We start from the raw sequence: 144,179 nt of genomic DNA, 5'->3' as shown, positions 1-144,179 counted from the left end.
AAAGCCACAAAATTGGTCATAGAATTCAGGCATCTTTCTTTGGATTAGGGTCCTTAAGAACATTAGCTAATTTAATTTGATGTAAATTACTAACTAGTATATGGAAATAGACCAGGAAAACAGGTAAACAGCAAAAGAGAGGACCGAGAGATGGCTAATAATCAGTATGATAAATGTTTTACAGAAGTCTAAGTTATTTTAGGATGTGAAATAAATTAAGTTTGCAGAACAGGAAGTAGTGGTCAGAAAATGAAAGGCTTAAAGCAATGTTTCTAGAAGCACTGAAGTTTTGATGTAGATTATATTCATAGTTTGACTTAATTGGACACTAAAAGGAAAGATGTCAATGTTCTCCAAGTCGATTTTCAGCTTTAATGCAATTCCTATCAAAATTCTAGTAAAAATTTTGCTTGACATAAAAAAAAACTATTATTGGTATGCAAAGTCATGGAAGAAATGCAAGAAAAAATCTTAATGAAGAAGAATAAAGTGGCCAGGATCATTCTATTTGATATTAAGGCTTATTATATAGCTATAATGATCAAGACACCATGGTACTGGCAGAGAGATAGACCAATCAATCAATGGATCAGAATAGAGAACCTGGAAATACACCCACAGAAATATTTTTTTAAATAACATAATGAAATTGAATAAGTAAACCCATCCATATACTCTCTGGCACAACAAATGCTTACATAGATACACACATAAATATATTCATACATTATAGATACATACTAGAGTCTAAAAAGACTGTTCTGTAAATCAAATGTGTGAACCTAGGAAGGAGAATGCATTCTAATTATTTTTCAGCCAATGAGAATTTCTTGGACATTGGTCACGTGATAGGAAATGTCACTTACTTTTTCCTTTGAATCAGTTGAATTTTACTTTCAGTTTCCACTCATAGAACTCTATGCCACAGTGCCTCACGTGAACAAGATTCTTTCAAGCATTGAACCAAGGTCTAAGGTTTAAGTGCAAAGTCTGAGGCCGAGAGAGATGCCACGTAGCCCCAGTCTTGCCACCTGTCCAGGTGGTGCCATGGAGCCAGCTTAAAAACGTGCTTCCTAGAAGATGCCAAACTCACTTTCCCACTTCTGGCCATTTGTATTTTCACTCTCCACATCACCATTTTCTCTAGGTGACCAGTATTTAGAACAAAAGTCAGGGACAGATGTATCTGTAGGCAAATTCTATATTGACTTCTGCAACATCATCATACTTTGAAGAATCAGAGCACATACCTGACTGAACACATTTGTATGAGGCTCCTGCATAACTGCAAATGTACACTCCTGACAGAGTTAACTTGGATGGTGCTTATTGACACATTTTATATCCTGAAATGGATTTTTAAAATAATTGTGTCATAAATCTAGCAGTTGTCAATCTAGGACAAAATGAGTATTATCTGGGGATTAAAATTATTTTAATATTTGCTGTCTGTTTCAGCTTTTACATACAATTATCCTACCAACTAAAGAGAAAATGACCAGTTTTTGGCATTGATAGGAAATACTAAAAATAACAGGCAGAATGTTAGTGAATAACACAGCTGAGGGCCAGAAAGAAAGAAAGATCATTGGCATGCCAATTACTCTGTGTTGATCAACCAAATGCATGTGACTGTACTGATCACATTGTGCATCTGGACAGGCCCAGGCATTACCCATCTAAGGTAGAGCTGCCAACACAGAGAGAAAATAAGGACTTTCAAATGTGAAAATGATTAAGGCATCCTTCCAATTCATCTTCAACATTGGTAGAAAGAGAGGTTGCTACAATTCCAAACTGCAATGGTAATGAGCAAGATAATTATCCTCTTTGCATAACCTATACATAATTTAATTGAGCCTAATTCTCCTCTTAAATTCCCAAAGGGAGATTATTCTTGATGTCAGAAAATCTACCCTTGGGAATCTTTCTTTCCCACTCTACATATTCCCTTGATGGTGGAAATTATGCTGACTGCACAAATCCTATTTATCCAAACATCATTTTAAAATGTTCAATCAAAAATTGTTCTACCATTTCCTGCTTGAATTTGTTATTCTATCACAATTGAGATAAGGGCATTCAAAATTTTGTTTCCAATGTTTTTTATCTTAAATTATAAAAGAGACTGAAGTATATATATATATATATATATATATATATATATATATACACACATCTGCACACACATGCACAAGTAAAGTAAACAAACAAAAAAGATTTACAACCAGCCATTTTAAAGAGCTCTAGGGAAAATAATCAACTTTGTTTTTTGTTTTGTTTTGTTTTGCTTTTTTGTTTTTTTGGTTTCCTTACTATATATTTAAAGGGGCATATAAATACCTTAGGGTTCCTGATCAATGTATATGTATATGTATATTTTGATATATACATGTATATTTCCATTCCAAATGTTTGATGTTACAGATAAATGCAAAAGAAAACCTTATCAATTAGTTGCATACCCATTTATAGGTATTTATTTTTATGCAAATTAAAGAGTAATATTCTTTGTTTCCCAAAAGTTTTACATTTAAAAGTGATTTAAGATCACTGTTCAGAGAATGCAAGTAATTGACAGTAAGGGAATCCTTCAAATAAAATCTGCCCTGTCTACGGTGTTATTATGTTTATTGGCTATAAAACCATCATTTTTTCCCCCATCCTTTTTTTTTTCTGAATTTCACTATGATACCTGTATATTCTCAGCATATAAAATTTGGAATGTGTAATACAGCATAAGAAATCAGCTTATAACCACTCATTATTCCAGTCTGCTCAATGAGAGGGTGGTTATTTCTCTATATGTGGTTCTATTTTCCAAAGTATTTATAAATGAAATACATTTCTAGGGAAAATAGCAGTGATGATTTGGCCACATCTCTTATTGTGTAATGAGAATTACTTGCCAAACTTCTATATTTTGAGGGAATTGCTTACTAGAGAATTTCAGCTCTTTTCTTCATCTTATTTCTCCTTCTACCCTAAGGAAAGTGAACAATCTAACAGATGAGAGAGGTAATGAGAACCTGGTGTTCACTGTCCACATTTCTTATCAAGCAGAATGAAGGTGACAATTAAAGATTTGTCATTGACTATACTGTATGTTGAGGCACAGTGGATATTTTTACTCATTATTTCCATGGTGACAGTAAATAAACAGGATTTACTTATCCAAGTCTGTCATCTTCCTTTTTTTTTTTTAAATTAATCTATTTATTTGACAGAGAGAGAAAGAGAAAAAGAGATAGAGCAGGAGCTGGGAGAGCTGCAGAGAGAGAGGGAGAAGCAGGATCCCCAAGGAGCAGGGAGCCTAATACAGGGCTTGATCCCAGTACTCTGGGATCATGACCTAAGCCAAAGGCAGATGCCCAACCAACTGAACCACCCAGGACCCCCAAATCCATCATCTTCCAATCTCTGTTCATAACTTGGTGACTGTCAGTTACTGGGATGTCCAGGCAGTAGCTGTTGTGAGTGGTAAAAGACAAAGAGATCTGGATTTATTAGGGATAATCGGACAATTGCTTTACTACATAAAGAAAATCTGTTACTTTATCATTTGTCTATTGGAATTTCTTATGAAAATTCTTGAGGAAACATGTGATGATGGGAAGATCAATTACAAGTCCCAAAGCATCATTAAAAATGAACCTCAAGGTATATGTGCTTCTGGTATTGTAGCATCTAATAGAGTACCATTAATAATTATCCATGTTACTGAATTATATTCAAAAATTTCATTTATTGTTTATTTAACACAGCTTCTGGGGCTAACCTTTTCACCATTTTCCCCTTCTATTATCAAATACTATGCAGTAAACTGTTTATATTGAAATTGCCTCAATGGCAGAGTCCCATCTATGGTATATGTTGACAAATATGATAGAACTGTATAGTCTCAACAACATGATGCTTTTCAAAGTGTTTCTTAATTTGCACAACGTTAGCAAAATTATCAGTTATTTTAAATTGTCTATTTCAACACATTCTTACCAGCACCGAGAATTCCATTTTAGCATGTTTCTTTTACTAATTTGAGACACATAAAGTAATTCTTTAAAAATTTACCTGTAGTTATGTGCATTTCCTTTTTTGTGAACATAAGACATGAGTCTTTGGTTATTTATCTTTTGCGGGGAGGAGGAAGAAGGAAAGAAGGACAGATGGAAAGAAAGACCACTTGGCACGCTAATTACTTTGAGTTGATTAATTCAAGGGTACAGGTATCCCCCACTTTCATAAGTTTGTTATGCCACTTTGTTTTATGAAAGATCTACCTAGCACCTGTGTTTTGTCACTGAAAAAAATATAGAGAAGATTTTTGCTTTTACCATAAAAGGTAAAAAGCAAAAATAGCATTCAGCATTTGTTTTACTGCAAGCCATCATAGAGGCAGGGTGCACCACCAGCAGCAAGACTGACGCCACCCACCTCCTTCTCTAGAATTATGCGTAGCATCTCTGTGTTACACCTAGTTTTGATCTGTGACTGTAAGCATCTGTGCTTTATCTCGATTTACTCTGGGCATCCTATGCAATTCTGGGCATCCTATGCAAGCTGAAGAAAAGCCTAAGAAAGGTTATTTTGGGGGGGCCTGGGAATACTCAAAATGTTTTTTTCATGTAAATTAATGATAATCGCTTCTTTTCTTTACTGCGCATACGCTCACAAAACGTTTCATAGAAACACCAGCTTTGGGATAGCAGAGGAAATCTGTGTAAGTCTGTGCTGGTCAAGCTGAGCATTTAGATGGGTAGAAGGGCTGTCTAAAGCACAACTGCAACAAGACATGTTTCTGTGAATGCTGTAGAGACATAACAATACTTTGTTTCTCAAACATGTTAGAAATACAGATTTTTTTTTTAATAAATGTATCTTCCTGCACATACAAATCACTTATTTTCTATCAGGATTCTGAATTTCTTAACACTTTTGAGTGCAATTTTCTTTATTTTACTTTATAAGCATTTGTTGCCACTCTAAAAGAGCATTATTGATCTTTGTTTTTGTATTCTGCTACTACTTGTCTACCAACTTGTAATTAATTTTTAAGTTTTTCCATTTGATCAGAATGGTTATTTAAATGTCCCTTCTCCAGCACCTGGGTGGTTCAGTGGTTCAGCATCTCTGCCTTTGGCTCAGGTCTTGATCTCCCTGTCCTGGGATTGAGTCCCCCCCATCAGGCTCCCTACCGGGAGCCTGCTTCTTCCTCTGCCTATGTCTCTCTGCCTCTTGCTCTGTGTTTCTCATGAATAAATAAATAAAATGTTTTTTAAAAAATAAATGTCCTTTCTCATTGAAATAAACAGCATAAATACCATTCTCATATATAAAGTATTTATTATAGAAAGTATTATTCTATTGCTTATTTTTAGATATTTATTCTAGATATCTATATATTTTTCTACATAAGCAGTGTGTTTCTATTGTTCCTTTGATAAGAGTATAAGAATTAGAAAGGATAAAATATAACAAAAACATTTTGGCAAGTCATGTAGTTTGAGATACCACCCATTTTTTAAACCACAAGTGAAGAATTTCTATGCCTTGAGTTACAATCAACTTTCATTTAATAGGAAGATGTAATCATGTGTGGTAGAAATATAATGTGCTTGGCAAATACTTATTGAGCACCTACTATATATCTGGAAATATCCTAGCTTCTAGTATTATTCTATTAGTGAAAGAATTTATTATTTATTTATTTATTTATTTATTTATTTATTTATTTATTGAACAGAATATTTTTAGAAGCCGTAACTGGGGTGCAGATGATTAAGCATCAGACTCTTAGTTTCAGCTCAGGGTGGTGAAATCATGCCCCTGGCAGAGCTCTGTATTCAGTGAAAAGTCTGATTGTGATTTTCTCTCTCTCTCTTTCCCTCTACTAGCAGTCCCACCTTCTCTCTCTTTCTCTCAAATTAATAAATAAATCTTTAAAAATAAAAAAAAGGGATCCCTGGGTGGTGCAGCAGTTTGGCGCCTGCCTTTGGCCCAGGGCGCGATCCTGGAGACCCGGGATCAATCCCACGTTGGGCTCCCGGTGCATGGAGCCTGCTTCTCTCTCTGCCTGTGTCTCTGCCTCTCTCTCTCTCTCTCTGTGTGACTATCATAAATAAATAAAATAAAATAAAATAAAAATAAAAAAATTGAAAAGCAAAAGAAAATTCATAACTATTACACAGCTTATAATCTAGGTGATATTACTAATTTAAGTTAGATTAAAGCTAATCTAAATTGATTGCTCAACCCTCCACCTAAACTTAGAAAGAGGTTCCATATTATTAGAAATAGAAGTATAAACTCTCAAACGTTCACCAATTATACATGGCTGTAATTTTGTAATTGAGTTAGGAATTTTATCTCGCAGGTAAAAGTGATTTTGGTAAACTGAAATGTTTTGCCTTTTTGCTAGCTATTTTCTTCCTGCTAACTGAGTATAATACAAAACTGAAGAATAATTTTTGTTCTTACATTTTATTAGTTTTATTTCATTTTCTTTGAGTGAATTAATGATATATTTTATAATCACCAGCAAGAAAAAAAGAAATCATTTTTTCTGTCATTGTGAGACTTATATTTTTTAATTTAGTTTTACTTTCCTACAGATATTTGTACAGTTAATTAAAATCTTATATCTATTTTAAGAACACAAAATCTAAAAGAAAAAAATTATTCCATGAAGGTCACATATACATCTGTAAAAATATTGGCCAATTTTTAAGCTATGATAGTACAATTAATTATATAGTGACACCACTTCAACTCTGTTTGATAAACATGTTTGAAAAAAGTTACATATTTTTGGTTGCCTCATATAATAAGTATTATATTTTTATTGTTGTCTTTGAAAACACAGAAAACATCCTTCCACCTCAGTTGATGAATGAAAGGAAATGAAGAAAAAAATACACCCATTTGTGATATTGTGATGTATAGCAAAAAGTATATATTTGGTCTTTGTCCCCTTTCTGGTACAGAGCCCCTGAAGCCATTGGAATTTCCTAAGAGAGCAGTAAAGGTATCTTTTGTTACACTAATGAGGTGATTTTAGAACCTACTTAAGGACGGGGCTCTTTACCAGGGGAGCCAATCAACATGGTTAGAGAGTTGGGTATAGAGATTACTTAATAAATACCTACCCCCAGGGAGGAGAGAAAGGTTGAAATTGAGTTCAATTACTAATAGCCAATGATTTAATCAATTGCATCTATATTATGAGGTCTCCATAAAAACCCAAAAGAAGGAGGATTAGAGAGCTTCTTGTTTGGTGATGTGTGAATATTGGGGGAAGTTGGTAGGTCTAGAGAGCATGGAAGTTCCGTGCCTTTCATCATACTTCACTCTCTGCATGTCTTTCATTTGACAGTTCTTCAGTCATATCCTTTTTTTTTTTTTTTTTTTTTGAGATTGTATTTATTTATTCATGAGAGTCACAGAGAGAGGCAGAGACACAGGCAGAATAAGAAGCAGGTTCCCTGCGGGGAGCCCAATGTGGGACTTGATACCAGCACCCCAGTATCAGGACCTGAGCCAAAGGCAGACACTCAACCACTGAGCTACCCAGGTGCCCCCAGTCATATTCTTTTATAATAAACTGGTAATGTAGTAAATAAAATGTTTCTTTGAGTTCTGTAAGCTGTCTTAGCTTTGAACCTCTGATTTATAGTATCAGTCAGAAGCACAGTTAACAACCAGTAGAATGAGGTGGAGGACTATCTTGTGGAACAAAGGCCCTAATCTGTAGCCTGTAGAATCCAATGTTATCTCCTGCAGATAGTGTCAGAATTGAGTCAGGTTGTAGGATACTCAGCTGGTGTCCACGAATGTTTGGTGTTGGTGGTTGTGGGGGAGAAAAACCTCATACTAAGAAATTGGTCCCAGAAACTTCAAGAGACAAAGGTTAGAAAAGATAAAATGAGCAAGAGGGAAATAGGATCTCAAAGTAAAGAAGCACCTAGATTTGGAACTGGAAGTCTAAATAAGGAAGCAGCTCTGTAAATAGCTTTGCTATTAATGTAGCTCAACTGCTTTTTGTCTATCCTTCCTATCAGCTAATCACAGTGTCTATCGTGGAAATTAGCCATTTTCCCCCATTAGGGCAGTGCCATCATAGAAAGCCCCATAAAGTCAGTAACTGGCTTGTGTTGGCTGACCTGGTTTCAGCTGTTTAGCACTTACTAACTTTGGAGAGGTGCTGGCATTATATGGGCAACTATGAGAAAAGCTTTATCTAAGTCGGTATTCTACAAATCACCCAGATGTAATAAGTTCATCTACAAATAGTAGTGAAGAAGATTTTATTAAAAAAAAAATTATAGAGAAGCTGTTAGCTGCACAGTAGCTGCTGGATAACATCAGCCACACAATTACAAATCCAAATTACAAAGACCCACTAGAATGTAAATTTTCAGCATTTTTTCAAAAGATGTTAGCTTCAATATTCACAAATTTCGGATGTTATTTATTTTTCTCTAAATGGATTTCTATCCCATACAGGTATATTTCTCACCATTTTAAAATTATTGAAAAACAGTTGAATTATCTCAACTTCCTATAAAAACTGATAAACTACATAACAATATATTTCATTTTTTAAGAACATTTATTAAGTAAAATATCTATAGTCAACATAGGGGTTGAACTCACGACCTTGAGATCAAGAGCCACCTCACTCTTTTGACTGAGCCAGTCAGATGTCCCAACAATATATTTTAAAAGAGTAGAAAAATCAAACATTGAAGACCCGAACAAAAAACAAGAGGGGGGCGGGGGAGACAACCTTAAATTGCCTATATTCTAGTCTAATAGGTAGAACACAAATCTTTATTTCTTTATTCTCATTCACTTACTGAAGGGCATCTTGGTTGCTTCAAAGTTTTGGAAATTATGAATAAAACTGCTAACAACATCCAAGTACAGGTTTTCATGTGGACATAGCTTTTAACTCTTATAGGTGCATCCCAAGCTCACATCTGCTGGAACTTTCTGCAAGAGTATGCTTAATTTTATGAGAAACTGTCATACTGTTTTCCAAAGGGTCTGTACCATTTTGCATTCTCACCAGCATTGAATGAGAATTCCTGTTGCCCCATATCCTCACCAGCACTTGGTGTTGTCAGTGCTCTGGGTTTTGGCCATTCTAAAAGGTGTGTACTGGTATCTCGTTTTTTTTTTAATTTGCATTTCTCCAATGACTTACGGTATAGAACATCATTTCATATGTTTATTTGCTATCTGTATATTTTCTTTTGTGAGATGTCTGTTAAGGTCTTTGTCCCATTTTTTAACTGTTTTTTTTTTTTTTCTTATTGCTGAATTTTACAAATTCTTTGTGTATTTTGGACAACAGTCCTTAATCAGATGCGACTTTTGCAAATATTTTCTTCCAGTTTTTGGGTTATCTTTTCATCCTCTTGAAACTGTCTTTCAGAGAAAAAGTTTTTAATTTTAATGAGGTACAGCTTATCAATTCTTTCTTTCATAAATCATGCCTTTGGTGTTGCATCTATAAAGTTATTGCTGAACCGAAGAGCATCTAGATTTTCTTCTGTTATCATCTAGGAGTTTTACACTTTTGCATTTCATGTTTAAGTCTGTGATCCATTTTTTTAAAGATTTCATTTATTTATTCAAGAGAGACACACAGAGAGAGTCAGAGACATAGGGCGAGGGAGAAGCAGGCTCCTCACAGAGAGCCTCATGCAGGACTTGATTCCTGGACCCAGGATCAAGCTCTTAGCCAGAGGTAGATGCTCAACTGCTGAGCCACCCAGGCATCCATATGATCTATTTTTTAAAGATTATATTTATTATTTATTTGAGAGAAAATAAGAGAGGTGGTAGCATGAGCAGGGGGAGGAGCAGAGGAAGAGGGAGAAGCCAACACCCTGCTGAGCAGGGAGCCTCATGCAGGCTTAATGCAGGGATCAATCCCAGGACTCTGGGATCATGACCTAAGCTGAAGGCAGATGCCTAACAGACTGAGCCACCCAGGCACCCCTCTGTGATCCATTTTAATTTATCTTTTGTGAAGAGTATAAGATCTGCCTCTAGATTCACTTGTTTTGCATGTTGATGTCCAGTTGTTCCAACATTGTTTTTGAAAATACAGTATTTGATGTATTGTATTTATTGCCTTTGCTCCTTTGTCAAAGATCAGTTTGCTATATTTATGGGGCCTACTTCTTGGCTATCTGTTCTGCTCCTTTGAAATGTTTGTCTATTCTTTTTGCCAATACTACACTGTCTTGATTAATGTAAAGCTACTTCTTTTCAGATTCTGTTATTGCCTTTCAAAGAGGACCAATTTGCTATTACCTTTAAAGAGATACATTTATTCTTATTAGTCTTGATTTTTCTCTTTCTAATTCATTCTTAGAATAGATGCCTGTACTCCATATGTTTAAAATCTCAACTTCCTCAACTCCCTTTTATTTTTCATTTAAAGGCTAAGCTCTTCAATAGTATTAGGTACTAATACTTTTTTGTCCTGCCCACCGAATTGTAAACTTTTATTGCTCTTGAGACATCAGACTTGACTGAATCTGCCCATTCCTCTGTTTATTATTTCTCTCTCTCCTCATTCTTTTCTCCCCTCCCTCTTCATTCTCTCCCTCTGTCTCCATCTGTCTGTCAGTCTCTCTTTTCTTGGTCCTGCTTTTCTTGATTGACTTGATAATGTCAGTGCTGATTAGAGTTCCATTCAGGACCTTGTGCTCTTCCTCCTTTTTTGAATTCATGGCAACACTAGCCATCTAATTAGAAACTACATTTGCTACAGATTTTAACATAATGCTAAAAATTTAACACATATTATCTTACATAGCCTTCAAAATAGCCCAAGGTGCCCAAGGGACTCTTATTTTTCATTGCTGCAATTACCTATCAATATGGGAAAATACCTAAAACATAGTAAACAAATTTTATTTTTTAAAAAGCACCTTACAATTTTGTGGATTAAGAATTTGGGCTGAGCAATGCTTTTGCTCCACTTGACATCAACTTTGTGGTATTCAACTGGTAACCAATCTTATCTGGAAAATCCAAAAGGCTTTATTCACATGTCTGATATGTGATGGGATGGTAGGAAGGCTAGTGTCATCCAGACCACTGTCCCTCTCCATGTAAATACATAGCAGAGCTTCTCTGACTAGACAGTTGAACTTTCTATATGGTGACTCAGCAGGGTAGTCACAGTCTATACATAGTGGCTCAGGATTTCCATGGAGCAAGCTGCTGTTGCCAATCACTTTAAATACTAGACCCAAAACTGGCATGGCATCAGTTCAGCTGCACTATTTGTCAAAGCCAGCCCAGATACAACCTCTTGCCAAAGGGAGGACTCAATGTATTTTTGGCCTACTATTATCATCACTATTTTTAGTTTAAGGCATTGAGTCTTAGCTAAGTAAATGTTCTGCATAAATTCACAAAACTAACACATCATGAGCTCGGGTTGTCATTTAGGAACTTTTTTCTTCCAAAACTATATCTCAGTTCAGACATACATATGGAACTTTACATTCATGTTTCCACCTATTGACTGGGTATGATTTTGTAAATTATTCAGAATTTCTTCAACCTGAACACATTCTATAACAGGAAGTTAAAATAATCCAGTAAATAAACACTCAACTTTTTCCTATTTCATGACCTCACGGTCTTTTTACAATATTGCACTGTCTTCTAGAGCAGACAATAGAGAGGATTCCTAAATTTTATTGATCTCTTCAATATTCACTTGTTTCAATAGTTATTTGCTTTTAATTGTCTTCCTCCCCAGATAATAAGCTAATTGAAAATAGGTACTTTATTGAACTCTTTGAGTCTTCAGCTTGAAGCATATTGTCTAGAATACATATGTGGTCATATTTGTGGAAAGAATGAATAAATTAATATAAACGGTCTTGGCTTACTTATATCAAGTTTATCTGTCAAAATGAGAAGATTACTTAATATTATATAATACGCTCTTCTATCTCTATGAATGTGTGGTGTACTGAAAAAGTCTTTATTGGAAATTCTTCGTTGTAAAACAAAATTAAATTTCAGATTCTATCAACTTTTGGACATAAATATATTTTAACACTTTTAGTATTACTTTTATACCAACAATGACTTTAAGGAGAATAGCAATTCAGTCATACGTAGAAGATAATTAACTGTTTTAAGGAAGAATGGCAAATGGTGATTCGAAAAACAAAAACAAAAGTGATAGCTTTGTGTTTCTGGACAGAAAAAGAAGAAAAAAGGTTGGATCTTATTTATGTATTAACCTCAAAAATTATCCCTTTTAACTGACAAAATAATATCTATAAGAGGATTTTAGAATTAAGAGTATATTAAGAATGTACTTACTGGGTTTTCAGGTATGTTTCCCTTCTGTGTAATGATACAATATTCAATGTACAAATCTGTCTTTTTGCATATTATCATGAAGGGAACTTATTGAAACTATAAATAATGCTGGATACTTTTACAGTAGTAAAGTTGATGGGTCTCTGCCTTGGTTTTCAATGTATTACTTTCTCATACAAGTGCCTTTGAAGTAACAACAAAGTAACTGATCTCACTTCAAATTCTTCTCAAGTTCCATAATCATGTCATTAGAGAAATTTACCTCATATTTGAACATGTTCAGTAACCCCACTATATTGTCTAGTTTAATATTCTGAGAAGGAAAGGTTTGAAATGTTATATGAATTGTTGGCTGATTGCACTTGATCTGAAATTGCCTGCTCATTACCATCCAAATCATTGGCAGCTTATCAAGTCAACTCCAGTGATGAAAATGAGGCACGTGTCACCATACTATACATGTAGCTGTGCTTTCCAAATATAGTGTTATTATACATAAGATATTAAGGAAATATTTTCAAATGATAGTTTAGAAAATACAGTTCAAAGTGAATATTCTATTATTTACTGAAGCTGGCTGTATTTTTGCACTAGTCCAAGATCTGAGTGTTTCTTTAAGGCACATATGCATTTCTGCTATTCTAACTACTTCAATTTAATAAATATTTGATAATAATTCAGTTGTATTCCATCGCATTAGGATAGTGCAGCAGCAGATGCACGAGAAATATAATGCACAATTGAATTAAAGTAGATAGTATAAAGAAGTCTCACAAATTGTTATAAAAACTTATCAAAAAATGATTTACATTAAACATTATAACAATATAACAAATGAGATGAAGTAAATGATCTATGTTTTATTAAAAATAAAAACAAAGTATATCCTATAAATTGTATTAAATTGGCATTATTTTGACCTATGACATTGACATTAATACAATGCCTCCTGGTTCCATGGTAGTCAAGTTTTTCAGAGAATTCAGGAATTTGTTGTTTGGCACATAAGAACTTCTGTGGCTCAATAAAAATACACTGGGGGAAGAAATCAATGAATAACTAAATCCTAGGGATCATTGTTTTTTCTAATTAAACAATATATCCTAAATCTAAGAACAACCCTTATTTGATTAATTCAGAGTGGTTTGGTTTCCAGGAGCTTGTGTTAGTACTATTACAGAAGAAAGATTATGAATCTGAAAGAAGGGTCTCACATCTAGACTCATTGGCCTCTGATTATAGTGCAAAGAAATAAATAAAAGAGGCAAGTGTAGAAGACTCTTAAATTTCCCAGAAAGCTAAAGGGCCTGGAATGGAAGTGTTTTGTGCGTTCATGCTGAGGTCAGAGATGTCTAACTATTGCTGTTTATTGCAACCTGCTTCCCAGTGCAGACTATAATTTGCAGATATGTATTTAAAAGAAGAGATGGAGTTATACTTTAGGAATTCATTTCAACAGAAGTGTATTATTTATTTTGTAAGCGTTTTCAAATGAACTGCAATTATTAAAATTGAAAATACATCACAGAAAATACTTTCAGTGAAGAGTCTATGCTGGATCAAGGACTTAGTGAAGTAACTTAGACTTACTGGTATGACAATTTCTCAAGCATAGTCAAATTAATAATCTATATAACTAGATTTACCATTAACAGATATGAATCTCAGGCTATTCAGAAGGCAGTAAGTCCAAAACCTTTACACCCAAGAGTTCCTTAGATTGAATAACTATAAATCAATACATTTTTATACAGAAGATTTCCAAGATGAAACTGCCAGGCAATTATTTTTGTGACCATGAAATGGCACAGAATGCAAGCTATCTTGAAATGTTGTATATTTTACGTAGATTGAAAAGAGTATTGTGCTTCAATTCTGGAATGATGAAAGATGTTGCAGTCATTTAAACAACTAGAAAATCATCAGGAGGATGATTAGGGAAATCTCTGAAGACTTTGCATTTTAATGAGGCCCTAATTATTCATCTAACTTTCTCCAAACAAAAGTTTTAGCCTCTGATATTCAGAGCTCATTAAAGAAACATGATATTTTGAGGAAAATGTAATGATATTTTAAATTAAAGGTTAAGTGTTACAGTAAAAATAAGACATAAACTGAGAAAATCTTAAGTAACTGATAGCAGTGGTAATAATGTTTGTTGTATGAATAGAAAAACAGTATTCTCTAGTTCATATAGACTGATTGTAAAATAGTGGTTCCAAGAAGAAAAAAATCTCTACCACATAACAAGTTGATAATGTAAAAATTATATCACACATTTAGTTTTAACATATGTGGACCTTAAAAATGATTATTTAGAAAATCATTGCATAGCCATCTAACCTCTGATAGTAACTCTCTTAATCAACGATGACAATAAATTTCAATACCTTTTATGGAAATGTATAAGGTAAAAATGCAGTCTATTTTAAAGTAATTTATACATTTTCAATAAGGTTCTATTTTATTATTTCTGAATAAGAAGGGTAAAAATTTGAACCAGCTGTGAAAATTAGAATATATCTTTCCATGATCAAAAAGAACTTGGGGCTTAAAGCAGAAAACCTAGGAGAAATTTCATATACTTCCCCATTTTTCTGAGTTTAATGGGGAAAAAAATATCTTCAAGGAAACTCTGTCTTGAACTCATATGTTTCCAGCTAAATTTGAATTCTCAGTTTGAAAATTAAGGGAGAACCTATCAGAGGATTATTATTATTATCTTTTTTTTTTTGTGGAAAAAAACTCAAGATAGCTTTAACTGACAGAAAGAGATATTGGAATATCATTAAAATGTCATTAACCTCAAATGCAATTTGATTAGAATCTTTGTTGTTCTCTTGTAGGTATTTTTGAAGCCAGTGGTAAAGGCTGCATGAAGAGTGGGAAGAGGTGGCTGGGATTGACTGAGAGTATCATCGGACTATGCCACCGACACCTTTGTGTTTTGAGTTCCATAGACACCTGGGAGGAGGTAAGATCCTTCCTATAAAGAAATTAATAACCTTAATGATTAACCAATTAAATAGCACATACATTCTTTTAATAAATCCCCTAAATCATGACCCCACCAATGTGAAAGATAATTTATATCAATGTCAATTAACATGTATAAATGTTTGAAAATGAGAACTATTTGGTCAAATTTCCAGTCATCCTTCCCTTGCACACAGGCTCTTTTTTTTCTTAATATTTTTGTTTTTGAGTAATTTCTACACCCAACATGGGGCTTGAACTTACAACCTTGAGATCAAGAGCTGCATGTTCTACTGACTGAGAGGCCAGGTGCCTCAACCTTTTCTCTCTCTCTCTCTCTCTCTTTTTTAATTTCCAATATACTTAATGTTCAGTGGTATATTACCTTCTGGTATACAATACAGTGATTCAACAACTCTCTACATTAATTAGTGCTCAGCACAATTAGTGTACTCCCCTTCACCTATTTCAACCATCCCTCCATCTCTTCCATTCTGGTAACCACCAATTTATTCTTTATATTTAAGAGTTTTGTCTTTGGCTTGTTTGTCTGTTTTTTTCTGTTTGTTTCTTAAATTCCATATATGACTGAGTTCATATGGGATTTGTCTTTCTCTGACTTATTTCACTCTAGATCCATCCATATTATGGCAAATGGCAAGGTTTTATTCCTTTTTATGGCTGAGTAATATTCTATCACACATACGCGCACACACACACACTCCACAAGTTCTTTGTCCATTCATCTATCGATGGACACATGGTTTGCTTCCATAATTTATCTACTGTAAATAGTGCTGCAATAAACATAGGGATGCATATTCCTTTATGAATTTGCATACTAGGCTCTAACTGTTGTGTTACATAATTCTTGTGAAGCTTACTTTGCTTTGTGATGCATAATAATTATGTCATATATATATATTTAAACTATATCAAATAGACTTAGGTGACTTTCTTCTGTTAACACTTTTTATTATTTACTTTGTTTCCAAGGTTTGGCATATTCAAAAATATATTATATTGGTACATAGGATGGAAGACATTGGATTTACCACACTCATGCTTTTGTAAGTTTTCACTCCACCCAGGGATTAACGGTAAATTTCACTGACTTAACTTTATTGGGGATTATCATTAAGTTTAACTACAAGGCACACCTAGGTGGTTCAGTTCATTAAGCATCTGTCTTTGGCTCAGCTCATGATCTCAGGGTCTTGGGATTGAGCAATGTGTCAGGCTCCCTGCTCAGTGGGAAGTCTGCATCTCCCTCTCCCTCTGCCTCTCCCCACTCATGCCGTCTCTTACAAATAAATAAAATATTTTTAAAAAGTTTAACTGCAGAATGGGTATACTTTTTTGCTCTTTAATTCCCTTCTCTTTTTGTGACCAATTTTCCATCAAAATTTTCTTTATGCATTATACACCATTATGTAGAGACTAGTATCATTGATTACACATTCTCATACCAAATTCCACTCTGAAAAAATGACTTATTTATAAAATGTTCAAAGAAAGGAATGTGTAAGCACAGCATACCCTTTAATTACTGATTAATTTATGGCAACATAGCTAAGAAACAAAGGTTTCTTGGCATACTACTTTGTCACCATCACTTGTGAGATTACGGCAAGTAATTTATTTCTCATGATAAGCAGACTAATGCAATATATACCAAACTTATTAATAAAACAGAACATATTAAAGTTTTCTAAATAATGTTATTCTTAATTGCTTTCTGATGTGTTTTATTAAATTGGAGAAGTGGTGCTTGCTGTGAATTTGATGACAACTGGCATCTACCTTTTTGATATTATAGCTATACAAAATGACAGTTCAGAAATATAGTAAATAGCTTCTTGTTCTATGGAATTCTACAGTGATTTGTTTTTCTGAAATAATCTTAGTTTGAGCATAGGAATGAGTGTTTTGTGTCTGAACCACATAATCCTAGTTAGAAAAAAAGAAATGAGACTCACTAGGCTTACGTTATTGATCTTATTTGAGCTTTTTTTTATCTTTTTCTTTATCTTTTTTTTTTTTTTGAGCTGTCTCTTATTTGTGTTCATAGGCTGGTTTTCTGAATATTTATTAGAGAATTTTAATAGTTCCCAGTTGTATCTGTAAAATTTATGTATCCAAACCGCTGTAATTTGCCTGAAGTTGTGATGGTATCTATAGTTTAAATAATTATTTAATATTAACTAACTTATTAGATCATGTAGGAAACACATCAATATTTTTTCAAACATTAAGTAGAGAGTAAGAAAGAAAAAATATCTGATTAGCTCATTATAAAGAGATCAGAATTCAAGTCTCAAAATTCTTAAATTAGTTGGTCAATGGGGAATACTTAAATGCTCATGTGTTACATTTATAATACATTTAACTTCAGAGCTGTAATAACTGAGTGGAAAATAATGTGAATAAGAAATTGGGGGAAAAGGCATCCTACTCAACACAAACATATTGACACCTAATTTGTGCAGCTAATTATCCAGGTGCTAGTAAGCAAGCATGTTCCCTTATCTCATAGAGCTTATGCCACTGAATAAGTCTTTCCAAGTGTGATTGGTATTATAGTCCTCTTCTTTACACATGTATTTTAGAGGACCTCAAGTAGAAAGTCATTCAAATAAACATAGTGGGAGGAAAAAAAGAGAAAAGTAACTCAGGCATATGGCACAGCCTGTAAGTAGTCCTTGTCTGAGAGACAGGATGGTATACACAATGACTGCGCAAGAGGGACAGTGATGAACGATAGGCTTAAAGATAGGCTAAACTGGAAGTCCAATTTAAGTTTTACTAAGGAGTTTGGAGATTATTCCAGAGGCAATGGAAGTTCATGGAAGGTAATATGTAAATATATAATATTATCATTATTGATTTGGAAAGGAAGATTCTGGCTACACCTGTGCATCTCAGAGATGGACAAGATTAAAGCAAGTGTAGCAATTTGGAAGAAAGAGATGATAATGATTTAATGTAGAGTCATAGTAGGTTGATAGAAGCGGCCAGATTATGTAGACATTTGGAGATATAATTACTATGACTGAGTTTTAGACGTCAAGATTGATGTTAATTGTTCTACATAAATGTATCAAGTGCTGCTGAAAAATCAAGTTAATAATTGACAGGAAAGTTCACTGAATTTGGAAACAGGGATTCCTTATAGGCAACCATATAACTATATTATGCCATATCTCATGTGGAAGAATCATGTGTTTTCACAGTCAGTAGGACCCTCTGGTCAAGTTTTAGTGAAAATAGAATCTACGGTAGTACGGTTTGGAAAAGACACAAGTAAAATGAACTCCCAGAATTCCATGGGGGTAGGAACATCCTGCTATGGTAAACGTAACTGGGAGAATTTAACCACCCTGGATTGGTTTAATTATGGTTAATATACCTAATAGAAAGGCAAGCTTAATAAGCAATTAGCTGTGAATAGTCTTTTCCGTCTCCCCAAAGTGATCATAATCATCATATATGGCTTATTTGAAAATATTTCTAATATCTTAATTTTACCACAGAAATGCTAAATCAAAATGCTTTTTTCCCCTCCAGATATTAAAATATATAGGTCTTTATTTATTGCAGGGGAGGGTGTTGTTGTTTGGCTTTTTGTCTTTAACTTTTCTCGGCTTACTATTATAAGTTCATACTCTTGTTGACAGTGTAGTTACATTAGTAAGCCACTACTAAGTTATTCAATATAACTTAGAAATCATATATATATATATATATGTGTGTGTGTGTGTGTGTGTGTGTGTGTGTTATTTTTGCAGCATAGATATTTTATTTGAGATGTTGTTCCCATCTGTGCTCTGGTTATTTCCTAAGTGCTTTGGATTTGCTGATGGCCAACTTCTACACATTTTTCCTCCACAAGAGGCATAAATATTATTTGGAGAAATTGGTTGCAGAACGTTTTATACACTGACAGAGTTACGGACTAGATGATATCTTGGGTCCTTGACAGGAAATAATTGCTACAAAATCATGTGGTGTAATACTGTTTATGTTCCTATTTCTGGAGTTATTATTTTTTTTATTTATGGTCCAACTCATTCTAAAATCACTTGAGGTGCCTTATAAAAAACAGCACAATTTTTGTAAAACCACAGATTTTTCTCACAGTTAAAAACACAAATAATCAGAGATAAAGAAAAAGGGGGAAGGAAAAATGTATATCACAAACACACAACAGAGAAAAGTGATAGATTAATAAAAAATTAATTATTTTCTACTATAAAAGAAAACACATATACTCTATATATCTCATAGGAAGAAATATTATTTTATTTGGAAAAATAAAAATAGAGCTTGCCTTTTTTTCTTACCCTAACTGATGATCTTGTATATGTGCAAGGTGATTGACTAAAGCTTTAACTGTGAGTAGAGCTAGAATGTGTCTCAGAGAGCTCCTCCAGAACTGTATCCAAACTTCAATAATCATGTTAATATGTTAGTAAGATTTGTTACATGAGCTCAGTTCTGTTTTCAGCTTTAGCATTTTATTAGGTCCTGCTTAGCAACAGTACTCGATTCAAAAATCGTCATTTGTGACGTTTAATTGAGGGATGAATCCAGGATAACACAGGGGAATGAAAATAAATGGGGAAGTGAGACAAAGGTAAAAGATTGATAAAAAAGGCATTGATGAGCACGTTATTGCTATGGCTAATGGGGCCTTCATCCCATTAAGAACCTCCGAGAGACATCATGCAGCACAGAGCATACAGAATGTGGAGGTATTTATCCACCAACTCCAATATATCCTTGGCTGAGTACCCAGGGGTGTTAATTACTGGCAGTGCTCATCTATTTCAGCTCTGTTCCTAATAACTATGTGGAAATGTATTTGACTTTGGTTGTAGGATTTTAAATTTTATTTTTTTTAATACCTCAAAAATTATGAATCCTACTGGTGAAAGCGATTTTTTTTGTCCATTTGAAATCTCAGTTCTAAGAAATTGATATGATATCAATGATATGATATCTTGGGTTAAAATATATGGCACTCTATTTTCCAAATTTTATATTGCTGGCATGGAGCTGGAGTATGTCAGTCATAAAATGATTTTGAAAATTATTGTATCAAGTCATGATCAAAAAAATGTAGAAGAGTGAATTAGAGAAATGAAGGAAATATTAGGGAATTAACCCACAACAGTTATTGTATTTATTTCATTTAAAATTATTTTATGACATTGAAAACATTATAATGATGTTTTTATTTTAAAAGATATGACATTGAAAACATTATGATGTTTTTATTTTAAAATAATTTCTATTCAGCTCCAGTAAAATTATCATTGAAGTTAAACGTATAGAAAGATAATTGTACTTATATAATTTGTATAGCTGGATGCATTATCACAAAGTAAACATACTACGTGATAAATACTCAAGAGTTATATATTAAAAAAAAAGAGCTATACATTGATATTATAAGAACCTCGAAAGTATTCACTATTTCTCATTCTAGTCACTATCACAACATAATCTAGACTCTAACAGCTTAGGTTCTTATTGCTATTTTTGAAATTCATATAAATAAAATACAAGTGAAAATATTCACTTACAGTTGTTTTCAGTCAACAATGATGTATTTAAGATCCATGTATTTAGATACATGATAGAGATGTATTATCATTCCTTGTCTTTCCTATTTAGTATTTCATGCTATCAATATAACAGTATTAATTTAACCATTCAGTTGCTGATAGATAATAAATATATTTGTGCATATTTTTGTGTGAATAGTGCTGCTTCAGAGATACGTTACATTTGTTTTGGTAAATACATTCTCATTTGTGTTGAGAATAAGCTTCAATGTGAAATTGCTGGGCCCTTGGTAATTCTAATATTGATTTTACATAGATACTCTCAAACAATTTTCTAAAGCAGTTGTAATTTATACACCCACCAGCAACGATGTGATTCCCAGTTGCTCTGTCATATTTTTTCACGTTTCAAGTTTCTATTTAAATTGTAGTTAGTTAACATACAGTATAATATTGGTTTCATGGATAGAATTTAATGATTCATCACTTACATATAACACCCAGTGCTCTTCAAAACAGGTGCCCTTCTTAATGCCCAGCACCCATTTAGCCCATCCCCCACCCACCTCTCCTCCAGCAACCACCAGGTTGTTCTCTCTAACTAAGTCTGTTTTCTGCTTTGCCTTTCTTTTGCCCCCTATGTTCATCTGTTTTGTTTCTTAAATTCCACATATGAGTACATATGAGTAAAATCATATAGTATTTGTCTTTCTCTGACTGACTTATTTCATTTAGCATAATACACTCTAGCTTTATCTACATTGTTGCAAATGGCAAGATTTCATTCATTTTTGGCTGAGTAATATTCCAGTTGTTCTGTGATTTAGCTAATTCTAATATTGCCAGTATTCGTCATTTTAAACTTTCTATGTATTCCATGGAATTACATTTTTAAATATTAAAGAAGTTGAACAGCATTAAAGATATATGCTTATTGACCTTTTAGATGTCCATTTTTGAAAATTGCCCATTTGAAACTTTTTGTCTTCTTTTTTTTTTTCTTTTAATTTAGGTCATTGTTCCTATTTCTCTATTATATCCACATACTTTTTCAGATGTGTGTATTCACCAATACATTCTTTCAGAACTCCTTTTCTTTCCTTTTACTTTCTTAATGATAACTGTTCATGAACAGAATTTCTTATCAATAAATCTAAATATAAAATGATTTATTATTTTTTTCCTTTATGGTAGACACTTTGTCCATGCTAAATAAGAAATCTTTACCAACTACATTATATTTATAAATATATATTTTGTATTTAGGTAGAAATACCTATTTTTATACAGTTTATACTTAAAACTACTAATTTTCCTAAATTGATTTTTGATTATAGTATTATGTACTGTTTAAGAATTAATTTTGGTTCTATTTAGTCAACCAAACATTATCTACTGGAAAGATTATCTTTTCTTTACTGCACAGTAGTGCTGGCCACCATTGTCCTAAATCAGGTGGACCTTGCATGCGTGTGTCTATACCTACTCATTACCGTGTTCCAATGGCCTAGGTGTATATGCCTATGATTCCCAATAATAATTTTCATATATTATTCCCACTTTATCTACCATCTCCATATATCATTTACCTCACAAAAATTATTAACCTCATAATCAGACAATATGACCATAATAAGACCCAAAGTACTGATTATTGTGTAAATATGGCCCAGCATGAAGAACCAAATCAGCCAAAATACCATATATTTTTATTAAAATATAAATTGAGTATATTTCATAGCAGCAAGTTGTTTTTTTATAGCAGCAAGTTTAATAATAATGATGAGCTAAGACCATGTCAATAAACATAGTGTTAAATACATAAACCTAGATATCATAAATTTAAAAGTCTCAAGAGCAATAAGAAATAGATATAAATGTCCCTACAAGAATATAAGAATAGTGAATATAAATTAGTGAATATAAATTAAATAGTGAATATAAATTAGTGAATATAAATTTAAATTATCTCTTAATTTTAGAGATAATTAGATGTTGAGATAAGTATGTTTTTAATGTAAGACACTTCACATGAATACAGAACTATATTTTTGGCTTCTATAACAAATTCACAACATTGAGTATACATGTACACACATGTATACAAACACAGCATATTACAAAAATATAATGAAAAATACAATAATAATTAATTCATTAATAATACAGCCAAGCTAAGAGCTATTCTTAAAAATCATTTAAATTTTCTTTGGACCTTGAAGTAAATCTAGGACTTTGTGGCAGAACATTTTCCAAACTCCAAGATGTTTTGTATAGCATATGAAAATACATGGGGGAGGGTGTAGAAGAGTGTCAATTCATTAGGGGTGGGTTGCCCAAAACCTGATTTTTTATAAGAAAGCCTTTTTTTCAGGATGGGCCTTTTGGCAACTGCTAGTAAATAAGTATAAAGTTCAAAGTAAAATCTGTCTAATAAGAATATTTTTATACAGTCAGAGCCTTGGGTCACACCAATATTGTAACCAAATAGTTTATACTAACAATTTTACTTATGACACTTGCTTTTGCTCTGGGGATCTGGAATCTGAATATCTGAGGTTAGTCATGCACATACTACATGCTTGCATGACTTTACAATAAAAGTCCTGGACAAGGCCCAGGTGAGCTTCCATGGTTGGCAACATTTCTCATGTTGTCACACATATTCTTGGAAGAATTAAGCATATCCTATGAGACCCCATAGGGAGCAGATACCTGGATCTTATAGCTGATTTCTCCCAGATATTCTTCATGCCTTCATCTTTTCCCTTTGCTACTTTTAAATGTATCCTTTTGTTGTAACAAACTGTGACCATGAGGATAGCATCTTCTTATCAGTCTTTCTAGCAAATTATTGACGCTAGTGGTGGTCTTGGAGATTCCCTATGTAGGTAGTGACAACGCACTTATCAGAAAAATTATCTTCTAAAATTGCCCATATTAATAAAAATAGTGAAAATAAGAATGCTGGCATATATCACTACTGAAATATAGACAAAAGGTAAAAGTGAATTTATTTTGTGTTCTTACCTCTCACCAATACACACACATAAAACAAAACAAAACAAAACAAACAAAATGACACAAAAGTGAATAGGTCTATTTTCTTGATTCCATTGGTGGTTTCACAGATGTTTGCATATGTTCAAGCTCATCAAATTGGATATACTAAATATGTATAGTTTTGGGTGTATTAATTATACCTTAATAAGGCCATTTAAAAAACTGAAATGTCATGAGTCGAAGATGATCTCAAACAACTGGATTTGTATTATATTATTTCAAGGCTATAAATTGCTGTATTATATTGAAAATCTAGTCATGTCTGCTAATACTGAACACAATCTATCTTATATTGCAATTCCATCCCTACTTATATATACACCAGAACTCAGACTTGTCAACACCAGAAGATATAAGCAATAATATTCACAGCAATAACATTCATAACAATAAAAATGTGAAAATAATGCAATGCTCTTCTTTGGTAGAATAACAAATTTTTATATCTCCATACACCAAAACTCCATACAGTGATGAGAGCTAGTAAATCACATGTAAAATCACAGAGCAAAAGAAGCCTGACACAAAAGTGTGAGTTTTATATTGATCCCATTTACCAGGCAAAACTAATTTATGATATTAGAAGTCATGATAATGGTTTCAATGTGAGAGTTCTGTAAGAATTTGAGAGAGGGGTTACCATTTGAGGAGGTAGTGATTGGAAAAAGATGCCTATTATTTAAGTGTTCTGATTCTAAATATGAGTACTGTTTGAATTGAGATTTATTCTGGAAGATAATATAGTAAGTAGTTTGTAGAATGATGCTTTGAAATTATTACAGATGATGTTTCTATGTTGCAGATAACTTCCTATTCCTCATTAGAGTGACAGTATAACAGCTAAAAGGTCTTCTTATTTAGCCACTACACCTGGGGAAGGGAAATCACCTGTTACTCTTTCCACTCATTCTCCCTTCACTTAATGTGATACAGAGTCCCCTTCATTCCCAACTTGTCTAAACTGAATTTGTTTTCCTTTCCTTCCTCTCACCCCAAAATGTTCCTCTTTCTGTATTTCTTTTCTTTTTAAATTTTATTTCACCATCACTTACGAAAGTAGAGAATTTTAAAGCAAGCCTTCAAATAGATTTAAATTTTCTCTCTGCCCTGCATGGCCCTGCATAATCTGGCCCTTGCTTCTTCCTCCTCATTAAGTTCCTACCTTGTGACATTTGCGCACTCACCTATGCCCCCCTCCCCTTCTCTCTTACAGTGTTCTCTCTGCCATTTGATGCATGGCAAACCCTGTTTTTTGAACTTGTCTACTTTCTCTGTAGCTGGGATCTCTGTTGCCTGGCAATTTCATGATTGTTTCTTTTCCAAAATCCAAGTCTTTCCGTTTTTATCTTACATTTTTCTTCTGTGTGACTAGGTTTTCCAAAAAAGAAGTAACTCCATAAGAGCAGAGACTGTGCCAGTTAAATTTAGTTCTTTATTGCAGTGTCCCCAGCTCCGAGTACACTGGATGACCTTAGAATGTAGTCATTATGTATCTGGTGAGTTAATGAATAAATGAATAAATGTGTCTTTGACTTCTTGTTTTCTTACACTAATACCCTAGAACTAATTTAAAGCTATAATTTGCTAAAAACAAAGAATTCTGTTTTCCAGGGGTTTTGTAGCAGAATATTGATTTTTGATAAAGCGGTTTTTATATAAAGGTTTTCATATCAAAAAAACCTCATTATCTCTTGCCCACAGTAGTATATGATTCAAATTTAATAATCGTAGATAACTGAATGGAGCTCATAACCAAATAATAAAAATGTGCTTTAATTATTTAGTTAAATTAATAATTTAATTAAATGATTTGAGCATGAATTCAATTTTAGAAAGCATACTACACAGTACTTATGTATATGACTGAAATTTTAAATTGAGGATATTCTATAACAAAACTATGTAAAATTATATTCATTGTCATATAATTCAAACAAAGTGAACATGTACACACATACACACACATGTGCATGTATTCAAGGACAAAAGAGAAGAGGTGGAAAAAATACACAATTTATCAGAGAATAATATACGAAGAAATTGATTCCTTGAAAATATTTTCCTATTTATTTCTTCTTTCCCCATACATGTTCTCCTTTTGATCTTCAAAATATTTCACTTAAATGATTGACTGAATGTTTAATGTTCAATTTCAGTATTTATTATTGCAGTACAGCTATTACCAATTTCTACCAATTTGAGAAAAATTTAAATGTATTTACGTAGACTCAAAGTAATAGGTAGTCTAAATGTAGCATTGGTAAGTTTAACGATCTCTCAGGATTAGTCAATGCAGTGTTTATCTTCAATGGCTTCTTAAGATATTCAAATATTGACATTTTACTATTTTGTATAACCATATAAACCCTTCATGATCTGTATTCTTATTACAAAAGGGCTAAAACTTGTAAGTAAAAGAGATAAAGTAAAAAGTGGCTAATAATGTTTTAGTGATCAAGTAATTTTTGACAATTATTTACTAAAAGTTGTTTAATTGTTCAGCCCTCAGCCTCCCTTGAGCTATGGGGAAATATTACCCTTGAGCAAATCCATTATCCACTAGGTGGTAGTATATCCTTTCTTATTTTATAAAAAAGATTCACAATTTCAATTCTTTTAAAATTTTAGTTGTAAAGTATAGAATTACTTGCAAAAACAGGTTTAGTACTGTTTTTATGTTTGCATTGCTATTCCATTTTTTAAATTTTGGCTTTTTCTGTGGATTTTTCTTCCAATTTTCTATTTTATGTTTCCTGCTTATGGAGAATATAAGAAAATATAATGTAAAAAATATGTTGCTCAGATAACATAGATATATGGAAATATATGTAGATGTGACTAGATATGCTTCTTAATTGATAAGCAGAAATTTAGCCACTTTTAATAATCACATATTGAATTATTATTTACTTTTTTCTAGTCCAATTTTAGATATCTAAATTTTATTTTACAGGAAAAAAATCTCTATATCCAAGTAAATATGGATAGAATTACTATACTATGAATGCTTTCTTAATAAAAAGGTAATCAATATTTCAGTACCCTTAAGAAAGTAGAAAAGTCAGTTAAAATGATACATTGTTTGAAGAGTGGTGCACTGAGTAATGCATTCTCCTTGGCTCTCGAGAAGCAAAATCATTTGCTCTGGAGTAAAAAGGCATGTAAAAATATTAGATTATAAAAAAAAATAAAATAAAATAAATTCGATTATGAGCTCATATATATATAGGATAAATTAATATTCTATCTTTATATAGATTTATGCATATTTGTTTGTATACTAATTTACCTATTTTAGTTATATTTTTTATCTTAAAAATAAAAACGTGCATAAAATAATGTATATTTCTGCAGAATTGGAATGGAGAATAGATCCATATTTATAATTCTATATTTATTAATTTCTTTGCATTAAACATACAGATTTCTTTAAGATAGATTATTAATGTATTCAAATTATACTGTGATGAAAATGTCTATGAATAAATATCATTCATTATAAAACTAGATGAAATAAAAAATGTAAATTTCAAGTGTTTCTTGCCATTTCTTTAGTAAAGAATGATTTTAACCTTATAAATAATAAATATCCATCAAGTACAAGTTGTAGAACAGTTCACAAAATCTTTTCACTTGAATTTAATTATACAAACGTGTGAGGCATGATTTATGTGATAATTGTATTAACTTCTCTGATCGCTTATGACCTCATGGTTCTAGTGAATAAAAATTGGCTATCCCGGGGACTACATATAGGAATTTGCCCACATATACTTAATATGATAAATTATTGAACAAGAACTTTATTTAAATTAATATAGTAATACCAGGAGTTCTCTTATGGTAATAATACATATTAATTTAATTATTGTTGAATAAGGAATAAAGCATTTTTTTAAGATCATTACCAATGCTAATTTGCCTTTTAAATTGTCCAAAAAATATTGTACTTTTCATCAGGATAGCATATAGCAAATCAGAAATTCAAAACGTACCTAAAAACAAACAAACAAACAAACAAAAAAAAACAAAAACGTACCTAATTAGGACACCTGGGTGGCTCAGCGATTGAGGTCTGCCTTTGGCTCAGGGTGTGATCCTGGGTCCAGGGATTGAGTCCTACATCAGGCTCCCTGTGAGCCTACTTCTCCCTCTGCTTATGTCTCTCCCTCTCTCTCTCATGAATAAATAAATAAAGCTTTTTAAAAAAGTACCTAATTAATCTGCATCTATAATCTCCATTACATATAGAAGCAGTTGTTTAGATTTGTATTATTGTGTTTCAATGATCTTTCTTTTAGTCATATCATTAAAGAGTTCTTATTGAGCTTCCTTTGGTTATAAAACATGAAAGAGATTCTAATTTATTATCCATTTATTATATTTGCAATACAGGGTTCTCAATTTATACAGTTTTCTGTAGTCTCCCTACGGCTTCTGGGAAGATAACCATAGATTTTGGGAGTGGGCGAAGGAGGGTACACAAAATATTTTGAATTTTTGTGGATACAGAAGAGATAAAAGCAGAAGGGAATAGAGAAAATAATAATAATTCCTATTAATACATTAGAAAAATTTTAGGAGGACCTGGGTGGCTGTTGCCGCTAGAACAAAATGCCATAGACTAGATTAAAACACTATATGCTATCTTGTTCTAGCAGCCGGAGTTGACTAAGACTTACTCTTTTGTAACTGAAACTTTGTAACTATTGAATAGCAATTCCATGTTTCCACTCCACCCATCCCCTGACAACCATCATTCTACTTCATGCGTTTTAATTTATCTCATCAGTGCTTTATTAAGTGATTTTATTTTAGTTGCAATATCTCATTAAATTTATCTTAAATATTTCATGATTTCAGTTGCTATTATAAATGGTACATACTTGACACTTTTTTTTAAATTTTCAATCCTTTGCTGCTAAAATATAGAAATATAATTGATATGGATTATTGACTTTGCTTGTTTTCTACAAAGTGTTAAACTGATCAGTTCTAGTAGTGTTTTCGTAGTTTATTAGATTTTTTAAATGTAATTCTATCTGCAAAGGAAAGCAGTTCAGTTTCTTTCTTTTCGATCTTCAGTCTTTACTTCTTTTATTTAACTTTTTCTTGCTTCATCTTACTGGCTGGAATTTCTACTGCAATGTTGAATAAAATGGCCACCCTTGTAATCTCCCTGACCAATCACAGGAACAAGTGATCATTACTCATGATTAATTATAATTTATACTAATATAACTTTACTGGCAATATATCTTCTCAGATTTGTTTGTTTGAAAAATGTATACTGCTTATTTTTTTGAAAGATATTCCATCTGGATACAGAGTTATAAGTTGACAGTTGTGTGTTTGGAAAAGTGTCATTGCATTCTCTTTATATCATTTTGAATAAGAAGCATGTTTTTCATTCTTATGTTTGTTTCTCTGAACAAAATGTGTCTCTTACCTCTGGCTATTTTAGTATTATTAGCTTTCAGTAAATTGATTTTGTATGCTTTGGTGTGATGTTCCATACATTTATTTTGCTCTGGATTTATTCATTGTGATTTCGGCATTGTGTATTTAGAATTTTCATTAAATTTGGAAAATTTTCAGTGATCTCTACTTCACTATTTCTTGTACCTCCTTCTTTTTCTGGTACTCAGGTAATGTATATCTTTGATTGCTATTGTCCCTTGTGTCAAAGAGGATCTGGCTAATTTTTTAGCCTTTTTTGCTTTCTCTCTTTCTCTTGTGCTTCATTTCAGATATTTTCTGTTTTCGTATTTACTATTCAATAAATGGTTTCCTCAAGAGTGCTTAAAATGCTCTTCAATTTCAGGTTACTTTTTATTTCCAGTAGTTATATTTGGCTTTTTAAAAATAGCCGGGAGCCCAGGACCCTGGGATTACACCCTGAGCCGAAGGCAGATACTCAACCACTGAGCTGCCAAGGAATCCCTCTTTCCCATTTTTAATTTAAATTCAATTAACATATAGTGTTAATGTTAGTTTCAGGTGTAGAATTTAGGGAGACATCACTTACATACAATACCCAGTGCTCATTTCAAGTGCCCTCCTTAATGCCCATCATCTATTTAACCCATTCTCCCGCCCATCTCCTTTCTGGTAAATATCAATTTGTTCTCTATAGTTAAGATCTGTTTTTTGGTTTACCTCCCACTCTCTTTTTTTCTCCCTCATGTTCATTTGTTATGGTTCTTATATTCCACATATGAGTGAAATCACATTTGTCTTTCTCTGATTGAGTTACTTAGCTTAGCATAATACTCTCTAGCTCCAACCATATAGTTGCAAATGGCAAGATTTCCATTCTTTTTTTGTGGCTGAGTAATATTCCATTACATATATGTATAATATATACCATATCTTCTTTATCCCTTCATCAGTCACTGGACATTTGAGCTCTTTCCATAATTTGGCTTTTGTTGATAATGCTCCTATAAACATCAGGGTGCATGTATCCCTTCGATTCAGTATTTTTGTATGCTTTGTGTAAATAACTAGTAGTAAAATTGCTGGATCATAATGTATTTCTATTTTTAACGTTTTGAGGAACCTCCATACTCTTTTTAGAAAAGAGTGGCTACACCAATTTGCATTCCCACCAAGAGTATAAGAGAGTTTCCCCATTCTCCAAATCCTTGCAACACCTGTTGTTTCCTATGTTGCTAATTTTAGCCATCCTGACTGGTGTAAGTTGATACCTCATTGTAGTTTTTATTTGTATTTCCCTGATGATGAGTGATGTACTGACACAAAGACAGACACGCAGATCAATAGAATAGAAAAACCTAGAAATAAAGCACAATTATATGGTCATTTATTGGTCCACACTGCAAGAAAGAATACCCAATGGAAAAAAAAAGAGTTTCTTCAACAAATGGTGTTGGGAAAACTCAACAGCAACATGCATAAGAATGAAACTGGACCACTTTTTTACACCATATACAAAAATAAATTAAAAATGGATTAAAGCTCTAAATATGGTATGGGAAACCATTACAATTCTAGAGGAGAACACAGGCAGTAACTCTTTGACATTGGCTGTGGCAACTTCTTACGAGATATGTCTCCTGGGGCAAGGGAAACAAAAGCAAAAATAAATAAGTAGGACTTCATCAAAATTAAAAGCTTCTGCATAGCAAAGGTAACAATTAACAAAAGTATAAGACAGCCAATCTATAAGACTCATAAAACACGATACCCCAAAAAACAACACAGTTAAAAAATGGGCAGAAGACACGAATAGACATTTTTTCAAAGAAAAAATACAGATGGCCAACAGACACATGAGAAAGATGTTTTTTCATTATATTTATGTTTTATTTTCTACATTGATGAAATTTATATGGGTATATGTAGCATACATATTGTAGCCATTTTATTAATTTGTCTGCTGATTTTATTAACTATCATTTCTCTTTCCATTCCTAATGACTGTTGTTATTATTGTTTTCCCTTCTTAGTTATATGTCATGTTTTTCTGCTTGGTTATTTGTTTGGGGCATCAACTCTGCAAATTATACAGTGTGGAGTATTATGTTTTATTGTATTCTCGTAAGAGTGTCGAAATTTATACTGATAGTTAAATTACTTGAAGATCACTTGGAACTCTTAAATGCATATTTTTAGACTGCTTTAGAAACAGTTTAGAGCAGCTATTACTTTATTTTTTTAAAGATTGTATTTATTTATTCATGAGAGACAGAGAGAGGCAGAGACACAGGCAGAGGGAGAAGCAGGCTCCATGCAGGGAGCCCAATGTGGGACTCAATCCTTGGACTCCAGGATTACGCCCTGAGCCCAAGGCAGACTCTCAACCACTGAGCCAGCCAGGTGTCCCTGAGCAGCTATTACTTTAGAGCTAATTAACCACACTTCTTAGGTATGGCCATTTTAGAATCTGATTAATATTCTGTGTATCTGAAATGTTGTCTTAATACTGTCTTTGTGTGATCTCTTAGAATTTTTTTTTTTTTTTAAATTTAAGCTCTCCTGTTTTTCTTTCCCTGGAAAGTTTCTTTCTAGGTGTTACAGTGTTTCATCCTATGCATGCTCAAAGAGGTGGTCAACTAAAAACTCCAATGACACTCTTACTCTCAGATCTATGATTGCTTCCTGGGAATCAATCACCTCATCAAAAGAACACTATTCCACAAATCCTAGTTGCTTTAAACTTTCCAGCTCTGATATCTGTTTCATCAATTGAATGAGCTCTTTGGCTCTGTTTGGCTTTCTGCCTTCCCAAACTGCAGTCCATATAGTACATATCATCGTAAGGCCGAGGTGATCTGGATAGGAGGCACCTAATTTTTTTCTCCTTTTCTACCTGCTGCCTGTTGTAAAAAGTCAAAAACTGATGTTTTCTATGTTTTATTTCTCTATTTGCTTATTTTGGGTGGGTAACTTAGGACAATGTTACTCTGTCTTGAGTAAAATCAGTATCAGGAAGTAATATTACAGGAATATTTTTGTGTTTCTTCATGATCTGGACTTCCTGAATAAAAATCACTAACAATCAGAATTAAGAGATGAGTAAGTAACTTGGAAGTTAGAGATTATATATTTCTCTGTGGTGGTGTACAGTTTTATCTCCCCTGGAGCCACATGTTTACAGTCCAAATGGTAATGAATTTAGCGAAATTTCCCTCTGATCCACAGAAAGGATTTGCTTATCTTAGCAAGATAAGGTCCCCTTCTCCTGAGGGAAAGACAGAAGTTGTACAGGCTGTTCTTTATAAGCTTTGAGAATCATAATTTCAGAGCTTCTCTACTGTGAGGCAAACTCACATTTCACATATAAGGATGACATTTGAATCTAAATGTGTCCCCTTTGGAGAAATTGGGACATGGAGAACTGTCACTTAGTACTTGGGAAAGTAAACAATCATCCTGCCTTTGATCCAGAAACCTCATATTTACTGGCAAGATAAAATAAATATTTAAAATATCAAGCAAATGTCACAATAATGTTTTATTAAATGATGCTACCATCTTCAAACCATACTTTTGATAAAGGTAGTATAGTTAAGGAGATATAGTTAGCCATATTTAAAGTAGAAATTGCAGGTAAAGGTCAGATACACCTTCAAAGATTTCATAATGTATTTAAAGATGGTAGTTGCTAAAATTTACAGCCCATGGTACTCTTTATGTTGTAGCAATTACTAATTCGTTTCCTTACTTTAAGATTCAATGTGCATTTTTCAAATAATATTTTGTAAACCTTTTTAGTTATCTATTAAGTATTATATAAATCCCGTGATCATGGACCATGTATAAACAGAATATAGTCATTTGCAAATATAAAAGTTAGAGTTTTTAAATTTTAAAATTTTCAAATAATCTTAATTGCATAAATTGCTGCTTGTATTATATGTGAAAGAATGCTTAATTTTAAAGAAAGGATTCATTTTTTAAGAATTAAGAATCAGTGCCCCAGGAAAGCACTCCTTCCCTCCATCTTTATTGAAGTATAATTGCTATACAAAAAACTACACATAATTAACATGTATAATTTGGTGATTTGGGAAATAATCTATACTCATGTTACCATCACCATGATCCAGGTAATAAACATATTCATCACCTCCAAAGTTTCTCTTCATCCCTTTGCTGTTCTTTCCCCTTTTTCCATTCCCAGGAAAGACATTTTGACTATAACAAATAGCTATGACTTGTACATACTTTATGGTTTTAGAATGGTAATGCTTTTAAGAAATATTTTCCAAAATAAGTGCTTTAGAGATGACATTGAGGCTTTGCAGGCTGTAATTAATGAAGTTGCTGAAAGCTGCTTCTTATGATGTATTTGCCCAAAGCTGATTTTTTAAAATCCAGATTCTCATGTATTGTTAAGGCCCCTGGTTAATTAGTTATCTTTTCTTATATAAATGAGAGTTTTGTTCTCTAATTTTTTTACACCCACAAATATTTTAAAGAAGAATTCATGACATGATATCCTCCAATGAAATCATTTTTTTAAAATAATGGCACAATGTATAAATAATATTCAAAATTAGATTATTTGGAAGGTAAGATCATTTGTGTATTTCCACCTTATTAGGGTATTTATATTCTGGAAGTTAGTTTAAAATTCATATAATTTGTTATATCTGTGCCAAATTAAAACCCTAGCTCTACTTGTTCCATATAACTGTCAAATGCTAAATTGTGTGTGATGGGGAAGGGGAGAAGGAAACCTTGAAATATACCATCCTGCCTCCAAAGGAGTTTTGCACATAGTACATAGCCAATACATGACTATAATTTATTTATTTATTGAATAGGAAGCAACCCTGGGATTTTTTAAAGGTCTCTAGCATCAGAGCATGTCACAATTTTTTTTTTTTTTTAATTTGTGCTTGACTTATCCACACTGATGTTACCCTGAGATTAGTGTGGTAATGATGAATTACCACAATGGTCATGGCCAGACATCCTGTTCCCCATGAGTAAAACATTCACAATGTGTCTTCAAGGACATCACTGACTTTTAGGAATGAATGTCACCTGCAGCTTCACCAATTCTCTGTCCTGAGCAACCTAAACTTTCATTATCTAATAGTCTGCCTTCTGTCACTGACAGTTTTCTTACAGCCTTCATTCATTTAAAGCTTCTTAAAGCTCTTAAGTGTCTGTTTTTCAAAGGCATCTGATCACCCCCTTCAAGACTTCATTCTTTTTCTGCCATGTTTTGTCTTATTGCTAAAAGTGTTGAGGTTGTTAGTAGTAATTCATGGTCAAATATACAGGAAAGCAAGATAAGCATATATAGTATATGTCATTTGATGATGTTGAAAACTTGTTCTTACATGAATTCATTAGACAATATAGCCCACTAAAATTTAAAGGGAGAAAAACTAAATCATTATAGAATTTAATAATGGAGTAAGCTTTACACTAAAATATTTATTTAATTATCCTTGGCTTATTTTATATGCATTCAGCAAACAAGTAATTAATTTTTAGCCAGCTTTGGACTTTCTATAGTAAAGTAGGAGTATTTATAATAAATTTCCACTAAAGAATAGGTTATTCATTGGCCATAATTTATGTATTTTATGGCATTTTGAAAATTTAAATAAAAATGGTTCATAATTCATTCACCCCTTCCCTTGTTTTCTCAAAACAACTTCTAATAATTTGGCAATAGATCAGGTTATTCTAGTTGCTCAGTCAATACTGAAACAATATGATTTACCACTTTATAAGGTAATTATTCTGGTTCTGTTCTGTTAAATCCCTCCACTATACTGTGAATTTTCCATACAGAATAAAAATGACAAAGGAATTATTTTGAATATTTAGATATAAATCTTATTATATCTATTTACTGAAGTTTCCAAAAGGTACAATCCGGCTTTATTTTATGATTAATCTTGTCACCTATGAAATGCAATATATTTTTCTTGTGATCATTCATATAATATTAGATAAAATATCTGCTCTATCCAAATACTTATCATAGCAGAGCATAAAAGGAAAAGTGTCTATATGGCTTTATATTTAAAAGTTTAGAAACAAACATAAGCACCATAAACAAACTGGTGACAAGTGCTTAGCTACAAGTTAAAAAAGAGTAGATTATGAGACATGCATTGGTGAGTAAAACATTCCCACACTTGTTTCCATCACTTAGTGACATAGACTAGAATTTATTTATTTATTTATTTATTTATTTATTTATTTATTTATTTATTTTTTCATAGACTAGAATTTAGAAGTTAAAACCCTAGCCCTAAAGTTTTTCAAGTGGTTCATAACCTAAATATAAAGGTAGGTTTATAAGTAGAAGCAGAAAAGATTCTCCTATATCATTCTACCTCACTGAAGGACTAGCAACACTGATGATATCAGACTATTTTGCTTTATCTTGCTATTGTAAAGCTCACTTGTCTTTTGCTAGAACAACAAGTACAGAAGATAACATATGTGAAGGAAGCATTGATAGTATTTAAAAAAGTATTTAATAATATATTGAGAATATTATCATGTAGCTGAATCATTTACATATGTATTTTTTCCAACACCAAAGGGTTTCTCACATATAAGATTAAATAAAGGCACTTCCAGATTTTGTTAGGATACAGAAAGATTTAAGAGATGATTATTTACTCATAACAAAGGGGAAAAAATACCAGATAAGCTTCTTCCAAATGAAAATGAGACCCATGGTGGCTTTCAGCTCTAAGGCCACGATGAAGAAACAAATTGCCACAGAAGAGAATATTGGAATTTTTTTTTTAAAGGTATTATTTATTTATGATAGTCACAGAGAGAGAGGCAGAGACACAGGCAGAGGGAGAAGCAGGCTCCATGCACTGGGAGCCCGATGTGGGATTCAATCCTGGGTCTCCAGGATCACGCCCTGGGCCAAAGGCAGGCGCTAAACCGCTGCACCACCCAGGGATCCCAATATTGGAATTGTTGACGAATCTTAATCTCCAAGTGCAGATTGGTGTGAAAGAATATAGTTCCCATGTCCCTCAGTCAATGGTGCCATTCTTGTCCCATGAGGCCTCAACTAGGTGCATATTAGCAACACATTGAAGACTCTCAGCTTTCAAGACAAGAGGAATTCCCCAAGGGATGTGTACTCTTCCCCAATGACAAGACTGCTGCAAAGAAGAATAGTTTAGGAACATCACCATTTGGTCCATGGCCCTTTGTTAGTGTATTATGGTACTCCACAGATGACTGGGCATAGGGTTGCAGGTTGGAGAATAATTTGGAGGTGGGGAAAGTAGGAGGTATAGATGAAAGCAAGGTGAGCACCACAATAAAAAACAATCTCATAGGTTGCTGTAAACCAAACGCCTCCAGATCAGATTGAAAAGCTGATCTGTGGGTTGTAAAACATACAAACATCTATAAAGTTAATTGATGCTCAAATGCCAAGTCTTACTAAAAAGAAAGCCTTAGTCTCACTTGAAAATATTTGAAGCTGGTGATAAATTGAACCTAAATAAAGCTGTAATATATCAAGAGGTAAAAGAGTTAATAGACACTGACCTACACTAAAAGGAATGCTCAAGATATTTGTGATAATTTTAACAATGTAATGTGTAAAATTAGAGTCCTATAAGAAGTGAATATAGAGAATGTAGCAGAGTATTTACTTGAAGAAATAATACCTATAAGTTGTCAAATTTAATACAAGACCATAACACATAATTCCAAGAACCTCAGACAAAACACAAAGCTTAGGATAAATAATAATAATCACAATAAACATCTAGATAAAATGGAATACTAAGGATGGCATTCACTCAAAAAAAGACATAAAAGGAAAAAAAGAAGAAAAGAAATAGAATAGAAAACCAATAAAAAGATGGTCGATTTAAATTGTACCATGCCAATAATTACATTAAAGTTGAAAAAATTAAAATTTTCACTTACATGGTAGAAGTTTCACATAAACATTATATACAAATATATTTTGGCTACAAAAACATAATATAAATATTAAGTTTGAGACAGAGATAGGTTTAAAATAAAAAGCAAAAAGCTAGAATGAAATATAAAACAAAAAAAGCTTAAGAAATGTATACCAACACTCATATATTAAGCTATATTAATATCAGATGAAGTAAAATTATTACCATGTCATTTTATAAGGATAAATTTCTTTAAAAAACAACAAAAATTTTAAGGGTGTTTACTTCTAATAAAGATAGAAAGCTAGATGGTATCCTACATGAACATAGTTGCAAAGTCTTAAGACATAAAACAAATATTGACAGAACTAAGAGGAGAAATATAAATAAATCTACAATCATAGTGGGATAAGCACCAGACTCTCAGTAATTTATAGAAGATAAAATTAGTGTAAAATTAACATACTTGAATAACACTGAAGCTCAGCCTCACCTAGTAGATATTGTTCTCAGATTTACACTGAATATTCACCAGTACTGCCAATATAGGCCATATTTTAAGCCATAAAATGACACAATCAAGTTCACAGGATTAAAATTATGTGCAGTTTGTTTTACTGTACTAACATAGAAATAAATATCACTTATCTGGAAATTCCCAATATTTAGAAATTAAGCAACACACTGCTAATATATATTCAAGTGATAAAGAGGAAAATGTAAAGAAAATTGGAAAATATTATAATATGACTGAAAATGAAAACATATCAGATCTTAAGATACTGCCATAGCAATGTTTAGATGGGCATTTAGATCTTTGACTATAATACAGATGAATAAATGTATATCAACAATCTAAGCTTTCACATTTAGAAACTAATAAAAGAAGAATAATTACAAAGTGAGATGATAGAGTATAAATCAGTGAAAGAAAAAGCACACAGGGAAAAAAAACAATTTTTTTTGAAAAGATTAATTGAATTGATACCACTTCAGAATAGAGATAAAAGAAAAAAAAAACAAAATACTAAAACAATATCAGTATGTGAAAAGACATAGAGAAAATAATCAGAGAATAGTATAAACTACTTACTGGTAATTATTTTGACAAAATTGATGGGATTTAGAAAAAACATAACTTCCTACTTATGCTAACACAGGAATAATTAGAAAATTTGAATTAAAAAAAAAGAAAATTTGAATTTTTAAAATCTATTTACTAAAAAATGAGTTTGTAATTTAAAACAACCTTCCCTCAAAGAAATCTTCAGGCCCGGGGCTCCCCACTGGTCATTAAGCCTACATAAAAAATAGAAAAAGAAAAAGGAAAAGAAGAAAGAAAGAAAGAAAGAAAGAAAGAAAGAAAGAAAGAAAGAAGAAAGAAAGAAAGAAAGAAAGAAAGAAAGAAAGAAAGAAAGAAAGAAGAAAGAAAGAAAGAAAGAAAGAAAGAAAGAAAGAAAGAGAAGAAAGAGAGAAGAAGAAAGAGAAAGAAAGAAGAAAAAGAAAGAACAAAAAAAGAAAGAAATCTTCAGGCTGTTATTGCTTCACTACTAAATTATAAAAAGCATTATAGGAAGAAATAATAAAATATTACATAATCTTGAAAAATCAATAAGGAAAATAAATCCCAACTCATTTTATGAAGCCAGATTAACCCTTATAATAAACCCTGACAAAGATATTACCAAACACACAAAAAATTGAAGGCTATTCATAGTTGAACATAAGTGCAAAAATCTTCACATAAATATTAGGACATGTCGATATAAAATGTACAAAAACCAATAATATTTTATGACTAAGTGGACTTTAAGTATTGCAACATTGGTTTGAAATTAGAAAAGAAAACAATAGTATTCACTCCATTAAAAGCCTTAAGGGGAAAATTCAGATGATTATATCAGTAAAAAGAGGAGAATAAAAAAACATTAGAAGTACATTCCTGACTTTCTAAAATATTTTAAATTCAAATTCCAGTTAGTAAAAATACAGTGTAATATTAGATTCAGGTATACATTACAGTGATCCAACACTTCCATGCAACACCTGGTGCTCATCACATTTGCACTCCTTAATCCCTATCATCTGTTCCACCCATCCCACCACCTACCTCTCCTCTGGTAACCATCAGTTTATTCTCTATTTCTTGGTTTGCCTCACTCTCTTTTTTCCCCCTTTGCTCATTTGTTTTGTTTCTTAAATTCCACAAATGAGCAGAATCATATGTTACTTGTCATACTCTGACCGACTTATTTCACTTAGCATAAGACATTCGAGCTTTCATTCTTTTTTAATGGCTGAGTCATATTCATATATACATACATGCCACATCCTCTTCAATCATCAGTTGATAGACACTGGATACGTGGGTTGGTTCAATAATGTGGCTATTGTAAATAATGCTGTTATAAATATTAGGATGCATGTGTACCTTTGAATTAACATTTTTGCATTCTTTGGGTAAATATCTAGTAGTGTAATTGTACTATTGTACAATAGTTCTATTTTTAACTTTTTGAAAACTATTGGAACTTCACCAAAATAAAAAGCTTTTGCATAGTAAAAGAAACAATCAACAAAACTGAAAGGCAACCTTTGGAATAGGAGAAGATATTTAAAAATGGGATATCTGATAGAAGGTTGGTATCCAAAATACATAAATAATTTATAGACCTCCACACCCTCAAAATGAATAATCCAATTAAACCATGGGCAGAAGACCTGCATAGCCATTTTTCCAAAGAAGACATACAGATGGGCAACAGATATATGAAAAGATGCTTAACATCACTGATCATCAAGGAAATACAAATCAGAACTACAATGAGATATCACCTCACACCTGTCAGGATGGGGTAAAATCAACAACAGAGGAAATAACAGGTGTTGGTGAAGACATGGAGAAAGGGGAACCCTCTTGCATTCTTGGAAATGCAAACTCCTGGAAAATAGTATGGAAGTTCCTCATTCATGACTTTTTAAAAAAAATCTTAGTAAACTAGAAATACAAATAATACTAGCTTTCTAGGGATGTTAAAACAAAGTACCAGAAACTGAGAGACTTAGAACAATAGAAATGTGCTGCCTCACAGTTCTGTTGGGCAGAAATCTGTAATCAAGCATAGCGATGCTATACTCCTTCTGAAGTGCTAGGGAGGAATCTGTTCCAGTCTTCTCTCTTAGCTTCTGGTGGTTCTTTGACTTATGGCAGTATAAATCCAATTATTATACGGTATATTTTTCCTATGTGTGCATGTTTGTGTCCAAATTTCCTTTTTTCTTGTAAGGAGATGTCCTTACAGTCATATTGGATTGGGCTTACCCTACTTCAGTATGACCTTATTTGAATTTATTATACATACAGCGACCCTATTTCCAAATAAGATCACACTCTGAGCTCCTGTGAGTTAGGACTTCAGCATATCTGTTTTTTGGGGGGGGATACAATTCAACCTGTAACAGAAATGGTGAACTTCATCATTCTCATCAAAATTTACTTACATTATAGTTAATGTTGAAACATTAAACACCCTATTGGAGAATGGAGAAATGGAGAAAATCAAAGATAGCCATTATTCCCATTTCTGTTCAATAGTATATTATAAATAGTAGCTAGTAAAACAAGCAAGAAAAAAAATTAGACACATCATATCACTGGAAAAGAAGAAACTAAAATACCATCATTCATTCACAGATATATATTTTTAAATAAGCTCTGAAGAAATTTCTATAAGGAACCTAAGGGAAAACAGTAGAATTAAAAGGAGAATATAGCAAGTTCACAAGATACAAAATAGGACTTTAAAGCAATGAACAATAAGAAACGATTTTATAAAATTTACTTAATGTGTGATGTGCCTTAATTCTACCTTGAAAAACACAAAACATTCCTATGATAAATTAAAGAAGACCTGAATAAATAGAGAAATATAACATATTGATGCAATGGAAAACCTAATCTAATTGATATATCCATTTTCCCCATTGATCTATTTTTCTATCACAATTCCAATGAAAATCCTAGCAAGTGATGTTAGCACCCAGCCAAGATCAAATGACAGAGATCAGATTTACTTTTCTGACAGAAGTGAAGACAAAAGTAAAACCAAAACAAACAAAATACATGAATCAATGGCTTAGTTGATAGTGGACATCAGGCAACAAATAACAGTGATCCCCAATACAAATGAGTTAAGCTCTACAATTGTTCCTGTTTTGTTACTCGAGGGAGTAGCATTTGATGTGGTGGGGATAGTGGGGGACAGAAAGTGAGGCAAGACTGAGGTGGGGCCTCATGGCATCCCTGAGGAAGTATGAGGAAGCTAAACTTCACAAGATGGTTAACAAGAGAGAATTCCAAAGATCTTCAGAATGCCCCCATGACCACCAATCTGTTAACATTCTACTGTTAATCAGTAGAATGCTGATTGGTGTCACCATATCAGGAAAGTACCTGAGGTTTAGATCACCACACATTTTAATCTGGTATGTGTTCTAATCTGAAACAATAAATATTACTGAGGTCAGCCAATGCTCTGGTGGTTCTTTATTCTTCAGATGAGTAAATCGAGGCAGAGATTAAATGGTCAGTATTAACATGTCATCCTGTAATAGAATTTTAAAATAAACTAGACTTAATACACAAGGTGGAATATATCATCATGTTAGATCCCCAAAGATGGTTCAAATGCAGATGCTCTAATTCATCCTAAGGAGGATGCTTTCTTTACCTCATCCCCAAGTATAGTTTTGTTTTATCTAGCAAGAGTTCAAAAGATTATTATTAGTAGTAATTTTATAAAATGTCATAGATAATTCCCTACCTTGATCACCAAAGGGGAAGAAAACAGGGAGATGAGAAAATAAGAATGAGATGGTTGGATCACTATTTCATTATTATTTTCTTTTTTTTTAATTTTTAAAAAATTTTTAATTTATTTATGATAGTCACAGAGAGAGAAAGAGAGAGAGGCAGAGAGAGAAGCAGGCTTCATGCACCAGGAGCCCGATGTGGGATTCGATCCCGGGTCTCCAGGATCACGCCCTGGGCCAAAGGCAGGTGCCAAACCGCTGCGCCACCCAGGGATCCCCTCATTATTATTTTCAATCACATTGAAGAGGTTCAGTCAACTGCATTGAAACAGGGTTTTACCAACATCTCCCTGGAGTGATCTTCTTTATCATTCCTCATGCTCTGGTGTAACATAAAGGAATAACATGGGGGTGAGTAGTCAGACAAAAATTAAGTACATGGACAATTACTCTGGCTTGTTTTTCCCCACAGAACTTGTGAAATAGTGAAAGAATCTTAATGGCATCAGAATAATTATTTACATGGTGAATTAGATTACTGGAAAATATTTTGTACAGAAAATCATAAAGGGAAGAAATATATTACAAGACAGTTTTTATCATCTTCATACAAGTTGATATAGTCATAAAATTTTATTTTGTTTACTAAAAATTAAACCTTTATTGTTTTTAATTAAATTATTTCACTTATACCATCATGTTTTGTGCTCCTTTGATTCTTCTTCCCAATTACAGAGATATTCACAAAGTCTTAGATAATTTTAAGGTATTAGGTAAGACTAATCAAATTAAGCAAATTTCATACAAATTTCCACATGCTGCTTAAATCTCCTACATTTCCACACTACCATTAACTCCTATAACTGCAATACTTTTCTCTAAACCTCCACATTGGTTCATGGAGTGGTCTCTAAGGCAAATGCTCTCTTTCTCTATTATTTTCCTAGAAGAAATCCCATTCATCCTACAAAACAGCTTAAATGGAATTTATACTGCTAAAATTTGTGAATATTGCTACCTTGTTATTACCTTCTCTAATCACTGCTAGAAGTGTCAGTATATGCAAGACTACCTAACTTTAATGCAAGTTAGACAAGTAATTTGCTGGTAGCTAGAGGTTCTGTGTCTGTGAAGATTATAATTTTGAGTTAGGAATAAAACATGCATACATAAAAGAGTTTGGGGCAATTATTTTAACACGTAACATATGGTTTGGCATTCTGTATAACATATATGTACCAGTTGAAATCTAGGTGGCTGTTTGAATGCTAATAGAAAGGAAAAGATTTATTTTTATCTCAAGACCTCAGTCATAAGACAAGCTCAAATCCCTTCATCCTTCTTCCCTGCACTTATTAAAATATCTCTTGTGTACTCACGAAATTAGCTTGCTTGGCTTCCTTCTTCTCTGCCACTGTCACTTTTCATAAAGCCATCAGATATTGTAACCAACCCCCCCCCCCCCATTCTTATTCTTAACCTACCTTGCAGGTGATCATTCACTCCTGATTTATGTTCTATCATGCCTGTCTTGTCCATGTGAGCTGCTCTAACAAAGTACCACAAGACTGAGTAGCTTATAAAAGTAACTTATTTTTCACAGTTCTAGAGGCGGGAAGTCCAAGATCAGGATGTAGGCGTGTCAGGTGAGGGCTCTCTTCCGGGTTACAGATTTCTCTTTGTATCCTCACATGACAGAAACAGCTAGGGCACTCTCTGGAGTTTCTTTTCTAAGGGCGCTAATCCTATTCTTGAGGGATCCACTCTCATGGCATAAAAACTTCCCGAAGACCCCATCTACCAATACCAGTAATGCTAGGGTTTAGAATTTCAACTTATGAATTTGGTGGGGTACAGAAACACTGAGACCATAGCAATGCCAAAGAAACTGATTTGCTTACCTGAAGCACTCCCATTTATTCACAAGTATTTTTATTAGATGTGTAATGAATTGATGGCCTTAAATTGATACAGTAGGAGAATAGCATTGAGAGACATTTTATAAAAGGCAAAAGCATTGAGAGACATTTTATAAAAGGCAAAAAAAAAAAAAAAGCCAGTCCACAGGTTGTTTTTTTGATGAAATCCTAATTGCTCTGTTCTTCTCTTAAATGTTTTTACTATATTCTGTTACAGAAATGAATGTCTTAGTATCCCAGAACTTTGACATATTTCTACTTACTTTAGATTAAAATGTATCTTTTTTTTTTTTAAAGATTTTACTTATTTATCCATAAGAGACACAGAGAGAGAGGCAGAGACACAGGTAGAGGGAGAAGCAGGCTCCCCATAAGAAGCCCCATGTGGATTCATCCCAGGACTCCAGGATCATGCCCCAAGCGGAAGGCAGATGCTCAACCACTGAATCACCCAGACATCCATACAATGTACCTTTTGTTACCACGGGAAATGATTTCAACCACTTATATAGTACTAATGTTAACAATCTCTGATATCTTCCTTGTGTCTGACTATCCTGGTTTTAGAAGCTTCCTTCAGAATCTTTCAGCACCTTTTTTGAACTTCTTTGTAGTTCTCTGCTAATTCTTTCTTTTCTTAAACTTACGAATCTCAATCTTCTGCCTTTTCAGTCTTCTGACAAACTTTCATTTCTAAAGCACTTTGAGCCTTTTAAAATGCCACCATAGCTATACCTTCACCCATCACTAGTCTAAGGTAGAGCATCCTTGTTGCAACATCGCCCTGTTTTCAACTATCACTGGAATTGTCTTACCAGTGAAATAAAGTGGCATGACTTCAACTGGCATGTTGTAGTTCAACAAAATTTTCTTAATTTGACTCTAATTCAGTGGCTCTATTATTCTCCAATCACCACAGCTGAAAACTTCAAGGGCATTTAATTCTGTTCCTCCACATGGTCACTAGAGCTAATTAATCACTAAATCCTCACACTTCACTTAAAACATTGTTTAATATGTAATTATTCCTCTGTATCACATACTGCTTTCATCTTATATTAGACCTTTCACATCTCAAAATTGTACCGATCTATAACCTCTACTTCTTAAATTCTACTTTCCCCTCCCACATCTACCTGCTAGATTCCTACCATTTTTATCACCAGATTAACTTTCCTTAACCATTGTCTTAGTGCAATAATAAAACTCAAAATTCTCTCATTTTATTTACCCTGATCTGCTTCACCTAAAGAATTCTTTTTCTTACCATGTCAGGAAACTTTACTGGTATCTGCTTTGAAACTGACTGAATCTTCATTTGCACTCATGAATATTTCTTTCCCTTTTAAACTCTAATTCACATTTTATTTCATCTGTAAATTCTTCTATGAATACTCCGGGTGAAAGTGACCATCCTTTTTCAGGTTTCCAATCATGTCACATGACATCATTTAAAGAATCTCACATATTTGCCTTTTTACCTTCCCTTGTGGTCCTCTGTGAGTGCCTGTGCTGGTATAAAACTAACACAAGTAGACCACATATACCCAGAGCCCAATAGGCATCAGAAGACAACAGGAGTAGCCCACAGATAAAGCAGATATGAAGCCTATATTCAAATATATGTCTTTATCAGATGGAATGTATATGTCATGTCTCTCAAGTATATTTACATGGACTTTATTTGTAAGTCCTGTTCATAAAATTTATCCAATCCTGTGGCTGGAAAATTTTCTCCCGTGTGCCAAAGATCCAGCTACTACTGTTAATATTTTCTTAATGTCTAATTTCTGCTACATATTTAATTTGTACCAAACAATTAAAACAATAGAGGTGGAGTTTATTTTTAAGAAGAGGATAGATGGTTACTGGTAAGGATTAACCATTATAATGGCTCCAGACTTCACTCTTAGAATATGAAATGACTTAAATCGTGGAGCATTTGTGTTACACTTATTATAGGTTAAAATTGTGTTCCCAAATAGATGATTATTTTCCTTCTTTAATGGGTGCAAACTGTGTAGGTCAGGCTGTCAGGTCAAATCTTCACTGTAGGAAATAACAAATTTTAAATCTTTCAAAAGGCATTCCTTTTTATTCTCTGTAATTAGGCAATTAATTCTATTGGGGTTTATAGCACACGCAGTGCAGAAAAGAGAAGTAAAGAAAAGTTGTAAAATCAAATATTAAAATTTTACTTTGAAGGTCAATAAACCATATGACTTACCTCAGAAGTATTTAACTGCAAATAAAGAACTCAGGGAACAAATAAGCCAAGCAATTCAAATTATACAATTAGCTACTTTAATTATTAGGTAAAAAGTTTTCTCCTAAAAAGCTCACTAGTGTGTTCACACAAATAAATTTGAACTACTTTGTAAATACTCTGTGCTGTATCTTATTTACCTTTTCTTATTTTCAGATACATATGTGATAACAGGATTTGAATTCTCAAAATTCTCTTGCATTCTCACCATGCAAAATAAAGGGACAGAATAATAGAGGATTTTTTTCTGTCATGTATGACGTTGAAGTATGTTTTGAAAGATATGAACAAAAACATTAACTTTTAGACATCAGGATCTAAATCTAACTTCATTTAACTGCTAAAATATTAACAATGTTTATTGAATAATATATTTGAGATTTCTGTGCAAATTAGTTGGTAAAGTAAAATGTGACAATTAATTTGTTCTTAGTATATAATGATAGGGGTAAGATTAAAATTTTCCTACTAATAGTTTAATGATAAAATGATTTTCAAAAGAACAAAAATGCAGCCACCATACCCAGTATGTTCTTAGCACAAATATTAATCTTTGAGATATTCAATCACTTGGATTGAATATTGTATTAATAATTATGTGTGAATTATATCAGATTCTCTATTATGAATACATAAACTATGGCATGAAGTGTTAAATATACACTCCTAAATATGGATTTAGAACAGACTTACAATTAATTAGAAAGTAATTATTATTAGAAAATCATACTAGTTCTATATATTGTGACAGGTGCTGCTAACCCAATATATGGTAACCCCATATTCTAAACTTACATAAGTTTTCAGTGGGCCCACAGGGAATCTAGCTCAAGCAACTTTCCTGTTTCCCAGGAGATATTGCCATAGGTCTAGATTGTGATCTCACGTGTATCAGAGTAGAAGCAATGTGCAAGCCCAAATGAAGGCCCTGAGTGGATGAAGAGTACAATTCCCTTTAGAGCTTGCAATGCGGTAATAAAGGTGAGAGAAAGGGTGATAATCATTGGGACGATCTGTTGAGCATGGTGGAGGAACAAGAGAGAGAAATCATGGTTGCATGATCTTGGGCAGTTCTCTTTTCAATGTTGGACAAGCCTCCTGGACACATACCTAAGAGAGAAAAAACTATTTGTACAAGCCATTGTATATTTTAGTATTTTTTAAAAGATTTTATTGATTTATTTATTCATTCATGAGAGACACACAGAGAGAGAGAAGCAGAGACACGGGCAGAAGGAGAAGCAGACTCCATGCAGGGAGCCTGATGTAGGTAGGACTTGATCCGGGGACTCCAGGATCACGCCTTGGGCAGAAGGCGGCGCCAAACCGCTGAGCCACCTGGGCTGCCCTATTTTAGTATTTTTTTTTTATAACTCATCTTATAAACTGATGCATCTTTATTTTTTCTTCTGTCACACCTGAGCAATATAATTATTTCAAATTAATAATAGTGACTCATAGTATCATTTTTTTACCTCAAATGCAGAAAACAAGGTAGAATCCATCAAAACTCTAATGAATCTGCTTTTTGTGCTACTGTAATCTGTATGTTTTCAATTTGTTTAAAGTTCGTATAAAGACAGAATTGATTTTCTATATTGACCTTGTATTCTACAACCTTGATAAATTCACTTATTAGTTCCAGTAGTTTTTCATAAATTTCGTTTTATTCTTTTATACAAGACTAACATTTTTTAAAATGAATTATGTTTCAAAATATAAAACTTACAGTTGAGGATACAGGAAAATTGTATTTGGAAAAGAAAAAAATAAACTCCAATGACTCTTCAACTTTGTTATATGGTTATACATATTTAAAGAATAACAATAAAATTTTAACATTTATAATTAATACTGTAATTGGAAAATGATTTCACCAGCAATGATTTTAAAATTAATAAACAATAAATGGGATCCCTGGGTGGCGAAGCGGTTTGGCGCCTGCCTTTGGCCCAGGGCGCGATCCTGGAGACCCAGGATTGAATCCCACATCGGGCTCCCGGTGCATGGAGCCTGCTTCTCCCTCTGCTTATGTCTCTGCCTCTCTCTCTCTCTCTCTCTGTGACTATCATAAATAAATAAAAATTAAAAAAAAATAAACAATAAATGGAGTCATATAAAATTTAAGTTTTAAAAACAATAAAATCAAATGCAATTAAAATAATAAGGTCTTGGCCAAAGAAGAGAAAAAAAAAAGACATAATGAAGAATGAAGATATCTGAATATATATCGATATTTAAATATTTAAATACTGTAATTTGAATCAATAAATGAAATTGGCACAACTAATTCTATATTTTGAGGAAAGTGAAATTGGACCTCCAATGTTATATATGGAGCATCAGAAAATGACCAAGAAGTATTGTTTCTAATAAAAATAAAATGTATACATCTAATATGAAAGAGAATATTTCTACAGCAAAACAAGGAGAATATGGATGTTAAAATCACAAAAGAAAAACCTATCTTTTCAACTTTCCTAATTAATTGAAGGAATACACCTTGGGAAGATTAACCTATTTTTTTCAATTTTATACTCTAATATGTATATCCATATTCCTAAACAAAGTTACATTTTACTTAACTAGATAGGATTATTTTATTTATCATTTTTAAAATATTTTATTTATTTATTCATGAGAGACAGAGAGAGAGAGCCACAGACACAGGCAGAGGAAGAAGCAGGCTCCATGCAAGGAGTCCGATGTGGGACTCCATCCTGGGACCCCAGGATCACGCCCTGGGCTGAAGGCCGCGCTTAACTGCTGAGCCACTGAGGCTGCCCAAGATAGGATTATTTTAAAACAAGATATCATTGCCTTTATATAATTCATTATTTGGTTCTTCATTCATCAGTATCTATTCATAATTTAATTTTTGCGAATCTTATAGGCTTTACTCTATGTGAAAAAGAATGTAACTACTCAATTAGTGATAGTTGTCATAAATGAGGTAAAGATTAAAGGCTGTATGTATTTTAATTAAGATAATTTAACTACTGGGATATACTTGTATGTATATTATAGAAATATATTATAAAATTATAATTTATAAATTATAAATATAGAAATATAATAGCTATTCTCTTGGTTAGACTTTAAGATATCTTTGAAATCTGACCATTCAATAGTATGATAACTGCTACCATCTTGATCCAATTAACCTTATTTTTCACCTGAATTATTACAATAACTGCCTTATTTGCTACATCTGAATTGATCTTGTGTCTCCATCAGCCTTGACCAATACTTTTCTATTTCAGGGACTTTTTTTCTGAAGATTTCCTATGTCTGGAATTATCTGGCTTTTATATCTAAGTCTTGTGTGATCACTTCTTTTAAGTCTGTGGTATTTACATTTTACATTTCGAATTCCCTTTCCCTTTATCACTCTTTACAAAAGGCAAACACCTCCTTGCTCTGCAGTGCTTACAGGTCTTACCCTGCTTTATTTTCTCCCTAGTTTTTCTCAAAATATATTTATTAGTATATTTTTAATTATCTTTTTTCCCCATGCTCATACTAATGAAACAGTCTATGTTTTCATCATTGGTGTGTGTTTCTGCACTTATAATAGGTAATAAAATTGTCACTGAACATTTAATGAATAAATGAAAGAAAAATGGAAGGAGAAAGGAGAAAGGAAATTAAGACATGAGAGTAAAAGGAAAAAGAAACAAAGGGAATGAAAGAAGAAAGAAAAGTAGTAAATATTAACTTTGGGATTCAAGAAGATAAGTGTATTTGAAGAGAGAAGGGTTAAACATGGAATATAAATAATACCAAGTAATCCAAACTCGCAGAAGTACAGGGAACAGAAATATCTAAAAGTGGTGTGGTGGGATCCCTGGGTGGCTCAGCAGTTTAGCGTCTGCCTTCAGCCCAGGGCATGATCCTGGGGACCGGGGAGTCCCACATCAGGCTCCCTGCATGGAGCCTGCTTCTCCCTCTGCCTGTGTCTCTGCCTCCCGGTTTCTCTCTCTGTCTCTCATGAATAAATAAATCTTTAAAAAAATAAATAAATAAAAGTGTTGTGTTGGGACCACAAGTTGGGCACAATATAGCTTTATGTTATTCTGATAATTTCACTGCCGTTTGGTTTGCTGCTTGGTTGGTTTTGCTTATTGGTGATGGTGGTTAGTACTTATGAGTATGAAATTAAATGTCATAACATGTAGATTTTGCAACATACATAGATCTGTTTGCTGAAGAACGAAGTGATCGAATATAGTCACCAAAGGAGAAATGCAGGCAGAAAAGTCAAAATAACAAAGTAAAATTTGATTAAGTGAATAAAAGTCAGTGCAAAAACAAAGAAAGGAATAGCTTAGAGCAAGAAAAATAAAACAGTGACTATGTAGTAAGAGGGAAAATGACGAAGGTTGATGAAGGCAAAGTCTTCATTAATCTTACACACTGATACTTCTTCAAAAATTAGGACCGACCTAAACAATAAGAAGAAATGTTCAAGTAAATGAAGAGAATTTAATCAGAGTAAAAAAGTAAAAGTTTGTAAGTAGGTAGGTTAAAACCATAGGATAAAGTATTGTATTTCAGGATTCATGATAATTTGAAAGTAAAACCATGTTAATTAAGTCATAGTAATGATTTTTTTTTTTTTTGAATGAATGTGTATTTTTAAGAAGCACCTGGGTTGCTTAGTCGGTTGAGCATCAGACTATTTCAGCTCAGGTCATTCATGATCTCAGGGTCATGGGATTAAGCACCACATCAGGCTCTGCACTCATCAAGTCTACCTGAGAGCCTCTCACTCTGCCTCTCCAACTACTCTTTCTCTCTCTCTCTCTCAAATAAATAAATTAATTTAATATTTGTATTTTAATAAAATAGAGAAACAAATGTGCTGGATTGGTGTTAATCATTTTAAGAATGGTTCTGAGGAATGATGAATAAATGGTAAACCATCAAGTAATATGTTCAAAAGTTCTAATTACAGGGACGCTTGGGTGGCTTGGTCGGTTAAGTGTCTGCCTCAGCTCAGTTCATGATCCTGGGGTCCTGGGGTTGAGCCCCGTGTTGGGCTCCATGCTCAGTGGGGAGTCTGCTTCTTCTTCTTACTCTGTCCCTCCCTGCTGTCTCCCCCACCCCCCACCAGCTCCACTCATGCACTCTCTCTCTCAAATAAATAAATAAATAAGTAATACTTACCAAAAAAAAAAAAAAAAGGCTCTACTCACATATCTATCTATATAGTTGCCACACTAGCACAAATGACAATATGGAAAACATGAAGCTTCACATGGCTACTGAGCAAATTAGAGTTAATCAATGTTTATTACTGCACTGTTAATTCATGAGAAAACTCATGAATTATTTGTTCTATAATGGCATATGGAGCAATTCTAAAGTATTTTTAAGGGAAGCCCTGATGGTTCCATAGACAATTCCTTTGAAATCTTCAGAACAGCAAACTGTATATGAAAAGGATGGGTGATTTTCACAACTGTGCAGAAGTTCCCTAGGATACATGAACTATGCTTTAGTTAGAGAATTTACCTGTCTCATAGATAATCAATTCAACAAGGACACATTCAACTTTAATAATACAGTGTTTGAGATTAATAGCAAGGTGGTAAGGCCTTTTTCTGTACTTAATGCTTCCAAAAATTAGCTGCTCTTTTGTAGTATGGAAACATCCAAGGCCTTCAGGCTTTTCTCAGTTGGGATTGTAGGGAAAAAAAAACAAAAACAAAAAACAAAAACCTGGGTTCCAGCTTTTTGCCATTTAACATGTTCTGATGGATGTTGTCTCTGACATCTTAGAAATTCTTAGGTTTTTTTTTTAAAGATTATTTATTTGAGAGTGAGAGAAAACACACATGGGGTGGAGGGGTGGAGGGAGAGAGTTTTCAGATAGATGCCCCACTGAGGGCAGAGCCTGATCCAGGGTTTTATCTCACAATGCCTGAGATCATGACCTGAGCTGAAACCAGGTGCCAGTAGTTTATATGACTAAGCTACTTAGGTGCCCTGAAATTCTTAGTTTTGCCACTAAATCAGTTAAATTACATTTAAAAAAATTGTTTTATTTTCCTTAATTTTGACTTTTTGAATTACTACTTTCTTCCACTAACTCATTTTTAAAAATGATTCTATCTAGACCTTTCTAGTAATCTTAAATTATTACTTTTATCATCTGGAATGAATATGTTCACTAGTTTTCAATAAACATGAGCAACAAAAAATATAAAATAGTTGGAGGAGAAATTTGGGTTAGCCAATAAAAAGAGATGGCCTTGATTTTATTTTCAGTTAAATATATGTGGTGATATAAAGACTGGGAATGAAAAGAAAGTAAGCAGGTTAACAGACTGTCAGAGTAAGGAGGATTATGGAGTTCTGGAGAAAATAAACATCAAAGAAGTGGCATCAAACAGTGAACATTCTACTAAATTCAAGGCCTATGATATTCTAGAAGACACAGCAATGCAATCCAGTAAACTGGGGGAAACTAGATAGAACCTTGAACAAGAATGACAGAAACTCAAGGGTGATCACATCTGAGTGATGCTGACTATAGGTGACACTATAGTGACTGAGAATAGGTGCTTCCATATACGTATAAGGCACAGAAATAGACAGAAGTAGAAGAAGTAGACAGACAAAATATTTTTGAGGGACACATTCATATCTTTACATTTCCCATCATACAAAAAGTCTACATTCTTTTTTTACTGGAGTTCAAAAAGTATACATTCTTAATATTCAAATATTGGTCACATAATCAATGGTTTTATATTTTTTAGAGTTTTAAAATTTATTTTTTGTGATAGAGAGAAAAAGAGAGAGAGAATGAGCAGGGGAAGGAGCAGAGGGACAAATAGACTCTCCGCTGAGTGGGCACCCTGATACAGGGGGACTCTATCCCAGGACTCTGGGATCATGATGTGGGCAGAAGGTGGATGCTTAACCGACTGAGTCACCTAGGTGCCCTGCTTTTGTATTGTGTTAAGTGAAATCCACTTAAGAATAAGACACCCATTGGAATTAATATCATATTTCTGGTTCTAAAAAACTAAAAGCTCAAAATAACAAATCTGGAGTTGCTATAAAAGTAGCTAATTCCTAAATCTCTTCCTGTGTGTGTGTGTGTGTGTGTGTGTGTATGTCTGTCTGTCTGATTTCCCTTTATTTAGTAAACAGGAGATGGCAGTAGCTCACCGTTATTTAAAGCATAAGGTATTTTACTTTATCTGGCATTGACATCTCAAAATGTGTCCCATACACATGCACAATGCCCTCTATTATATTGCAATTTAGAGTAGAACATTATAGATTTAGCTTGACAAAGGCATTAGAAAGAAGAACAAAGGTCTCACTCACCTTATATGAGATATTGTGAAATAAAGCCATGTTTTGATAATAAATAATTTAAAATTTTAGGAGGTAATAAAGTAATAAAAACTATGCTGGCACTTTTAGGATGGTTGTGTTCTTTATGCACTGGATGTATCTAGAAGTTTGATGAAGAAAACTTTTAGTTATTTACTGCCAATGGAAGATATTTGACAGACAGTGATTTAAAAATATATAAATAGTTAAATTTTAGGATACTGGTTAACAATTGGCAAGGAAGGAAAAGTTAACTGAAAGAAAATGTGAACAGCTTTGCCAACCAACTTGCTATTTTAGTCCGTGTGAGTTAATGGGTATTCATAGCTGTGGCACACATTGTCGACAGTCTCTCAAAATAATTTGTCCTTGCTTTTTCCTGCTCCCAGGGTCTCCTTCTCTAGAAATGAACAATGCTACTACCTCAAACCATTGTCCTCTTTTTCACTAGAATAAGAATCACCTTTGGGGAGCAGGAGGGTGAGAGACCTCTGAGATTTTAGCTCATTTCCTGATAAAAGAGAAGTCATATGTGAAGAAGATAGCCTTCTTTTCCTGTGTTTTATCAACACTGAGCGAAAACATATTTTTGGAGCTTCCATGCTATGTAATGTACATGAGAGAAATGGAGACCCCACAATTTACAAGAAAGCTGGTTCAGATAGTATATGTTTTTATAGTTGCTGAAAGCCCCAGCTAAATGTTTTGCAGGCCTACTGCAAAATAAAAAATAAGAGTAATAAATAAAAATTTCAGACACTTTCCTCATAAAATAGGAAAAAATGTTGTTATATGTAATAAAATTTAAGCTTTTCCCTTCTGTCCGCGGTTCCTTCTTAAACTGTATGTATTTTAACTCCTCATTTGCATACTCCATTGCCCCAAGGGAAGGGACTTCATCTTCAAAATACACAAATCTAAGAAAGAACTATTAAGAATCCAAGATGGTGACGGCATAGCATAAACCCAGCACCCTTCTGAGTATGATGCTTTAGGTGACTGTGTAGGTCCCAAACCCATAAAACCAGCCCTGCTGCTGAACTTTATCTTGAAATTATACATAGGAAAAAAAATAACCAGTTTTGTTTAAGCCACTTATGATTCATCTACTGGATATTCTTCATTTCCCTGCCAGATTCAATCCTCCACAACTTCTACTTTGTCCAGACTTGCATGTGCCCAGATAGGTAATGATGTATGCACTCAATCACCCACAAGCTCTTGTCTTCGTCTCCTCAGTGGGTTTGATTAGAGAGAGTTATTAACAGCAGACTACAAGGTGTGAAGAGAAAAAAGTTCAGGATCTTTTATCCTCCTCTTTTATCACAAGATAATGTTCTGGTAATGGCTATATTTCTCTGCTGAAGACCACAGCTTCACATGGCTAGTTCCTATATCCTTGGCTCTAGATGCCAGAGATAACTTCTTCAGACCTCTCTGTGGCTGTATTTCTGGATGCCTCACAATCCCTTTTCTGTCCTGTTCAACCTTTCCACACATCAATAAGTGATTTTTTATTAACTCTTTCTAATCTTTGTTCCATCCCTTTACTTTTAGAATCCTTAGTGTTATAGTTGGTGATACCATGCTCTTCATGGAACCAAAACCAGCTGAACTCCTCTAGTAATATTACCCAGACTCTGCCAATGACTTCCAACCCAAGGAACACTCATTGTCAAACACAGCGATGCTGAAACAAAGTTGAGTGTAGTACTTTCATTGCAAGAGAAAACCTCCACTCCAGATAATTATGGGAGAGGGAGGTCTCACTAAAATGATGTTAGAAAAAATTACTATAGAATTTGGGCTGGGGTGTCTGGCTGGAAAGTATGACACTTGATTCCAGGGTCATGAGATTGAGCCCCATATTGGGTATAGAGATTGCTTAAATAAATAAAACTTTTTAGAAAAAGGAATCTGGGGCTGGTGTTAGGTGATTTTGTGGCTGGTTCAGTGGAAGCAAGGTTTGCTTGGATATGTGTGATCAGGAGATTGGGGTTAGGATAGGATTGTGTGTCTTAATCTATTTAAAGCCATTTAAGCAAGAAAAAAATGGAATTGAGGTTTTCATTGGACAGTTGTAGTAGTTGTCTGAGAGAGGTAAATGTTTGTTATCTTACGTGTTTGAACAGTGACTTAGCTTTGGTCTTACTTCATCATGGTGCACACTGTGAATTTGTCTTATGGTGGTGTTCTGTGAGATTGTCTATATTCAGTAAGAGGACACCAAAGGCTTGCTGTGAGTGGCAGTTACCTCCTAACAACATCAAGGTCTATGGCTTAACATCAGATGAGTTGATAGGTATCAGGAGTTGATTTTTTTTTTTTACCCCTTACTTGTTTAACCACATCCTATTTATACTTTTGTGTATAATTCAAGCAATGCCAACTCTCTTAGGACATTTAAAATTATTATTCTTTTTCCCTAGGCACCTATCCACTCTTGCCCTCATAACTACTTATAACCCCAAATAACTTAAAAAATTAGTTTTTGTGTACTTTATTAACTTTAACTCTTTTTTTTCTTGAGGAATAATTGATATACAATGTTGTATTAGTTTTACACAACTTAGTGAGCAGATGTTTATTTATACTACAAAATGGTCACTACAATAAATCTAGTTACCACACAAAGTTGTCACAATATTATTGACTATATGTCCTATACTGTATACTATTTCCACATATCATAACTAGAAAATTATACCTCTTAATCCCCTCACTTATATTGTCCAACCTTCCCATCCTTCTCCCCTCTGGCACCCACTGGTTTGTTCTCTGAATCTATAAGTTTATTTGTTTTGTTTGTTAGTACTATCTTTAATATTCAACATATAAGTGAAGTCATACAATATTTTTCTTACTCTAGTCTGACTTATTTCATTTAGCATAATGTTCTCTAGGTCCATCCATGTGATCACAAATGCAAGACTTCATTACTTTTTATGGCTGAGTAATGTTTCATTGTATGCTTATGTGTATGTGTGTGTATATACACACACATATATATATGTGTGTCTATACACATATACACCTATAATTTTTGTAATTATTCTTTTTTAGATTTTATTTATTTATTTAAGAGAGAGAGAGAGATCGAGCACAAGAGAACAAGCATAAGCTTGGGAAAAGGCAGGGTACCCACTTATCAGGGAGCCCAACATGGGGCTCGATCTCCAGACTCCAGGATCATGACCTGAGCTGAAGGTGGACACTTAACTGACTGAACCACTCATGCACCCTACCACATACTTATCTATTGATGGGCATTTATGTTATTTCCATATCTTGGTTATTGTAAATGATGCTGAGATGAACATTAGAGATTCTTGTGTCTATTTGAATTAGTGTTTTCATTTTCTTCTGATAAATACCCACAATTGAATTTGAAATACCCACATTGAATTTCATTTTCTTCTGGTAAATACCCACACTGAATTGCTAGATTGTATGGTAGTTCTGTTTTATTTCTTTCTTTCTTTCTTTATTTTTTACGAAACCCCATACTGCCATACCAATTTGCATTCCTACCAACATGCATAAGGAATCTCTTTTCTCCATATCCTTAATGACACTTGCTATTTCTTATCTTTTTGATACTAGTCATTCTGACTGGTGAGAGGTGACACCTCACTGTGGTTTTCATTTGCATTTCCCTGATGGTTAGTGATGTTGATTGAGCATCTTCTAATGTGCCTCTTAGCTAGCATTATGTCTTCTTTGGAAAATGTCTATTCAGTGTCTTTGTCCATTTAATTTTTTTTTGATATTGAATTGTATAAGTTCTTTATATATTTTGGGTATTGCCCCTTGTTGAATATATAATTTGTGACAATCTTCTCTCATTCGGCAGGTTGCCTTTTTATTTTGTTAATGGTTTCCTTCACTGTACAAAATCTTTGTAGTTTGATGTTGTCTCATTTGTTTATTTTACTTTGGCTGTCCTTGCCTAAGGAGAAGTTCCAAAAGAACACCAGAAGATAAATGTCAAAGAGCTTACCGCCTATATTTTCTTCTAGGAGTTTTGTGGTTTCCAGTATTACATTTTGAATTTATTTGTGTATTTAGTATAAGAAAGTGGTCCAGTTTCATTCTTTTGCATGTAGCTATTCAGTTTTCCCAGAACCACTTATTTAAAAACTGCCTTTTCCCCATTGTATATTCTTGCCTCCTTTGTCATAGATTGATTGACCATACAAATGTGGGTTTATGTCTGGGTTCTATTCTGTTTCTTTGATCCGTGTGTCTGTTTTTATGCCAGTATCATACAGTTTTTATTATTAGCTTTGTAGTATAGTTTGAAATCAGGAAGTGTGAAACTTCCAAGCTTTATTCTTCTTTCTCAAGATTGCTTTGGCCATTTGGGGTCTTTTGTGATTCCTTACAAGTTTTGGGATTATATATTCTAGTTCTATAGAAAGTGCCATTGGTATTTTGATAGAGATTAAATTGAATCTGTAGATTGCTTTGGTAATATGAATATTTTAATAATATTAATTTTTCCAATCTAAGAACATGATATATTTTTCCATTTGTTAGTTTCTGTCATCTTCAATTTCTGTCATGAATTTATCATCTTCAGAGTATAGGTCTTTCACCTTGTTTAAACTTATTACTAGTTTATCCTTTTTGATGTAGATGTAAATGGGATTAAAAAAATCCTTTTTCTGATTGTTTATTATTAGTATATAGAAAATGCAACAGATTTTTGTATATTGATTCATGTCCTGCAACTATACTGATTTCATTTATTAGTTTTTTTTTCATTTAATTTTTGTTTTTTTTAAAGATTTATATTTTTCTTTTGAGAGAGAGAGAGCACAAGCAAAGGAAAAGGGAGAAGCAGACTCCCTACTGAGCAGGGAGCCAGATGCAGGGATGCAGGCTCCATCCCAGGTCCCCAGGATCATGACTTGAGCCTAAGGTAGCTGCCTGACTGAGCAACCCAGGTGCCCGTAATTTATTACTTCTAATAGTTGTTGTTATTGTTGCTGTTTTGTGGAAGCTTTAGGGTTTACTATAAATAGTATCATGTCATCTGCAAAAAGTGACAAGTTTACTTCTTCTTTTCTAATTTGGTTGCTTTTTATACCTTTTGTTACCTAACTTCTATGGCTAAGACTTATAATATTTGTTGAATTAAAGTGGTGACATCAGGCATTCTTGTCTTGTTCCTAATCTTGAAGGACAAGTTTTCAGCTTTTCACCAGTGACAGTGATGTCAGCTTGTCATATGTGGTTTTATTATGTCCCTCTATTATTATGTACTTTGCTGAGATTTTTTAAATCAAATGGATGGTCAATTTTTCATTCTTTTTTTGCATCTACGGAGATGATCATAATATGATATTTATCTTTTTTTTGTTCATTTGGAATATCATGTTGATTGATTTGCATATAGTGAATTATCCTTACATATCTGGAATAAATTTCACTTGTTCAAGGTAAATAATCTTTTATATGTATTATTGAATTGGATTAGTAATATTTTTTTTGGATTTGTAATATTTTGATGAGGATTTTTGCATCTACGTATATTATTGATATTGGCTTGTAATTTTTTTTATTATCTTTGTCTGGTTTTTAGTATCAAGGTAATGCTGGCCTTACAGAGTGAGTTTGGAAGCAATTCTTCCTCTTCAGTCTTCTGAAATACTTGGACATTGATAGGTATCAACTGTTCTTCAAATGTTTGGTAGAATTCACTTGTGAAGCCATCTGGTCCCAGACTTTTGTTTGTTGGGAGTTTTGTTGAATAATGATTCAATTTCATTACTAATAGTCTGTTTTAATTTTCTATTTCTTTCCGTTTCAATCTTAGAAGATTGTAATTTATTTTAATAAGTGCCTTTTAAGCAAATGATGATCTCAAACAAACAAAAAATGGTTGCAGATTGCTTCAAAAAGAAGAGGCACTGATCTGTAGTGATGTACATATTTTCACAACTCTTATCTTGATAATTATTTGCATATATGTATATATGTATATATATATATATATATATATACACACACACACACACACACACATTAGCGTTTCTGACACACTAAATTTACTAGTAAATTTACAGGATAAAAAATGTTTTTTGTTTGGCTGTTACATATTTGTTTTGAATCTTTCAAATTAATCCCTCTTAAGTGGAGAACAAGGTGAAAGATAGTGAGCAGTAGTTGAACAATAGACCACAAGAAAAATTGAAACAGAGAGGTTTACTCCTCACCAATCCTAGAGAAAATACCCAGCATGTTTTGAGGTCTGTCTACAGGAGAAGTCAGGTCAGTGTGCAGAGACAGAGAAAGCAAGAAGTTGGGAACATGCTTCTATTAGGGTATGTGGGGAGTGGAGTATTTGGGATTCCTGGACTTAGACCATATTGGTCAATAAAAGCCAAAGAGCAGGTTTGGTAAGTCATACAAGAATCTTTTCACTAGGAACATGCAAGGGGAAGGTGTTGGGAGGCAGAGAAGACTGTTATCACAAGAATTGTTGGGGACATCCTCTATCAGGAGATCACATTGGCTTGCAACTCTGCAGACTGTTATGAAGGGCATGTACTTCCATGAGGAGGCTGTCAGTTTAAACAACCTATAGGTAACTGGCCAAATGAAATGGATACTGAGGCAGCAGTACCATGGGGTAGTTTAGCTAAACTCTCAACAAGATTCCACTATATATGGAATTTCTTAGGATATGATTTTCAATGGAAAAGGTAAACAGATATATCTGGAGTAGTATTACTTAGCCAGTATGTTAAAGTTTTGGTTTATCAGGATGTAGGACTACAGCATCACATGGAGAATATTGTTCTCTAAAATTGTTGAGATAATGAGCCTGAACTAATAAAAATTATACTTAACGTTATGGTGAGACTTTCTGCAAAGCAAGTGAGTTAATGTTTGCTATTTATAAATATGTACATATGGTTCACAGCATCAGCTCCCTGTTAAAACCCAAAGGGAAGAGAAAAATGCATTGACACTCATGTCTAAATAAGTGCTTAATTATATTTACATGGGTTCCAGATAATGAAAAACATATCATTTATTTCTTTCTCTTTGAGGCGTAAACCATCATATGTGCTCTCCACCTTCACTAAGGTTTTCCCTGAAGCATTTTCAATCTGTATCATGTTATTGGTCTTCAAACACTTTATACTTTTCCTTGTTCCCAAACGTTAGAAATGATATGTATTTATTTGTCAGTTTAAGTCTGAGGCTTTAATTCTTCCTTTTTGTTACACAAACAATATTTACATTCAAAGTCAACAAAAGGGGTGCCTGGATGGCTCAGTCAGTAAAGCATCTGTCTTCAGCTCAGGCCATGATCTCAGGGTCCTGAGATCGAGCCCCACATTGGACTCCCTGCTCAGTGAGGAGCCTGCTTCTCCCTCCCTCCCTGCTTGTGCTTTCTCTCTTTCTTGCTTGCTCATTCTTTCTCTCAAAAAAATATAAAATATTTTTTAAAATAAATAAAAGGATATTAAAAAAATAAAGTCAACAAAAGCAGAAAGACCTTAAAACCTTATAAAGTATAATATAAGGTGACTTCTTCACTTTATAGAGCACTGTATTGAGTTGTAAAAGAAAGGGGAACAAGCCAGGAAATAAGATAAATTTGCCTCTTGATCATTCTGGCATAGGAGACTTAATAATATTTTTTAAAGATAAAATAGAGCCCTATTTGCAAATAAGATCTATAGGTACCTCCCAGTGATTTCTTCCCAATCTCATTCCCTTTCCCAGGCAACACAAAAATTAAAAACCTATTCCTTAAAGTGCGTAACTCTGAAGATCTATAAATAAAGCAGTTATACATGGGAAATGTTAATCCATCTACACTACATTAAATAGCGTATCTGTTCACCGTGTATGTTCTATCAAAATTCCTGGTTTAAATATGAGTAAACTTAAAAGAAATAATATGGAAGCTATAGCCACTTATTACAGAAGAAAAGTACATAAATTTGAAAAGAAAGGGCTAAGAATATATTTTTTAAAGAGATAAGTGACAGAAAAATTCCCTGTAATGACCCCATGATAAAAATTAGAACTGGGCACCTGGATGGCTCGAGATCTAAGCTAACATGAGCTCAAGATCTCAAAGATGTGATGATGAACAGCTGAATGGGATGAAAATAGAGGGATGCCTGGGTGACTCAGCAGTTGAGTGTCTGCCTTTGGCTCAGGGTGTGATCCCGGAGTCCCAGGATCAAGTCCCACAAGGGGATCCCTGCATGGAGCCTGCTTCTCCCTCTGCCTATGTTTCTGCCGCTCTCTCTCTATGTCTCTCATGAATGAATGAATGAATGAATGAATGAAATCTTTTAAAAAAGAGAGAGATGAAAATAGAGATTTCAGTGCAATTAAAAAACAAAAGAAACACATAAGAGTCACTAAGAATTGAATCAAAGCTCTGAAGAGGTTCTTTACATTATTACAATAAGTACAGAAGAAAAAATAGAAACAGACTAAAAAATTGGAGAAACAAAAAATGATATGGAGAGACCAAGAGTACCCAGTATAATAAATGATATAGAAAATCATTATTTGTGCCTAATAGAAGAAAACTATCTAAAATGAAAACAAAAGTATATCACCTAGCATATAAGAACTTAAATAGAAAACTTAAATATATATCCTTATTAATTATAAAAAGTAATTAATAGAGTTAGAAAATGTCATTCAGAAAGTGCCTATGATCCAGAGGATAAAGAATGGAGTTACTTCTAACCTTCTGCAGCCACACTCAATGACAAAGGACAATGAAAACACTACGTAAAGCCTGATCCAAATCAGTGATCCTCAGTTAACTTATCAGAAGAGACAGATATTCTCAAATGTGGAAGAACTGGAAGAATCTCTCTGTTGGGAACATGCTTGTTCTCAGCCCTATCTAAATTTCAGGCACTGTGCCTTCTAATCTCTGTAGGTAGTTTCCTCATACATATGGTGATTTATACCCAACTGAATACTCTGGGTGGATCCGTTAAGAGCTCTGGAGGTTTTTTTCAGTGCAGTTTTCTCCTCTCTCACATTTTTCCTTGTGAATTCTTACTGTGTTATCTTTCTTGGACTTCCAACCCTATCTCCTTACCTCAAGTAGACTTCCAAAGACTTCCTATTCCACCTTCCTGTACTAAGTCCTATAAACATTCTCCAGGCAATACTTTGGGACAGTCATTTGGCTTACCTTGTCTATTTCCCCTCTCTCATGGTTCAAAGTCTTTTGTTGCCTAATTTCCAACTACATGACAGATATTCATTCCTATTTTTTGTCCATTTTTAAAATTCAGATGGATAGGTAAATCTGATCTCTTTTACTCCATATTGGCCACAAGAAATCAATCTTTGAATGAAAGATAGCTTATATACTGTTGCACTGCCACCCCACTCAATTTTTTTTTTCATAGAGTAAGAATGAAAGGAAGGAGAATGGGTAGAGGAAAGAGAAAGCTATCTTCTCAGTTCTGCCAAATTGCTAATATTTGATGGTTGTGAACACTTCTCATTCCAGCTTCAAAACTTGTGTAGACAGGAACATGACATTGTACGTCCTTCATGTTTATTGTCCACATATTCCCATTCTTTTTTCTTTGTGTTTTTTTAAAAGGTTTTATTTAGTTATTCATGACGGTCACAGAGAGAGAGAGAGGTAGAAACATAGGGAGAAAGCAGACTCCCTTTGGGAAGCCTGATGCAGGACTTGATCCCAGAACCCCAGGATCACACCCTGAGCCAAAGGCAGATGCTCAACCACTGAGCCACCCAGGCACCCCTACATATCCCCATTTTTTTAAAGATTTATTTATTTATTTATTTATTTATTTATTTATTTATGAGAGAGAGAGAGAGGCAGAGACACAGGAGGAAGGAGAAGCAGGCTCCATGCTGGAAGCCTGACATGGGACTCAATCCCTGGACTCCAGGATCACACCCTGGGCCAAAGGCAGGTGCTAAATGCTGAGCCACCCAGGGATCCCCCATATCCCCATTGTTAATAAGTTTTTACTAGATGTGAGAAAAACAATATCCTCTGTACTTTGTAGACAAGTTAAGAAAATAGGTAATTCATTCTACCCACCACTTCATAATGATTAGTGATTTTAGGATTATTTAAGAATTATGAAAATAAGCAACTTTAAGAATGTCAAGAAATTGTAAGCATTCTACACTTACCATGTTCTCATCATGGTCATCATTTACCTTATGTGGATGTCTGCTGTTCTAAGAACAAAAAAAAAAAAAAAAAAAAAAACATATGAAGTTGCAGTCTATCTAAATGATTTATGTTGCATTTACATTAAAATTGTCATATATTCTTTGACAGCTACATATCACATTTAGATACAAGTAGATATATTTCCTAAAATCTCTTTCAATAACAAAAAGGAGGGAATCAATTCCTTACAGTGGTGGCACTGCTGGAGTGGATTTTTCACGTACGAATCATTAATTCATTAGTAAATTTAACCCAGAAAATATTTATTCCTAAGTCATGAAATGTATATTGGTGAGAGAAACACGCAGAATCTGTTAAAAATCCTGCAGAAGTCCAAACTATTATAAGTTGTGGAATAGAAAGTAAGAGCTCCTGGCATTGAAATGAGCTCCTAGTATCATTGGAATGATAGAATCCTGGACTGTTAAGAAGCAGCATTGAAGTAAAAGTGACAGAAGACATTAAGAGTCATCTAACCTTGGCCATTTAATTACAAGATGCAGAGGTCCCAGGAAATATATAAATGGGCCTACCACAAATATTCTTTATCATTGTACTTGAAAATAGTTCATATTATGGAATATGGAGACCTAACAGAGCCAACTCCAAGTCTGTTTCCTCAATTTCCATACCTGAGTCATTTCACAGACTCAGTGCCCCATCAACAGAAGGGAGTTTATTCTTGGGAAAGTTCTCTGTGCTAAGAATATAGATACTTAAAATAAATCTTCTTCCTAAATTTGGCAAGATAATACTAGGATTACTTATCAGATTTATTCTTAACTGGAGAAATGGAAGTTTCCTAGTAATTTGGAAATGATTATATCATGAATATGAGCTAATATTAATCTTTGAGGACACAGAGGAAAATTGCTTTCCACCAATTATTATTTTTTAACAATTTTATTAATTTATTCACGAGAGACGCAGAGAGAGAGAGGCAGAGACAAAGGCAGAGGGAAAAGCAGGGTCCATTCAGGGAGCCCGATGCGGGACTTGATCCCAGGACCCCAGGACCACACCTTGAGCTGAAGGCAGACGAGTAACCCTTGAGCCACCCAGGCGTCACTGCTCTCCACCAATTAGAACAGAATCTTATGAGTCTCATACGATAAATGGAGTTTCAGTCTGAATCTTTCATAGAATGATGTTATTTTATCTACAAAATTATCCTGTATTACTTACCCAGTTTCTGAGAATACAATCAAAATATAAATACTTAACAACTATCAGAATGTCCATATTAAACCATAAAATGTGACATTATATTTTTTATTTAAGAATGATGGTTTTCTTAAAATCCACCTCCTTCCAACTTTCATTGATTCTAGAACTATCAACAGACACAAACATTGGAAGGCCCAGGAGACAGTTACAAAGTGTAACTAAGATATGGTAGGTACCATGATCACCAAAAGAATTGTAAGATATCCTCATTCTTTTATTGGCATAAAATTAAGTAACATAGAGTGTGAAAGTAGTGCAAAAGAACTATATTATTGGATCACTTCAAATATTTTATTTCATTATCCTGACTACCATTCTGGACCCTTTGATAATCTTCATTAAATGAAGCTATAATGCTAGAAGAGCCCTGGTATGTTATAAAGGAAAATATCCAATGGCTAGAGTGAATGTATTTGCATTATTGGCTCAGCAACCTTTAATGAAGTTCTAGAGACACTCTTCATAGAGATTTTTAGAAACACATTGTGATAGTTGTTCTCTGCAGGCCAAGAGTGACCATGTGAGTTACTCACATCTATGCAGGCTCCTTGAACGCAGTGGAGATGAGGTAATCCCAGAGTATCAGTAGAGAGTTAGTGATATTTTACTGCCAAAGACAAAGTGGGCATGGTTAGTAAAATGAACAGTGGTACCAAAGAACTAATCAGATGGGATTTATGCAGAGAGATCTTATGTGGTAGCAAATTTATCATAGTGTCCCTAGAAATAAAATAGCTAGCTGTTTAGCCAAAAAAAATTGTGCCTGATTTGCATAAGGGAAAAATATCCAAGTCTGACAAATATTATAGAACAAGTAGAGTTATAGCCCCTACCACATCCCCAGAAATGACTAAAGCAGCAGATTTAGAATCCCTTGAATGGAAGGGGGAGCTGGGTTCCCTAAGGAAGAGCCCTACCATAAGTCTAAATTGCTCACTGTAAATATTCATTCTGGTCTTCCCAAAAGGGGCATGTGGCCATTTTCTATGGCAAGTTCTCTAAATTGTTGGGTTCCTGGTTGTAATTCTTTGTGTTACAACTAGTCAATGTAGGCCACTAAGGATTTATGGTGTTAAGATTATTAATGGAATTTCAGCTCCAGTTCATCTCACAGTGAGTTCAGTGTGGTCTTTAATATGCACTCCAAAGTTAGTTCCCTAGTTCCAGAACATATAATTAGCAGAGACATATGTAGTTACTGAAAGAATCTCCATTTTTTAAAAATAGAATCTCTATTCTGTTTCACTGACCTATAAAATAATGTATATTAAAGTGAGGAAAACCAAGCAAAATGGCCTAGCAGCTTCTTATTTTCTAGGACATTTTCTCAGCCTTGCATTTCTTGAGAAATTTTAGAAATTAGTCCCAACAAAACTTGAAGAGCATGAATTATTATCCCCACACATCTCAACTTAAGCTACTTATTTGCTCTCTACAGAAGCTAGAATGGTCTTGGGGAAAGGTAGTAGATTTTCATAAATATAGTCAAGTAGCAATTCCAATTGCAATTGATATTCTAAGTATTTTTGTCACTATTATTTTCTTTCTTTTTTTTCTTTGAAATATTTTATTTATTTTTTTCATGAGAGACACACAGAGAGAGAGAAAGGCAGAGACATAGGCAGAGGGAGAAGCAGGCTCCATGCAGGGAGCCCAATGTGGGACTCCATCCTAGGTCTCCAGGAACACGCCCTGGGCTAAAGGCAGATGCTAAACCACTGAGCCACCCAAGGCATCCCATCACTGCTATTTTCTGAAGCAAATCATGAGAGATCCTGATACATGAAATTCACTCAGTAAACTGATGAACATTTTTACCCTCTACTATTCCTGTTAATAAAGACTAAGAGAAGCCACTTGCTTCTACTTGAACAGGACAGTTTTCAGTTCAATCTCAGGGTTATTTATACTCTCTATACCTCTGATATGACCTCTTTCACAGAGATCCTTTTGATTATTTTACCATTCTGGTCTGCTATCTGAATTATGATGTGGAATGAATTCCTTTGTAAGAAGTAATGATATACACAGTGGTGACAAGGTGCTGGCCTGCTATATGCATGATACCATGCTGATAAGACTTAGAGAAAAGGAACTGGCAAACAACACAAACACTCTTTGTAAGTTGTTGTATATTGTGTTCCCCACCCCGGCACTAAGAAAGAAATATAATACTAGTAGACATATTTTGCTTTTGGAGGCAACCTATATCAACCCATTTGCTTTTGGAGGCAACATATATCAACCTACTCACTAAACAAACTGAGAGGTTGCCAGTTTTAATTAAGAACCAAATCAGAAAAAAAAAAAAAAAAGAGAACCAAATCAGGGGCACCTGGGTGGCTCAGTGGTTAAGCCTTTGGCTCAGGTGGTGATCCTAGGGTCCTGGAATCGAGTCTTATATCTGGTTCCCCACAGGAATCCTGCTTCTCCCTCTGCCTATGTCTCTACCTCTCTCTGTGTGTCTTTCATGAATAAATAAATAAAATATATATTTTTTAAAAGAACCAAATCAGAAGAAAGCTCTCCAATAGATCTAGATTCGTCTGTTCCATATTACCCAATAGTTCCTGAAGTATCCATGATAGCTAAACATGCTCATGGAGACTCTGGCAAGCTCCCATATATGGGTTGCAGTGCAGAATTATAGAATTTGGGAACAAAAGCATGGCATCATCTGAGGAAAACTATTTTTCTTTCAAGAAATGCATCTGACTTTTTCTATGAGCCTTAGAAGAAATTGGCTGCCTTGAACATATGTCACCAAATTAACATGCAACCTGAGCCACCCATCATGAGCTGGGTATTAATAAGGCTGCCCATATGAGGCAGTAGTAATCTATTACCAAGCTTATTTAGTCACAAAGGCTTCAATATGTTTGATAAGTAAGTGGTTCTGCCTCCTTTGCTTAAACTCCTATTGAATATATACCTTTCCCCCAACCTATGTCTATAGCTTCAAGGAGAGTTCTCCATAACCAGTTAATTTTACCCACAATAAATAGATAGATAGATAGATAGATAGATAGATAGATAGATAAGTAAAATCAGGCCAGGTTTTCGGATATTTTGTACACTATTATGATTTACTTGAAAGTAAATTGCTGCATATTTATAACTTTACCCAGCAAAGGTCTGAAGTATGGTGGTGAAGGAAAATCCTTCCAGGGACAGACATTAATCAGGGCACCTGATTGTTTATCTTACCTGGAACAAGAGAAGGTAAAGAATTCACAACTGTATTGATTTATAGGCTGTAGATAATAGTTCAGCTAGATTGTCAGGGATGTGGAAGAAAGACACTTGGGCAATTGATGAAGTGACCTCTTCAAACAGGCACAGAATTGAGGATATTTCTGTTTCAGTTAAATGTTTACCAATTGTAACCATTGTTCAAAAACTCAATGGACAAAATAATCAATTATAGAGATGTCAGTCAGGTTCTTTTCTGTATCCTTTTTCTTGCCTAATAGACATATTGGGCAACTTGGCCATAGGAACAAGAATTCATGTTATGTATGATTTTAGCATTGGAGATTTCCATTTCTTAAGCTGATAATGGCTCTAGCCAGTGTTGAATAGCCACTTATAAGTAGCAGAAACCAATACGGTCTTCCAATAAGTCTCCATTCCTCCAGAGTAGCAGCCTGGTGGCAAATTGTGCATAGGATTTCTCCCACCATAGGGAGATGGTATGTTGCTTTTTTATGAATAAACATTTACTTGGATATTAATTTATTTTTCTGACTTCAATACTTCTGTAAAAATCACCACCTATAGATTTAAAATGTCTTATTCACTACCATATCTCCCACATATCAGTATCTCTGACAAAGGACCTCACTGTACAGCAAATGCATTGAGGCCTGTGCCTATGGAGTTACTGGTCTTACTATGATTCCTATCACTCTGAAACAAATAATTTGGTAGAAGAGTGGAATGTCCTTTCAAAGATTCATTAAGCACGGCATCTGGGTGACAAAATTTTGTTAGACTCGTGGAATGTTGAATTTGGTCTTGTATGCATTTATATATGGGTTCTAAGTATACACATATATGAGAACAGTGATAAGTGGAATGTTGTAAATACTTTTTTAAATATTTATTTATTTATTTATTTATTCATTAGAGAGAGAGAGAGAGAGAGAGAGAAGCAGAAACACAAATGGACAAGCAGGCTCCATGCATCCATGCAGTGAGCCCGACCTGGGACACAATCCTGGGTCTCCAGGATCAGGCTCCAGGCTGAAGGCAGGCGCTAAACCACTGAGCTACCTTGGCTGCCCTGTAAATACTTTTTGAGGAAGGGGTTGCCATGAAAACATGGCATTGCGTATGTCTTTGTTGAGAAATTGAATATATATAGTTAAAGGATTGACTATGAATACTGAGTTCTTACCTTTGTACCATCACTCAGCTCTTCAACTGGATAAATTCTCTAAATCCCATTTCTATATAACCCAGGTTAGATTTTTGTCAATAAATTGACAAAAGCAGAAAGGACCAATATCCTTAGAAGTTTATGGATGATGAGGCTGGGTGGCTCAGTCAGTTAAGCATCTGCATTTCGCTCAGGTCATGATCCTGGGGTCCTGGGATCAAGCCCTACATCAAGCTCTCTGATCTGCAGATCCCTACGTTGATACTAGCTTGCTTTCTCTTTCATGCTCGCTTTCCTCTCTCCCAAATAAATAACTAAAATCTTAACAAAAAAAGGGAAGGGAGAGAAAGAAGAGAAGAGAAGAGAAGAGAAGAGAAGAGAAGAGAAGAGAAGAGAAGAGAAGAGAAGAGAAAGAAGAAGAGAAGAGAAGAGAAGAGAAAGAAGAGGAGAGGAGAGGAGAGGAGAGGAGAGGAGAGGAGAAGAGAAGAGAAGAGAAGAGAAGAGAAGAGAAGAGAAGAGAAGAGAAGAGAAGAGAAGAGAAGAGAAGAAGAAGAAGAGAAGAGAAGAGAAGAGAAGAGAAGAGAAGAGAAGAGAAGAGAAGAGAAGAGAAGAAAAGAAGAAAAGATGAGGCTGTAGAGACAGCCAGCTGGCATGTAGTTCCCAACATATCCTTGCTTTCTTCCCTTTCATACTATGTTAGGGTCCCAGAAGTGGCAGCTCAGCAGAAGCATTGGCTTCCACAGAATTCTCCATGAGTCCCCTCCCACCTTTGTAGTGCTATGTCATGACACACTTAATGTCTCTTGAAGTTTTCCATGTACTCTTAATTGCCCATCTGTTCCAGGGCTTCAGGCTTTCTTGGTTGTATTTTCTGATCTTCTCTTTCGAGTGTTTACTTCCTAAACACTAATATACATTTTAACCCCCTCATTCACATAATGCTTGGAGACACCCTCTCTTATCCGTACAGAAGAAATGATTGTTTTTAATAATAATATTGGCATATTATTATTTTGTGCTACTTACACTGTATTCTGTAAATTTGTTTTACCTTTGTAACTGGCTTACGAACTTACTAAACAACCAGACAAAATGTCTCTTAGTCCCCAAACTGAAACATTATATTCATTGTTTTATATTGTCATGTAATTACTTGATTTCAAATAACATTAATATGTAGAATATTCAGAAATCTTTTCTCAAGCTCAATTTCCCTGAACTGCACAAGAATACATTTGATTTGACATCTCCAGTAATATAACACATGGGCATCTTAAAGTTAACATAGCCAAAGGTGATCTTCTCCGAAGACTTCTGCAGCCATTTTCCTCATGTCCTTTGAAGGCATACCCATTCTTTTAATCATTCAGGCCAAAATCTTTGGTGATTTCAATAAAGCTGTCTTTCTCTCATCTTATAAAAAGTCTGTTTGAAAATTCTATCCAATTGACTTAGAAGATATCTGGGCTTTAGGCACTTCTCTAGAGGATATCTAGCATTTAGGCACATCTCTTCAGCCCTATCCCACAGTTCTGGTCCTTTTCAAGTCCTTAAAGTAGTAACATCTTATCTAGCCTCCTAGTCTTTCCTTCTAGTGCTCTTCAGTCTGTTCTCAACAAAGCAGTCTTCAGGATTGCTGTTAACACGTAGCTGAGCATGACACATCTCTGCTAAGAACCTGTTTCTCATTCCACTTTGAGAAGAGTAGGTTCCTTATCCTCTTGACATTTTCTACTTGTCTCCTGCTCAGGAAGCAACACTTCCATGACGTTGACCTCATTACTATTCTTTGACCAGAAACACTGCTGTCTCAGGGCATTTGTGCTTACTCTACCTCCAGATACATGCAGGGATAGAACTGTCATTATTTTTTAGGTCTTTACCAAAAAATTCACCTCTAATATTAACTCTTCTCATAACCCAATGCAAAATTTTTAATATTTACATGGCAAAAATCCCATGTAAAAAACATACACTCTATAAAATGTATTACTATCTAGTATAACATATATTTTACATAGTAATCTTATTTATTTGTTACCCTCCCTCTAAAATGTAAGCTCCCTAAAGCAAAGATTTGTCTTTTTTGTTTGCTGATAACTTCCAACACCTAGAACAGTCCTGGATACACAGTAATTATTTGATTTATTATTAAATATATTGTTAAATATGCATTTTTAAATATATAATAAATTGATTAACACTATTATTTAAGAAATAAAATCTAATCTGAATTAGGTAATCTGTTTAAGAAAAAATGAATTTTAGATTTGTCTGAAATCAAATAGAAACTTAAAATGTAAAAAAAAAAATAGATCTTTCTTCAAATGTTTTATGTAAACTTGACTCTTTTTTCAAAGGTTTTTCTTCTTACCTTTGGCCTCCTATAAGTATATACTTAATATGGGCCAAGTAGTTTTTAATAGTTCTTTTTAAAAAAGATATCAGTAAGGCAGATAAAGGCTCTGCTCAAACTGAAATAAGTCCTTTATCATAGTACTACTTGACATCTCTTAGGAAAGCAATTTAATAATTTGAACCTTAAAAAACAACTTCAGAAAAGTCTGTGATATTTACTCACTACTCACATTAAAGTATTCTGAATAGGGATCCCTGGGTGGCGCAGCGGTTTGGCGCCTGCCTTTGGCCCAGGGCACGATCCTGGAGACCCAGGATCGAATCCCACATTGGGCTCCTGGTGCATGGAGCCTGCTTCTCCCTCTGCCTGTGTCTCTGCCTCTCTCTCTCTCTGTAACTATCATAAATAAATAAAAAAAAATAAAAAAAAGTATTCTGAATATATTCAATAAAATGTGGCACAAAATTATTATATCTTATATTTAAGTTATTCCATGAGTTTTAAACTATTAATTTACAATATTGTCATTTTTAATACAATTAACACCTGATTTATACTAAGATCTTTTGTTTATGATATTTTATAGCACACTTGTGGTATTGCATCTCACTAAAGTTGGGTGTGTTTTGTCTTTGTTTTTTGTTCTTTGAAATTTGCCAAAATAAGGAAGAAAAGTCTACAAGTGACAAATACACATGTGAAAAAATGCTTATCATCATTTATCATCAAGGAAATTCAAAAAAATAATTGAGATATCACTATATGCCCATTTAAATGACTAGAATAAAAAACTTGACATATCAATTATTGGTGTGGATGTGGAACAATAAAAATATTCATTGCAGATAAGAATTTAAATGGTATACCTATTTCATAAGACAATGAAAGTTTTTTTTATAAAACTAGTCCTACAGGGATCCCTGGGTGGCGCAGCAGTTTGGCGCCTGCCTTTGGCCCAGGGCGTGATCCTGAAGACCCAGGATCGAATCCCACATCGGGCTTCCGGTGCATGGAGCCTGCTTCTCCCTCTGCCTGTGTCTCTGCCTCTCTTTCTCTCTCTCTCCCTGTGACTATCATAAATAAATAAAAATATATTAAAAAAAAACTAGTCCTACAATGTAACTCATAAACTGTGCTGCTAGATACTTATTCAACTGATTTGAAATCTCATGTACACACACACACACACACACACACACCAATTAGTCCACAAGTGTATATAGTATCTTTATTTATAATTGTCCAAAACTGGGGAAAAATATATACAAACTGTTCCCAGAAAGGAATGAAAACTCAAAGTAATCAAACCATGTTACTAATCAAACCATGTTACTAATACTTGAACAAAATAACTGCAGGAGGTTAGTGAAAAAGGTACTGACCTAAGAAACTTTGGAAATGAGTTGGGTCTGACAAACGAATGTTAAAAGGAGCTGTACATTAATACTATACTGTGGTTGATAAAGTTTTGATGGCAGCACAGGTTAACAATTCTAATAACAGTATAGATATACACTGGGATTAAAAAGTTAAGTAAATGGAAGCTAAATTGTGAAACCCAGGATTCTCAGTGTTGATATAGAAGATTACAGAAAACAAGGGGGAGAAGCTAGAATGACTCATGTGGTAATGGAGAAGACGTGGGAACACCATTGTGAACTCACATTTAGCTTAATATACATAAAAATTGATGGAGAGAGAGAGATCTATGTACACAGAGATCTACATATATAGATAATTGATCTATCTATCTATCTATCTATCTATCTATCTATCTATCTATCATCTATCTGACACATGCATGATGAGCTTCTACCAAACAATAGACTATTCAGAAGAGGAAAAAGCAAAAGTTTTAAGGCAAGAAACCTAAAAAACACTGTAGCAGCCAAGTAATTGAGGTTAATATCAAGAGTTATTAAGTGAGGTCTAATATTATGTAGCCTTATGACAGGATTAAAAAGCACTTTTCTTGGGGTACCAGGCTGGCTCAGTCAGTAGTGCATGCAACCCTCAATATCAGAGTCCTTAGTTCTATCCCCATGTTGGGCATGGAGCCTACTAAAAAAAAAAAAAAAAAATCCCAAACCCCCCCCAAAAAACACTTTTATTTTGTGGTCTTTCTCTACAAAACCTATGAACAAGTATAATTGTGAGAAAAAAAATCATATAAATCCTTTTGAGGGACATATTTCAAAATATGTGATCAGTAGGACTTAAAATCATCAAGGTCCTTATAAACAAGGAAAGTCTATGAAACTGTCACAGCCAAGGGGAGGAATCTAGGTCAACATGACTAAATGTACTACAGTTTTTTGGGTAAATGCCTGGAATAGAAAAAAAAAAAAAAAAACACTACATAGAAACTGAGTAAATATGAATATATATGGACTTGTCTTAATAATTTTTTAAAATTAACAAAAATGTCAAAAACTGAATCTAGAGGAGGTGTCAACAAATGTGGAAAAGGAAAATATTTCCCAAGAAGCATTAAGAAATAAAATAAAGGGGCAGCCTAGCCTCAGCCTCAGTGGCTCAGTGGTTTGGTGCCACCTTTGGCCTAGGGCAGGATACTGGAGACCCAGGATTGAGTCCCATGTCAGGCTTCCTGCATGGAGCCTGCTTCTCCCTCTGCCTGTGTCTCTACTTTTCTCTCTCTATGTCTCTCATGAATAAATAAATAAAATTTTTAAAAAAAGTTTTTAAGAAATAAAATAAAGGTGTTAATATTGCATAGTCTTTTAAATTTGTCATACTCCATAATTTTATTAAGATTTTTATGCATCATTGATTAATATGTAATTAATGGAAACTATTGTGATAGAATGGAAATCACAAGGCTACCTTATAATTTCCATCTTTTTAAAATTTTTTGGAAAGTCGCAAAATCCATTACTGTACCATCAGTCAAAGAAGGGGCATACATTTTAGCAGTTCAGGAGGGACACATTGAATCCCCTTACCAGAAGAGAAGAACATTTATGGGTCATATTCCTTTGTAAATGTAATCTTTATGTTTTCTGAAACTGGCTATAACAAACTATTTAAAAGCTTCTACATGACAATATATAATCTTTTGTGACAATTCATTTAAAAAATAAAGGAAAATTAAAAGAAAATCTATAGATTTTCTTAGAAAGTAAAATATTGCATGTATCCAAAGAACTGCAATTTACATGTTTAATTCACTGCAGATCAATAAGGCTTTATGAAGTAATAACCAATGTCATTAGAGATTTAAAATTTTGTAATGGGGGATCCCTGGGTGGCTCAGCCTTTGGCCCAGAGAATGATCCTGAAGTCCTGGGATCAAGTCCCACATCAGGCTCCCTGCATGGGGCCTGCTTCTCCCTCTGCCTGTGCCTCTGCCTCTCTCTTTCTCTGTGTGTGTCTCTCAAGAATAAATAAATAAAATAAAATTTTATAATTCATAAGCTTCAAAACATATCAGAATATTTATATAACTGTTGCAAAGTTTGGATCCACGTTTTGTCATGTAAATAAATACCTTCTTAACCAGAGGGTGTAAGCTCTGCAAAATATAGACAGAAATAAAATGATGCATAGTAAACCAAGCACATGCAAACTATTATATACGCCATAATTAGAGAACTAATTACGCAATGGTAATTTTAATAAGCAAAGGCAACTGCAACATACTGATTATATTCTTGCGGAAAGTATATGGTTAGTAATGTCGGAGATAAAATCGTTCAATAATCATAAGAATTAATTTGGTGACACCTGGATGGCTCAGTCAGTTAAACATCTGACTCTTGATTACGGCCCAGGTCATGATCTCAGGATTTTGAGATGGAATCTGGAGTCCAGCTCCCACTCAGCATTGGGTTTGCTTGAGATTCCCTCTCCCTACACCTCTACCTTTGCCCCTCCTGCTATTCATAAATAAATAAATAAATAAATAAATAAATAAATAAATAAAATATTTTTAAACGAATTAATTTGAATCATAATTATGCTTGACAGATCATATTCAGTGTCATTTAAGAAAATTATATTATGAAAAAAATAAAATAAAAAAAAGAAAATCATATTATGTTTAAGATGAGCTGAAAATAAAATATCTATTATAACTTACTTTTCTCACCTTTGATTTTTCCTTTCTGTTTTAATAGGTATTCATAACGGTTGGCAATAGCATCATCCAATAATTAGTATGGCTGAAGATGTTATCAGATTCTCTTTCTTGTGGGTGGCTCAAAACTGCCTCTTATTTGTTATACTTATTACTTTGTAGCAATTTTATAAAGAACTTTAAAACCTCTCATTTAGTAACAGCATCCTAGCACAAAATTTCCCACTGACAAAGTTCACAATGTATTTATTAGTCAAAGTTCTCATCCCTACCAAATGTGTAAAATCTCTTGAAGTTTTCACAATGTTTTGTTAATAGTTCTATAAAACATCTAAAGCAATGTAGACTTTTCAGATTCATTTTGTTCATAAGAGAAATATTTTACTCCTTTGTATCTATTGCCGCATATAGTTGTGCTTTAAGTAAAACATCTTGGAGATCCCTGGGTGGCTCAGCAGTTTGGTGCCAGGGCATGATCCTGGAGTCTCGGGATCCAGTACCACATCAGGCTCTATGCATGGAGCCTGCTTCTCCCTCTGCCTGTGTTTCTGCCTCTCTCTCTCTCTGTCTCTCATGAATAAATAAATATAAACCTTAAAAAAAAATCTTGTAGAGTTCATGAACCTAACAATGAATACATTCAGGAACAGTGCAATCTCAGAATTAGTGTGGATTCATAGAGGGTCTTCACTCAGCTCTGTGATATTCTTTTAATAATTTTTTGAGAAATTGAAGATTGTAAATAGGGTTTTCAATTTAATGTCTATGCAGATAATCATAGATTAGGTAGGAAATCTCTTGAAAATGCAAGGACCACTTCCAAACATATCTGGCAAATCACTCTCCTACGAAAAAAGAAATATTTTCAATTACTTCATTAAATCATTTTCAGGTTCCCTGGTAATTAATTTGGTTATTGTCCAATTCCATTCTAATTTGTTCTGCTTTAGCACTACTCTGCTGAAGCATGATTATCATTTTGTGTGCTGAAGAGGAGACAAATGATGTGGATCTTTATGGATGAAAGACCAATAAAACCCACATTTTGAAGTTTACCCCACTGTGGGTGTCTAAAAGAGTCTTGTAAGGGCTTTTCTAGGTCTTCTTGGTTCAAAGCTTCCTTCAGTTTTGATTACTAAAATTATGCAAGGTCAAAGAAATCATAATCCATTACCCTAGAGAATGTAAGTCTCCCCTGAAAGAAGAGTACACACACACAAATAAGCTCTCTAAAAAGGGGTAACAATGCAAGCCAAAGTGACTTTTACTATTGTGTATAAGGTAGAAGTGCCTGTAACAGTACAAAAATATATCTGATGTTGAAGTGCATACAGCAGAAAAAAAATATATCTGATTTTGTACCATCACATAAAATATATGTGACACAATGTATCATAACGCAGAATATTGAGATAAGAATGCTTTCTCTCTTTACACATAAGTTTTGGGATAAAACCAAAGAGAAAGCCAATCTATGTAACTTCAACATGAGAAGAATTTTTGGAAGCATGTGATGAATGCTTGCAAAATGTCCAGGGAATGAGTGAGCTCTAACATGCATCAAGTTTTAAACATCAAGATATCTCTGGTTGGGATGTTACTGCTGTCATCACTGCTGTTATCATTGGACACTTGCTTCCCTGACCATTTCCTCCTCCTGCCTCTGAAATCTCAGGTCAACCAATAAAACGATGAACTATTAGTCTCCCAACTGACCTTGAATTTTTATTACTTTCTCAATAATCATCTATCAGTTGGAGTATCCACTGCCTAAGCCTCAGGCTCAGGCCTATAGGTTAAGTTCCTAGAGAAGAAGGGAAGTCAATATACATTTTCATTTAACATATATTGTTGGAAGATTTTCCTCCAACAGTAAGGGTGTTTATAGGTTGTTTGACCAGATATTTCTGATTAACACAATAGTCTGCTACTTTGGGTGCTCAAGAAATGCATGCATGTGTTCCACCACAAATACACTTAGAGAAACTGATGTTGACATCATTCTCAATGCAAATGTCTTAGAAGATGTTCCACAGAAAATAATTTTATTATTTTGAGTATATCAATTTATTTCAAGGGAAATACTTTTCCTTGAATTTGGTCAAATCATAAGTTAATTTAATCATTTATTGAACTTTCACTACAAAATTAATCCTCCAAGACACTTAAATCATCATTCATTATTTTCTTAAATCTGGTATTGATCAAACTAACTATTTGGACATTTAAATTTATACTAATATAGGGCAGCCTGGGTGGCTCAGCAGTTTAGCACCTGCCTTCAGCCCAGTGTGTGATCCTAGAGACCCAGGATCTAGTCCCACATCAGGCTCCTTGCATGGAGCCTGCTTCTGCCTCTGCCTGTGTCTCTGCCTCTCTCTCTGTGTCTCTCATGAATAAATAAATAAAATCTTTTTAAAAATAAATTTATACCAATATAAAATCAGATTAATTATGAGAATGAGATTAACAATAACAGAATATTTTATTCTTATAAAATTTTGTATTTTAATGTTAGCTTTTGTTCAGTCAGTATATGATGTTTCTTTTTTCATAATCAGAAAAGAGTTCACATCATAGTTAGAGGTATTCCATTTGTATTATTGGACTAGATGATTTCTGAAAGATTTCTTGAATGCTGTACTGCAGCTCTTATTTTAAACTTTAGCTGATTGTCAGTTATCTTTGATAGAATAAATATCCTCAGAAATTCCATGAAGAGAAGAAATAAACAATATTCAAAATTCACTTGAATTAGGGCAGCCAGGGTGGCTTGGCGGTTTCACACCTGCCTTCAGCTAGGGGCATGATCCTGGAGACCCAGGATCGAGTCCCATGTCAGGCTCCCAGGATGGAGCCTGCTTCTCCCTCTGCCTGTATCTCTGACTCTCTCTCTCTCGCTCAAGAATAAATATATAAAAATAAAACAAAACAAAACAAAATTCACTTGAATTCAAGAAGTAGGTTAAACAAATCTGTCTACAATCTACATTATAGAGTATATTCCTGTTACAAAAATTCCACAATGTAATAAAGTGGATTTTCTTTAAATTCATAAAACACAAATGCACACTTTCTATAGCCATTCTAAAGCAAATAGTCATGTAACTAAGGCAAAAGAATATTGTCAGAGTCCTGAAGGGCTCATATGCCTCTTACCACAGTTCCCTCTAACTCTAAAGTGAGCCATATCCTAATTTTTTTATGGTGAGTCCTTTCTTGCTTTTGTTTTATGTTTTATGCCATGTAGTGTGTATATTATAAATCCAGCATTTAGTATGAAGTGAGTTAAGTAAAGACTTTGGGCAGCCTGGGAGGCTCAGCAGTTTAGCACTGACTTTGGACCAGGGTATGATCCTGGAGACCCGGAATTGAGTCCCACCTCTGGCTCTCTGTATGGAGCCTGCTTCTCCCTCTCTTGTCTCTGCCTCTCTCTCTTTCTGTGTCTTTCATGAATAAATAAATAATTTTTTAAGAAAAAAAAAACCTTTTATGTAAATGCAATTAAAAATAATAGAAAGAAAATAAGAAATACACTGAAGAAATTAACAAAGTTGTTGTGTAGAATGATATGAAGTTCAGAGTTCTACCTGGGACTTTAACGAAAATTCCTCATTAGCAGGTGAAAAACAGCAGAAGATTGCAGGTTTCATCCTTCTTACTCTCAGTTGTTAGGGCCAGAGTGGGAGCATTTGTTTTGCTCATTTCCTTCATTTGAGAGTAAACTTTGTGCTCAACTTTAAACTATACTGAGCATAGTCTAATATTTTAAGCTATATTCAACCTAAAGTAGCTAAAATATTCATGAGTCTGGAGACAAGAATGGATGGTTATCTGAGAAAATGAGATAAAAGGAGAATAGAACTAAAAATGTACATATCTCACAAGCACTTAAATATTGGTTGCATTAAACTTGTAATAGTAAACAATGTGCTTTATCTTTCATGTCTTTATTGGCTTTGACCTCTGGTGTAGAATGTGGAATACAATGGATTTCATTGTGTGCTCAAGTAGCCTGGCTAGTTAGCAATTCATCTCTAACTTGACCTCTAAGACTGGAGAATATTTAGCCAGCTTGTCTATTTCTTCTTCCCACACTATTGCAGAGATTCAGTGATTGGAAATTTGCTCTCTGAAATCTCAGCTTAGATTCTGACATGTTTAACTTTCCCATTTCTTGTCCTCATATTGAAAGGGGAGTTCTTGCTCTCTTGTTTAATTTCAAGGTGGTATGATAAACTCAGATTTATGACTTTAATCTGCTCTCACTGAAATTGTGAGATCCCATATCAACCATTTTGAAAAATTGAATTAATAAAAACATTTGTTTATATAGCCCTTTGGCCTCCTGATCTGATAGACCTTTAAAAGTGTTACTTGAAGGGATATGTGAGCTTTAGATAATCTTTCCAGAGAGCATTATGCAATGATTAAAATTCAATAAATGCTTGCAACAGAGCTGGTATTCTTCTTTCTCCTCCTTGAAGGGCAAAAAGGAAAGCTATGAAATCAAACAAGAGGAAATAAACAACATAGAACACAATGTTTCTGTTATATTTAAGGATCTTTGGCCCAGCAAGTAGAAATGCCAACTCCTGGTGCACCTTAGTGGCTCAGTTGGTTGAGCAAGGCCATCCGTTTCAGCTCAGGTCATAATCTCCTGGTTATGGTCTCAGGGTCAAGGGATAGAGCTCTGCTTGAGGCTCCATGCTCAGTGGGGAGCCTGCTTGAGATTCTTTCTCTCTTCCTCCACCCCTGTTCATATGTGAATACGTTCTCTCTTTCTAAAATAAATAAATAAATCTTTAAAAAATTTTAAAATTAAAAGAAATGGAGGATTCCTGGATGGCTCAGTGGTTTAGTGCCTGCCTTTGGCCCAATGCATGGTCCTGGAGTCCCAGGATCAAGTCCCATGTCGGGCTCCCTGCATGGAGCCTGTTTCTCTCTCTGCCTATGTCTCTGCCTCTCTCTCTAGCTGTGTCTCTAATGAATAAATAGATAAAATCTTAAAAAAAAATAAAAGAAATGTCAACTTCTCTTTAAAACTAATAACCTGGCTTTGTTGAACCTGGCATGCTCCCCATGGTAACTTGACTGTCTTCATAAGGAGCATTACGGTAGCTGCTGGAACTAGGCAGACTTATTTAGCATGTACACTCTGGATATGTACTACCCATTTATACTTATAAAATAAGATTAAATCACTCTTTCCACCCAAAAGAAAAGTGACCTCTCTCACCACTACAGGTTAAATAGAGTTAGATATCCTGTCTTATTAGACTCTTATTTAGTATTTGCAAGAGTTCATTTGGGGTTTAGAGGTTAACAGGGGGCAGGTCTTCATTACAGACTTGTGCTTCATGTATTTAAATATATAAAATATATAAAGCTAGCAATTATTATAACAAATCACATTCTGCCCAGCTATCTTGATAAATATGTCAAGCCTTCATAAGGATTGTAATGCTAAGTTAAAGTTTTGAATTTTTGATGTCTCAAAGGTCTGGCCCATGGCTTATAGTCTAGCTGTTTTCTCTCCCCATACTGGAGTGCTCTAGTGTGCATAGGTGTGGGTGAGCAGCCAGCCTGAAAATCCACCTCTGTCTATGCCATTTAGAAATAGTTGCCTTTCAGCCACTGCCCAGGACTTGTAGGTATATTTTACCCTTAGGAGAATTGATACAAATAGAGGATTATGTATATCTTGTATATGTCCTCCATGCTATTTTTTTTTTTTTTTTGTCCTCCATGCTATTGAGCAAAAAGTTCTGGAATCAAAAATACTCAGAGAATGGGCTAGAAGGGAGGATGTTAGCAGAGCATACCTTGTTGGCCTACTAAGCCCCTCACTATGGGGGTGGGATACTGCCAAAGGAGAGCCAGAGTCAGTAACATCAAGCTTATCTTGCCTAGGTCTAAAGACAGTAGGCCATACTGTTTTTAACCTGACAGCAGAGGTTGTGTGTTATGTAACATATATCCTGCTTGTTATCTGATGTTCAATAAGTTTGTTTTGTTTTCATTATTATTATTGAATGAGAAGTTCAAACATAATTGTGACTAAGGCTATCTAAAGTACTGAATATCAAAAAGAGAATTCAAATTCTGACTTTAAAATCAGAGTCTTCTGGTTTCAGACTCCTTAGTTATTGTTTCATCTCAATTCCTTTACAGTAAAGCATGTAAAAGAAGAATCATAAGGCATGTTAAATGACCAGAGGCCATATATGTCACAGGATCCCAAATGAAGGGAATATTAGATTAGCATGTGATAATGAGGTATAATTTTATGGAGGAAGTATGATTGCTCTGAGTTTTTCTAGTCTGTATATAATTTAGATAAGAATGTAGAGAGAAGGGACGCCTGGGTGGATCAGTCATTGAGCAACTGCCTTTGGCTCAGGGGATGATTCCTGGGTCCTGGGATCGAGCCCTGAATCAGGCTCCCCTCAGAGCCTGCTTCTTCCTCTGCCTATCTATGTCTCTGCTTCATGAATAAATATATTTTTTAAAAGGATGTAGAGAGGATTCTTAAGGGGAGAAGAATGACCAGCTCCTTATTTTATTTCCTTCATTTATCCAATATGTAAAAGTAAGATGTATTTAAAGTAAATCCCAACTCAAAAGAAAAGGAGTCAATGTTTGAGATAATAAAAAAGTCATAAAATTTTCTTAATTAATTTCTATCTCCACAGCTTTCTCAACAATAGGAATATATTTAAATTGAAATGTTTATGTATTATTTTGAAGACAAAGTCTAAGGTGAATCTATTTAAATTAGTACATTTAAAATATATTCCCACACCCCCCCCCCCACACACATACACACAAAATACCCAATATAACAAAAGAATCTTTTTTATTTTATCTTCATGTTTAGGAAAATACTTGAGAAGGATATCCACTTGTATGTAGCGGGGGTTAAAAACTCTCTTTTTCTTTCTCTCTCTTGTGTAGTTGGATAAAGGTGATAAATTGTGGTGCCAACCACAGAACTTTTTTTTTTTTTTTTTCCAAATTATTGTGAAAAAATCCCATTTCTGTGGAGACATGGGGTTTGCTTAAGTGTTTAACAGAACAGGACTTAATGGGGGACAGAAGGGATGATTCTTCTGTATTGTGATAACAAGTCCTATTTGTCCCAACTTACAGCAGCAGGGGAGGGAAAGATGTCCCTAATATGCAAATAAACGATCCAGGTGCAGAATGTGCATGAAAAAAGATAAGGAGGGTAGTGACTGAGTAATTACAGTAATTCAGAACATGTAAATATATCCTGTGGTCCAAAGAAACACAAATAAGTATAATAGAAATGGCACAATTAAGAAAATATTCCTTTAGGTTAAATAGCAGTACACATTCTAAACAAAAGACTCAGTTGCTTACAGGACAAAATCAAGGATAATGTGCTCATTTGAATAACAGCTTCTTAACATATTTCCAAGTCAGGTGTAAACCAAAGCCAAGTTAGGTGTAGCTGTTTATTTAAGGTGGAGAATTATATAATGCTCCATTCTAAGAATGCCTTTTTATGGGCAATTTATGCAATTGTATATTTCCTTTAATTTCTTTGGGAAATAGTTATGAATCTCTCAAGCAGACCTGATGGAAATAAATTTTATCAATGATGGAGTAAAGTAGAAAAGCATCTCATTTTCAGAAACACCATAACATAATGTCAATTAGTAAGCTACTTCTGAAGGGTTAATGTTAAGGTAGCAGAGTATACAGACAATTAGGGCTCCTGTTTTTCCAAACATCTTTAGTTCTGTGACAAATTCTGAAGAGTATCGGCAGTTATTAGAATACATTTGATTATTTAAAAAGTTGCTACTTAAGCCAAATGCATGCTCTATTGTGGATTCCCTAGAAATACTACTATTTCAGGTTTTAATGAAATTTATGTTAAGTTTTTTCAAAGTAGAACCTCAAAATAACTCACATTCAGATTTCCCTCACATATGAAATAATATGTTATACTCACAGAGCACTCTAATCTAGGGTCTTGCAAACAAGGGCAAATGCCCAAATAATATTACCTCAAGCCTTCTGGAGTAGTACACATAAGAGAAACTCATATAGAGACAATCAACAGCATATGTTCAGAGTTCCTTTTGCTCCCTTACACAGGGATCATATACAGTGATAATGCAAGGCAGGACCTCCGAATCAAGGAAAAAGAGCACAGCCATGAGTTTGTGGGATAGTTAAGCTGAATTATTATCAGAACAGTAGTGTCTTTCCTGCTAGAATTAGTGGCTAGGTTGTAACAGTACTACTTAGGGACACCTGTAGAAGCTACTACATACAAACCTTCTTTTCTCAGTTTATTATCTGAGGTCAGGAAAGCATCAGCTCCTCTCCTGAAATAATCAATGAGTGTATTGATATCTTATCCTGGTTGTGGACTAGAATTGATTATTGTAAACACTGGGGCTGTAGTCAGCTTCTACAAAGTCTTTCAGGGTGACTTACCTGATCAGTCTGTATATTATCAGTCTTGAGTAAGTAAACCCTTACTTACTCTCATATGGTCATTAACACCAACAGCATTTGTGTGCTGCACCTCTCTGCATGTATAGTAGTATGATGATAGGGGGAAAATGCAAAAAAAAAAAAAAATCAAGTATATGGTCATTTCCTTCAGAGGGCATTCAATATTGTATAGAAATGAGATATATAGAAAAAAAAATTACCACGGACAGTTATAACATTTTGGAGGAATAAACAATAGAAAAATAAAATGTGAACATCTCTAAGGTTATGTGTAGTAGCTATGTGTAATTAATTACAAATTAATAAATATCAATTACCATAATCTCTTTTTTCTATAGGAAGAGTAAAAGCAGTGGTGTGCTACAGTCAGCTCATGTAGGCCTAAGGGAGCTAATTATTAAATTTTCAGGTAGCTTAAAATGAGCTATGATGAGAGTATTTATATCATGAAAATCAACAAATCCTAAAAGTCAGTTTCCCCTATATATCCCAGAGGTCTAATTGTTAATTATTTAATGATTCATTCATGAGTACAAGTCAGAGAGGGAATAGTCTGAAGTTGACACTGGAATTGGTCATTTTTTCCTTAATTCTCAATCTTTATTTAAGTAAATGAGGAAGTTTATTTAAATGACCTATGTAAATTCAATGGAATGTAATAGAATGAGGAGTAGTTTCCTTCAATAAGTCTACGATATCCTTTGATTAGAATTTACATATATCCCAAACTGTAAGATAAAACACGATGTTCATATGGAATGAAAATATCATACCTTTGGCAAAGCACAGTATACTAGACTATTATGATTTTTAACATAAATACTTATCATCATTAGCAGGATACTTATTGACATCTTTTGGTAGTAATGGTATGTGATATGCTTTCCGGCTAAAACAGAGTGTTGTAAATTTGTAATAGATCAAATACCACATATAACTTAACTGAACTGCTTTTATTCTTTCTTAATTTTCCTTAAAATTCTCTGAACATTCCCAGTCCAAACATGATGGATGGAAACAAACACTAAAATGTTATACTTATCATATTACTTAATTTTACCATCCCACCAGACAAGCCAGAATGAGAGTGATAGCCTAGTTGCAGATGTTGTTGCTGTCAAGTGGCACATCCATCCGCTGACTCATGAGAAAATGGTGGGCTGAGTCTGCAGTTGTCAGACATCTGGTATCCTCCGCTGGGCAGGACAGAGGTTGAGGCAGCAGAGACTAACAAGTTTTGCCTGACCTTTGTAGTTTAGGCTTCTCAAATGTGGAAAGTGAACTTGTATTTAATTGACCATGATTTCCTTAACAGGACTTTTAGAATTTTGTCTACTTTCAACAAATTTCCCAAAGTCATTTCATAAAGTTTTATAGTACTGACTACATTGTCTATTTAATATTCATGATGATCATATTTTGAGCTAATAGTTACAAACTGGGTAATTCTGATGGACAATATCTAGTTCATATGTAAATGATGATAAACAAAGAGAAATAATTTGTGTTTAAAGTCCACTAAGAGGGGCAGCCCCAGTGGCTCGGCGGTTTAGCGCCTGCCTTCAGCCCAGGGCCTGATCTTGGAGACCGGGGATCGAGTCCCGTGTTGGCTCCCTGTGTGGAGCCTGCTTATCCCTCTGCCTGTGTCTCTGCTGCTCTCTCTCTCTCCTGGGTCTCTCAAAATAAATAAATAAGTAAGTAAGTAAATAAATAAATAAATATTTAAAAAAATAAATAAAAAAAGTCCACTAAGAGTTTGTGGTGTTTTACTAATTTATATTAAGATATAGATAATAAATAAAGTTATGATAAATAGGCAATTTAATATTTTTTATTGTAATATATCATTTGGGTCTATTTACACAATCTAGTATTAATTACTCCATTTAAAAATCATTTTTAGTGATTAATTGTACAACAGAGGCAAAATATAGGGAGCACTATCCCTATAGGTCCATAAAAATTCTTATTTTTCTTCAGCTTCAAGTTGAAACTCTTAATTCCTCAGTTTGTTTAGCCCTTTTAGAATCTGCTTAGTTAATATTTATGGACCAATAAATTGTGAACTCTGTGCTCTGCTAAGTCACAGAGGTTTATGCATTGGGTTATCATGCATCTGGGTTTTCTTTGACAGTCCAGTATATACCTTATTTCCTGACATGATGATGAATAGGCACCTTTTCACTCTCACCCCATTTTAACTCATAAATTATACCATCACTCATATATAAGGGACTTTTTCACTTCATGTGGCTGTACATTTCAGATTTTTTTTTTTCCTAATCCAGTTGTAAGCCAGGAGGGTTTTTTGTTTGTTTGTTTTTGTTGTTGTTTTTTGGGTTTTTGGTTTTTGTTTTTGTTTGTTTGTTTATAGATTTTTATTTATTTATTCATGAGAGACACAGAAAGAGAGAGAGAAGCAGAGACTCAGGCAGAGGGAGAAGCAGGCTCCATGCAGGGAGCCTGATGTGGGACTCAATCCAGGACCGCAGGATCATTCCCTGAGCCAAAGGCAGACACTCAACTGCTGAGCCAACCAGGTGTCCCTAAGCCAGGAGTTTTAAAGCAAATGCTCAGCAATGTATGAAGTATCATATATGTTTACTTATAAAATAGTAAATAATAATAATTGAGATAGAACTCATAATTCCTTATGCAAACAGAACAAAATAATATTCTTTTAGGAATTTAAAAAAATTCAAGGAGAAAATGTTGATCTAAAACATACTATTACATTAGTAAAACACACACACGTTATATCTTTAAAATTAATTTCGTTATTGCTTCCCAGCTGCTGATTTTAGAAACTGTTTTAAATTCATATGTAATTGCAAAAATATTCAAGCAAAATTTCACAAAGCAGTGTTTGTACTTATACATTGACTTAATTTTATATGTAGGAATGAATATCCTCTTTATTTCAAGTCATCTGTTCCAGATATTGATTTTTGTCAGCTTCAATAACAATTTACTTTGGCGTTAAATGAGCTGACCTTTAACTGGCCTTTAGCTGGCCTCTTGGAGTGTCCCAGGCTCTTAAATCCTCAGACCCTTGCTTCTCCCTACTATCTTGGCTGCTCTAGTCCTGGTTCTTTACTAGTTTTAATATTCAACTTTTGTCTTCACCTCCATTACATTGCTAACAGCTGTACTGGTTTCTCTGCCTCTGATTTGCAATCATCTGTTTAGATTTTCAGTGTTTTCCGACCAAGTTTGAAAATGCTCCAAGGGAAAGAGGAAGCCAATGCAAAGTCTGCTCCCTACTCCTCAGTAACTAACCTCCTAAGTTCCTGGTTACCTAGGCAGCTATCTTATTTTTCTAAACAGACTTATTTTTGTATTTTTATCTAGGTTTTCTACTTGTTCTTGATCCCCCTGCATGCTACTCCATTTTATCCACATTTAGAATCCAAAATAGTTTTTTCAAGAAGCAGACTTTTGTAATTTTGCGATAAAAACTCACTGGAGAAGAGAGTGAACAAATCTTTCAGTCAATTGCAAAAATCTATGTTATGAATGTATGAGTACAAATGTTAGGAATATTTTATTGCACACTATTTTCTTACCTAGTGTATTCAATGCCTAAAGGAGTATATTTAATCAAGTATAATAGAAATATAAGCTACAGGGATGGCTGGATGACTCGGTTAAGTGAATGATTGTTGACTTTGGCTCAGGTCAGGATTTCAGGGTCATGAGATTGAGCCCCATGTTGGGCTTGGCATTGGTGTGGAGCCTGCTTATGATCTTTCTCTTTAACCTCTCCCTGCACCCTTCCCCAGTGCTTTTTCTTTCTCCAAATCCATTTCCTATGATAGTATGATGGAAAAATAAAATGCTCTATTTTATTTTTCTTCAAATTTATCTGATTGAGTGACGCTATATAAGTTACTCTATAAATTATCTTTCAACAAAATGGAAGCTGAAAAGATATGCCTATGTTATTTGAAAAATATTTTTATATGATTCTAGGACAATAAACACTGTCTCTTTATTTTTACCTTTTCTTTTTCTTTACTAATCAAACTTGGATATTAAGTATTAGATTATTTTTTCTAATTAGCATTACTTTCATAATTCTACACTCAAAATTATTTTTTGATTTTTAATTTTCACTTTATAGATTGGCCCTTTCAAAGTGCACATGTATGGGATACCTGGATGGATGTTCAGTGTGGTTGAGTGTCTGCCTTCAACTCAGGATAAGATCCCAAATTCAGGGATTGAGTCCCGCATTGGGTTCCCTGCAACAAGCCTGCTTCTCTCTCTGTCTATGTCTCTGCCTCTCTTTCTGTGTCTCTCATGAATAAATAAAATAAAAAAAAAATGTACATGTATGTCTTGATATAATTAGTTTTCTCTTTTAAACCCAGGGAAACAGAAAGTTTAATATTTAGTCTCCACATAGTAATTAAGACAGTATTTAGCATATAATAAGTGGTTAGGAACTATCATTTTAGGAAAAGATTAATGACATTCTCCAATTTCAGTCTCCCCATCCTATCTATATACATTCTGACTGGACACCAATTACTTTTCTCTCAAAAAAAAATCTCACAATGTAATATTTTGTAACTATATTAATTAATGTAACCTTAAGTTCTGTTTTTCAAAATTAATCTCCATTTGACATATTTTTCTTAATGGAACATGTTATGAAATTTTTAGAAGCTTGCTTAATTTTGTTCATATTACAAATGTGCTTTGATAAATGACTAAGTAAATCAAAGAAGTTATTATGATTCAATTAGACACATCTTATTAACAAGAATATATAGCTAGCTGATTTGTTACATAAACTAACAAGAAAAAAAAAGCCCTGAATTTTTTCTCCAGGGCTTGATATTCTAATGTAATTACAGGTGTTGATGATTCAATAATATATTCCTACATCTCTAGTAATGTGAGTTTTTGAGTGAGATATTACCCCTAGGTATGTAGGAAAAATCGCACTTGAAAAAAACAGACACTAAGTATTAAGAAAAATAGAGTTTAATACTATCCTGTGTAATAAATGATATGAAAAAGCTTTGTACAATCATTGAAGAGTTGTTTATCTTTCTCCCAAAGAAGGGAAAACATATTGATTTATTTATTAGATTAATCTAGTGTCTTCCTTACGAGATCAATTATATTTATTTTATTATAAGTGTAGAAAGGTATGTGAGATATTTGGATCTCTACATCCCAGAGAGCTGCAATTTCATTTAACTGTCAGGTACACATGTAACTTACAGGGTAAATTATTTTTTTAAAGATTTTATTTATGTATTCATGAGAGACACAGAGAGAGGCAGAGACATAGGCAGAGAGAGATGCAGGCTCTCTGCCGGGAGCCCGATGTAAGACTCAATCCCAGGACCCTGGGATCATGCTCTGAGCCAAAGGCAGACACTCAACCACTAAGCCACCCAGGTGCCCCTTACAGAGTAAATTAAACCAGAGAATTTCCAGTTACTCAATTGATGAATTTAACCTGCTTTTCTTCCCTTCTGGAAGTTTAACTTTGAATGGATAGAATGAATTCAATTAAATAATAAAAGCAAAACTAAATATTAACAAGTTTGATAAATTATGTTTCATAATTTGACAAAATAATTTGTTTAAAATTTAATAATTAAATGTGTGGATTTAGAACTCATGGCAATATGTTATCATTCCAATTAATACTTTTACCAGCATCTATTCATTCATGTATTTATTTAGCTTTTATTCATTTCCACATATACTAACTACTTATCATGTGCACAGAACGCTTTAAAATTTTCCAATTTGTGTGGTAAATTAGTAAATCAATACAAAACAGGGACTTTGGTAAACTCTCACATAATATATCATTTGGCATTCATAAACTTCTGTTATTACCTTTGTCTTTTCATACTTGCAACCTTTTTACCAATATTAATAGTATTATTTATAAGATGAAATCTGTCTAGTTCTATGCATTTAAAATATAAAAAGTATTTCCTATTCACATATGATCCGTTTTCTACTATTTTAAATTTAATGTTTTGTCTGATGAAATTTTCAGTAAATCACTCATTGTGACAACAAAACAACAAAAGTGTTTTGAAATAAGGTGTTGCAAAAATTTTATACTGGTGTTATTTTTGTTTGAGAGTGAATTTGTGTCAAAATGTAAATAAATGTAGGCAATGCTTAAAGATATGGACATGAAGTCCATAGAAGGCATCCATGCCTTAAATGAAAAAAATATTTCTTGAAAAATTATTTCAACATGTGTTAAAATACAATCTTTAAAACTTTCTTTAAAAATGTAGTGTCTGAAGTTTATAAAACTGTGTAAAATATAAGTTCCTATCTTTATTGATAACTTTTGTGAGTACAGGGTTAATGATTTTTAAAGTAATTCATATATAAGTGTAATGAGCTGCATGGACACTATTTTGGGACATATTTGTGAAGTGAATTTATAGTTTCTTTTAACAAATTTGTTCTGATCTTCTATTTGCACTCACTTAAGTTTGTCAAATTTAGAGAAATAAAAGTGTGGTAGCCCTTTTTTTACATTCCATTTTAAATGCACACAACTGTATACAGTGGCAGTCTGGCTGTAATTTAATGACTTAGAGTAATGTAAGTTTATGAGTGAGTAAGTCAAGTTATTTTGGCAAATATTTGCTATTGTGTTTTAGATACATTTCAATTGGTAATAATATTACTGTATCAGAAAGTGAATCTCAGTCCTATGAATACCAAAAGGGATAAAATAGAGTAGAAATAATCCTGTGATGCTCCAAACAGCATCCCAACTAAATAAGTTTATCTAAATTTTGAAGATGAATATAATTTTCTCATATTTGTTTCTTTTCCTCCTCAATCTGGTCAGTCTGAATGTGGCTCTCTATGTCTCTATCTGAAGATGATATCCATAAATAGGAATGCAATCTATCTGTTATCCCCTAGGGAATGATAGCATCCACATTAGGGTTCTTTCAATTACAACAAATTTTGAATGGACAGGTAATGCAAGTCTATTCTGGAAAAGAGAACTATTCCCTTAGAACAACATCAAACCACCTTGGTGTCCTTTAGACATATTATGGCCAAAGTTTTCTTGTATGAACTTAAAAATTTTGAAAATGCCAAATGTGTGTATGTCTGATATCATGAGCCTTTAATCTATTTGCTTTGAAACCCGGGGTCAAAACTGTTGTCACTGTGCATTTTTGTCTTCTGCAGAAGGGAAAATTAACCCCTTTTCATTGAGAAGTACCTCATGTTAATTTAACTTGGCATCAGGTACTTGATGACTTTTCATTGACAACTAGTAGAGTAGTATATGTATGTCACTATGTTGTCATTTTCACACATTTATTTCTGTTTTCTTATTAGCATTCCCTTTCCATATCTAGGTACTGAGGAGAGTGTGCCTGCTAAAACATAAAACTCAAAATAAGTGAGATAATCTACATGATGATAAAAACAAAGCTTACACAATGATAAAGGCCATATAATTTCCAGCCCTGAAGATTTTTCATAGTTGTTTTAATGAGCAACTATAAAATATTTCTACATTTTGAAAATAATTTTTAGTATATAAGTCAACATGATTTATGAAATAAATTACACTAAATGTACAATCAGTAATCATCAATATTTTCTAATTATTTTTAATTACATATGAATAATATTGTTTTGAAAATATGACTAAAATAAAAAGATAACATCTACATAGAAAATTATCATCACATGCTTTAGTTATACGAAATATTTTTTAAGGATTTGAATAAAAAGATAAAGAGAAAATTAGGAAAATACAAACCCATAAAAGACAGTAAAAAGAAGGTATGTAGTCTTCTATGTGATTAAACATGCAGATTACTGTGTTGTGTCTATATTTCAACTATATATTGAATATCTATATTTGCTTGGATTGGCTATAGCAGGGAGAGGTAGGGAGTAGGTGTCAGTCATTTTGGATCATTTTGGAGTTTCACTGTAAATTATTAATAATTATTGATATTTATTTATTTATTTATTTATTTGTTTATTTTTATTTTTGTGGCTCCTGCTTGCTTTACTTGGTCCCCACGCCCAGCACCTCCCCCTATCGATGTCTTTAAAGCTAATTAGCTCCCCAATGTTGGAAAATCTTCATATAAATTTACATTAAAATCTTTTTTAGGGACACCTGGGTGACTTAGTCAGTTAAGCATCTGACTCTTGATTTCAGCTCAGGTTATGTCTCAGGGTTTGTGGGATCAAGTCTTGAGTTGGGCTCTGCACTCAGAAGGGAGTCTGTTTATCCCTCTCCCTTTGTCCCTCCCCTCACTCTCTTTCTCTCTCTTTCAAATAAATAAAAAATTTTAAGCCTTTTTAATTGTTTGTTTTGTTTTGTTTTGTTTTGTTTTGGAGAGAGCTGGGGTGGGGGCAGAGAAGAAGGAGAGAGGAAAAAGGGGAGGGAGAGAATATCTTAAGCAGGGTCCTGCCCAGCACAGAGCCTGATATGGGGCTTGATCTCACAACCCTGAGATCAAGATTGGAGCCGAAATAAAAAATTACATGCTTAACTGGCTGAGCCACTCAAGCGCCCCTATATTAAAATTTTCAGTAGCTATTTTGAAAAGAATAACTTCTCCAGGAAAATTATCTGGACTCTATGAATATATCAAAACAAAATCATACAGGGACTTTGGAATTGTGGTCTGAAATCAAGAGAATTAATCACTTGGCATATTCCATAATAAACAGGTGATGCAAATTACCTCGATTTGCTTTCATTACCTGTGCATTCATGTCTGGGTTTTAGTATCTGAAAGTAGAAGATTGACAACCTTCAATTACTCTCTGATGTCTACTTGATAATCCTAACATCCCAGGAATTTTCTTTCTGTTTTCCCCAAATTGAGTCTGTATCTTGTACTTTTCGTGTTGATATTTAACGTTCACCTATCTAACCTTATTACATCAAGGAAAATACTATCTGTTGAAAGAACTTGCATTTTAATGCTTTCATATTTTAATAATTGTTAAATTGTCCCTTTGCATCCATCCACCCATCCATTGAACCATCCATCCATCCATTCATCTATTCAAACATTTACTAACTATACATATAGCATATCTTGATCATAAAAAAATAAGACACTACCACTCCTCACAGAACTACGCCTCCTCACATCCTCTTTACCTGAAAAATTGTTTCCCAATGATTCAGCTTCATGTTTGATAAAGTCCTCATGCACAGGTGCAACTCAAAGATATTTTTTCCGAGTTTACTGCATGTAAAATATATACTTTCCACATATTAGGAATAAATCATGTAATATACTTTTACTATTGTATTTTGGTAGGGTTTTAATTAGATATTCATATCTTTTTGTTTGATCTCCCCGTATAAATCACAAGTTATTGAGATCAAGAATTATATATTATAACTCCTTGAAATCTAAGAGCCATTATGTGCCTATATCTCGCCCATAGAAGATTATCAGTGCTGCTACTCTGTTACAAAGGAATTTTAGTTGCAAGCAATAGAATTCTTTCTTATTAAAGCATAAACATAATTTTAATAAAAGAATATTGGATGGGTTAATACTTTGGTAGGTAACTTGAAACTAAAATTTAGAAATAGTCTAAAAAATGATAAAGAACTGAAGTTAAACTGCATCTCAAGTATCACCCTCAGCACCAGACAACACAACTAAACCTACACTTAATAAATAGATGTTGAGTGCTAACAGTAGCATGTATTATGCAGCCACAGTTTGGGGGTACCTGAAGGAAAGCTCCAGGGGTTTAATTTTAGGAAGTAGGCATGCTAATGGCACTGGGCATAGGATAGCAACACTGATACCATAGCCACTGCTGCTCTTATAAATTGGATGTTGCTGTTGTAATTAGTGTCACTACTGTCCACATCTTATTTTAAAAAAAGGTAAAATTTCCATTATGCATACTATTTTGTGATAGTAGCTCTGAATTGGAAGTAGGAGTTGTGTTCATTGGCTGCCTGAGCCTTAATCCAGCTCCAACATCCCAGGACAAGACAACTCAAGAAAGTAAATGCTTAGATTTTCAAAATTTCTATGGTGAGTTGTGGTCTCTTTCACTGATCAAGACTCACAAGACTGGAATATATCCAAACACAGTAAAGAGATCTTGATTCAGGGAAAGATAATCAATATCCATTAGTGTTGTGGATCACACTAATGTCTCCTTCTTTCTTTCTTGAAAATACATTCCTAAACAGAATTATCTCGAATAATTTGTGCTATGTGGTACCAAAACAAAACAAAATGAAACAAAACAAACAAAATTGTGTACCAAAACTTGTTAACTTGAAGCTATCTCCATTGTGATGAGATGTAAGTACTGCATTCATTAGCTTGATAAGCCTAAATTAAAAGTTAGTCTTTTAAAATTTATTCTAATAGGGATAAACTTACTCAACTTGGTAAAGAACCTCTACTAAAACTTATAGCTAACCTCATACTTAATGAGGAGAAACTAGATGCTTTCCCACTAAGCTCAGGAACAAGGCAAGGACATCCTTTCTCACCACTCAATTTCAACACTGTACTAACAAATGCAGTTAAGACAAGAAAGGTATTAAAATCTACAGATTGAGAAGGAAGAAAATATCTTTGTTTGCAGATGAAATGATTGTCTACACGAAAAAAATTGCAGAAGATCAGCCATAAAAAAAAACTCATGAGAACTAACAGGCAATTATATTAAGGTTACAGAATATAGGATTAGTATACTAAAGTCAATTGCTTTCCCATACAACAGCAATGAATAATTGGAGTTCAAAATTAAAAACATAATACCATATGAATCAGTATTAAAACATTGAAATATGTATAAATATATACAGTATTTATTATCTACAATTTTATTATACCAACAAAATACATTCAAGATTTATATGAGGAAATCTACCAAGTCTGATGAAGCAAATCAAAGAAGATCTAAATAAATGGAGAGATATTTCATGTTCATTGATAGATCCAATATTGTCAAAATGGCTGCCCTTCTCAACTTGTTTTTAGATTCAACAGAATCCATATCCATATCAAAATCTCAGCAACTTATTTTGTACATTTCAACAAACTTATCCAAGCTTATATGAAAAAGCAAAATATCAAAATATCCAACAGAATACTGAAGAATAACAAGGTCAGAGTATGTACTTAAAGATATACTAAAATCTTATAATAATCAAGACAGTGTGCTATATTTGTATATTTGTATGTATGCACTTTTTAAATAAATATATTTTAACATTACCTCAAGATAATTAAAATGGTTATTATTCTTCCAATAATTTGTTTCTACAGTTCTGTGGTATTGAATGTTTGCATAGATTTCTGTGTTTCCTTTATGCAACAAAAATAATAAACATTTAAATAGCAAATTCATCTATTAAAGATAAACAAATTCACACAAGAAAATCTTCCCCCTATTTAATCTACTGCATTAGTAGTTCATTTGTCTTAGCTTTTCCTAAAATTCTTCTACCTAATATTTTCAAATCATATTAGATAGACTAACATTTTTCTTTATGGATAGGTAGGGGACTTGATCATTTTCCTTTTCTGATATTTACTTTCTCTAGTTTCTCCATAAATTCTTGGAAGAAATCAGTTATTCATTTTCTTGTGAGCTGGTATTCTGTACTTTTAACCTGATTATATGAAGATTTGTAAAGGGCAGAATTTGAAAATTCCAAATAATATTTTACATCATATATTTCAAATCAATTTACTAACAGTTACTTCTACTTTTCACCAAAGAATGAGTGGCCTTCATCTATATAGAACAATCATCATATATGAGAGAAATCCAAGTGGAAAAGAGCAAACATACAAAGTTTCATAGAAGCCCTTCATACCTGGATGATCACTGGGGTTATGGTTGTAGAACCTACTCAATCTGAATTCTGGGACATATTTACACTAATCTTGTGGCTGAGCAGAATAAACCCTGAATGGCAAATCTGATTGTTATCCATATTTGCTAGCTGACTATTGCAATATCACGGCTGTCTCAGGTTTTATGAATGTGGGAATGGTTCCTAGCATTCCCAGACTCACATTCAATGCTAACATACCTGAAATTCCTTAAGTGCTATTATTTTTTTTTATTTTAATAAAAGCCAGCATTAGGTAAGAATTACTAGGTAGAATAAAAATAAATTTAGAAATCATTTGAACAAAGTGAAAACAAGGCCAGTCTTGAGCAGCAGGGCAGAGTACAGAAAAACAACAACAACAACAACAACAACAACAACAACAGCAACAAAAAACAAGATGTCATTTATCTTTTGGGTTCTTTTTGGCCAGAAAGAGAGACAGTTAGGTCACTTTCTTGACCCAACTCACTGCCTTCTGTAGTTCTACTATTTACTTGTGCTAAGCAGGGTAACTGGATTCCTGAATTACTAAATCTTCTATGAAAATCTTTGGATTTGTGGCTTAGCTGGAGCTGCTATAACAAAATATCATGGATTAAGTGGCTTAAACAACAGACCACTTACTTCATTCATTTACTAAATAAAATTAATATTTAATACTTTTATAATCTACTAATAATTTCAAAATAATAAAAGTTTATTTCTCACAGTTCTGGAAGCTATACATTCGAAATTGAAGTAGGAGCAAGTTTGTTTTTTCTGAGGCCTCTCTTCTTGGCTTATAGATGGCCACATTCTCACTGTGTGTTCACCTGGTAAACTCTCTGTGCATGCATGTGTCTGGGGTATCTCTATATCTGGAGTATCTCTGTGCCTTAATCTCCTCTTGTAAAGACATGAGATGGGATGCCTGGGTGGCTCAGTTAGTTTAAGTCTCAGACTCTTGGTTTGGGCTCAGGTCATGATCTCAGAGTCATGATCTCAGAGTTATGAGATCTAGCCCACATTGGGCTCCATGTTCACTTGGGAGTCTGCTTGAGATTTTCTCTCCCTCTTCCTCTGCCCCTCTCTGTCATGCTCTATCTCTCTCTCTAAAATGTTAAATAAATAACCTTTTAAAAAAGAAAAAGACAGTAGATTTATTGGATTAAGGTTCACCCTAATGAATCCATTTTAAATTAAATAGCTCTATAGAGATTCTGTCTCCATTCTGAGGTATTGAGGGTCAAGAGCTCCACATATGAATTTTGAGTGAACACAATTCAGCCCATAACAAGAGGTAACTCTGAAATTTACCAACACTCTTATTTGACACCTTTGTTTCCTGCCATCTGTCCCTTTCTTTTGCTGCCACCTCAGATTGTTACAGTATCAGCAAATCACGCAGGGCACAGTCTCAAAAACTCATTTTCCTGAATTGCCATGCTCCTGGCATTATCCCTCACTCCTGTAGCTTTATCAGTCTCTGCAGAGAGCCATTTCTTGCCCACTAAGCCTAATTAGCAAAGCTTTTAAAAACCATCAGATAGAGCAAATCAGACTACATCTGAACTTCTTTATGAGGCAAAACAATTCTTCATTTGAAACTTAGACAAGATAATTTCCAATCAGAAATAATCATTGAAAATTTAAGAAATATATTTATCAATTATTTTTTTTCTTGATCCTGAGTTTGTTTTAAGCAACTTACAGCTCTTGTTCTGTAGGATATACACATTACCATACACATGAATAAGAGAGACAGGGTGTTGTGGGATAAAAGGGGCTTTAAAAAGTACAACAAGTTTATTGTATTTATTAAAAATATTCAAAATTCAATGTTTCAACAAGAAGTGATTGTGTCCAGGCTGACACCTGAAGTCTACAAATTAATAAATATGTATTGGTGATGCAGAATTAATTAAGCCTGAGACAATAATGGGAGATCTCTAACCTTTCAGGGAAGTAAAAATGGAGATGAGAGAAATTAGAAAACTCAAGAAGCTGTTTTTCAAACTAGCTGAATCTTTGTAAATGACAGCACTTAAAACTAACATTTTAAGTAAATGATCTACCATAGTTGATGGGTCTTTTTCCATCTTCCAGTTTCTTTCCCCTTTTCTGCTCTACTATTTTAAATTCCCAAATCCTTTACAAAGGTTATTTTTTGATCTCTAAAGAATCTTCTGCTCTTTAGAACTCACCTTTTGGCAAGTAGTAACTAGGTTACTCACCTTAAAAATAAGATTAGACAATAATGCTACCATTAGTGAATTTTCAGCTTGTTCCAGAAGTGCTGATAAGGCATCTGGCAAGGCTTTGTCATGACCTTGGGAAGATAATGTGGCAGTCTCCTGACCAATAGTGTACAAAAACAAATAGTTCTGATGTAAGTTGATTTATTCCGCGCTGTGGAGAAAGTCATCAAACATACACTGAATTTCTGGTATTCGACTTAACTCATTAGTCTCCACCTAGAGTCAATGCTGTTTTTATGAAGATTCTTTCCTTTATATATTCTATGTTGTACAACAATTTTTTTCATCTCAATGAAGATGGATTACCCATCCTTTTGGAAATGAATAATGTTGATTTTTACCTCTAAAAAGGAAAATTTCACCATATCATTACAGGTCAAACTGGTTATCATCAAAGTTCATCTGGTCCTCTTATGATGCCTTTAAATACAGTGATTGGTTTTGCTGTGGGATGGCCAGGGAGACATTACACTTACTGACTATAACCATTGAGGACATCTTCAGAAATATTCCTTCATAACAAGGTAGGCTAATTTCATGAATTGCTTGAAACATGACCACCTTAGTGTGTATCTCTTCCTATTTTGTGATTTCTATTGGGAGTCTATGTTCAGCTGCTTTTTGTTTATTTATTCTCTTATAGGAGTTATTTGTGTTTGCTTCCAGGTGTTCCCGTAGGTTTACCTGTAAAGAAACAATTGTGCTTTTTAGGATACAGGCCTGGCTGCAACACCAAACAATTAAAACATAATGGCATAATACTCTCTAGCTCCATCTACATCATTGCAAATGGCAAGATTTCATTCTTTTCTTACGGCTCAGTAAAATTCTATTGTGTATTTATACCATCTCTTTTTTAACAGTTCATCAGTTGATGGACATTTGGGCTCTTTCCATAATTTGGCTAAGCAAAATAAGTCATTCAGAGAAAGACAAATACTATATGATTTCACTTGTATGTGGAATTTAAGAAACAAAACAAACATATGGAGAAAAAAAAGAGAAGTAAATCAAAAAAGAGATTCCTAACTATAGAGAACAAACTGATGGTTACCAGAGGGGACGTGGGGGGAGGCGGCAGAGTAGGTTAAATGGGTGATGGTGATTAAGGAGGGCACTTGTCATAGGCACCAGGTGTTGTATGTAAGTGATAATCACTAAATTCTATACCTGAGACTAATATTACACTGTATGTTACCTGGAATCTAAATATAACTTGGGGAGGGGGATAAAACAATGGCAAATGAGATGATTTAGAAAGCGATTTCTCTATTTCATAATAATCTGATATTCAGCAGTCCTAGAAGGGAATATTGGTGACATTGTGTGAGAAATCAAGTTTCCTTCCATCTTCTTGCTCTGCTATTCTGAAATGGCATACCTGTGTGGTGGCTGGCAAAATAGAGCAGAGATGAGAGGACACAAGAGAAGTTTATTTGCTTGAAAAGAGAGGAAGTCTGCTTTCTGTCTTCCCAACTGTGTGCCCTGACATGGAACAGCGTCCATACAAAAGCATGCACCCTATTTCTCCTTTTCCTTGGCCAAACAAGAGCAGATGTTGGCTTTCTTTCTAGATGCTCCAAATGCTGGTGAACTTTTCTTTCACCCACGTTTAATTTCTATTTCAAAGGCATGAATTTTCTGGTGGGCAGACTTTCATGAGAGTGTGAAAATTAAAGAGCTGTTCTTGTAGCAGCTGTTTTTGAAATGTGGTAAATTCAGTTCCAATTTGGGCTTAGCAAATAATTGTGAACTACTGTAGTGAATAGTCACATACTGATCACTTTGTGTCCTTCCCTCTCTCTCCTATTTTTATATATTTAAGAAAAATATTTATATATTTACATACTAAAGAAAAAATAACAAAGATTTCATTATTTATGAAGAATCAGAAGATTGCCAGGACAGATGCATATAAATAAGCAAAATTATGGGTGCCTAGGTGGCTCATTTGGGTGAGCACTGGTCAATGGTATCAGGGTCATAGGATCCAGCCTTGTGTCAGGTTCCCTGCTTATGGTGAGTCTGCCTGATGTTCTCTCCCTCTGCCCCTACTCCAGTTTGTGCTCTCTCTCTCTCTCAAATAAATAAATAAAATCTTTTAAAAAATAAATAAGCAAAATGCATAAAATTGTTCTTGTGAATACTTGCCATTTTAATATTTTCATGAACATACCACTTCTATTGAACTGAGAAGATTGACATCTGTTTTTACACATCCTGTGGAGAGGAACATAAAAATATGGCTAATATCCTAGAAATTGCAGTCATCAATATGATCTGTGAAGACAAAAAAAAAAAAAAAAAAAGAAAGGAAAGTAAGTGTCTACCAAAGCTGTAGAACCCTGGGAAAGCATTCAGTAATTAAATTTATTCAAACTCTTAAAAAAAAAAAAACAAAAGCATAAAAGTTGATGGCCTGAGACACGTTATTTAAAGTTAATGGGGATTGTAAAGTAGAGAAAAACTAGCAAAGAAGAGATTAATTAAAAGCTACTACATTTTGAAGCCAATTCAAGAGAATTCAAGTGAAATTCATTGCTTGGCATCAGTGAGGTACATTAGAAATGACTGTGAGAGTCTTAGAGAAACATTCTCCAGTATAATAAAAAATAAAGCATCTTTACGATCTTACTCATTTTCAGATTTTTATTTAAAAAGTACAAAAGTAATAGGACAAAAATGTAACTCAGGTGTAAAAATACCTAACAATATATTAAGAAGCCTGTGGTGGAAATGACAAAAGCATAGTTCTTGTTAGTAGAGAGACCTGTTTTAATCACCAGGTATTCAGCATGATAATGAAGTGAACTTCTGTTTCCCCATTACTGCACTTCCGAAGTACACATTAGTATTTGCTTGACATTCAAGGTAGTTGATATGGGTAATGTATTGTGTGTGAAACATTTGGCAAATGGCTGTGCCTATAAATGGCAGGAAACATAATTAAATAAAATATGATGAATCAAGTCCATTTTAAACTATCTTATCTTATTTCTTTTCAATTATTTTATTTATTTCAAGATAACCAAATAATTCATATGTGAAAAATGAATGAGTTGATCAAGTGTTCTCTAGTAATTATTTATAGATTTTAATATCACTTCCAATCCTGCTTGTCTCTAATGAGTTCGACGACTTGAAGAAATTATATATTTCCTTAGGTCTTGATATCCCATCCCTATTGATTGACAGTTGTAAATACATAAGTATCAATTCTGAGAACATTTTAGAAAAATATTTGCAAACAGATTTTATGCCTATGTAGACACTTTAATAATTTAATAAATATTTATTACTTATTGCTTTAAGTGCATAGAATTTATTAGTCAGAATACAAAAATAAACAGATGATTAGAATAGGGGAGAGCAGAGTTCTCAGTGTGGCACAACCAAGCATTTTTTACTTCATTAAAAGAAAAAAAAATGTGAGCAGGTATCAGTAAATCACAATGGAAAGATATGAGATGAGGTGAAAACTGAGAAACTAACAAAGTTTGGATATTAGAGTTTCAGAAAAACGCATTATATAAAAAAGTTCAATATAAAGGAGAGAATAAAAGAAATAAGTGAAAAAAAGTGTTATGAAAAATTAGAATCTAACATGGAAGGGAAATTGAAACACTTGCTTTGGACAGTATATAAATTTCCAACCCACAAAGACGTTTATTCCCCTAGATTGAAAAATATCTCTATAAATATATAGATATATCATTATGTATGATGCAATTTTAATTAAAATAATAAACCCTCATGTTTAAAAACAATTCTGTTAATGGAGACTGCAAGTTGTTGTACAGGTGTGGCCAAAGAGACCTTGTATCTCTAGCTGAGAAGTATGGAAGTATCATCCTTCACAGAAAAACATGAGTGTCTGATGTGGGGGATCAGGTTTCTCGGGAACACATAAGCTTGAAGGAAGTGTACTGGGAGTGGTCTTGTGAGCAGCAAATGAAAGAAATGAAAAAACAGGACTGGACAGAGAGAGAAGTGGAACTGCGATTCAGTCACAATTTGACCTTTGCAAATCCCGTGGGACGCTCTGGAGCTTGATATCTCTTCAGTCTTGGAGTGGGCGACTTGGGTCTTCAAACTGCACCACAACCAGTAATTGGATGTAGGCTATTTAAAAGGGAGGAGACATGGATTTGAGCATGGTAGCAGACAATTCCAGATGCTGAAGGGATAGATCCCTCACCTTTTCAAGGGGGAATCTGGGCACTGTAGCACAGCACAAGTGAGAGACTGAATGTATAAATGAAAAATGGCTAGATGAGAGATGACAACAGATCTCTAATTCACAACCTCTCCAGAAACAAGCCCCGAAACCTCTGCAGCTATTGGCCTGGAAGAGTCAAGACTTGGCTAATGACTGCTAGCTTTCTTTTATTTTTTATCCTACTGCTAACTTGGGCCAAGAGAATGCCACATGGCTCCCCAAACCACATAAAATGCCCACTTGTAATTAGTGCATGCCCGGCTTCCTTATGCTAACAGTCCCCAGTGAGAGCATACTCTTAAGCCTTGTCTTTCTTTTTCATAATAAAGCCTTCCCACTCTCCTACCTGACTTTGAGACTCTGACAAAGGAAAGTGATAATATCTGGCTCCTTGTATAGCAAAGCCTGAACAGGTAGACTCTTTTTGTTCTCATTTGAGTGGTCTTTATTTTCTACACCTGAGAAAAATTTGAATCAGAGCATATCTGATACATTCCTTTTTTCTTTCTTCTTCTTCTTCTTTTAAAAGATTTTATTTATTTATTCAGGAAAGACACAGAGAGATGCAGAAACATAGGCAGAGGGAGGGCAGGCTTTCTGTGGGGAGCCCAATGCAGGACTGGATACCAGGGCCCTGGGATCACTTCCTGAACCCAAGGCAGATGCTCAACCGCTGAGCCATCCACGTGCCTCCTCCCCAATTTTCTTTCTACATAAGGCATCCCCACATCCCGACTGTCTCAAATCTCTGACAAACACAGGGATTGGTGGCTGATTTCCTAACCGTAGCAATCTCTGAATAAATAACTTGTATTTGTTTTTATTTGGGCAGTCTTTGTTGATTTCCAGCTTTCCTGCAAGCTCCACCAAGTTATGGTCTTCACTGTTGTTAAATATTGTGCTATATAGACTTTTCTTTCAAACTAATGGAAGAATTTCTTCATATCACAACCCGGACTGGAATATCTTCTCTTTAATCTTTAACCTTAATCTTTTTCTCTGAGGTGATTAGAAACTTCCTGATTATTGAATGTATTCATATTTTCACAAGAATGATGTTTACTTAATGGATGTGGTGCATTTGTACTATTCAATACACCTATGTTTCCCTACTTTTTTACAACTCTCTGTTCTTGTTTTTCTTGGACAATTAATATCAGACATTATCTTATATCTGGCTTTTTTAGGGGTGTATAATTTCCATTACTAAAATTCCATAAAATGAGGGATTATATTTGCTTTGTTCCCTACCATGTTCCCAGATCTCAAAAGAGCATGTGAAGCGTAATAATCATTAAATTAACATTTTCTGTGTGAATGGGTTAATGTATCAATCATTTTGTTGCCTGTATTTTTTTTTAAAGATTTTATTTATGTACTCATGAGAGACACAAAGAGATAGGCAGAGACACAGGTAAAGGGAGAAGCAGGTTACTCGCAAGGAGCCTGGTGTCAAATTCAATCCCGGAACTCTGAGATCACAATCTGGGCCAAAGGCAGACACTCAACTGCTGAGCCACCCAGGCATCCTTTATTGCCTGTATCTTAAAGTCACTTCTTTTTTTTCCCCAAACTCAGGTCTGCTTTCTTGCTGTGTTGTCTGTTTTGGTTAGTGGAATTCCCTCTCAGCCAATTATTCAAGTCAGAAAAATGTAAGCCATCTTAGAATTTCCATTTCCCCCATGGTAATAAATCATCAAATACCTTATTTTCTATTTCTTAAACCATTATTAATTTTATCTTCTCTACTACAAACCCACATCCAGAGTGAAGATATCTTTTTTCTTCATGATGCTAGCTTTTCCCACCTGGTCAGTATCTAATCTCAAGATTGCCAGAATAAGTTTTCAGATACCTAAATTATATGAATAATTTAGATGACAGACATCTAAAATTCTTGAGATGTATCTTAAAATTTAAGTGTTTTGTTTGTCAGTACATTAAATTTTATTAGGCAGATGCAAAAGTATTAAAATGATTGAATACCAAGAAGTCACTTATGGAGATGTAACAGATCATAACTACCATGATAATTCCAGTACTTATAGCTCATGGTATGGTTAATAATTAGTGGTTGATACTTTTGTTTCCTACAATTTCCAGAATTGGCTTCACTTATTCCATGAAAATTATACTAGAAACTTACTTATATTGATTTTCCATTGTATGTAGCACCACATTTCTTTATTCATTCATCTAACAGGGGACTTTGTGTTCTTTCCATAACTTGGCTACTGTGACTAATGTTGCAATAAGCATGAGAGTGCAGATTGATCTTTGAGATTCTGATTTCAATTATTTTTGGCATATACAAACACAAGTGGGATTTCTAGATCATATAGTATTTCTATTTTTAATCCATTGAGGCACTGCCATACTGTTTTCCATAGTGGCTGCACGATTTTTCATTTCCACCAACAATGCACCAGGGTTTCACCACTCCTTCACCAATACTTGCTATCTTCGTTTGCTTGATAATTACCATCTGAACTGATGTGAGGTGATGTCTCATTGTGGTCTTGATTTGCACTGAATAGCATCTTGCCATATAACTATTTTCCATAGTATGTATTCTTTGGAGAAATGTCTACTCAAGTCTTTTGCCCATTTTTAAATCAGGTTACTTGTTTTTTGTTTGTTTTGTTTTGTTTTTGCTATTGAGTTGTAGGTGTTCCTTATATATTTTGAATATTAACCTCTTATTATATACACAGTTTGTAAATATTTTCTCCCATTCTGTAGGATGCTTTTTCATCATATTGATTGTTTTTCTTTACTGTGCAGAAACTTTTCAGTCAGCTGATGTGACTATAAACAAAGATCATAAGAAACTATTATGAACAATTAAACACCAACAAATTGAAAAGCCTAAAACAAATGGGTAAATTCCTAGAAACATATAGTCTATTAATACTGAATCACAAAGAAATTGAAAGACTGAGTAGACCACAATAATGAATGAGAATATTAAATCAAAAATTAAAAATATAAGACAAAACAACAAACAAAGAAAAGGTCAGGGGTGCGTGGGTGGTTCAAATGGTTAAGCATCCAACTTCTGGGTTTAGCTCAGGTCATGATCTCAGGGCCTTGGTATTAAGTCCCCTGTTGAGTTCCATGCTCAGCGGAGTCTGCTTGAGATTCTCTCTCTCCCTCTCCCTCTGCCCCTTCTCACCGTGTTCCTGAGTGCTCTCTCTCTCTCTCTCATAAATCAACAAATCTTTAAAAAAAAAAAGAAGAAGAAGAAGAAGAAAGCTCAGGACCAGATGGCTTCACTGGTGAATTCTACCAAGAATTTAGAAAAGAATTAATCTAATCCTTCTTAAAGTCTTCCTGAAAATTGAAGAAGAGGGAACACTTCCAGACACATTTTGTGAAGCAGTATTACCCTGACATTGAAGGCAGAAAGGGACAGTACAAAACAAAACTCTAGATCAATAGCCCTGATGAACACAGATATAAAAATCAACAAAATATGAAGAAAATCAATTGAGCTGCACAATACTCTTTCATGATAAAAACTTTCAACAATTTAGGTGGTAAAGATACTTACCTCAACATACTAAAAACTTTATCTGAAAAACCTACAACAACATCATACTCAATGGTGAATCTTAAAAGCTTTTTCCTAAGATCAGGAACAAGATAAATATCCCCCTCTCAGCATTATGATTAAATTTAGTACTAGGAGTTTTATTCAGGCAAGAAATAGAAAAAAAAAAAGCATCCAAATCAGAAAGGAAGAAGTAACAGTATAATGTGTTTGCAAATGTTATGATCTTACATGTAGAAAATCAAAAAGTATCCACAAGAAAAACAAAGTTAGAAGTAATAAAATCAATAAAGTTACAAAATAGAAAAATCAAGAGACACAAAAGGTTGTGCTTTTATACACTAATATTAAATTATCCAAAAAGGAAATGAAGAAAATAATCCAGTTTACAGCGGCATAAAAAATATTCAGGGATAACTTTCATTAAGGAAGTGAAAGATTTGTACATTAAAACAATAAAACACTTGTAGAAGGAATTAAACAGAAACAAATAAATGAAGAGGCAACCTATGTCCATGGTTTGGAAGACAATATTATTAAAATTTTGCCCATACTACAAAAAAATAATCTACCAATTCAATGCTATCTCTATCAAAAGCCCAGTGTTGTTTTTTATAGAAATAGAAAAAAAAATCTTAAAAATCATGTGGAACCACAAAGGACCCAGAACAACCAATGTAATCTTGAAAAAGAAGAATAAAGCCAGAAGTTTCACCCTTTCTGATTTCTAATTATATTATAAAGCTAACGTAAGTTAAAACAGTATGGTACTGACACAAGGACAGAGGATAGAGATCCCTGAAAGAAACCCACACATACTCATCTTTCACAAGGACGCCAGTAACATGCAATGGGGAAAAGACAGGGTCTTCAACAAATGGTTTTGGGAAAATGGGATATCCACATATTAAAGAATGAAATTGGACTCCATCTTACACCATACACAAAATTAACTCAAAATGGATTAGACTTAAATATCAGATCTGAATCTGTAAAACTTATAGAAGAAAAGTGAAGTCAAACCTTCTTGACATTGGTCTTGGCAATGATTTCTTAGATATGACACCCAAAACACAGGCAACGAAAGTAAAAATAAACAAGTGGGCAAGAAGCTTTTAAAAAGATTTACATCTCAAAGGGGGACAGCATACACTTTCTAGAATAAATGCTTTAAGAAGAGGAAAGTCAGAGTCCTAGAATTAGCAAAACTGCCTTTTCTCTGTTACCTCTATGACTAAGTAAAGGTATTAATAATTCAGAGGGGCCACATTTTCCTCTTGAAACGGAACTTTCTTTGAACACAGAAAGGAGGTAATGGTATTCTAAGAAACATGAATTACTAGCCTTTATCTATCACATCACTTCTATGTATTAGGCAGCCATTTTTCCAAAGGCGATGACACAGAAAGAAAGGAAGGATAGGGCAACTCATAGTTCCTTTTCCTTTCAGTCCTATCTTATGGGTAAGTCAAAGCTAGAGAGTATTGGTAGAAGGTGCAAATATCAAGAAGTGAAATAAACAACATACAATTGAGTATACACAACACCTCCACTATTATGGTAAGAACATATGTATCTACCAGCTATCAGTGTGAAATAGGTGATTTCGGTCATTTTTTATGCAAGATGTATGCTTGTTATATTAGCCTCTAAAACTGACTTTGCACAATGTGAAGATGGAAAGTAATAATCATGCTAATAACTTAAAATTTTAATTTTTATTTAATTAGAATGACATTAAGTAGCAAGTAAACTGGTCCCATAGCTGACCTAGAGAGATTATGTTTTAGTACCTAAAGAGTGTTGTTGGGAAGCCTGGGTGGCTCAGCGGTTTGGCGCCGCCTTCAGCCCAGGGTGTGATCCTGGAGTCCCGGGATCGAGTCCCACATCGGGCTCCCTGCATGGAGGCTGCTTCTCCCTCTGCCTGTGTCTCTGCCTCTCTCTCTCTCTCATGAATAAATAAATAAAATCTTTTAAAAAAAATAGTGTTGTTTTCTTCCATTTTCAATGAAGTGTTCTTCCATTTTTATTTTGCCCTGAGCCCCACAGCTTATATAGCTGGCCCTGAAAAGGGTAAATTTTTGCTGGATCTGAACCTTAGAGTTCCTCAGTGCTAGGTTTATATTTAGCACTTAAGACTTTGAATTCTGATGTTTGTATAATTCCTTGATAAAATATGGCTTCTAGCCTTCTATCACAGATGGTCTATCGTCTATTATTTGCTTTTTTGCTGTCTATGTATTCAGCGCCATAAATTCTCATCTTTCAGAGGGAGGTCTGCAGGGAAGAAAGGAGCACAAGCTCTGTGATTCCATCTTTTTGTTTGCTTCAATGGCTGATGAATTCACGGTACTTCAGAGCAACATACTTGGACCAAAGTACTTTAAACCCCTCCTTTTTCTTTTTCTTTCTTTTTCTTTCTTTCTTTCTTTCTTTCTTTCTTTCTTTCTTTCTTTCTTTCTTTCTTTCTTTCTTTCTTTCTTTCTTCTTTCTTTCTTTCTTTCTTTCTTTTTTCTTTCTTTCTTCTTTCTTTCTTTCTTTCTTTCTTTCTTTCTTTCTTTCTTTCTTTCTCTTTCTTTCTTTCTTTCTTTCTTCCTTCCTTCCTTCCTTCCTTCCTTCCTTCCTTCCTTCCTTCCTTCTTTCTTTCTTTCTTTTTTTCTTTCTTTCTTTCTTTCTTTCTTTCTTTCTTTCTTTCTTTCTTTCTTTCTTTCTTTCTTCTTTCTTTTCTTTCTTTCTTTCTTTTTGTCTTTTTAAAGATTTTATTTATTTATTCATGAGAGACACACCACAGAGAGGCAGACACCTAGGCAGAGGGAGGAGCAGGCTCCCTCCCTGAGGAGAATCCCATGTGGGACCCAATCCCAGGACCTCGGGATCATGATCTGAGTCAAAGGCAAACAGACGCTCAACCACTGAACCAGCCAGGTGCCCCCTAATCACTTCTTTCTATAGCGTTTTTTTTTTTTTTTTTTTTTTTTTGTCTCTAAGGGCTGCATTTGAGAGTTTCTTCAGCCCACAACTGTGGATTTGGGTTAGGTTAGGTTCCTATTACACATGATTGCATAAACACCATTCTTCCTGACTATTGCAGTTCTCATGGGATCTTTCCTAAATTTACTTCTCTCTGGGTCAATTATGTGTATCTTTCATGTCTTCATAGTATAATTTTAATGACTACCTTTCTAACTGATTTTCTTAAGAATATTTTTGAATCATAGCATTCGAAGAATTCACATGTAAACCAATGAACAAGATTTTCTACTTGAAATCTATCTTAGAACAAAAAAGGAACTCATCTTCAACATCCAAGGACCTGCATTTTTTACTGTATGCTAAGGCTCTCAAATACAGTGAGAATTATAAATTACCCATGTAAAAGGCTGTAAACCTCAAAATAAAGAAAGGAGAAACATAAATAAATAAGCACCCTTATGTAGAAATTCTGGTCCTTTATATAAAGGAGAAATCATTTTAACATCAGGACATCATTCTCCTTTGTTTCCATACCACTGAGAGAGAAGATTTTTAGCTTCATAGGCTTGATGGAACTGTCAAGAGCCTAAAATATACTTTTTTGATACATGTTGTATAGTTCCTTAGACTTCTCTTTGTCACAGTGGGTTTTCCTATATCCTGGTTTATTCCACTTCTTTTTTTATTTTTTTAGATTTATTATTTATTTATTTATTTATTTATTTATTTATTTATTTATTATTTTAGAGAGAGACTGCACAGGGAGAAGCAGAGAGAGAGGAAGAGAAGCAGATTCTGCTAAGTGTGGAGCCAGATGCAGGGCTCGATCTCATGACCCTGGGATCATGACCTGAGCTGAAATCAAGAGTCAGATGCTTAACTGATCTAGCCACCCAGGCGCCCCTCTACTTCTCATAGGGGAGATAATCCACCTTTTATGATAGTTCACATTTATTGTGGTCAGTTCTTTCTCACTTTTTATTCCTTTTTTCTTTCTCACTGCCACTTATCCTTCCTCTGCAATAAAGTTAAACATATAATAGTTCATTGTTTTTCTTTCACCCTCTAGTTTAGAACTATCTAACCGGGATGCCTGGGTGGCTCAGCGGTTGAGCATCTGCCTTTGGCTTAGGGCGTGATCCTGCAGTCCCAGGATCAAGTCCCACATCAGGCTTCCTACATGGAGCCTGCTTCTCCCTCTGGCTGTGTCTCTGCTTCTCTTTCTCCGTGTTTCTCATGAATAAATAAATAAAATTAAAAAAAAAAACTAACCAAATAGACTCAGTAATATTCAAAGGAAAGAAAACAAAATGAAAATGTTTTGCATTAATAGCCCACATCTGGGCAGCCCCGGTGGCTCAGCGGTTTAGCGGCACCTTCCGCCCAGGGCCTGATCCTGGAGACCGGGTATCAAGTCCCCCGTCGCGATCCCTGCATGGAGCCTGCTTCTCCCTCTGCCTGTGTCTTTGCCTCTCTCTCTATGTCTCTCTGTATCTCTCACGAATTAAAAAAAAAAAAAAAATAGCCCAGGTCTTAAAAATTCTTGTCCAAATTGTAACTCAGAGAAAAAAGTTCACCCATGTACCCATGTATCTGAATAATGATTTTACTTCCTAGATCAGAAATCAAGAAGAAATAACCTAGTTACTAGATTGCAGAAGAAGAACTATCATACATTAATTAAAGAATGTCTATACATTTAAAACCAATACTAAGATTATATATTGTGGTAGAAAAGAGTTCTTGACATATTCCTATTTAATAGATAATACTTTGGATAAATTAGAGTCTAAACTTTTTTTAATTAAAAAAAAGCTTTTTGTTCTCTTTATGATATGATGACTATGTAAATATAATGGTACTATATTTTCATTATGTAAAACATGGATTTAATTCCTCATGTATATATCTGTATATATATGTATGTATGTATATATCTATACATATATACACACACACATAGACACACACATATGCCCATATGTATGTATATGTAATTATATAGATATACATGTGTGGATCTATAAGGATATATAGATATTACTTTGAGATTTTAAAAGTGATATAAAATGTGTCCTGTTGGAAAGAAAGAGCTAGACAGTTCTTGATTTCTTTCCATTTCTCATTTTCTCATCTTAATTTATCATCTTATAATACTCTGGATTACATTTCATGCTTTTGAAACTTGGTCATATTACATCATTATATGGTTTTATTTTTATTTAACTCTTTATACATTTTCAAATATTATATCATTCTGTATTGGCAAGAACAATATGTGACTGCTGCAATAAATCACAATCTTGGCATCAATCCCTTAGCATCTACTCAACAATATACTCAAGCAAGAAGGGAGGCTGCCACTTAGAATGTCAATGACAGTTTCCAAATACACATCTCTCTTTTTTTTCCCATTCACACGTCCATCCAACATGCATTTATTGGGTACATACTATATACCAGAAATACCAAAGTGTGAGTTTTATTCTTGGGGACTTATATTTTATCAGAGCTATAGAGACAATAAACAGAAAGGAAAAAAAAATAACCTGCTATGTGAGGTGATAAATGTTATGCATAAAAATAAGCAGAATAGAGCAAGATAAGAAATCTTGGAGTGCCAAAAATAAATAATGCTTTTTAATAGACTGTGAGGGTAGCCCCATTAAGAAGATGAGATTTCAGTAAAGATTTGAAAAAAATAAGACCCTATCTCTGTTCATATCTTGGAGAAGAGTTTTATAAGAAGAGGTTAACAGCCAGTGAAAACTATCCAAGGTGAAAATGTTAGATGTACGTAAGGAACTATAATATAATAAGAATCTATGAGGGTAATAGAGGGGAAGAAGTCAAAAATAATTGGGGTAGAGGAGTAAGGTACTGTCTTGTATGATACCATGGACAGAAGAGCCCTTGCGGGATTTTGAGGGAATAATGGTATGATCTAATAGCTATTATAAACAGCAACAACAACAACAACAACAACAACTGCTCTAGTTTCTTTGCTGAGAATAAATTTTAAATGAGCAGTCATAGAGGCAGAAAACAGAGGCTTTTACAGTAATCTGGGTAAATACTATACTTTGAAGGCTCATATAAGAATGGTAGCAGAGAGGTAGTAAAAATTAGTTCAATGTGGCTGTATATTTAAGGTAATCCAAGCCAAATTTCCTATCCCTCAGCCATAGTAAGAAGCATCTCATGTTATACCTAATTTTAGAGGTGTATCTACCTTTAAACAAGGCAAGGAACCATAGTGGAGAGGATGCCTACCAATCTCTTCTGTTCACTATTGTATATTTATATTAATATTAATCATGCCAATATTTAAGCCATATTACTCCCTACTTGGGTCCTCTTTAAGGAACACAACTTGTCAAATTACTATTTGCCAAGTCATCAACTACCTTACTTGAAATTTATCTTTGTCAATCTCTGAGAAAATGTCATCTCTGTACAAAAATAACATGAGTAAGTTTGTGGATTGATTCATTTACACGAAAGAGTACCCTATTAGGGAATGTTTAGCTTTCATGTGTTGATTTAAATTACAACCTGAAACAAAGTGATTTGCTCATAAGACTCATTCTCTGAATACTTAACAGTTATATAGGTTTAATTGGCAAAATCTGATCTCTTAAGGGTTCCTATGATTTTTCCTCACTAAATGAGTCATAAAAGTGGAATTTATATGTAAAGTATCTTAGACATGTTTTACATCTTTGCATATATGTGACTTTCTACTATTATATCATGTTCATATTTCAAACACCAGATTTATAACAATTGTGTTGACAAAAGTTTGCAATGTAGCCGAGGCTACATTGCATTGCAAATTTGCATTGCAAACTTTTGCAATGATTTACCTTTTCCTATCTTAAATATGAATATTGAACTACAAATTAAATAATTCTAAATGCTGTTTCTGGTCTAATGCAGCACATGTGTTGCCATCTGTTCCATTTACAATCATTATTTTAAAAAATAAGGCATAAAGTGAATCTCATTTTTAACCTTATTTAAGATATGTACAAGAAATTTCTCAAGATACATCATGGATTTTAAAATTATACATAAGCAGCAATCATGAGCACAGTAATTTCATACTGGCAAAATCTGCTTTTATGCATTTCCACTACTGTTAAAAAGAGGGAAATTACATAGCCATGCAACTATTTGAGATTTAATAACAAATACAGGTATCTAAACATCATATTTTTAGCATATTTTATACAAAAACACTGAACATATTTATGTCTTCTTTTCCCTGTAATTTTCAAGATATATTTGATTCTTAATATTTGTTCGGAGAATACAAAATAACTTTAAAAAGGCATAAAATGGCAACCTATATCAGAAAAACTACATATAATATGCACATGAATCTCAGAGTCTACTCATAGATGACTTTACATATTTAATTTTTACTATAGAAAATTCTAACATCTTTGCTGTTGCATTTTTAGATCTTATGAAATGAAAATTTAAATCCAGATTTAGTTAATTAAAAATCAAATTTGATAGTTATACAAGGTATGTGATTATAGTTTATTCAATATGTGAAAATAAGACCCTCAATTTCCTAATTCGTTAATGTCACTATTTTGGTTTGCATACAATTATAACGTTTTTTAAGCATTTGAATTATATATTTGTTTTCACATATGGATGCATAATATTACCTTTGGATATATGATGTTCTTTATGTCTATTTCTATATAAGATATACCATCTGTGGTCTCACATCTATTCATGGGCACACACATAATCCAGCCAAGGTATCAATTTCTTTTCTGCTGAAGTCTTTCCAATCCAGTCTTCATATGTGCATTATAGACTCCCCCTTTTGAAATTTAGCTAAACTTTGCGGGAAGTACCAAAGTAGCAAGATTACACTCTGACTTTGAAAATGGAGGTCATCATCACATGGCCTACAAATGGCTACAGTTTTTAAACTAGCCATAATTTATATGGAAAATATCATCTTATGATATGGAAATATTATGTTGAATAAGAGCACATGCATTGGATTCCACAGGGATAAGTGAAACTTAGGAGGCTATGATTCGAGCACAGAAATTGCATACAATATTCTGTATGCCATAAAGGCCTGAACAACCTTAAATTCCTAGTAGAAGTGACTTCTTCAATATTCCAGGCCTAGAATTCCAAGGCCAACTTCTATCACTTTTCAATTGTTCATTCCATCCCACACATTTTAGTCTAACCAGATGCATGAAAGCCCAGAGTCTACGTAATTAAAGAGCTAGCAAGATGAGGAATTTTAGATTTCTACATATTTCAAATTTCAGTTGGAATTTAGAGTTTAAGTTTATGCATCAAAACAAAAAAAAAACCAACATATGAGATATTTCAAAGATTGTAACATGTATTCATTCTTTTCTTAATAATACAAATTCATAATTAAAAGTACATAAAATTTTAATATGGGTTAAATGATTAAATAATATTAAGAAAAATGCTTAGGTTTCCATTTCAGGTTTGTTCAGTGTTTGCTTATTTTATACTACTTTCCTTTGCAACATGTTTTCTTTTCATGGCTTTATAAATACAAGAATTGTTGGTTTAAGGAGATCCAAATTAATGAATATTTATTTTCAAGTAAAAAGATATAACTAAGAAAGTGATATGTATTTAAGATACTATTTTCTAGAGTTATTACCTGCATACATTGGTTTGCAAGGACTGCTGTAACAAAATAACACAAACAATTCCTTATGCTACAGAAATTTATTTTCTCATGATTCTGGAGCCTAGAAGTGTAAGATCAAAGTGTTGGCAGGGTTGATTCCTTCTGAGAGCTATGTGATAAGATTTGCTCCAGCCCTCTCTTGCCTTGTAGACAGCCATCTTTTTTTTTTTTTTTTTTTAAATATTTTTTTTTTAATTTTTTTATTTTTATTTTTATTTATTTATGATAGTCACAGAGAGAGAGAGCGAGAGAGAGAGAGAGAGAGAGAGAGAGAGAGGCAGAGACACAGGCAGAGGGAGAAGCAGGCTCCATGCACCGGGAGCCCGACGTGGGATTCGATCCCGGGTCTCCAGGATCGCGCCCTGGGCCAAAGGCAGGCGCTAAACCGCTGCGCCACCCAGAGATCCCCTAGACAGCCATCTTTACCACTGTCTCTTCATTTCATCTCTTCTCTATATGTGTCTCTTTGTCCAAATTTCCTCTCTTTAAACGGACACCAATAATATTGGATTAGAGCCTATTCTAATAACCTCATTACAATTTGATTATCTCTTTAAAGACAATATCAACAAAGGTCACATTCCTAAGTGCTGTTAAGTATGATAAGTATGTAACATAAGTATTATGTTAGACCACAATTCTGTGTGATTTTTGTGGGGATGTAATTCAAGCCATTATAGTGTACCTAATCCCTGCCTGATTATTTCACAGTTGCCATGCAAATTCACCATTACTCAATTTCCTTTATTCAGAGTTATTTACAATTTTTCCAAATTAATATACATGTTATTCACAAAGGGTCCTTTTATAATACAGACATTGAAAACACACAAATTCCGACATGTGAAAGGTTTTGAATCTCCACACGAAATTACATTTACTTAAAAAATATATAATTCTTTCTAATATAGAAGGATCAAACTTATGTATTATACATATTAATATTTGTATTAACATATAATTGCTGTTTTATAAAGCCAGTACATATAAATACCATGAGTGATTAAACTATAATAAAATGATATATTTCAAAAGCAATTTAATTTTAAAAGGCCATATCCATCATCTGCTGTAAGTTGTCCTTCAATTGCCTTATATTCCATTGTTGCTAACACATCATGCATGGAAACATGAATTCCCTCAAGTATAGAAATCAAGCATTCCTTCAAAACCAAGCTTACAATGATATTTTAAAATTATGTATTTAGTAAATATTCCAATTATTTGGCTAATCTAGATGTTGACTAACATAACCACTTAAAAATTTAACCCCCTATATATAGGGCCCCTTCAACACACACATGTAGTGGTATCAGCAGCCAATGTTTGGTTATAACTAGCTCATTATAGGGTTCATGATCATGAAATTCAGAGAGAAACATTACTGAGTTTAAGATTATTTAACTAAGTTATTTGTTAAACTCTGTCTCCATTACACTTGGATCCCATGAACAAAACATTGAGACCAAATCATTGGTGAGCCAGAAGTCAACCAGATAGTCTTCCAGACAATAGTTCTCTCTCGTCTTTTCCAACTAAACTCCCTTCAGTTTTTTTGTTTTGTTTTTACATCTCTTATCATTTGTAGTTCCACATAGAAGATTGTAAAGCAATTTATGCTTCAAAAGAAAAAAAAAAAGAGTTTGGCACCACGCAATGCTTACATTTTATAGTCCAACCTTTGTATTTTATAGGTGCTGGCCTTGAATACCAGACTAGCATTGTGAATTGATTAAAAAATAAAGAGCTCATGAGATTGACATTATAATGCAATCAAGTACCTCAAACTCCCTGTTCTATGCTCTTCTGTACCACTACTCAAAATTCAGCTGAACATTATTTGGATACACAACTTTCCCTGTGTCTTCTTTCATATTTTCAAATTTCCTTGTTATTTTACTTGGAAACTCAATGGAGTCAGTATTTCTATTGTATGTGTAGCTCTAAGCCAGCCCTTTCCTCACATTGTACCTTTTTTCTTTTTCAAGGAGCAGCCATGTCCATATAGAGACAAATTATGATGATTGATGCAGTGACATTAATAAAAATAATGAGTCTACAAAAGAAAAAAGTAAAATAACTCTGGGCTTGACCTCTAGTTTTGAATGTTGATTTCAGTATTTCCTAGGTTGGTGACCCCAAAAGAGTCATTTAAATTTTCTCTCTCTGAATTTCTTCATCACAAATTTGGTGGCAAAACCAACCAACTTCATTGACTAGTAAAACACTTAAAAAAAAAAAATATAAAAATCTATCCCTTAGTAAATACTCACAGAATTATTGTAATCACCGCAGAAATATTTTATTCTTTTCTGTGTAAATTATATGTATATATATATCACATATATAGCACATATATCCATATATGTCTATATATGTGTGTATACACACTTATGTACATGTATATTATATATATGATGTAAATATATGAGTGTACTGATAGGATATTTTTATTTTAAGACAAAATATATAGTGATAACTAAGAATGATTTTAAAAAAGATTTGGTATAAGTTGTATGAAATATTTTACCTTTATTTTATACTTCTCTGCACTTTTTGATGTTTTTTAAAAAATGTCATAAAAGAGCATTTATAGATGATGTGGGGTAACCTTTTTTAAAAGTTCTTACACATTTCTGGAATTTTAAAGTGAATAAACCATATTTCAAAAAAATATTTTATGTCTGCTAAAAGAATGATCTGTTGTTTCCAGTTCGCTAATAGTATAAGGGCAAGAAATGGCAATTTCTGAAGTCGGCTGGACATTATTCTTACAACAATGAATTGTGATACTAAAATTAGACTAGAGCAAGTAAAGTGTCTAATTAATCTCTGTTTCTAAGTCACACGTACATAGCATGAGTAAGCTTGTTGATACCTATGATGATGCATTTGCCAAATAGGAAAATCTTAGGTACTTTGAGCATATGTATCTTGGATGAATATATATAAACTGTTGGCCTTATTTAGAAGGAAAAGCTGGTATAAGAACTGAGTAGAATTTTTTTTCTGAGTAGAAATATGTTTGGTTAATTATGTGGCTAGAAAAATATGATATGATCTTCCGTTGAATTAGAATCAACACTGTGAATTTTAAATTTTAAAAAATGGAGCAAAGCTTGAGAAGACAATGAAAAGAACATTAATCTCTATGCTATAAAATGTAGAGATGAGCTATTGAGATTTTATCTCTTAGCAATGAGAACATTATTTCCTAATCTTAGGGAGAGACTAGTTTTTATAATAGAACTTTAAGAGTATTCATCATCTAGTCATAAGAAAATGAAATTGAGTTGTAGAGGAGTAAATAGGTTTTGTCAAAGATTATGTGTTAAATATGAGAATTTTTGTGCATTCACAGAAATTTTCTATAGCAATAATTGTGCACCCTATCTGAGAGTATAAACAGCCACAGGGGCCACAGTGGGAAGACTAAATAAATGAGTAAATTCTGCACATTCTGTGCTGGTGGCAGCAGAAAAGCCCCAATTTTTACCTGGTGTTGATTAATGCTGCTTCGTATTCTTTTTGTTTGAAGATCCAACTTTCGGTATTATATATATATCACCCAAAATATATATCCCCCTGCAAGAGGTAGAAAATAGGTTATCTGAAACTTATATTTTACTTTTCAAATGGGAAATTTAATAAATTGGGCTGGAGGGGGCCTGCATAATGAAAAAATGCATATTAATTCTACTGATCACAATTAGATAACAAGTATTTAAGAAACAACACTGTCTCTTTCTTAATGAAATTCTGCTCTGCTTTATGTTCTAGCTCGAAACTTCCAAGATTATCTTCAGGCTCTTCTATGAGAATATCCACCGTTATCCCTTAGCCTTTGTATTAACAGTGTTTTAAATCCTCTGTTACTTAATAGTAATCTCTTATATTTTCTTTTGTCCAGATAGATTTAGTTTTCTTTAAAATTTGATTTTTTGTACTTTTTTTGTTGTATTCTCAGTACTTTGTTTTTCCCTATATCAACTTAATAAAACTCAATTAACTAACTAGCAAACTTCATTAGTATTTATTCAAAGCCTAGGTAAGTGTTGGTTATAGTAATCACCCAAAAAAGAATAAGACATCAAAAGCTATATTAGTTAACTGAGGCAAAGGGGGAAAATATGGGTAACAAACATGCATACAAATAATTACAATTAAAGTGTGATGAGGCTAATAGACATATAAATAAGATCTTTAGAACCTGAGTTGACTTAGTAAGTTGTAATGTTTGAAATCACACGCATGTTTGAAATCCTGGATAGGAATATGCATTAAGTGTTCTATGTATATAAGTTAATAGAAAAAGTAAATGAGTAATTCAGCTAGGTTAAAAAGAGAAATATGATTGTTATGAGAGAGAATTTAAACCGAGTAGTCAAATGGGAGTGTCTCAAACACAAAAAGAAGTCTACTAAACAATCACATGGAAAAGTGAAATAAAGCCATCTCAATTATTTCAGTTTGGGGGCAGAGAGCAGGATGTTTGTTTGCAGCCTTTTATTTTACCATTCCTGACATATTTTCTCCTTTTTATAAGATGAAGGTCTAACCTCTATACTCAAGAACTCAGTAGAAAGTTGAAGGAAGGAAAGAAAAAAGTGACAAATTCTGGAATTATATATATTGCTTTCCTCATCTCTTGGTTTAAACTTAGTCATATTACCACATCATTGGGCAAGGTTGCCTACAAATGAATTTTTTATATTGATGGGGTCCATCCAGAATGTAAAAGTTCATCAGAAAATTTCAGAAAAGTGGAATGAGAATAGCAATTAAGATGGTGCTAGTGGTTCCATGATACTGGTAGTAACAAGTGGAACAGCAGAGAAATCAGAAGTTTAACAAAGAACTAGGGGAAGAGATAGCCAAGAAGAACCCTGCTATGATCACAGTCATTGTGTTAGGGTGAACCAATGCAGCACATTGGGCAGACATGAAAACTTTCTCTAACCACATACAGATACATCAAAAATCAGCACAAGAGGCTGAAGTATTCTCTCTCATACTACACTGGCTGTATAAGAAGCTATTCTGAACTGGGGCAATCCTTGGGAAGCCAAGTTTAAAAAATAAAATTACATCTATTCTTGCAATGCCTGGGTGGCTCAGGCAGTTAGGCATCTGGTTCTTGCTTCAGCTCAAGTCATAATTTGAGGGTCGTGAGATCCAGGCCCGCCTTGGGCTCCATGCTCACTGAGGAGTCTGCTTAAGACTCTCTCCTTCTCCCTCTTTCCCTATTTCCCCATCCCTTTATAATAAATAAATCTATATTTTTGTAAATAAATCATTAAAAACCATTTGGATGAGTGTGTGGATACCCAGGGTTGCACCCTCTCCAAAGTAATCACAGAGGGAACATCTCCACACTAGTCCTTGCCTGAACATAGGAAGAGGGTACAATTTCCTTGAACTATGGTATTAGCCACCAAGCTACATATTCATCTGCAGGTCAAGGGTAAATATGTAACGAGCAAAGAGACATAGGTATGAACTTTGACCGATAATTGACTTACCCTGACCTAAGGGGTATTACCTAATTAATTCTCCTTTACTAAAGGCAAAAGTAAGGAAAGAAATGTGAGCATGAACATCAGAGGGGACACTCTGCAGTATAAATATATTTCACAGAACATATTAAGCCAAATCACTAAACAAATAAACAAATGACCAAATAATCAATAATAATGACATCGACCTCTAGGAGAGAGGAAAGGGCGAAAAGTGTATCCAGAATGGCAATTATCTATTATTTAAAATGTCCGACTTTGAACAAATATTAAGATACCTGCTAAGAATGTAGGAAATGTGATCCAGATAAACAAAAGCTAAGTGAATTCATTAGTATCATACCTGCCTTACAAGAAATTCTAAATAGAGTTCTTCAGGTCAAATACAATTGATTTCAGGTAGGAATTTGAATGCACAGGAAAAAGCGGAGATCAGTAAAGACAATTATATAGGTAATTAAAATATAGCATAATTTCTTATATTTTCTTTTTTTCTCTTAAATTATTTCAAAGGAACTGCATAAAATATTATGTGCATAATGTTTACAGAGGATGCCTGTAAAGGAAGAATGGATCAACAAAAAGACATTACACATGTAAAAAGCAATATGCAAAATGACGGGTCTAAATTCAACTGTATAAACATAAGATATGTGAATGGATTAAAATATATAATTGAAAAGTTGATGATCAATTTGGATTAAAATAAAAACCAAGATCCAACTGTACATTGTCTATAAGAGATGTTAGATACAAAAATATTTTTAAAAAGGTGAAAAGGAGATTACCATGTCTAACTATACAAGAAATCTGGAGTAGCTACACTGTTATTTTAATGGTTAGATTTTCAAAAACCGTTTATTAAAGAGACTGCCCTTTTCTTATTGTATATTCTTTCTTTCTTAGTTGTAAATCAATCAATCACATATGTCTGGGTTTGTCTCTGGGCTCTCTATTCTGTTCCATTGATCTATGTGTCTGTTTCTTATGCCAATACCATGCTGTATTAATCACCATAGCTTTGTAATATAGAGTTTTTTAACTTTAAGTTTTTTTCTTTTAATCCCAGTATAGATAACACTGTTATATTAGTTTCAGGTATACGAAATAGTATTTCAACAATTCTATACATTACTCAGTGCTCATCATGATAAGTGCCTCTAATCCCTGTCACATATTTCATCAATATCCCCACACATCACCCCTCTGATAACCATCAGTTTGTACTCATAGTTAAGAGTGTGTATTCTGGTTTATGTCTCTCTCTTTTTTCCCCTTTGTTCATTGTTTTGTTTCTTAAATTCCACATATGAGTGAAATCATATGGTATTTGTCTTTGACTGATTTATTTGACTCTGCATTATACTCTTCTGGTTCTATCCATGTTGTTACAATTGAAAAGCTTTCATTCTTTTTTATGGCAGAATAAAATTCCATTGTGTGTGTGTGTGTGTGTGTGTGTGTGTGTGTGTATCACATCTTCTTTATTTATTCACCTATTGATGGACACTTGGGCTACTTCCACCATTTGGCCATTATAAATAATGCTACTATAAACATACAGGTGCATATATCCTTTCGAATTAGTGCTTGTGTATTCTTTGTGTAAATGCTGAGTAGTGTGATTAATGGATTGCAGAGTAACTCTATTTTTAATTTGGGGGGAAGCTCCATACTGTTTTCCATGATGACTGTTGCTATGGCTGATGTCAGAGACATTACTCCCTACGATCTTTTCTAGGACTGGTATAGTTTCAGGTCTCACATTTAGGTTTTTAATCCGTTTTGAATTTATTTTTGTGTATGGTGTAAGAAAGTGGTCCAGTTTCATTTTTTTTGCATGTTGCTACCCAGTTTCCCAAGTGTCATTTGTTGAGGAGACTTTTCCCATTACATATTCTTGCCTCTTTGGTTGAAGGATAATTGACCATATAAATGACAGTTTGTTTCTTGGCTTCTATCTTGTTCTAATGATCTATGTGTTCATTTTTGTGCCAGTACCATACTGTTTTGGATATTATAGCCTTGTAGAATAACTTGAAATCTGAAATTGTGATACCTCCAGCTTTGTTTTTCTATCACAAGATAATCTTGGCTACTTGGGGTCTTTTGTTGTTCCATACAAATTTTAGGACTGATTGTTCTAGCTCTATGGAAAATGCTGTTGGTATTTTGATAGAGATTACATTAAATCTGCAGATACAGTTTTAAATCAGGGAGCATTATGCCTCCTCCATCTTTGTTCTTTCGCAGAATTGCTTTGGCTTTTTGGGTCTTTTGTGGTTCCATACAAATTTTAGGATTTTCTTTTCTATTTCTCTGAAAAATGCTACTGGTGTTTTGATTGGGATTGCACCAAATCTATATATTGCTTTGGGTATTATGGATATTTTAACATTAATTCTTCCAATCCATAAGCATGGAATATCTTTCCATCTATTTGTGTCATCTTTGATTACTTATATTAATATACTGTATTTTCAATATACAGGTGTTTCATTTCTTTGGTTAAATTTATTCCTAGGTATTTTTTTTTCTCTTTAATGCAATTGTAAATGGGATTGTTTCTACAGACACAATAAACAGTGGAAAATAGTATGGAGTCTCTTCAAAAAATTAAAAAAAAAAACTATCATATTATGCAACTATTTTAATTCTTGGTATTTATCTAAAGAAAATGAAAATAATAACTCTAAAAGACAACTGCACCCTCATGTTTAATAGCCAAGATATGGGAACAACCTAAGCATAGACTGATAGATGATGAACTAGGAAGACTTAGTGTATATATAGATAGTGGAATACTATTCAGCTATAAAAAAGAATGAAATATCGCTATTTACAATAGAAATATTCTGTTATTTACAACAGCAGAAATGGACCTTGAGGGCATTATACTAAGTAAAGGAAGCCAAACAGAGAAAGGCAAATACCACGTGACCTTATATGTGAAATCTTAAAAAAAAAAAACCAAAACCGAAAACAAAACTTATAGATAAGAGGACAGATTGGTGGTTGCCAAAGGTGTGGGCTGAGGGATAGGAGAAGCAAATGAAGCAAGAGTTTTTTTAATTTAAATAAATTGACAAAAAAGCCTTTGAAAAGCCAATCAGTGAGGATAATATAAAATTTACAAATATATAACCAACTAACAAAGATCTCTAAAATGCATGAAGTAAAATTGACAGAACTGAAGGAAGAAATAAACAATTGAACAATAATTGTTGGAGATTTCAAAACTCACCTTCGATAATGGTTAGAGCTACAAGGAAACAGAAGACTTGAACAACTGTAAGTATCCTTAAGAGACTGGAGGTCAAGTGTATGGGACTTGGTGTCAGCAGATTCAGCTGTCCATCGTCCCTAGCTGCTTGCCACCTTAGAGGGCTCTGTGCTGATGCTGACCTGCAGGAGAATATAATGACACTGGTCACCTCCTTTGTTCCTGGAGAACAGTCTCCAAGCCCACTGCCTCTCAGGAAGCATTCTGAGACAAACAAATTATCTCCCTGAGGTGTGTCCCAGGCCTTTTCCAGATGGCTGTTTCCAGCTTGTTAGCCTGCCTCCTGACCAGGAGCGGCCCAGTGCCTTATAGGTTCTAACCCAGCCCAGCTTGCTGACTTTTTAAATTCCAGGTTTTAGGGATGGCAGGGTGGGCAGGGGCCTGCACTGGTCTTCTGGGGGAGGATCATACTGCACTGGGATTCAGGCAAGCTGGATCTCAAAAGACAGTCTCCCCAGAATGCAAGGAAGTGGGTTTTATTGGAAGTAAGTGAGGCAGCCTGTGCTGGTCCAGAGCTGCCTCCTGCTGGTGCCTGTATTTCTGCTGATGGGCTGGGAGAGAAAGGGTGCCAGTCAGCTCCTGTGGGCCCAGAGAGGCCCTTGTAGGAAAACTACCTCTCTGTGACTTCTCCAAGAAGTGCAAATCATGCCATATGCCCCTGGGGCTGTTTGCCTGTCTTCTCTCCAGGCACAGGGCAGTGCCCTCAGGACTCTAAGCCAGCCAAGCTCCCTGACCTTTCATACTCCAGACTTGAAGCCCCATTGCTTGCAAGAAACTCAGCTCTTCTCTTTTTCCCAGTAAATGGCTTTGGGTGTGGGTTCCTGCATGCCCTTCTGTCCCTGTCTTTCTATCTGACTTTCTCTCTCCCTGTTTCTCTTTCTCTGTGTCTCTCACACTTCTTGGACCATGGCTCCTTCTCCTCCACAGCAGTCCTGATCCCTTTCTGCCTCAAACCACCTCTCCGCCCTTCCTACCTACTTCCATGAGGTTTCTTCTCTCCCTTTAGTTTTGGAATTTGTTATGTCAGTCTTCAGACTGATTTCTGGGATATTTAGGATGATTTGATAGTTAACTCATATTCCACGGGCAAGACCAGCCTAGGGTTCTCCTACTTAGCCACCACCTTAGCTCCTAGGGGTTACTTTTTGAGGTAATTTAAGTGTTCTAAACTTAGTTTTTAGCTACAGTTGCAAAAATCTGTGAATATACTAAAAAAACATCAAATTATACACTTTACATGGGTGAATTTTATGGTTGTAAATTATAGCGCAGTAAAGATGTTAAAACAAACAGAAAAACTAGAGTTTCCATTATTGCAGAAGAAAAGTAGAGATGATATTTAAGGGGCAATGAGTTTATTTGTTATAAGCATATTGTTCTGAGAAAACATTTTATAGAAAATATGGGTATAATTATGCTTTCTTCATTTTTGTCCTTCAGAGTCATTTGTATAATTCTGTGTGATTCATTATAGAGCAGTTTTTTTTTTTCTTCAATCAGAAGCTAGTTCGTTTTGAGTACTTGTTTTTCTCAAGCATATGCTACACTATGAGGGTATAGAGAGGAAGCATAGGACATAGCTAATACAAAATGGTGCAGATCAAACTTTTTAAGCCATAGACACACTTTTAATTGTAAACCACTGACTTTTAATTGTAACAGTTGGTATATTTTTTTTTAATAAATGAAAGACTGACATACTATGGTCTTCTTTAGAGCATCTGTTTGATAACATATTTTGTGATTATTTATGAGTCGCAGGTTAAATATTTATGAATATTCATATTTAAATATAATTTTTCAATATTCAAAATATGAATAGCCAAGACTAAAACCAGGATAGAATACAGCATATAGAAGAAACCTAAGTAATATTTATTTATAGTAATGGAGTCTTCAGAAAGCCTAAGTGATTGCCATCAATGGAAGCATAGAGAGAGCATCTGCCAAAGACCTGATCTTTGGGACCAGCTGTTTTGCTAGGTTCTATTTATCTCAAAAGAAATCTTGCTTGCCTGCTGTTTCTGAATTTTATTATTTTATCAATGAAATGAAGCTATTTGACAGATGAAAGCAATAGGAGGGCTTTGAGCATCACATTCTTATTTTCAAGAGCTAATTCTTAACATAGTCCTAAGAATCAGAATGTATTGATGACTGTGCATTCTCTTAGATGAGAAGGTAAGTAGGTTATTTGGAAAATGCAAAGGCAGGACAGAATGAAGAGATGGGAGGAAATTATTCTTGCAAAAAATCCTACCACATGCAAAATCAGAAATGATCACTACTCCTTATGTTACCATTAGCAAATTAATCACCTCCATTTTCTCACATGCAAAATCAGAATAACAGTATTCATCTAATTAGACACCATTGCTAGAACTTAAGTAAATAACATATATAAAATGTTCAACCCCTAGCAAATATCAAGACCCACGTTCAAAAGATATTTTGAGGATGGATCTCGGGGCAGATATCACTGTTAGGATGAGCTCCATAATCCCTACCTCTTGGTATTCACATATGTACATGATCTCCTTTCTTTGAGTGTTTATTCAACCTATCATTTGCTTATAATCAATAGAATATGTTTAAAGTGACAGGACATATATAACTATATATATTTGATTATGTAGTTACGTTATATAATTATAGCATTTATTTTGATGAAGTCTCCCATTTCTATGCAGCTTTACATGAAGAGAATAGGCATGTTATAAGCTTATATGGCAAGAACCTGATGGTGGCCTCTAGAAGCTAAGGGTGGCCCCAAGAAGACAACCAACAAGTAATAGTATACACAACAATGCAAGTTTGTAAGTAAATTTCTACTCATTTGAGCCTCCAGATGAGAAACTATCCCTAGCTAACATTTTTATTGCAGGTTTGCATAGGAAAACCAGATATCTAAGTATGGGATACTGCCATAACAAATACCTCAAAATATGGGAATGGCTTTTTAATTGGCAGTAGATGTAGGCTAGAAGAATTTTGAAGACTTTGATAGACAAAACTTACTCTCTGTACACATCTCAACTTGGAGCATGCTGCCAGTAAGAGCTAACAAGTAAATAAAGAACATGCTCTTGGAATTAGAAAGAATGAGGATCCTCATTACATAGTTGTGAAACTTAGCAACTTTATTGCCTATAATAAAGTGGAAAGTAGAAAATGTGCTAATGAATTTGGTGACCTAGCTAAGGAGATGCCCAAGCAGAGTAGAAAAGATGTTGCCTGATTTCTTTTTCCTACTTATAGCAAAATTCAAGAAAAGTGAGATAAATTGCAGCAAGATGTGTTAAGTACAATAACAACCAGGATGAAAGGATTTGGGACATTCTCACTCTTCCAATGGGAAAAGATGGTAAAATTTAGAAATGACATCTTAGCACTGTCAAGAAAGCAATGTCTATAGAAAAAAGAGTGTGATAGTGTAAACTATTTCTAAATCATCAGAAAGGTTGAAAAGTGAGATTGAAAGTTTTCTTTTTAAGATATTAAGGGTGTGACTCATAGAATCTCTCAATCAAACCATGATATCTTTAGGAAACAAGAGTCATGTCCCTCAGCCAGCTCAGCCAAAGCTCAAAATAGACTATTTCTAAATGACCTCATAAAATGGATTTTGTGAAAAAAAAGAAAAAAAAAAAAAGAAAAAGAAAAAAAAGAACCTGAGTTAGTTCCATGAGAGACCCACAAAGTTCTTGAGAAAATTATTTCAGCAAAAACATTAGCTGTTTGGAATGGAAGGGACAAGGAGAGTACAAACTAGAAAGATAGCCAAACACCCTAAATTCTATTGAAAAGAAGCAGGCTTTTTTTTTTTTTTTTTTTTTTTTTTTTTTAACTTACCTCCAATCTCAATGATGAGCTCTAGATTTTGAGAAGATGCTATATTGGACTAAAACTCTTGCTGGCATTTGGGAGAAAGTTGGTAAAATTATTTTAGGTATGGAACAGATGGGAGTCACTGGCAGCTAGAGAGTGGACTGGGATAGACAATCTCTTAGAGTGGCCCCAATAATCCAAAACGCCTTGTGTTCAAGCCCTTGTGTGATCCCTACTATTTGAATATTGGTAACATCTGTGACTCACTTCTAACCAAAAGAATTTGTAAAGGTGAAAGGACATCTCTGATTATGTGATTCATTTACATAAGGTTAAAGTGCCTATTTTGCTGGAGTTTCTCAATTCCTTGCTTTCTTCCTGGAACAAACAGCCTTTGTTGGAGGGTCCCTCATGGCAAGTAAACAAGAGCAGACTGTAGCTCATGGTCACAAAGAAATAAAGCTTTTATTTCTAAAGCCTCAAGAGACCAAATGCTGCCCAAAATCGTGTAAGCCTGGAAGCAGATTTCTCTCCAATTGAACCTCAAATGGTAGCCCAAACGACCAGCTAAATCACACCTACAGAAACTTTGAGTTAATAACTTCAGACATCTTGCTCTCAGAAACTTTGAATTAATAAATTTGTGTTTTTAAAGCCACAAAGTTTATGGTAATTTTTTACTGCAGCAATAGAAAACTAATACAGACATACTATCAAGTTATCTGCTTAGGGCTGCTGGTCGTGAGGTAGAGGAGGGCAGAGAACAGAGAGAAGAAAAAGGACAACTGCTGGGTTTCTCTTTGCTAACATCCCATGACAATTTTTTAGGCATTGCTCCAACAGGATGCTTCCCAGTGTTTTGCAGTATAAATCTAGCAACTAGATTATTACCTAAACTATTGTTCCTTTCTCCTTTGTTCCCAAAGTGGAAACTCTGGAGCTATATTAACTTGCCCTTTTTGGAGGACAATTCGTAGAGGAGATGCTAAGAAAAGTTTAAATGTCATATTGAAGAGGGGAAAGAGTATTTAGAATTATAATATTCAAATAGGAAAAATAGTGGTTATTAGGTAAATAAAGCAATTTAAGAAATTGTATGTACTGAGTTATGAATTGCAGTGTTTGTTTTTTTCTGAAGCCTTAAAAGTAATAAAAAATACTTGAAATACAATAATTGTAGGAATAGGAGAATACTTTCCCTGAAATACAATAATTGTAGGAATAGAAGAATATTTTCCCATAAAATTCAGATATGTTTTCTTTATTGATCATAATTGACATTTTCTTAACTTAAATTCTATCTATATATCTTTTATTTTATTCTTGAGACTTCTTTTGTACATATCTAGAAATAACATCTGTTTTACAAATGATTATACTTAGCCTAACATAATATAGCTGTCGCTTCCAAGATGTATGAATCCAGTTACCCTACCCCAACCACCTACACAACCCCCACATCTAGGGCAAGCCATTATTATTATTCCAGCAATTACAAAAATGTCTTCTTCCACTCTCAGCACATACAGTCTTTCACCACATAGAATCTATGCTAATAATACTGATCTCTTTTTTCCCATCATTTTATTGAAGTAAGAAAATTACAAATTGTAGGTGTAGAAATTGGTGTTTATTTTGGGATGTATATAGCAATATAGCCTCTTTCCATATCAAGAAATAGAATATACCAGAATCTCAGAAATAGTCAATTTGTCACAACCAAAAGGCCACCTCATGTCTATCAGCATAAGTTAATTTTGTCTTTGTTTGAACTTTACACAAATGTAAACAACAGTGTAATTTTGCATCTAACTTCTTTCCCTCAACTATATGTTTGGGAGAGCCATCCAAAAGAAGTGCCGAGTACACTTCTAGTACATTAATTTTCTTTGTGTTGACTACAGAATGATCTAGGCATCTTACTTTCTGTTGATGGGCATTGACACAGTTTCTTGGTACAGGCTAGTTAAGGATGGAGCTGTTTTGAACATTGTTGAATATGTCCACTGGTGTATATAGATGCTTATTTCTGTTGATGGTAACCTAGGAATAGCATTTTTACAAAGATGTGGTTTATAAAAATGTGCAGTTTTAATGACTACTGGTAGATTTGTGTACTGATTGTACCAATTTACAATCTCAGATTCCATGTTTCTTAATATAGGTCATGCCACATTGACCAGAATTTTCATCCTCCTGATGACTAATACAACTGTTCAGCTTTTTAGAAGTTTCTCAGCCATTTGGATATATCAGGATATTTAAATTATTTGAGAATAGTTACCTCTTCTATTGTCTGAAAGATTTTTTTTTTAATTTCAAGATTAGAGCAAGAGAACAATCTTCTTAGCTCTTATATCATGTATTCTTCAACCCAGATTCTTAAAAAAAGTAACAAAACAAAAAACTCCAAACATTTACCCTCTTTTCTTAGGATAACATTCCTACACCTTAACTCAGCCTGAATAAATGATCTATTTTCCTCAATTCTGCCTACCTACACTGTCTCTACTGCAGTTTTCAGGCTACATCAAGTTTTTGTTCTTGCACCTGTTATACTTTTATTTTTATTCACTACAGAATCTTTGTTCTGGTTATTTTAATCTTCTGATTACTGATGATCTCAGTAATTATGTCTCTGCTCAGTTGTCATGTAAAAAGAGATGCTTTACCTGATGAAGCTATCATTCCTTGACTTCGGTTTTGCTGAGGCTCAGTAATATTTTATTTTCTTCAATTCACTTAACACTATCTGAAATTATCTTATCTTTAAATTTCCCTCTTCAATGTATGTCAACAGCATCTAAACCTATACCAGGTACATAATAACTATTTGACATATTTTTAATAAGTAAATGAAAAATGGACAAGTAAAATTTTTTAATGAATATTTTTCTAAAAAAAAAAAAAGAATATTTTTCTGCTGACCAATATTTTAGTTGTTACATTCTCAAAAAAAAAAAAAAAAAAAGAGAGAGAAAAAAAATAAAAGATTGCTTAAACTTCCAGAATATTTATTCCACTGATACTTTAATCTGTCTTTAATTTAGAGGATTTAGGCCTGGTAAGCCTTCTTTCACAATTGAAGTAATGACTAAAGAAAGCTGTGTTATGGAAGTGAGAAATGTCTCATGTAAGTATCTATAGTCACATAATTATTTAAGGAATGCACAAAATGATCTATGCAAAGAGTGGAGAAGGGGTATCAAATGGCTGTTTATCATATCTTCATTAATTATCTATGAGATCTTGGAAAACACACTTAATTTTTCTTTATGTATCTGACATAGTAATTGTTCATGCATCTTTAGTTCTGAAATTTCATAGCTTTATGATCTAAATAGTCCTGTTTGAAACTCATTATCCAAAGAATGCTGGCCAATTCATGCAAAGGAGAATTTGCCATCAATTATTTAGATCTATTTATTGTGTTTCCTTACTGTTTCCTTTGGCATATATATATATATATCTATATATCATCTCTATCTCTATCTCTATCTCTATCTCTATCTATCTATATCTATATCTATAATCTATATAACAATATATCTATCTATATCTATCTATATCTATATCTATATCTATCTATCTATCTATCTATCTATCTATCTATCTATCTATCATCTATCTATATATCACTAAAATAATCAAGTCTTTGTCAGCTCTCAGCATCAAAATTCTCCAGGTATCAAAATATGGTCACGTTAAGCAATGGCAACCACACAGCTTTGCAGTGATTCTTGTTCTAAGTAAGGAGAGAGTAAATGTGTGTGGATCTCATGGAGGGTCTAGAAATGCCTGCAGAATGAATAAAACAGTGGATGAAAATGTAGATGGTAAGAAGAGAAAGGTAGGTTAGAAAGTAAAATGAATATTTATAAGTAGGCTTTCAGCCAACTAAACTAGGATCCTTGGAAACAAAAGATAATGTTCTCTTTCTAAACAAAATGTTCACTTCAGGGATATCTTTACTTTCGGGATGCTACTAATTATAGTACAAATAAAAATTACAGCAAAAAATGTTTCATGGTAGTTTCAAGCTTTCTTGAGTTTTCCTACAGAGCCCAATCATCTTGAACAATTTTTCCCTTTCACTTTCTTTATTATTCCTTTGAATGAAAACTCCAAAGTTTTTGCAGAATTATAACTAAGTAGCTCCAGACTCTATGCTAGTCAAGGTCCAGCAAGAAGCAGATGGTTAAAAAGATTAAGTTCAGAGGATCTAACGTACAGAATGGTGCCTATAGTCAATGATACGATATTGTATACTTGAATGTTTCTGAGTAGATCTTGAGTATTCTCACAATGATACTTATTACACAATATATATGGATATCCTGTCATCACTTATATACTTCAAATATTTAAAATTATATTCATCAATTATTCCTCAAAAAGTTGGGAAGAAAATAAATTTGTACTTTTTTTTTTTTTATTTTATTTATGATAGTCACAGAGAGAGAGAGAGAGAGAGGCAGAGACACAGGCAGAGGGAGAAGCAGGCTCCATGCACCGGGAGCCCGATGTGGGATTCGATCCCGGGTCTCCAGGATCGCGCCCTGGGCCAAAGGCAGGCGCCAAACCACTGCGCCACCCAGGGATCCCGAAAATAAATTTGAAGAAAGAAATTAACCAAGGGACTATTTACAGACATGTGGATAGAATGTAGAAGAACTGAAACAGCACAATGTTCTAGGTAAGTGACAGCACCAACCTATTATCATCCTTTTATCTAAGGTCTGAAGAATCAGAAAAGGAATGGTTAATGAACTTGAGAGGGGAGTATGTGGGAAGATCTTCTATGATAGTGATATTAATATATTCAGCTCTGAATGGTAACACAGGAAATAAAATGAAGAAAAAATGGAACAAATTCACACTCTTCCCTTCTGATTTCTTGCCAGGGTTCCCCATTGGCCAACATCAACATAAATCAGAAGACAAAATATCCAGTTGATAAAGTCATGTGGGTCAGCCTTTAAGACACAGTGAACAGTAAAAAAGAATTAAGGAAAAATGGATCAGGTTGGGGAGGTCAGAAGAGCCAAGACAGACATTTGGGTCAATTAATGGGTCATTTGAAAACCTCTAATGTATTTTGGTTTTATCTGAACCTTATTCTAGCCTTGGCTACCACAACAAGCTTCACTTATTCTCAAGCACCAAAATTAGTGGAATCAACACTATCACATACTATCACCATCCCTCCCTCCTACCTTTTCTCTAAATCTAAAATTTCCCCACTTGCAGCTCCTCCTTTTTTAAGCTTCAGAAACATGCTCACATTTGCTTAGTAAGTGAATCTTCATATAATGAGGAGAGAGAGAGAGACAGAGACAGAGAGAGACAGAGACAGAGAGAGACAGAGGGAAGAAACAATAAATCCCTGTGCTACACGGATGGTCATTAATTTAGAAACTAGAATAACATACTTCAAATCTAGGATGAGATTGCCCCTCCTAAGTACATGCACCAATTCATTTTCCCTACTCCAGTGATCTTCCAATTAGTGAGAAAATTAGTGATTTGTCATCTATGCATTTCTTTTTTGGAACACTGGAGCATAAATTAACATTCCTTCCATCTACAGCATAGCTTATTTTGTTTTTCTTGTGTGTTTCATTGGAATTTATATTATTTACTATTTGTGTTAGTCTTTCCATGAATCTACCTGAAAGGAGCCTTATCAGAGAGAATGTTGAAAGTTGACCTTTTCTTTGGAGATTTCCAGGTTCTCAGTAGCTGATTTTTGGTGATGTGCCAAACCCTGGTCCAGGTTTATATCTGAGTGCTTGGTTGTTATTGTAATTGAATGCCCAAGGTACAATATTTGTCAAATAGTGTATACCACTTTTGTCTAATTGTTTCGGAAGATACATTAAGGATTATACATTACAATAAGGATTGTACATTAAAGATTATATTTCTTTCTAGTGATATCATCTAAAGTTATGTGTTTAATTTATTCTTTATGTAAATAAAATAGATTTCTTTAGATAAATTAGTCAAAAATTATTTTCCTAATATGGATATTTGAAGTAGATTTTTTTTTATTTTTGAATGCTCAATTAATATATCTAAATAGATCTATCTAGCTAACATATACATTGTATGTAATATGTATATATGTATATATACACACACTAATATATGTTGTAAACATGCCTTTATGTGTTTGATTTATAAATATACTACACTATCAATCAGTAAATTACATTTTAGTGGTGATAAAAAAGTGAAGTAACTGAGAATTGAAACTAGCATAATTAATTCTCTCCTATGTGACACCACACTGGGAATTGACATACTTCCCCATCCTTATGTTAAACAGTTTGGGAAACAAGAAAAATTAAATTAGCTGCTTGCTCTAAGACATAGGTTTTCCCAGACAATAAGACTGAATTCATTTGTTAATATCTTAGGGTTGCCATAACAAATTGCCACAAATTGGTGGACTTAAAATAGAAATTCATGGTTTCAAAGTTTGGGGGATCAGAAGTACAAAATCTGCTGTCCCCTGAAGGTCATAGCAGAAGTTCCTTTCTTGAGTCTTTATTTGTCTGGTGATTATTAGAAATTCATGGTACTCCCTGGTATGAAGATGCTGATTTTAAGAACCCCAATTTCTGCATTTGTTTGTCACATGATATTCTCCCTGTGTGTCTGTGTCTGTGTTTTCTCTTTTTACAGGGATACTGGATTAAGGCCACTGGATCAGGGCCTACCTTTACCCAGTACGACCTCATCTTAACTAATTGTACTGGAAAAGACTATATTTCCTGATAAGGTCACACTGACAGGTACTGGATGTTAGAACTTCAATATAACTTTTTAGAGGACACAGTGAACTCACATCGATCCACTATACAGCTTAATTATCAGAAGCAACAGTTTGCTAGTCAGGACTTACTTCATGGTCCTCTCTATGCTGTATTCACCAACCCAAAGCTATGATATTATCGACTCTATTCAATTATAATCATTTCTCAGCTTTTCAAAACCCATATCAAAATCACCTAGCCTAAAATCTAAACTAAAACATGCTACCCTAATTTTCCATGTCAATACCCTATTAAGACAGTCAGTTTGATATCCCGCTTTACTACTGTCAGTTTAACAAACTGTACTTTTATCAACATATTGTGCTATTTTGGCAGGGCAGGGATTAAAAAGTCAACACACCTAGATGTCCCCTGATGAGTTTTGCTCATCAAGATTATTTTCAAGGCCCTTACTTCACTGTCACCTATGCTAGTATGACATAAACTTTGTATAATCTCTTTCAGATTCTCATCTTGCAAAATCTGATTTAAAATCAACCAGCTCAAAAAATAAATAAATAAAATAAAATCAACCAGCTCAGACCCTAAAACCTTCTGAATAGCCTTCCTTTATTTTCCATTTTGATATAATACTGTAACTCTTATAATATGCAATAGTATAGCATAGTATGTGATGCAGAATCAATCCTCCATTACTCTAGTAAGTATAATAAAATTTTATATACATTCCATATTTTAATATATATATATATAAATTAATAAAAATTTGGAAGTCATCTCAAAAAGTTCATGAACAGGAGATAGATAAATAATGATGTATTTGCATATGGAATACCACACAGAAATAAAACATTTTTAAAAACTATACATAAAACAGCAGCAAGAAACATCAATAATTAACCTAATTTCCTACTTTTACAGATCTGTTATATCAAATACATAAAGAGAAATTAAGTATCTTTAAGGTTATAAATAATGAAGAAGATTTGATTTCCAGCAATTCAATGTAGCATCCCTATCTTTTACATAGATCATCTGCTAAATTGGAGAATACTCATGCACTATGTATTAATGCAGGATATTTCTTAAACGTGGAATTATGAAATTATTAATAGCACTACTTCTGTATAAAGTAGTAAATAACAGACTCTCTGATTACCCAAATCTTCGTAAGGACCCATAGCAAGTATTTTCTTCACAATTATTTTTTACGTCTCCCCACTGTCAGAATATCACCAGCTCCTGGAAACGGATGGGATTACATGACTAGCTGAAACAACAGACTAATTTCTAATTGAAATTTAGTTCTTTGTCTTCTTCCATTGTGCCAGGTAGAAGATCCCTCATATAAATTGCTTGTATCTTGAACCTGTCAAGCATTAGAAGAAAATCTTTAGTTTGTTTTCCTAGAATTTTTTCCTATGGAAATGATCGGTGGTGTATTAGTTAGGATTTTCCAGAGAAATAGAATTAATAGAATGATCTGCAGGGTAGGTTGGCAGTATGCAAGCTGGAGGCCCAGTAGAGACAATGGTTCAATTTCTGCTCAAGTCTGGAGGTCAGAACCAGAAGAACCAATGGTATGATTCTCATGGGAAGGCATGCAACTTCCAGCCCCCAAAAAGCTGATGTTTCTGTTCAAGTCTGAAGGCAGAAAAAACACTAATGTCCCAGTTCAGAGGCAGAGAGATAGGAACAACTCTTTCTTACTAAAGGCATGGTCAGCCTTTTTGTTCTATTCAGACTTAAACTGATTGGAAAAGGACCATCTGCATTAAGGAAAGCAACCTACTTTACTCTATCTCTAATTTAAAATGTTAATCTCATTCAAAAACGCCCTTGCAACAACATCCAGAATAACATTCGATCAAATATCTGGGCACCCCATGGCCCAGTCAGTTTGGCACATAAAATTAACTATCATAGGAGGCACATCCTCCTTTGGTTTTATTCTGAGATTTCTCAATGGCTTTGACAACCACATCTTTGCTTTGATTTATGTTTGAAGGCACAATTAGACTGCTGTTTAGCTAAAGATTTACGCAGCCTTACCATTTCCCTTTGGAATTGAAAAGCAGTTGCCTCTTGCACGGTTGCATTTTCTGAATTTATGTGTTCTCTCTCTTCCCTTTTATTCCTGCTTCCAAAATGATTAACAGCAAATGAAGCAACAGGAAGGAATAAAACCTACAAACATTCTAACTTCCAGCTCTTTGCCCTAGTTCTACAAGTCTATTAGGTAGATGATCTGTCTTCCAAATTTCTGCCTGATTACATGTACCACTACTATTATGTCCATTATTTTAAAATTGATAATTTATTTGGTGATCTCTACTTGAATATCAAGCAAAATTCAGTGACCTTGGGTTTTTTTACACTAACACAACATAGCCTTTAATTTATTTATCAGTCAGGATAGGATATGTTTATTTTCTACTCACATTACATGTCCTATGCAAGCCAACTGATGCTGTGACCATGTCTTCTCACTCTGAGACCAAAGCTGACAGAGCTATGTCATAGAGAACATGGAGACTCACCATGCAATAAAGGGTAAAGTGACAAAATTTTAGTTTCTTGGTGCTCCTCTCTAGAAGTGAAATACGTCACCTCTCATATTTTTTTCACATCTCATGTTTTTTAATCAAACTAAGATTCATGACCTTACCTATCTACTAATACTAATACAGTTTTAATGATTCTCTAAAAGAGAGGGAAACCAGAATATTTATGAATTTTCCTAATAACTACCAAAATAATTTTCATAGTTTATTGAAATTTTTCTTTCCCATAATATCACCAATTTTCTTCTACAAAGTAAGCTGGGACTGTCACACGGTAGTTTTCAAACTCTAGGGCTTAACTCATCTGTGAATAACAAAATCAATTATTTAACTGTGTTTCAAAGAGCATTTTTTTTAGAGGGGTGGAGTAGAGAGAGGAGAGAAAAAAAAATCTTAAGAGGCTCCATGCCCAGTGTAGATCTCAATGCAGGGCTCAATCTCATCACAATCCTGAGATCATGACCTGAGCTAAATCAGAGTCAGATACTTTACCAACTGAGCCACCCAGATGCCCCTCAAATATAATTTTTAAATTAAAAGTGGATAGACTAGAATAGGCCAGAACAGAATAGATCACAGCTCATCCTAGTCAAACAAAATTGTTCTTTTGTTAAATAATATATGCCTATATAAACTATATACATGCACTATATATCAGTCCAAAATTTACATTTATGATATTATTAAAGCACAAAATTATAATAACACAAACTGTAGTTCACAGCAAAAAATATTTAAAATCACAATTTTAATGTATGCATTGAGACTGTGGCAGCTAAGGATCTTATATTTTACATAGTTTTAGACAAACTTACATACTACACTGACATTTTACAGGCTCTTTCACATATATTTCATTTCACCCTTAAAACAACCTTATAAATATGCACAGTTATCTACAAAATGCAGAACTAAGTCTAAGCAATATGGTGACTTGACCAAGGGCATAATCTGCAAATAGCAGGGTGAGGTCCTATCACAATTCTGATTTTTAAAACCCATTTCTGCTACTCAATCACACTGCCAAAATCATTATGGCATATAGCTTATTTCAGAATTTACTCTCTTTCCTGGATTCATAGATTATCCCTTTGTTTATATTATTTACATATTAGAAATAATTATGAATCTTAAGATGGATTTAATTTTTTAATACATAGAATATGAGCCAGACCAGTATTAGATTATGTCTCTTACAATTGAAGACAAATAAAATCGAGAAATCTACTGTCTTTTAAGCTGCAGAACTCTTTAAGTGGTAGCAACTATTTAATTTTAAGCACTTTATTAGGGACTGATTGTACAACAATGAATGATATATCTACTTTGAAGAAACTTGATAGGGAAAAAGATGTGCACAAATAAAAAACAATACAATGTAGAAGTACTATTTTAGAAATATATACAGAATTCTGGAGAATACTGAGGACATGATCAATTCTATGTGAGACTTCATGACATATTGAGTAATAACGAGTTTGGCAAGGAAGTTTGAATCAACCCTTTGAAAATAACCAGAAAGACATAATAAGAGGAGGTTGGGAATGTCATAAAAACATACCAATTTGGCAGGAGAATCCATCCTCTTGGCAAACATTTGTTTAAAACCAATTATGTGCCAGTACCATTAGGCACTTGGAATATGAAGATTCAAAAATAATGTCCCTCTTGTTTTCAAAGACCTTATATTTAAATAGCAAGAGAAGCCAATGAGGTTCAAGCAGTTGTTTTGATGGAGACTTCAAAGAAAGAAAGGTAGCTACTAATTTTAAAGGGTCTTGTTATAAATATTCTGAAAACCACCATCATATGGTATTTAAAATCATGAACCATACAACCAAATTCTCTAGATTCAAATATTGGTTCTGTTCAAGAGCAAATTACTTTATCTTTCTGTGCTTTAGTTTTCCTGTATGTAAAATAAGTATAATAGAATTTACCTTGTTTCTATCAGGATTAAAAAATGTGTGTGTGTGTGTGTGCTTTGCTTACCATTTTAAAAGCAACACTATATAAGTAGTTTCTGTAATTGTTACATGTCAAAGAATCAAGTTTTGGTTTTGTTTTTACATTTCTTTTCTTTTTTTTCTTTTTTAACATTTTCTTGTGGCAATGGCTTCTTACTGAAGGGTTTTTAGGAAGGGGATAACTTAATTCATCCAAACTAATTTCTCTAAGCATTCATTCCTTCTTATCTTCCTAGATCTTTTTTTTTTAATTTTCTGAATATGCAGTTGATTGGATATTATTTTTTAATCAAAAGTAACAAAGTAAAAATATTTAATTAGTCTAATTGTGTGGATATGAAGCTAAAATACAACAGTGCACTACATTATACCAAATGTACCTTTGTATTGCAAACATTGCTAATTGATATTTTAAAGTTTGACTTTTAGAAAGTTTTAGTTTTGTTGTGTCAGATAATATGTATTTTTATTACATATAGTTTACATCCACTTCACTCAGATAATAAGAAGCTATATATTCTGAATTAGGATGCCATGATTTTCATTACCGTTTTTGCAGTAGCAATCACACTAACCCAACAATGAGTAGAGTAATTGGTTCCAACTTGCTTGACAAACATAATACAAACTCAGAACTTTCTTTGGTTCTGGCATACAGTTATGGTAATAGATCTTATTTTCAATGCACTTTGTAGTCTATAAAACAATATCATTTGCATTATCTCATTTTATTTGTCTCATAACAATTCTATGTAGTGTTTCTTGTCCATGCAAAAGGACAATAAGCTTTTCCACCAGATATTTGAAAATATTGCCATCAGCTTATGGTAGAAGAAAAAGTTTGATCATAAATGCACCAGTCTATACAATAAATGGCAAATGTATAATTTTTTTCTTGTTAAACTTGCCTTGTTGGTGTATGTTGGAATGAAGTATATTGACGAAAAAAAATTTAAAGCACATAAAAAAGGGGGCAAGGAAAAACATGTTCAGAGAAGATAAAATAATTTCGGGTGAAAAAAGTGGGTAAAGATCTTTATGAACATCACAGTATTATTGTGGGGAAATAGAATCCCATCAAATGCATGATCCTGTTCCAATTTCCTTGCAAACTTAAAATATCGTAAAGTTCAATAAACTTTTGTTGCTAGAGGAATTCTTACTAAAGAAATTTGGAGTAATAAAACACAAATAATCTGAAATCATCATATGAGATAACTCAAAATCTTTTTAGTCTTAATCAAATCTATCTATCAATCGAGTTACCAAGTCACTGGATGTTAACAAAACATTGAAATAATCGTATGAAATGGCTTCTGATTATGATTTCTATTTACAAATTAATTAATGTTTTTTTCTGTTTCTATATTCCCCATATGAAATTTAGATATTGTGAGTAAAATTCCGTATACTAAGAGGGATCTCTGGGTCATGCAAGCATAGAGAAACATAAAAAACATAAAAAATTTACTCCAAATACAATATTATCTAGGTAATATCTACCTGTAGCATAGATACTGTCAGGCTTCACCAGGCTATTGGTTATATAACCCTACTACTATATTCATATCCAAAATAATAAATCATATTACTCCACTTTTACAGGTGCATGAATCATTAATTTTTTTATATAAAACCCCACAGATAGTAAGTGTTGGAGACAAGACTTCAAATCATTCTTCAGATTCAAAATATTATCTATTTTTTAAAAGACTTTATTTATTTATTCATGAGAATACACAGAGAGGAGAGAGAGAGAGGCAGAGACACAGGCAGAGGGAGAAGCAGGCTCCATGCAGGGAGCCCGACGTGGGACTCCATCCCGGGACACCAGTATCAGGCCCTGGGCTGAAGGTGGCGCTAAACCGCTGAGCCACCCGGGCTGCCCCAAAATATATCTTACATGCAGTGATCTTAAGGCAGAAAGTTGATGGAGAATTACATAGGATTTGAGAGATAAAAAGGAGTCTGTAAATATGACCCACTCTTTAAAATTTAGAGATGAGGAAACTAAAATTTATCAAGTTTGAGAGAGTTGTCTAACAATGGAAGCAGGACAATAACCTATGTTTTCTAATACAGTATCTACTAAATAAGATTTTATATTTCCAGATAAGTATATAAGGATATCAATTAATAAAACCAAACTCATTAAAAGTAAATTTAAATGGACCTATAAATAATATGCATAAGCCTTTGTGTGTGGAGAAATTATTTTTGTGGGGAGGAAGGTGGGTACTAAATAACTGAAAACCGAAAAGAAAAGATGGATTGTAGGTAGAAGGAATTCTGTCAGACTTGAAACTTGGATTATATGAACCTTGTATTTTCTGGGATAATGTATATTATGTAATGGTTGCTTTATAAATATGATTCATCTTCTGGGTAACATCAATGAAAATTGAAGGGTAAAAGCAAGAGACTGACTCTATCTTGTTCTACCGAAATTTCGCATATTGTTTAACTAGTTTGGATATTGAAATATGATCATATTCCATATAATTCAATTAGATATGGCTTGCTGATTTAAGTAAATCCATTTATGAATGAAAATTGGACCAAAGGATCAAATCAGCATATTGGTTATGATATTTTGGTTAAGATCATAGACACGTTGTTCTTTTATAAGACTCACCAAAACACAAACCTAAATGATCTTTATTATTTTTCCCTTATATTTCCTGTCTTGTTTTTCTCAACCATGATTCAAGGAATCCTGCTTTGTAATCACTTGGATTGTCAGCATTTTTCTTTTTTGAAATAAGTGCCCCAGGTATTTTACAAACCAAATGTTTTAAAATCACTATCACAAAACTCAAGTAATGGTTTTCTTATAAATCTCCCCCAGTGTCATGGAAGTGCCATAGAACTTCCAACCTGTTCCATGGGACAGGAAAAATGGCAAGAAGGATTGCACATGTGCCTTGAAGCTCACCAGGAGTAGATAGGTGTTATTCAATTTGGAAATACTATTTATACTACCCAATGCTTTAATCTTATAGACATATTTTCATGCAAAAATATAATATACTACTTCTTATTGTTTTTAAGTTACTAAATCTTGCATTAAAGAGAAAACAAATTCTGTATTATTAATATTCTAAGAAGAGTGTCAGCAACATGATGTGGAAAATTTCCTACTACACACAAGCAAATTTATATAAGCAGTTTTCTTTTGAGTTATCCATGTTTGCCATTGGTGCTCTATTGTATTTTAGATGATAAATTTCAATCAGTTTAACCTTTAGTTTATCAATTCATTTTATTGAGGTTGTCTGGTTAACTCCTGATAAATACATGTATCTGTAATATTTTGGTCTATATTTATCCTGTAACCAGATTATAATAATGCAAACATGTATTTTATGAAATGAGAAATGTACCTTCAAAGATACTTTCTTTTAAAACTGCTATAGTAGAAAGTATAGTTCAGTAAAATAATCAATATTAAAATATAACGCTTAATATTTAATTTCTCTTTCAAATTGGAAATTCTACTTAAGCTTTTATATTTTGCTATAATATCACTACTATAGGACTTATTGACTTAAGTGATGCACATGATAGATGTTTTAAGTGATATTTACTATAAGCCAGGTATTAGGCTATGTGTTTAGTATTAACATAATTAAATTTCACATAATCCCATGAAATAGTTACGTTGTGTTTTCCATTTAGTGGGGTTGAATCTCAGTCATGAAGTTTAGTAAGTTTCACAAGGTCATATGCTACTGAATTTTGGAGTGGTTACAAACCTAGGCAATATAATTAAAGAACTCACAATCTTTACCACTTTGCTATAATAGGTTGTAGAATTCTATTTTTAATACTATTTTATATACTAGAAAACCACTCTTATAATTAATGAATTTTAAAATAAAAGGTGCATAGTGTACAAGTAGTAAAATTAACAGGTATAACATTAAGCAAAGTGCAGAATATTTTGATAAAGAATAGATATGTAGTTATTAATCTTTTGTATCACACCCATATCTCAGATTTAATAGCACAGAAATTACAATAAAATCCTACAAACTAAAAATTAAGGTTTGAGAAGCCAGGAAATATTATCAGTAGATATAACAAATAATTCTGACATTTATGGTATAAAATTCATTCAAATTCAGAATAAATTTGGTTGCTAATCAAATAAATTGTAGAAAATATATGGAAATGGAAAATAAGTTATGAATAAAATAGCTAGCAGTGGATAGTTTCATTGTCCCAATAAAAAATTTAGTAGGGTTTTATTTTCGATAATTTTGGATCCTGCAAAGAATGATATGATAAGATGATTTGGAGCCAAGAGTGCTCATCATGAAGATTTGGGCATCTCATCCTTGCATAGTCATGGAAAATAAACTAACAAGATCAGGAAAACTTAAGATTCCCCAAAATAATTGTTAGGCAGATTAAAATAGTTCAGTATATAAGATTATAAGTTTCAGTAACAGGAGTTCAATGTTATGTATTATTGTGCCTCATCTCAGAAGAATATCAATTATTTTGAATTAAAATTAGGAAATTGAAATAAAAATAGCGAAAATATGTACTTATTTAAAACCACATATATATAAATACATGCTAATCAAAGAATTAGGTGGGATAATAAATGAATATTTTCTTGGTGTAAATGATGTTTAAATTTAAGAAGTAAAATATATTCAATTTATAAGTATATGCAGAGTTTAGCCTTATATAAATGTGCCTCAATATTCTTATGGTTTCCTTTCCATAATTGGAGAGCAAGGGAGATGAGAGGCAGCCATTTTGAAGCAAATGAAATGGCATTTATTAATACAGACCACAACTATTAACTTTCTGCCAAAACCACTATCAGGTTATAAGTGTGCATACGGTTATCTTTTATCATAAATTTTATCACTGTAAACTTTTTTTCTAAAAGAAAGCCTTGTCTGGGCTTTCTTTGGCCATGATCCCATATAAGCATGATGGCTTGAATTCTTCATGTGTTTTGATTTAGTCTAGAGCTAGGGTCCGCATACTGGGGATCTCCATCCCAACCCTTCACTGTTTCTGTAAATGGCATTTTATTGGAACACAGCTACAGCAATATGTTATGTGTTATCTGGGGCTGCTTTTCTACTAACAGCAGAATTGAGTAGTTATGACAGACTGTTCATGTCATAAAGCCTAAAATATTAACCATTGAGGCCA

General features: G+C 33.7%; 2 long non-coding RNA genes across 5 annotated transcripts; one reads left to right on the top strand and one right to left on the bottom strand.

Moving 5' to 3' along the window:
* The first annotated feature begins 47,234 nt into the window (after nt 1-47,234).
* Nucleotides 47,235-128,350, top strand: LOC112661889 (uncharacterized). The gene is made up of 4 exons (XR_003138069.3): nt 47,235-47,335; nt 98,979-99,127; nt 126,551-126,676; nt 128,080-128,350. It is a non-coding gene; the product is annotated as an uncharacterized LOC112661889 (long non-coding RNA).
* Nucleotides 98,277-136,957, bottom strand: LOC112661890 (uncharacterized). Of its 4 annotated transcripts, none has more exons than XR_003138072.3 (5): nt 135,630-135,848; nt 123,822-123,982; nt 118,558-118,646; nt 100,780-100,883; nt 98,277-99,287 (listed from the first exon to the last, which is right to left on the bottom strand). It is a non-coding gene; the product is annotated as an uncharacterized LOC112661890 (long non-coding RNA). The 4 variants fall into 4 exon arrangements; XR_007407649.1 differs by lacking the exon at nt 98,277-99,287 and adding an exon at nt 101,374-101,527 and having other exon boundaries at nt 100,751-100,883; XR_004811059.2 differs by lacking the exons at nt 98,277-99,287; nt 135,630-135,848 and adding an exon at nt 136,912-136,957 and having other exon boundaries at nt 100,757-100,883.
* Nucleotides 136,958-144,179: the final 7,222 nt, after the last annotated feature.

Source organism: Canis lupus, chromosome 31 (genome assembly GCF_003254725.2).
Source record: "Canis lupus dingo isolate Sandy chromosome 31, ASM325472v2, whole genome shotgun sequence".
Classification (NCBI taxonomy): Eukaryota; Metazoa; Chordata; class Mammalia; order Carnivora; family Canidae; genus Canis; species Canis lupus.
Note: the sequence above shows the minus strand (reverse complement) of the source record. Positions and strands in the feature narration are given on the sequence as shown.